The sequence below is a fragment of the Pinus tabuliformis genome, chromosome 2_2, assembly GCF_031772625.1.
Source record: "Pinus tabuliformis cultivar Carrire ecotype Pingquan chromosome 2_2, CPIR1, whole genome shotgun sequence".
NCBI lineage: Eukaryota > Viridiplantae > Streptophyta > Pinopsida > Pinales > Pinaceae > Pinus > Pinus tabuliformis.
In genome coordinates, this window is record NC_142300.1 from 1078071061 (window position 1) to 1078215239 (window position 144179).

General features: G+C 38.3%; 3 pseudogenes; all 3 read right to left on the bottom strand.

Moving 5' to 3' along the window:
- Positions 1-31944: 31944 nt before the first annotated feature.
- LOC149197123 (ubiquitin carboxyl-terminal hydrolase 6-like) lies at positions 31945-38480 on the bottom strand (annotated as a pseudogene).
- Positions 38481-41683: 3203 nt separating this feature from the next.
- LOC149197124 (ubiquitin carboxyl-terminal hydrolase 6 pseudogene) lies at positions 41684-51029 on the bottom strand (annotated as a pseudogene).
- Positions 51030-57321: 6292 nt separating this feature from the next.
- On the bottom strand, positions 57322-108387 carry LOC149197125 (ubiquitin carboxyl-terminal hydrolase 6 pseudogene; annotated as a pseudogene).
- Between the last annotated feature and the right edge of the window lie 35792 nt (positions 108388-144179).

A 144179-nucleotide genomic window follows, 5' to 3' on the forward strand; every position in this document is an offset into this window, starting at 1 on the left:
TGGTCAATATACTGTTGTGATTTCTCGAATTGATTGTTTTGTAGGTTAAAGGACTGAAAGGAACCCCAAGAGGGTTTGGGCACTGGCTGGATCTTCCCAAACGAAGGACCCTCAGGGTGTACCTCTCTTCATGTAGTTTGTGTATATTAGCATCATAGTTGTGTGGAATGCTTGTTTTTCTTTGTAGATAACCTCCGATCTGCTAGGGTATCAACCCAAGACCCTAGGGGAATTTATCCCTAAATAGAATTGGCGACTCCACTGGGGACAACAGTATTGTTGTTCCTAGTTTGGGTTTGTTCAAGCCAATCAGGGCTCAGCTGTTTATTTGCTTGCTGTGACTATGTAGTCTGTTCCTGTAGGAACTTGAACTGTAAGTTTGATCAGTTTCTTCAGACCCTTTTTTGTTTTTTCTTGTGATCTTTTATATACACTGTTTTTCCAGTTTACAGAAGCATATATACGCAAGTTTCCTTAAGTGAACTCGCATATACGCAGGTTTCCTTAGGCTAAATAGCGTATACATGCAGCTGTGCATCAACACAGTCATGTATATCCTAAAATTCTCAAGATTTTTCAAATATTTTTGTTTCTGAAGATCTGTCTACTGGTCTGAGTCTTTCCTGAATAGTTACTTTTTTGTGTTAGTCTTTGTTTCTACAACAAGTTCGTGATTTCAAATTCTCTCCTGTTGTAGAGAGTATTGGTCTTATTTTGTTTTGTTGCGAACGTCATCACTTTTTGTTTAAACACACAAGATTTTTTCTGGGAATCTTGGCTGTTCTGGTCTTCAAAGACAAAAAGATTGGTCTCAATCTTTGTGGCAAATCTTGTTTTTGTGATCTTTTTGTTTGCATGTCAAAACTGCATCTTTATGACCATTAACTTTTTTTTGCTTTTTGAAAGTTGTTGTGTGACGGTTTTGAGAGTTGTCTTTCTTGATCTTTTGATCGCCGTCACCAAGCTTTTTGGGCTGCTTTTTGATTGTTAAGAGCATCTTGAAACACACTTTTTGTTGAGTTTTTACCTGTTTTGTGTTGTAAACTTGCAAAGTGTTTTGTTGCCTATTATTTAATCATAAAGTTTCAGTCTTAGTTGGAGCACTTTTGAAAAGTCATTTTTGTTTTTGCTTTTGAGGAAAACTTCTTGAAAACTTAGTTTTTGCTTTCTTTGGCCTTGTTTGGATTTAGTTTCCTTTTCGTGAGTGAAAGTGCATTGTTGTATGTTTTGAAACTTGCTTTTAATGTTTGGACAAAAATGAGCATTAGCAACTTATATTCTATCTAAACATGTTAAGTGGCAAACTACAATTGATAAACAAGTTACTTTCATTCTTTGATTTAGAATAGTCTTAAGTCTTGCATCAGCATGTACTCTTTGCATTAGGATAAAATTGTGCTTCTTTTAGGGCATCCATAGTTTTGTTAATTTTTGTGAGTGCGAAGCTTGAGTAAAAGAAAAGAAAAGAAGAATTTATTGCTTTCTTAGAAGTTCCTTAGAACCTGGTAGACATTTCTTTCATCGAAGAACAAAACAAGTGAATTTGCATATAGTTAGGTTTTTATTAATTTCTTTTTGCGTCAAAACACCACAAGTTTCACTTCTGCTTATCCCTTGACTTAAAGAACAACCCATTTAAAAACAATCGCTAACTAAAATACATTAGAACTTTTTATAATTATCAAGTTAGACACACCAACAAGTTTTAGGATATTTTAGGGCCTTGGATTAGGCGAGTGGAGAGAAAACTCTCCAAGGTCATTTAAACTGTCAAAATAGGAGTCTGAATAGTGAGTGAAAATCCAATAGCGTTAGGAAGACCAAGAAAGCTCCAGATCTGGGAGTTAACCATGAGTGTTTTTGAAGATAAGGAAGAGAGATACCCTCTCTCCTACTTGTTGAATCTTACCTCAACACTATTCTGCCTGGCTTCTGACATGAGTTGGTAACCTTAGTTGCTTCTCCTAGGGATCTACATAGGTGGCTGCGAAGGGGAATCCCGTGGCACCTGAGGTCGACGTTGTATCACTCTCAACAGTACTACTGGAGGGCACCTTTGCGAAGCTTGGGGGCTTGCACTAGCATAGGCTATTGTTAGGAGGTCAGCGTAACTTCCTCTGTTACCTTCGTTGGTAGGACTGGGTCGTCATTATCCCAGACTATCTTCGGAAGGCCCCTTACTTCACTTTCTTGTATTTTGGTGTCTGGTCCTCATCACCCGGAGCGGAAATACTTGAAAGTTGTTTGACTGGCTGACATCTTTTAGGGACTTTTTAGTGTGTGCTCTGTGCTCTTAGTTGGCCTAGCTTTCATTTTTTCTTGAGTCTTTAATTAGATCTTAATAAAAAATTCAAAGTGGCTGACCAATCACCTAGACGGTCTCGAAGACTTCATGGTCTTTCACCACCAAGTTTAGAGCCTTCTCCTAGAAGGCGCAGAGGTAATATTGCCAGTGGGTTTCATCCCGTGGCAGCTGATGCATTGGGGATTGATCCTCCTCTCGGGGGCATTAGTGTTCAGCATAGGCCTGGTACTTTCGCAGAACTAGAGAGGAACACTCCAGTTCTTTCTCGAGTTCTCTTTCAAACGGAATATAACATAGAGGTAGAAGAACTCCTAGAGTCGTTAGCGGCTTCGAATTCTCCTCTACCGTCTAACTATCCAGACGTATTCCAATATGTTATGACTCCAACGCATAGACCATCAAGTCCAGGTCATATTACGCACTTACCATCGATGGCCACTACTGGAAGCATGGCTTCTACCACAAGTGCTACAACTATGCAGACTACAACATCAGTACAAGGGGGAGGAACTATTTCCATCCCTTCTGCATCTCTATTAGCGCATCTTTAGTTGGGTCTACCTCTATTCCTTCTACGAGTGGAAATTCTCAAGCCAACGCTTTTAGTTCTGGGTTCTTCCCGTTTGGCACCCATTCACAGGGTATTCCATCAGTTCCATTCAGTGCCTCCACATCCATGATGGGTGGGTCGGCTTCATTTCAGGGTTTTCCATTTGGAAGTGGTCATATACCACATTCCAATCCAATAATAGGATCTATGCATTTTCCTTCTACAGGACAAGGCAACAATCCCTTTAAAGGTTGGACTAACCCTGCGGTTGGTGGCATGGAAACTTGGAATCTGCTTTTTGGCCAACAAGGGAATAGGTTGTACTCCACAGTTAGCTTGTTTCGAAGTATTCTTCCCTTAGCTTCTACTTGGAATCCTTATCAGGTTTTATCCACCCCTTATAATCCTTTAGGAGGGAACTTCGCTGGTTATGGAGGTTTTTCGGCCAGAGTTGGTCAAACTCCAAGTTTTGTTGGATCACAAGGTTTTCCTCTTGGTTCAGCTGGTTTTGCTAGTTATTTTAGGTAGCCTGGTGCCTTCCAAAATCCAGACCAATCTTTTCAGAACTTTGGGAGCTCCACCCAGTCTAGGTGGAATCCCCAAGGTCCTCCTAGGCTTCCTTTTTTGGCAACATTGAAATTGCCAGATCTCACGAAATTAACAAACGATCTAATCAAATATAATCCAGCCTAGCCTCTGGTCCCAAACAAACTCCCTTCAAACATTCCTAAGTTCAGGGGGAAGGGTGATGAAGACCCAGGCGACCATGTAACCACATTCCATTTGTGGTGCTCATCAAACTCCCTTATCGATGACTCGATTAGGTTGAGACTTTTTCAACGCACCTTGACTGGCAATGCGGCCAAGTGGTATATAGAGTTGCTAGGGGGTAGCTTTACATCTTTCACTGATTTTGCTAACATTTTCTTAAATCATTTCCAGTTGCTCATCTGTTATGATGCCGGAATTGAACTTCTGGCCAATTTCGTTAGGACATGGCAACTCACATTTCTGATCATATTCAGGAATGGAGACGGAGAAAGAGGCTAATTAAAGCTGAAATTCCCCCAAAATTCCGTCTTGAATGGTTTTTGAAATCTTTACAACCTGAAATCTCTAAATATGTCTCCCTGTCCGGATTCTACTCTGAGGAGCAAGCAATTTTTAGGGCCCAACAATTATAATTGATTTACTCTTAGTTTGGGATTCTACAAAAAATCTTGCCAGATGCTCCTGGGACTAAGGTTGATATAGCCAAGTCGAAGCCAGGTCCACATGTGGATGGTATCATTGGATCCATAGACACAAATGCTGTGAACCTATTGAATCAATTGCAACATTTATCTTTACAAACTGCTAAAAACAACTAGGTCACATCGTCTAACCCTTCGTCTTCTCAACCCTCTTCGGTTAATGCCGTCCAATCTTCCAACCCCAAAGGAAATCAAAATTCCAATGGGAAAAAGTAAGGACAAGGTAAGAAAAAGAGTCAAGATGGGAAGACTGACACAAATAAACTCAGCAATAACGCTGCTGGTGGTGGAAGTGGGTCTAGAAATAAAGTCAAGTTTCCATGCAAGCTATGTAGTGGAGACCATTTAACTCATCTTTGCCAAAAGATTCAAGATGCTCAACACTTTTTAAGGTAGCAAGGGACTTCTAACTCTCAAGCTGTCTTAACCAACCCTTTTCCCCAAGCGCAGCAACTACTTGCTGTTGCAAGTTCAAATCCTGGTACCTCTGCAGGGGGCAACCAGGAAGGGGAGAAATCATAAAATGTTTTCATGATGGGTTCTAATGTCCATGTGGGCACTCGGTCGCGTGATTACGGTAAAGCTGAAACTTCCAAGGACAAAACTACTCTCAGAAATACCGACCTTCATATTGAGCGATCCCCTGTCGAGACTATACCACAGATACCGAAAGGTTCCGCTAAACACGCTACTATTAATCCTAATGCTAGGGCGACCTAGAATTACTCCATTGTCGAGGATCTAGCTTAGAGTCCATGCGCCATGTACACTTTATAGGTTCTCCAGTCATGTCTAGCTCAACGAAGTGCTTTGCTTTCGACAATAGGGCAGTTGATCTAAATAACTTTTTAGTGCTCACTTTCGACATGCTTAATGTCAAAAAATGACTCCCTCATCATATGGCTTTTCAAATAAAGTCTACATAAAGGAAAACTAACATTTTTCGTACGTTATTGATGACGGAGCTTCCACGTGCATCATGTCGATGTCATGCTGGAAGGCCATTGGATCGCCTTTGGCTGTTCCTTCACTTACCCTCCTGACTACATTTGATGGACATTCTCATAGGCCACATGGGATTATCCCAGCCTTTCCCATATGTGTTGGGGGGAAGGTCGTCAATATTGAAGTAGAAGTCATTGATGCTAACCTAGATTACAATCTCCTCTTAGGAAGGAATTGGGTATACGAAATGGATGCCATTGTTTCGACTCTGTTTCATGCCATTTGCCTTCCTCATGAAGGGAAAATCATTAAGGTTGATCAATTGGATTATTCTCCAGCTGATCCTAGGGCAACTTCAGATTCTACTATTCCTTTAGTGGATAACCCTCATCCGCCTACTGAGAATCTAGGAGTTGGGATGTATTCTTCATTGATGGGTACCTTTGATTTTCCCTCTCCTATCGCTAGAATCAATGTCATTTCATCATCCAAGGAGTCTTCACGAGAAGAGTTCTTCTGAACTCATTATTTTTCAGACCCTTGGACCTTGCCTTCACCTACAACCACATTAGTTGAAGGAAAAGTTGGTGGAATGGCATTTCCTATGTCTACAATAGAGCTTAGATATCAGTCTATTGTTAACTCTGCAGATAACCATTCTACTCCTTTCTTTGAGGAGGAGTTAGATGGTGATGTGGCCCCGGCATGGACCCTTGATTCTATCTCCACTATGGACTGTTTAGATATGGTTTTACCATCCGAAGAAGCAATCCTAGAAGTGATAATGGGTGTAGATCGACCTTGGGAAGACTTACACCATCGTTCATATTTTCTTCCTCCATTGTAGGAAGTAGAATCTAGGTTCTCCAAGCTGTTTACTAGGGATGTTTGTATGGTATCAAACCCTTTGGCTCTAGCACACTTTCTTGCCGAAGGTAATATGTTGGTGATTTCAAAAACGATATCTATAAAAATCTCTAGGAACCCTAACGTGATTGAGAATCTCTTCATTGGAGCCAAATGTTCCCCTGAAGAAATTCAAATTTACACCGACCTTTTTAAGGAACTTTGAGATGTATTCGCTTGGTCTTATGAAGAAATGCCTAGCATTGATCCATCCATAGTTCAAAATGAGATCAAGACATATGAAAATGCCAAACTGGTTTGTCAAAGGCTTCGACCTGTTAATCCTAGGAAAGAAGCATTAAAGCTGAAGTAGAGAAGCTGCTCAAGGCGGGTTTCATATACCCTGTTCCTCTTACCGATTGGGTTTCTAATCCAGTCCCTGTGGATAAAAAGCAAGGAACAATCCGAGTATGCATTGACTTTAGGGACCTAAACAAAGCTTGTCCCAAAGATAATTACCCCATGCCATTCATTGATCAGATTATTGATGAGTGTGCGGGTAATGAGATTTTCTCCTTCATGGACAGTTTTTCCAGTTATAATCAGATCTCTATCTGTCTAGAAGATCAGCATAAGACAACTTTTATATGTCCCTGGGGTACCTTTGCATACAGAAAGATGCCTTTTGGTCTCAAAAATGCTGGAGCTACCTTCCAGCGGGCCATGTCATATGCTTTCCACGACATTAAACATATCATCGAAGCATACTTGGACGATCTAGCTGCTCGTTCTCGAAAGAGAACTGATCACCCTAGTCATCTTCGATTGGTTTTTGAGCGATGTCGTTTTTACAAAATCCGGTTGAATCCCAATAAGTGCATTTTCACGGTTACATCTAGTTGGTTATTAGGGTTCATTGTGTCAAGTGAAGGGATTAGGGTTGTTCCCTTTAAGGTAGCAGCAATAATTCAGTTGCCTCCCCTATCCTCAATTCAGCAAATTCAAAGTCTTCAAGGGAAGGCTAATTTCTTAAGATGGTTTATAACGAATTATGCCGAGATCAGTAAAGGGTTTATGCGTTTGCTACAGAAAGGAGTTCCATATGTATGGGACGAATTTGCGCAGCGGTCGTTTGATGCCTTGAAAAAGGCATTAGTCTCTGCCCTGCTTTTGAGTCCACCAGATTATGGTAGGGATTTCCTTTTATATCTCACTGCAGTAGAATCAACCATAGGTATGGTTCTCATTTAGGAAGACAATGCTCTCATAGAGCATGTGATTTATTATTTGAGCCAAGGCTTGATAGGTCCTGAACTTCGCTATTCTCCTATTGAGAAGTTGGCCTTGGCAGCTGTCCATGCTATCCAGCGGCTCTGCCATTATATCTTGCTACACAAAACTTTTGTCTTAGCGGCGGTCAATCCATTTCAATTTGTTCTCAGTAGGTGAGTGATTGTCGGAAAATATAATCAATGGATAGTAATTTTACAAGAATTTGATCTCGAGTTCTTGTCCACCAAGTCCAAGAAATCCATGGTTTTTGCCGAGTAAATTTCCGAGTTGCCTTGTGGAGAGGATATTATTTATGAGGAAAGTTTTCCTGATGAACATTTATTCCTCATCTCTTCACTCGACCCTTGGTATGGAGATATCATTGTCTATCTCTAGACTTTGAAGTTTCCCTCTACTTTCTCTAAGGATGAATGCCAAAAATTATGTCACCTGGCTAAAAAATATGTTATCATTGGTGATACATTATATCACCGAGGGGTTGATTCAATCCTTTGGCACTGTTTAACCCTAGAGGAAGCAGAGTCAGTGCTCAATGACTGCCACAGTGGAGCTTGTGGTGGTCATCTTTCAGGGCTTGCTATAGCCCAATGTATCTTACGTGCTGGCTATTTTTGGCCTTCGCTCTTCAAAGATTGTGTTGAAGCGGTCAAATGTTGTCACCCCTGTCAAGTTTATACTCGAAAGATGCGCGCACATCCAGCTCCTCTTTTTCCTGTTGTCACTGTCGGTCCTTTTACTAAGTGGGGTATTGATTTTACAACTTGTAATCCACCTTCAGCAGTGAATCACAAGTACATTATCGTGGCCGTAGACTACTTCACGAAGTGGGCTGAGGCCATGCCCACTTACAAAAACGATAGTGAAACGGCGACATTGTTCCTTTTTAATCAGATTATCTCAAGGTTCGGTATCCAGAGAGAGATTGTCACTGACCATAGCAGTCATTTCTAGAACCAACTAATTTCTGAATTGGCTCTTAAATTGGGTTTCTGATAGGAACACTCGTCTCCTTATTATCCTCAGGCCAATGGACAGGTCGAGGCAGTGAACAAAACCCTTAAGACGATCCTGCAAAGGACGATCGACAAAAATCGGTCCAATTGGCATCTTATGTTGTATCCGGCTCTTTGGGCATACCGAACCTCCATAAAGACTGCTATAGGTTTTACACCTTTTCAGTTAGTTTATGGGATGGAATCTATATTTCCTATTGAATGTGAAATTCCATCTCTTAAGTTAGCTATTGAGCTCCTTCCAGAGACTTCTAGTCTTGAAGAGCGCCTCCTTCATTTGGAACATCTCGATGAGCAGCATCGAGATGCCGCCACAATCAATGAGGCTCATAAGAAAAGGGTTAAAACTCAGTACGATAAAGCTGTCCATCCTCGAGTCTTTTCTGAAGGCGACCTTGTCTTGGTCTATGACCAAGATAAGGATGCCTTGGGGGCAGGCAAGTTCAAACCTATGTGGTACGGTCCCTTCATAATTAAACAAGTTTTAGAAAAGGGGCGTATGAGTTAATCGATTTTGAAGGAAACAAGTTGGCAGAGCCCTGAAATGGGCTCTACCTCAAGAAGTACTTTGCTTAAGTAGCAACTAGGAAATGGCTTCTTTGTACATTTTGTATGTTTGTACATATCTTATCGAGAGTTTTTTGATATCAACACTTTTGGTCTGCTGTGACAGGTGTTGATGGACGACTTGGTCTATTTTGGATTCCTGATGGTGTTAGTCGGCACACTCGGAACGTCACTTCTGCAGCTTGGGTACTCTACTATCCAACTGGTCAGTTGATGGTGTCAAGGGGAGTATGCATTGGTCCCACTTCAAATAATATGGCTGAGTATACTGCCGTCATTAATTTACTATCCGAAGCAATTTCTTATGAAATCGATTCATTGGTAGTTTATCTTGATTCACAATTGATAGTGTCATAATTGAATAACATTTATCGGGTAAGGGATCCATGTTTATATCGCCAGTATTTAAGAGTGAGGTTGTAGCAAAGATCATTTACTTACATTAATTATTTGGACATTCCAAGATCTCATAATTGGTTAGCCGATTCTATTGCTAATCAAGCATTAGACTGGCACATCATTCATTCATCACAATAAAATCAAGCATCAAAAAGTTGAACTATATATATATTTCATAAAATATCTCGAGTGTGCATAAGTGTGTCCAAAATAATATACAAAAATTGGGACTCAAATGTCCATAATCATGTCCAGTACATCTAATGCCCTGGCTCAGGATGAGCGGCTAGGTAGGCAACTACTGCTTTGGCCACATGCCTAAGAGTGCGAACCTAGTCTCGTGGCATGGCAACCACATGACTCTACATATCTATAGGGAGATCCTCTATGGCCTCTATCGATACTTAGTGAGTTAGTCTCACCAAGTGCTATTGAACTGTGTGTAGAAGTCGCTCTGTCTCCGCAGCCGCCTCTTCAGCACCTCGGCCGCGACGTCCATGCCATGGGAACCCATCTGGTTGCACTGGCCCAATATCTGGAACATGATCATCATATTAGTCATTTGAATCCTATCAAAAATATTTTTCAAAGTTTATTTTTATACTTGAAAAATTATAAAAAATCATAAAAATCATAAAATCAAAAAACATTTACCTATATCGCCCCATGCTGTGGTTGGTGGTAAAGCTAGATCTGGATCTCCTCGGAAGTCCAGCCCAGCATAAGGGTAGTCGTCTACAGCAATGATCTACTGCTCCCACCAGGAGAAGAAGTCATCGTCAAATGTAGTCTGTGGAACGTCCCCACCTCCTAGGCATTTCATCAAGTTAGCCCACTTGCCCATCCGTGGATCTCGTGGGGTGTTGATCGAAACTAATACTCTAGGACGGACTGCTGGGACCCTCTCAAAGAAGAAAGAGCACAAAATGGTTCCACATCTGAATTTTTTGGACTGTCCTTTCTTGATAGAAGTAAGCTGACTTTTCAGGTTGGCAAGAAGAGGAGTACACTAGTCAAACACGGTGGTGAGATAGTCTACTGCCAAGCTCATGGCTATCCATGAAGCCTAGTGCAAGGAAGCTGATCCATTCACTCTGGCTATAGTGAACAGGATGATCCTTAGTACTAAAGTCTCCACATGCTTGATTGGAATTTGACTTCCAATATTTTCTCGATGTCCCAAGCAATATATATGTACTTAGTCCTTGATCGAAAGAATGCCTCATGATCTGCCCATGGAATGTACCACCTCTCCCCTCCGAGAAAGGCTTGTGATTAAATAAATTTCTTCAACCTCTATCTTGAGTGGCATCTGATCAATCATAAACGAGTCATCCTCGATGCTCCAATAGTGAATGAGCATTTCGAGCAGGCGAGTGTTTGCTTTCATATTTGGCATTTTAAAGAACTTTAGCAAACTGCATCCTCTTAAAGCATTCAGGGCATTATGATCGTTCATAACCTCATCATCCACTAAGGCATGATCTCTTTCTCTCCAAGTGACTGGCATCCTGAAGAAAAAACAAATTTTTACCATTAGATTTTTGTTTTGAAGTTTTCGTGGCGTATACGCGAGTCTGTTTCATACGTAGTCGCATCTAGGGCCTACGTATATGTGGGTTGCTCATAGCCAACCTGCGTATATGACGCGACAAAATTTTTGGCAATAATTCAACAGTGAAACTTGGATTAAAAATTCTAAAACTAGTCACAATTGAATGCAAGACAAGTTTAAGGTGCTAGGATCGAATTGAGAGAAAGGGGGGAGCAGAAAGAAACGCGGAGGCCAGGGTTACTCTGCAAGAGGAGTTCGATTTGTATGGAGAATGGTAGGGGAGGGAGCTTGGCTCCCTCCTACAAAGATGTAGTGGCCAACGGAAGCAAGGGACCCACTGGAAACAGTAAAAGCGATAGGAACCATAGAAGCAGAGATAATGAAAAGGAAACAGATGGGACCAGAGCAAAAGAAAGCAGCAGCACAAAGGAAAAAGAGGAAGAAGACAAAAGTCTGGGTTCAAGAGACAAAAAACTAAAAGGACCTTGCAAACCAAAAGGTGAAATCACTCCTCGAGTAATACTAAATGACCCTACTCTGCAGGAACATAGAGAACATATGGGAAACTACGCCATAATCTGTAAATTCATGGGACTATGGCCCACTGAAAAGGCTTTACAGATGTGGATCAAGAATCATTGGAAGACCAAAGGAATCATTGACCTACATCTAGAGTTAAAAGGATTCTTCACAGTTGTGTTCTCCAATATCGAAGACAAAGACAGAATATTCGAAGGAGGACCCTATTTTTTTGCTGCAGCAGGTCTTTATATGAGACCTTCGAAAATGAACTTTGTTCCAGAGAGGGAGACTTTCACTTCGGCTCCTGTGTGGGTAAGGCTCTACTCTCTTCCTCTTGATTATAGGCAAACTGAATCATTGGCTGCCATTGGTAATAAACTAGGACGCTATATCAAAGCTTCGGAAGCCACAAAAAGTGGAAAATATACCTGCTTCGCTAGAATCTGTATGGAAATGAATCTATCAGGAGCACTTCCAGACAAAGTTATACTGGAAGTTCTAGATGAGGAGTGGGTATAGGCGATTGACTATGAGCATATACCCTTCAGATGTCGAAAATGCCACGAACATGGGCATTTATTAAGAGATTGCCCTCTCAGCCAAGAAGATAACAAAGAAAAACTCAATACAACGAAGGACACCGAAAGCTTTCAGAAAGTGTCTAGTAAGGAAGGGGAGGAAAAAAGGGATCAAAACAACAACATACTAAGGGGAAAAAAGGTAGTCAAAATAAGTTTAAAGTGCTAGAAGAGACTGAAAAAATCACAAGAGAAAATCAAGATTTGGAGGAAGAGGCCAAAGAAAAAGAAAAGCAAGAGGAATTAAATCTCTCTCCGACCATGGACTCTCTAAAAGAAGCAATGAGATGTGAAACAAAAATGGAAATGGACCAGGAAATGACTCAAAGTGAAACAGTTCTGGAAGAGCACGAACTACAAGAAATTCTTGACAAGGAAAAATTGGATCTGGAAGGATTCTTGATGCAAGGCACCAAAGGAGGAATAGATTCTCTGCCCCAAGATGAATGCAACAGAATATAGCAGTTGTTTTTATGGAAAAATCAGGAAAAAGAATAGGAGAAAGGTAAGAACATCCACAAACAGGAGCACAAAGGGGTGAAAACAATGAAATTAAATCCAGGATTAGCCACCAGAAATCCAGGAAAGAAGAGAGGCAGAAAAAAGAAAAATGAGCTCCTAATGGAGTGTGGAAAGCTAATGATAGACTCAGGTAAGATGAAAGATCTAACCAGTTACTCCTTTACAAATCTTTAACTATGAAGTTCATCTCATGGAATATCAGAGGTCTAGGTAGTAAAAGAAAACAGAGATTGCTATGTAACATAATGAAACTAGAAATGCAGGACATAATCTTCATTCAAGAAACAAAATGCTCCATTCAAAAGATAAAACAAATCCATAGAAAATGGCTCAGTAAATTTGAGTTTCTAGAAGTTAAAGTAGAAAACACAGCGGGGGGCATTCTTACTCTCTGGAACCCCCAAAAAGTAATCATTGTAGATGCAGAGGCAACGAGAAATTACTTATCAGCTATCATTCAGCCAATAGGGATGTCTGTCACCTTCCTGGTTACAAATGTCTATGGCCCACAGAAAATAGATGAGAAGCTAAGATTTCTGAACTCCCTGGTAGATCTCAGAAGCAAACATAAAGAAATCCCTTGGGTCATTGGAGGAGATTTTAATATGATTAAATCTCTTTTGGAGAAAAAAGGAGGCACCTGAATCCTCAGTAGAGATTCAGTAGAATTCAATTCTTTCACAGAGGACATGAAGATGGTTGACTCTAAATTGCAAAACGGTCTTTTTACTTGGAATAACAAAAGAGGAGGTAATGCTCAGGTTGCCTCTAAGTTAGACAGATTTTTGATCTCCAAGAAGTTGATGCTCACAAATTCAGAAATATCAGCAAGGGTTCTCCCATTTGGAGGCTCTGACCACTAGCCGATTCAATTAGAAATCAAGGGAATTGATGCTCCCAAGAATAGACCCTTCAGATTTGAAAATATCTGGCTCTCCCACCCAGATTTTATCAGCAACATTGAGGAATGGTGGTCCGAAGATCTGCAAATTTAGGGCTCCAAAATGTTCCTCCTCCATAAAAGGCTAAAGCACATAATAATCAAACTCAAAGAATGGAGCAAGAAGGATTTTGGTAACATTTTTGCAAACAAAAAATCAGTAGAGATCAAAATGCAGGAACTAAACCAAGCAATGATCACAGAAGGTTTTGATAAATCCAAAAGTGAGCAAGTTGATAAACTCAACCTAGATTGGGAGAATTTATGCAAACAGGAGGAAATTTTTTGGAGACAAAAGTACAGAGTTCAATGGCTCAAAGAAGGTGAACGGAACACTAGGTTTTTCCACCGTTCCACCTTAGTCCATAGAATGCACAATAGAATCTCCTCAATATTGAATGAAGAGGGAGAGCTTTAGACCACTCACGATAATATCGAATCTGTGATGGTTCAGCATTTCAGAGGCATCATAAAGGAAAATAATATAGACAGAGACCATAACATCAAGGAAATTATAAAGAATATTCCCAAGATGGTGTCTAGAGAAGCTAACTTTGATCTGAACAAACCAGTAACTGAAGAAGAGGTTAGTACGGTGATTAAAGAGATGCAAAATGGCAAAGCTTCAAGTCCAGATGGTTTTAATGTGGACTATTTCAAATCCTATTGGGATGTTGTCAAACTGGACATTTTGGATGTGGTTGAGGAATCCAGAAGAATAAAATCTATTCTGAAAGCCCTCAAAACCTCTTTTATCTCCTTGATCTCGAAACAGGGCTCTGCCTTGTCTCCTGATAAGTTCAGACCAATAACTTTATGCAATGTTGTTTACAAAATCATTTCTAAGATCCTGGCCAACAGACTCAAACCTCTTTTGCCCTCTTTGATTTCTGGGGAACAGTCTGGTTATTTGGAAGGAAGGAAAATCCTAGATAATATTATTCAAGCCCACGAGATTGTTCACTCTCTCACCAGCAAGAAGCAGGCCGGTATGATCATGCAATTAGACATAGCAAAAGCATATGACAAGGTGAACTGGATTTACATCAGAAAGGTCCTTTCTGCATTTGGGTTTGATCATGACTAGATCAGATGGGTTATGGCTTTGGTTACTTCACCCAGCTTTTCAATTCTGGTAAATGGAGCACCCTCGGAGATCTTCACTCCTTCCAGAGGCCTCAGACAAGGAGATCCACTCTCTCCTTTCCTTTTCATCCTCATGATGGAAGGATTAGGCTGAACCATTAAAACTGCTAAAGTTTTAGGTAAGATTAAGGGCCTTCAATTAGTGTAGAATGGCCAAGCCCTAACTCATCAACAATTTGTGGATGACACCATGCTGTAGGGTATCCCCACAGTCAAGGAAGCTACAACGTACAAAAAAATCCTAAATGACTTCGCCTTGGCTTCAGGTATGGAAGTCAATCTCTCCAAATCAAATATTTTCTTCTTTAATACTAACATTTCTATTCAAAGGAACATCTCCAGAATTATGGGCTTCCAAAGGAAGGTCCTCCCATCAAGGTATTTGGGAATCCCCCTTATAGATAAACTTATGCACAAAAGTATCTGGGAACCGGTGCTCAACAAGATGCATGACAAGATCAAAAAATGGACTTATAGAGCACTGAACCTGGCTGGCAGATTGGTTTTGACGAAGGCAGTTCTCCAATCCATCCCCATTTTCTTTCTATCAACCCTTCTAGCTCCCAAAGGGGTTTTACAGCAACTCAGGAACATTCAGAGAGACTTCCTCTGGGGCAAGGAGGAGACAAAAAAGAAATGGGCCCTTGTTTCTTGGGATAAAATCTGTAAACCCAAAAGTCATGGAGGCCTAGGCTTAGACGATCAGGAGATTCTAAGTAATGTTCTAGGAGCTAAACTCTGGTGGAGATGGGTTAAAGAACTAGAGGCACAATGGGATAAAACCTGGAAAGAAAATAATGTCAGCTCCTGGCAAACAAGTGATCTCATTAGAATGTCAGGGAACATAAAAGGCTCTCATATCTGGAACAAAGCTTGGGATAACAGAAGCCTAGTTCAGAACAACAGCTTCTGGGAAATCAGAGCGAGTGAACAAGCTCTCTTCTGGGAAGACAAATGGCAACAAGAATCAATGTTGTTAAGGGAGGAATTTATGAGCATCAAGCAGGAAACTGATTCCCAAGGACTAATAAAAGTCAGGGATTTCTGGAATCTTCCTCATGACACTAAGAAATGGAGAAGCTAGAGGAGAATAGAATGCAGAGGGGTAGGCACCACAAAGACAAAAACAGAAGAACTTATGAAAATTTTAGAACAGAGAAAGATCTGGGTCACAGATGAGCAGGATCAGTTAAGATGGGGACAAAACAAAGAAGGCATCTTTAACATCCATGAAGCTAAAAGAATTTCCCTTAACCTTGATCCCTACGTTTCAGCAAAGTCCTGGCAAAAGCTCTGGAGCCATCAAGGATGGATGAAGATCAAACTGTTTATGTGGTTAGTTCATCACAATTTTTTTTTAAATTGGGATAACATTCAAAAGAGGGGGGTTATGGGGCCCTCTAGATGCCCATTATGTGAGGCTCAAGAGGAAACAATAGAACATATTCTCAACAACTCTACCTGTATCAATTGCCTGTGGGATTCTTTCAACATCATTTTTCAACAGACAGGCAGAGATAAAGGTAGCATCATTAATACCCTGAACAAGTGGAGAAATTTTTTTTCAGAGAATGAAATCCTCAATTTGGCCTGGACCTTGACACCAAGCTTCATCATCTGGAATGTTTGGAAGGAAAGGAATAAAAGAATCTTCAAGGATGAAAACACTACTACCATTTGCCTGATGGAATTAATCTTGAAGCATATTAGAGAGACTGTCTCTACCACTATGCATAGTTACCCCCCGAATCCCCCCATTGCGCGTGAATTGAGAACTCTCAAGCAACTGGGAATTCATGAGATCATACTCCAGGGTCTTAGCAAAAAAGTAAGAGTGCTGGAAAGGGAAAAGGATTTCTGGTATCCTCCACCAAAAAGGAATCTGAAATGCAACATTGATGGGGCTTCAAAAAGAAACGCAGGAACAGCTGGTTATGGAGGTGTGTTAAGAGACGAAGAAGGAAAAATAATTTTCACTTTCCACTACCATTTAGGAAAAGCCACCAAAAATATGGCTGAATTAATGGCGTTGGAACATTGTCTGGAGTTGCTTAAACTCAATCACAGCTCAAATGTTCTCATAGAAGCAGACTCGGAGATTTCCATAAATGCAGTTAAGAAAATCAACGATGGAACAACGCCTGAAAGGGTCTCAAAACAATGGAGACTTATACAAGTTTACCAGAGAATCCATAAACATCTCCAATGCCTTCGAACTGTTAGCTTTAATCATTTTCGGAGGAAGGCCAACAAACTTGCAGATCTACTGGCCAACCAAGGAGTGATTAATTCCAAGTGCAGAATAGACATGAAATGGTAGGATATGCCTCCTAGTAGGCTAAAATCTATTTGTGAGGCTCAAGATGCTGAGGACAAGGAAATTTATGATTTCTGGGCTCGCCGAGGAGGGAATGAGTAATAGCAGATTGAGAGGCGACTTTCTCTACTATTCTGAGTGAGTGTAATGGTAACCTCATTTCCTTCTTTAATGGAGTGTTCCTTTTCCTTAATTGATTCCAGGTTCATGCGTGGAGATACAGTTAGCGCGGGAAGAATCCCGGGTCTCCCGGCAGTAGGGATTTTTAGTTTTCTGGGGTTTGGAGGGATAAACCGCTTCACCGGTGGTTTCCATCCGATCGCACCGCTTTTTCTCGGGAAGCGGTATTCTCTTTTTTGGAGCGATCACAATCAGATTCTGCCACATGGCTGGACAGTGGTTTGGAAACCTCCCTTCCCCGCTCACTATCGCGGGGTCTTTCTGTCCGATGCGATTTTAATCTCCACCGTTAGATGAAACATAGGTTAATCAATGGTGTTGTTTCTCTGTGCAGCTTTGAGGTTTGGTTCCTCTAATCTTCAGAGGTCTTGTCGGAGCGTTTTCATCCTTGGCCTTCGGTTCGCTTGTGGAATGAAAGACCCAGATTGATGGGCTCTTTCGCCAGTTTTTTAGTTGTTCTTTATTCAGCTTAAAGGCTTGCCCTTGGGCTTGTCCTTAGTTTTCTTGTCTTCTCAGCGACGGGGAGATATTTGTTCATATTGTAAACTATTTGCTTAATTAATGCAAGAGAAGGTTCGACATTTGCCTTAGCAAAAAAGAATGCAAGACAAGTTTAAGGATTACCTGGTGATTTTGGGAGGATTTGAACAGTTTAATTTGGTGTGTGGTAAAGTTTGCTCCTTTTGCTTCACTCCTTTGCTCTCAAATCAAATGGTGAAAATGGTGAGTCCAAAAACTATTTTATAGGCTTTGAAAATGAAATTTTTTTTCAAAACTTGATTTTGTTTTGTCTTATGTAACTTTTAACTTGGGAGCTTGGAATGTCGAGAATGGCTTGATTTTCAGGACATTTTGGATGATTTTTCGACAATTTCGAGACAGTTCCATGACTGTTGACCCGTCATGGCAGGTATCGTTTTCTCACTAGCATATAGGTTAGGGAAACCATTTTTCTGTTGCATTATGCATTCTAACCCCCATTTCTCGATACGCTTGCCATAGGGTCGATTCCATCGTGTTATGGTTCATAGACCATCTTCACTCGCTGATTTTTTAAATCATGACATGATGGTAGAGCCATCCTTTTCATGGGCATCATAGTTAGCACCTCACTAACATTTGTTGCCCATGCTGCTTTGATCTGAGTAGGCTTAGGAGTCCTCTGTAGTCCCACCATGACTTATGCGATGAAGACTCATTACTCTTTGTTTCTTCGCTTCATTTTGACCTTATACCCTAGATGCTCCTTTGTGTTGAGTTGTACTGCTGCATTGCATTTTGACTATTTGCACCTTTTGGCCTTGAGCCGGCTTCACTTGGACTCGTGTTTAAGCCCACTTTCGACTATGTTGACTGCAAAATCAAACTTGCATGCCCTTGATTTCTGCAACTTGGCACACCTTGAACCGTGGAAGGAACATACCTTTGAGTGTCTTTGACCAGTTTTCGCGTCCCTGCATTGAGCATAGGATTGTTCCAATCCCAAGAACTAGATCATCTGTTTCACCGACACTCATTATTTCCACTGTACTATAGCATTCTTTTATTCTTTTTCCAGCTTAAAGAAAAAGACAAAAAAATTATATATTCTAAAAAAGAGCGGGAACGGGATAGTATTTCCACTTATTGTTGGCAGCTAGAGTCAGTCATGTCACCCTTGAACAAAGCACTCAAAATAAAGTCTCCTCCATTTGGGCAGGATTTAGTTTGACTTAGGTATGCCTTAACCTTGTTATTGAGTCAGTTCTCCCCCGGTTGGTTATCTTTTCCAATCATATGGAGGGTTCGTCCGTGCGTCCTGCATGACGAACTTATACAGAGTCATCATATGTTGCCACATAGTCACATTAAGTCATGCTTTTGTTCAAGGGAAGTTAGCCTGAGTCGGCCTCTCTACGGTGTCTCTTGACTCATTTTTCAGTCGGCCATCCTTGGTTGTCAGTGTCTTGTCTATCATCACATCAGAGATATTGGTCCTTTACTCGTGCCGGTTTGAGAAGGTCTCCATTGAATTCTTGTTGGCGGGTCTTGTCCTTATCAACAGTGACATCTTGCTCTCAGGACGGGCCTAGAGATGCACCCTGGCCCTATTTTCATTATTGATAGGTCACCTTGTGCTCAGCATCGATCAGTATTATGGGTCTTTGACTGAGTGGCTTCCCTTGTGTTCGAAATCAGCTTACACTATCACACATTGGGATTCGTGCAGTACCTCGGTTTCCATTTGACCCTATTGGTGGATATCTCGCCTTTGTGACATCTTTCATTATTGGTTGGTTTAGAGGGTTTCTGTCGTGCGCTAGCCACATCTTTTATACATCGGAAACGTGCTTTGGTCGGGTTACTAAATCCTTTTTTGTCCAATTACTTCCACGTTATTGGCCTATGGGTTACACTCGTGCTAGATTGATGAAGGATGCCTTAATGCCTTCCTTCTAGCAGATCTTTCCTTATCGATTATGACTCATTGCTCTGGGGAAAAGATCTAGAGTCCATTTGGCAGTACCTTGGGGTTTGCAGTCACTAGTGGCAGATCCTTCGCTATCGACAGTGGGAAACCATCATTGTCTCATGATTGATAGATTCTTACAGGTGTTCGACTCTAGCTCATCTATTCACACTTGTTAGATTGTACTAGGTACCTTGACGCTCATTATCATTATCAGTGAGTAGACTCGCGTTTGTTAATGGTATACATCAATGACCGGTAATCAAATGATTTCTCACATGGTCAACTTCAGATCATTTATTCCCATAGTGTAGAAATGTACCACGACGGTCGGTGAAGACCTCAGGTTGCATCAGCATTCATTGGTTCACTTGACAATTGCTCATGTTGTTGCTAGTTGATACCACTTCACCTTATATGTTGCAGTCATTTATGGCAACATTCTACATGCTGGCACCTGAGTTTGCAGTGTAGTACCATCTTACTCCAGCATGTTCATTTGGTACTTGTGGCATCAGTCTTTGATATCAGTGATCCGCTTCATCCTTTAGCATCATTGACATTCTTATATGTGATATTCAGACATGTACTTGTTCGATCATGATCAAATGATCCGTTATGTATTTTCTAGTCTTTTATACTTGTATATTTAGTGGATCTGCTTGTACTTGATATGCAAACATGCTTTACTTTCTCTGAGCATGGGTATGCCCACCTCAGATAGTGTTTCTTTCTGATCTCCTTTTGTGGCTTGGCAGGGTGAACTCTGGTGAAGTCCTTCTCAGTTTTTGACAGGTTTCCTTTCCATGTACTTACTTAATACATTTTGGCCATCATGCACCCCTTCTAACCTCATATATTAGGGGGCATCTGTTATAGCTCCAACTCTCACTCTTGATGTTTGTGATGCTGCACTCATGGCCTAGGGCAACCCCTCCTTCCAGACTTGGTCCAAATACTTAAAAAACAGTGTTTTATTCCCTATACGCGACATTGCCCTGAGCTAAACGCGTGTGTACGCGGGTCTGTGTATACCAAACCCGCGTATATGTCTTAAAACACTTAAAAAAAATTAAATCTCCTTAATTTTGGGCAGAGATCACGGGTTTTACCTGTTGATTACCTATTAGTGCCCATGGCCCAACTGTTCCCAACGAATTCCCAACTAAAAAACTACTTTGGGAGAAGTATAAAAAGGCTTCAATGGGAAGGCCTAAGGAGGAGAAGATAGAGAGAAAAATCACTCTGCTGAGATTATCCCTGACCAGGTCTGAAGATCCTTGTGCTTCCAACACTTCCCCCATTACAGGAAACCCTTGTTTCCTTGAGTTATGATGTCTTTCCACTACTTGAGATATCTTGGAGTAAGTCATGGAAGGAGTTTGTTGAAGGCTTGAGACTGGACGAATCCGGAGGATGGTTCCACTTGGAGCCTGCGAAAGGAAGACTCAGGTGAAATCATTCCTTTTTATACTTTAGTTATCTATAATAAAAGAAACACTTGTCTTGTTCCTGATACAAATCTTCTTCATGTTTATGATATCAATGTTATGATTCACATATGAATGGTTGTTTTAATTGTATAACTAACTACCTTTCAATATGCTATGAAGATGATTTCTTTATGATGCTTGGTCAATATACTACTATGCTTTCTGGAATTGATTGTTTTGTAGGTTGAAGGACTAAAAGGAACTCCAAGAGGGTTTGGACCCTGGCTGGATCTTCCCAAACGAAGGACCCCCAGGTGCACCTCTCTTCATGTAGTTTGTTTATATTAGCATCATGGCTGTGTAGAATGCTTGTTTTTCTTTATAGATAACCTCCAATTTGCTAGGGTATTAACACAAGACCCTAGGGGAATTTATCCCTAAACACATAGGTAGACTCTATAGCCAGTTGAGGTTATCTTTTCTTCATCATAAGAGGTAATTCATGAGTATCTTGATCTAGTTAGGAAGTAGCTTGGTAGGGTTTTTCCTCCTCCTGATAACTATTATGTTGCATTTAATTTTAATTTTTTTAGTGATAGCTCCTTGTATTAAATCCCCAAGAATAATTTGTCACCCATGGAAATATCCACTTATTTTAGGATGAATGAGATGAAGATTAGGCAGTTTGAGAGGACTCTTATTGTTGTAGATGAGAGGATTTTTGTGAAGTGGGAGGAGTTATGTGACATATATTGAAGGATGCACTAAACCATTTTATGACACTAATCATCTCCATGCCACAGTAGTGGATCCACGAGGGCTTCACTCGGGGAGCAATACCATACCACGTGGGTTCATATTGGGGGATATATATTGAGGAAAAAATGGCATAATATATTGAGGGATATATATGGGAAAAAGGGTTTTTATATTGGCAGGTGTAAAAAATGGAGCTCAAAGTTAATGAAAAAATATAAAGGGGTATAAAATATGTTAACGAAAAATTGGATACTTACAATATCTAGTGGAAGTAGGGGTTTTAAAAATTGGGAAGGTGTAATGGGTTTGTATTGGTAGGGGATTAAAAATTGTTATTTTTATGTGTATTTTCCAATATGTATTCAAATTAAGGGTATTATTTAATATGCCATGAACGCATGTGATAGGTCAAAGGTTCATTGAGTGAAGCCCCCATGAGTGGATCTCTATTGCACCGAGGGAGTAATGACAAAGTATTCCACTATAACGAATTAGTATGTTGGGGGCGAGGAATGCAGACGTGGGATTTATAATTTTATTACGAAAATAGGTTTTTGTGAGGGAGACAAATCAATTATTTCATGGACCTGAGTAGAGACTCGTTCGGCAATCAACTAGAAATACTCAAGCATTTTTTTGAAAGGTGATGATGCAATTGGATAGTTCTATTCTGTTGCCTTGAAAATATCTATCAATAGGGGGGACAAAGATGATCCATATAAGGAATAGTTTTAGGAGTAGGATTGTTTCTAAAATTATATCTATATGGAAGTGAAGGAACTACTATAGAGGATTAGTGCATGTGCAACCAACTTCTCATAATGCAAGGAATTTTTCACAGTGTGATTTGATGCTCATCGGTGACAAGGCAACTGCAAATACTTATCATTACATTCAAGTAAAATTTGAGTGTCATTTTAAAGTCTCTAATTTCATTTATTAATAGTCCTTCTTGTGTCCTTATCTCTCTTAATTTCATTGTGGTAGGATTGGAATGGGTTAAAAAATCAAGTATATCATTGAGTAAAATAGACACCCACATGTCACCACATGTCATTGTGCACACTCTTTGTTTTTGGTACAATTAGAAGTGAACAATATGATGTGTGCACAACTAAACATTCTAGTAGGCATGATGAATCCAATCTTTGCATGGAAATCGAGACCAAGAATCATAAAATATCAATAAATTTGTGACATGGAATAAAAAACACAATAAAAGATTATATGCCAACATCGTCTATTTAGTACAAGATACTACTAATATTTCATAATTTTCAGAGATGGTGGATGTCATGAAGGTGCCCTCAAGCAAAGTTACTAACTTGAAGATAAGATGGCCACTACAACTATTTACTTTGAATAGGCTAAATTTAGGTATTTAAAAAAAGTTTGAAAATCACTAGAAACACCACCACCGTTTATTTTAAATAGGCTAAATTTAGGTAATTAAAACAAGTTTGAAAACCACTAGAAACACCACCCCCACATCATTTTATTTCCAGGTGTACAAGATAATATTGAATAAAATTATGAGCACTTCCATTTAAATTGATCGTACATAAAATAAAAAACAAGGTTGATGCTTTTAAGAGCTATATCCATAATTAAATATAATATATGACAAGGATGGCTCATAATTTTAAAGGCTATATCCATCACCAACTATAAGATAAGTGTTAATGAGATGAGAAAAAGTATGTCTTGATATAACATGTAAATGTAATATTACTTATAACTCATGCATATTGTATCTTATTGTGCATATGTTAATTGTATAACTTCAATCTGAGTAATTTTTTACATTTAAATTGTCAAATATGTAGAAGTTATATTACACTAGCTTAGATCCGCACATAAATAAAATATCAGAAATATGGTAGGGGAATGAGTAAGTATTTCCACATTGGTTTAAATTTTCCCCTTGGTTAGTGAAGAACCAATTCAATGCTATTTTTGGTGGACTATTAAGTTATTAACTGAAGATGAACAAATCTCAGTCTCTTAAATGACTGAAAAAGGATAATTAGAATGTTATATAAAAGTTACATTTCACGTAGCTATATCTACCCTGGCATAACTATAATATTCCAACTCCATTTTTTTTATTTATAAGTTACATTTCATGTAGCTAGAGAAGTTACATTTAGGTGTTTTAGATAGAAGTTACATTTGACATAGCTATATCTACCCTCACATAACTATAATATTCCAACTCCATTTTTTCACTTGTCAACATTTTAAATATTTGTCTATTTTAGTGTTATTATGTAATTAAATAGTTGATATTGTTTAAGACATCTCCTATTTGAAATATTTTGAATTCTTGAGTGGGATCTTGGGTAGGTTTTTGCTATTTCGATATATCATGTTTTAAGTAGATGGTGTTTTATAATCACCCAAGAGGCTTTAGGAGCAACCTTGAATTGCGTGCTTGTTTCTATTATACATCTAATATTTGCAACCTTTTCCATGTGAATAACCCAATCGCCCATGTTGAACATTAATAAAGTAACTCAAAAATTGGGGAATATCATTTATTCTATTTCTAGAGGGGGATAGATCGAGGGAAGGCAACACCAACTATCATAAATGGCTTTTGTCGGGTTGTATTTAATGAAATCTCACTAGAATTTGCTACTAAAGTAAATCAATTGATGAATTTGAAGCTTGAAGGTAGTGTTGAATAGGTGTTACACGGTATCTCTATAACACTATATATCTATATGATTCTAATTCCTTGAGATGGTGGCTCAATAAAACTGTTGTCTGGTGATGGTTGCTAGATGTAGATAGATTTCTCATGTCCTACAGGTAAATCATATCATTATATTTCTTTTAAATCTCGGAATTTGTTCAAAGTTTGTTTCAGATAAGAAAATATGTATGTACTCTTGAATTTATCTATGCTGTAATAAGATCAAGAGTAAAGTTGTCATTGCAAATAATTCAGATCTACCATGTAAGTTTACTTTACTACGTGAAAATCTTGATTTGTTAGATCCCAACTAGTTAGTGTTGAATTTATTTTTGTTGTAATGAGATTAAGAATAAAGTTGTTATTTTAATCACTAAAGTCTACCATGTAAGATTTATTCAATACATGAGATTTTTTATATGTTAGAGACAAACCTATTAGGATTATGAAGAGTCCTCTTTCATGACAATATTTATGAATGCTCTATTCTTGCTCAAAGAATTACATGTTACAGAAAGGTGGAAAATAAATGAGATGCAACTGAATGGTTTCTATTTTAAAATGTGTGGAGGGAGTATAAAACATTTTCAATTTCATTCAAATATTTTGGAGAACCCACTAAAGTGCTTCATTTTCCTCCTAGCTAATTCCATTTCTACTATCCCAATGCTTCTAGAAGTCCTTCTCCAAAGTGATCTCTTAAATATAATGCAGGGAAATTTATTATTTGATTGGAACCCACGATTACAATTTGATTAGGAGTAAGGAATGAGAAAGCTTCATCCAACGGAAAGTGCTTACTTTTGGAAGCACATCTATTCCCCAAATTTGTTTCCAGATTCATCTATTTGGGGGAGAGGATGCTTTGAAGGCTTTAGGCAGTACCCCTATTTCTTCAATATATTCCGCAAGTTAAAGGCATATCGAACGATTGCCTTTCTATATAATTGATAGGAAAATCACTCAAACATTTGTTAGGATTTTGAGACCTTTTTCAATGATTTTTTTCTTCTGAAAGTTATGTTCTCAATTAAATAAATTAAAGAAAAGGTGAAAATAATGCAATGGAAAAGTTTTCTATTTTAGTGACTAACAATTCCTTTCTAATGTGAAGGGCTTGGTATTTTCTTGACTCTAGATTAGTCGCATTTGACTTCCTACAATTTCTTTTAATTTAGTTTTTGTTATGTTTATATTGCTATCCTCGAAGTTAGTGATCTACTGTGTGTGTAATATGAAGTATTAACTGCTAAGAACTCTCAAAGGTGATATTGATGGATTACTATCTTTAAATGTCCCTACTTGAAACTTTAGTATTACATGATCATGCAAAGAAATTATTAATCAATATTAAAGGGAAGATGATTAACATGTAGTGTTTCTTGGCTTGTCATATAATTACTGCATTTTGGCCCCCAATAATATATTTGAGACTACTTTTTGGTTGTTACTTGTGGAGCTTCCCTTTGGCTTAGAAAAACATTGAGGATAAATGTCCATTGCATTGGCATTGGACATCATCAAAGAGGAATTCACCAAAAGTAGTAGAGGACATGGGAGAAATTGATACAATGAGCGGATAACCACTAGAGAAACATCGAGGCACCATAATTTCTTGTGTATTTAGATTCACTTGAAATTAACTAGTCATAGAAAGTACCTTTTTTTCTGAATATTTTCATGTATATATAAATACTAAAAACACAATTTCAGACTAATTATTCAAACTAATAATCATTCGATAGTCATAATTTATAATTAAATAGTATAATATGATTAATATTATAGGACACAACTATAGGGTTTGACTGTGAGGGGCATTGTGATAATATATGTACACTTCTCATTGTATTAGATAATCATCTCTCAGAGTGTGATATCCATCCAACGAAATATACTCCCAGAGGCCATTGTGGGATTGAAATTTTTTCTTTCAGTGGACAAATGGTGATATATTTTCTTAGGCCTTAGTGTTCTTCTTCCCTAAGGTTTTGACACTACTCACAACTAGCACCTTCATTCAACCAAGTGACGTAGTAATCTTGGAAAGTTGAATCATTTTATCTCCACAATCCAATATGATGTTGGATCAATCTCATGATACTAAAAACATAGGTCATAATAGTGAGGAACTTTTACTATGGGCAAAAGAATATCCAAATTTAAGGGACAGGAATATTTTAGAACAAGAAATAAGGATATTTTTTACACTGATATTTTTTTTCTTCCATTTGCTTTCACAAGTTATCTATTGCCTGATATTTTTAACATGTAACTAAGTTGGTATGATTGTGCCCAAGTTTTTGTTGAATGTTAAATACTAAGTTCCTAATGTGTTATTTTCTATGATGACATTTTATTTTCTTTGTTTATACATGTCATCTAGCCGCATAGTGGCCACTATCTAATGTTGAGGTATATGTCATATAAATGTTTTATAGTCTAATTTATTTTATATTCAAGTATTCATAGTCTTTCATGTCTTATACTCTGCATTGTATCTTATTTCATTTTCAAGAGAGGAACTCAATATTGATGGTAAGAAGCAACAATTGAAAAAAGAGGAGAATAATAACACTGGAGTGAGAAATGAAAAATGAGAGAGAGAAGAGAATCTGTCTAGTGATACCCCTAGAGCCAATATCTTGCATAAGACACACTCATAGAGACTCATGGTCAAGCTTTCAGAGTTTATGAATTCACTTGCAATGTTTTGGCAACACAGTGATAATGTTTTGAAATGATGAAACAATATTTCATGTGCAAATTGTAGTCCAACCGATTTTAAGTTTGAAACTCATATTGTAATACTTGATATTTTATATAATAAATTTTATATGGTTGAAATTATTTTTATTTGCACTTAATATTATTTATCCTTGTAATTAGCATATGTAGCTTTGCATTATCATATTAGATAAACATGTACATTGTATGGCATTTTTTTAAAATTTAGTTGCAAAATCATACTAACTAATTTATGTCGATTAATAATGAACACATAAAATCAATCTAAAACTACCAAATTAGTAGTTTATATTAATTAATGATGAACACGAATAAAATGAATATATGACTAAATTAGTCATTTATAACGATTATGAATGAAACGAAATGAAATGAATAGAAACTACTTAATTAGTCATTTATATAATGAATATGAAAATACCAAAAAAAGATAAATGACTACTGCAAATGATGATTTTTTTATTAAAATGATGACTAAAGTTTGCATATATATATGATCATTAGTAGTTAATTTATAGTATCTTATAACGCGACTAAAATTTAGTCATATTTCTTTGGTCATTAATTGGTTTCAAATGATGACTAAAATTTGCATACATATGACTATTAGTAGCTAATTTATCGTATCTTGTAACACAACCAACATTTTGGTCATTAATTTGTTTTCTCGAGGATTCATATAGTAATATATTTTGTTGTATATTTGGTCATTAATTGCAACAATTAATGACTAAACCAATGAAAAATTAATGACCAAATTTATGACTAAATATACTACTAGATGGTAAAATTGAAGAAACCAATAATGACTAAGCTAAAAATGACTAAACGTTGGTCATGTTATAAGGTACTGTAAATTAGCTACTATTGGTCACCAACTGAAAAATTGTCATTTATATGAAAATTTTAGTTTTTTTTTAGTAACTAATCAGTCATTTTGTACTAGTGCTAGTTGTCACAATGATCAAGAAGTTTTCCAACAAGCAAATGTCTCTTCTTTAGTTGAAGATGAAATGGATCAACAATTTGACAATCAAGTCATATTACATTAAATGCATGAAGATTTGCAACCCTGTCAATCTATATGCAGTTAAAGGTACGAGCCAAATCATTCAAATTGTTTTTCAATCCATTCCATTCCTGAGATTTTATGTCAAGAAAAAAATCCTCAAGATCTATTTGTTGAAAATACATGCATGAAAATCTTGAAAAATGAGGTAAAATGTGAAGAAAGTTGTCTATCTAGACAAGAACTTTCTTCCGTTGAAAATCATAATGATTTTGTCTTGGTTGAAGTGCATGAAAGTTCACTTTTAGGTAAACCAGCGTTACATGAAGAGATGGATATACAGGTTTTATCTATTCTATTTGAGGATCAATAAAATGAGATGGATGAAATGCATAAAGTTGTTTGTATAGTAACTGCTAGTGTTCAGACTCAAAATGACATTCCTCAAGCAAAAATACCAAAGGTTATATCTGACTTGTTTGATAAGAAGAAGAGTAGTTTTGATAGACACAATATGATTGTAATGTTTGAAGATGTTTAAGGATTCTTGGATGGTTTTGTTGATTTACTTTTAAGGGGAGACAAATCTATTATTTTCTTTTTATTTTATGATGTTCTTGGAATTGAAAACATAGGAAAACAGAGGCCATCAGTTGGGAATGAGTTTAGTGCTCATGATGTTACTCATCAAGAAAAGGTGTTTTTCCACGATTATCAAGATCATTTGGTAAGTATATTCCAGTCATCAAAGAAGGTGGAGTTTCTTTCAATTACAAGCTCAAGTGATGGATTCATTTTTTATTCTGAGTTGCCAATAGATGGCCCACTTAAGAACACTCAAGGAGCCCTAGTGTTGGATCAACTCTTTCACTGTTTATACTGGAGATTTCATATTGCTTGAATTAAGAAGGTGGATTTTCAAATGTTAGAGTAGGGTTATTGGTACATAAATATGCTTGTTGGGGAAGCATTTCCTTCAGCTTCAGCAAATATTTTACAGTTGTCAATTTCAGTTTGTAAAACAGCTTGGTATCATATTGCAGAAGTAATAGTTCTTTTTTCAGTTGGTTTGTAGTTTACTTTTCAGTTTGGTGAAGTGGGTTTGAATTTAGTCTTCAAATTAGGATCAAATCAATGGTCAGGCAACTGGTCTATTGGTTCTTTGATGCACCACACAGGCACATCATCCCCATTGGAGTTATTGTTATCCATCATAACTCCTAGAAATAATTTCTAGGTTGATTAGTTATTTTGAGATAAATTTTTCCACTACTGTTATTTTCATCTATAAGCTACTTTTCCAAAGGAGGTTGTTCTTCTTACATTTGGAGATTAAAGGAGGAAGAATATGTTTGGTTTAAATTGTTTTGGAAAATTTCCCATTTTCTCTAAAAACCCATTTTTTTTCAAAAATCCCATTTCATCCTTTGTTTTTAGACTCTAGCCATTTCCATTTCAATATTTAAAGTCTAGCCACATCCCATTATTTCAAATCTAGCCTTAACTTATATTTAAACTCTAGACACATCCCTTTTTTAACTCTCATCATAGTTCTTTTTAAAGGGATAGGACCCGTAGTCTATATCACAATGGGCCATTTCCCTTTTGCGAAACCATATCTACCTGTGTCCCTCCTCCACTTTTGATTATGATATCGCAAATAAAAAATTCTCTCCTCCACCGATATCGCAAGTTCCCCCCCATCGATTACAATATCACATAAATTTCTGTCCCCCCTATTGATTGCAATATCGTAATTAAGGATCGCTCAAGTCGCAAATCCCTTCTCCACCGAACTCCCTTCCGACTTGCGAATGGCATGGACTTGAAAAGTTATGCATTATTGTTGTGTGAAATTTCAAGTCTGACATATTGGGAAATCACCATAAATCAGTGTTAGCACCCCTTCTTCCTTCCTGCTGGAGATATGAGAAGTCTTGGTTCTTGATGCGATATTCTACGCGTCATGATTTATTAGAGTTTCACATCTAGACAGTCAATGAACACTATGGATATGGTAAAAGGCCCCCCTCCTGTATTGTGATTTCAATAACAAAAAGCTTGGATCAACAACTGAGATTGAATTTCCCCGAAATAACAACCCAGATCAACGAAAATTAAAATATCCATTTCGCTTCCACTAAGTGGGAAAACGAGGGTGTTTTTCGACACATATTTAGTAGCATGATCATCAAACAGAATGCAGAGAAAAGAGGATAGCGAGAAAAAGAGGACAACGAGATATAGAGGACAACTAGACACTTTCAACATGTTTTACCTAGAAACAACACAACATGATTCGAAAGGGCTAGATGTTCTAAGTTTCCACAAATACATTACTACACTACAAACAATTTTAATTTTTTAAATAATTATAACTATTAGATAGATTATGTTTAGGCGACTCCCATTTGTGTTCAAACTATGGTAAAACAGAAAATCCTTATGAAAATTATGTTAGAAGAAAAATAGGAACAGGTCTCTAGAACAATGAATTGAATTTGGGGCAAGTGGTAGATTTTGTAAAGGGGATATCGCTCTATATATAGGTGATTTCTTGACTATGAGAGGGATATCGATGATATGAGAACATAAATTTTGTATAATTTCAGTTAATAAAAATAAAGTTTGCAGCAATATTTTGTTTTAACCTCATATTCATTTTTGGTTTCAATTCCATCCTATCATGCTTTTATGTTGTTATTGCAGTGTTCTTCTCACCGCCTTTTGCTATCCGCACCTGATAATTCCCATGCCTCAAATCGAGCTTCGAAAACACTCATGCTTTCACAAGCTTATCAAATAAATTCACAGTAAGTGGTAACATATACCTATTATTTATCATCTGCTTCTTTAATGCATGATAATCACAACACATCTGTAACTCATTTGTGTCCTTCTTTTTCTAAAATAGAATTAGAGCACCATATGCCGACCTTGAAGGTCGTATGAAGCCCACATCATCCAATTCCTTCAATTGATGCTTCAACTCCTCCAATTCCAGCCCTAACAAATGATAAGGAGCTTTTGCTGGTGGTTTTTGTTGAGGCAAATTAATTACCTATCATTTAATTGTCAACCCAGGTGTTTCGTAAAACTTGTGAAGCGTGCGTGCACTATGTATGCTAGAAATTAACATCCAATTTAGATCAATCTAACTACGAAACCAAATAACCAAAAACCAAATTCACCTATTCTAATTCAATAATCAATTCAAAAGAAATTATATTACAATGCGCAGAATTGAAACCTTAATCTACCATACTTGCAGGAATTGAAATATTAATCTATGACACTTGCATGAATTGAAAAGCACACCACTCTTTTAGAAATCAAATTTCATGAAATGATATCTACTCTAAGGGATCATGTGTTCATTATTAAATTTGGATCCTATGAAATGAATAATAAAAACCACATGAAATGAAATGAAATGAAAGCAAAAACAATCACTCTTAACCTCCCACACAGGAAAATATATGAAAGAAAATAAAAACAATCACTCTTAACCTCTTACACAGGAAAATATATGAAAGAAATAAATATTAATTTATGAAATAAATAAATCTTAATCTATGAAAAACAATAAATCTCACACTTTATAGGTGGCCAATCCAAAACCATGAGAGATGGCAAGTTGAGAGGCTCCCAGTGCAAGCATTACCTATCAAGGTGAAAATCACTCATGAGCATGGTGCTAAATCTAAATTCCATTCAAAACATGAGTAATCTTAACTTTCCACCAGAGTATCTCCAACTTGACACATGCCTCTGAAAGGAGGAGGCTCTCCTATTTATAGAAAAACATAAGAAGCTACTTCATTACTGGAGGCCCACTATTCTCTCCTTAGATTCCTAGAAAATATGATAGAGTTACAATTCAAATAGGTAATAATGAGACACACAATCTCATAGAGTTAGAACTCAAATAGGTAATGATGAGACACATATCCTCTTTGACCTTTATCCAAATCTCCTTCCATATCTTGAATGGAATTCGAATTTGAGCATTGGAGGCCACATAAGGGTGCCTTGGAAAATTCCAAATGACCTACACATGTCATGAAACTCAAGTCACTTTTAAGTATTAGCAATTATATGTCATTTCTCTAAGTTTTAACCATAAATTCACTTAAAATACTAGAAATCATTTTCTTTTGGAAATCACAAATGGAACCAATATAATTATGAAAATGGAGGTGAATGAAAGGTTATATGGTCATGGAGTTGCGACATGTGAGTGAAATGGTGGTGATAAAGGTGAAAGTGGATGATATTTTGAATACATTTTGGAGGCTCTACAGTTGTTTCCCTGAATCTAGCTCAATGTTATGGTCTAGTGCACATCTTGGTGGTAGTACTTTCGGCAACTCATTAGGCATCCTATCTACATACTTGGACAATACATCAAAAATCTTGTCTAGAATAGGCATCCCCACTCCATCATCGTCCTTAACCTCCCTAATAATTGTCGCATATGTCTCAACATCCAAATCACGCATCGCCTTACTCATACTTAGTGAAGACGCATGTTGCACCTTCACCTCCCTACACTGTTGGGGAGTAGGAAAAGTCTACATCTCTGTGTCTCCAATCAACATAATCTCATCACAAAATGACACAACAATTTCCCTGTTTCCCTTTAGAAAATCTTGCCCCAGTATCATGTCAAAGTCTTATAATCTGCAATTCGAACTGGCACATCACTTGCCAATCGCAACACTTTAGCCCTTGAGTTCATTGCATTTGATTTAACTTGCTTGGGAGTAAGCTACAACCCAACTTCCTTTGCTAAGCCTTCCATCATAAAATTATCAGTGGCACCTATGTCCACCAAATCTTGGACGATTCTCCCATGAATCTCTAAGTCAAGAAACCCCAAACTATGCAGCCAACACTTCCTTTTTTTCTTCTTTTGGAGTACGCCTATGAACTGCCTTATTATTATTACAATATTTCTCTTTTTATTATTAAATCGTTATGTGTGGAAAGCATAAAAATACAGTGAAAAAATACCAATCAAGAGACCAACAACAATATTTCATCAAATTAAACTTTCATTATCATTTTAGAAATTTTTACAATATGTTACAGTGGGGAGGTTGCCCCTACCAGGGCGTAAGACTCTACCTGAACCTTTAATCACTTGCTACAACCCAATCGAATTACAATGTGTTATGACTTCTAGAAGGGTGGGAACATACCCGTTTACCTATCTAACTCGTGGTGCCTCTGTATCACCCGAGCTGTAAACATTGCTCATCATGCGACTAACACATGACCCACGGCCCTCACACTGTGACCCACCTGTGCTAGTTATGTGTTATTGACTGCAGTTGGTGTCTTGTTCCTCCAAGGAACTCCCTCAATGTACTTATATTCATCCTGCACTTATGTTCATGAATCATTGTGTCTCTTGGGGCATCAGCCCCTCCAAATGAACCTGCGCACCAATGTTAACAAGCTTGTTCGTTATGTGCATGAGTCAGCCCGTCACAATACTTATGCCCATCCAGTATATGAGTTGGCCCATGGAAACACTTTTTCTCATCTGCACTCAACACACCCACTACGATCCAAAGGTGTGTCATTGCACTCGTTCATTCGACCTATGCTCGGGTGTGGGCGCCCTGCCTGGGTGTACACCCCTAGTCATGTGCTCCCTCATCTCATTTAATTAAAACTCATATATCACCTATTATTAGTCTTTGCCTTTGCGTGTTTCTTTTAACCAAACATCCATTAGGCACGCTATCCATCCACACGCCTTTAAGCGAACACGAGTCGGGTGGCCACTTGCCACTACATTTTCATGTACATCATGGGTGCACCCATACTTGTAGCTTGCCTAAGTGTCATCTACGCCCGATTGGGTGCCTGACTCGCCCAATCGGGGTGATAATGACTCGGTGTCTTGACACCTTGGATCACAATTTTTTAGGCCATGAATTAAGATTGAATTCAAACTAAGACAACTTGACAAACAAAACGAAATTTTCCAAAATAAAATGTTATCCCAATTTAAACTTCATTCTAAATATCATACCAATTTAAAATTAAACTCTCCTGAGTAAAAAGATTTGATGACGAAAGACATTAATGATGGGTGAAAACTATGGAAGGTGATCTTTCCAACTCACTTGAATGCATAAACAATTTTTATCTTTCACTTCATTGTACATGCTATAAATTTTTCTCTTCGAATAGGTCTAATTTTCTGGTATTTACGAAAAGACATGTGGATGTCCATTCTTTTTATAAATTAAAGTCTTACATTTGAATTTTTTTTTTAATAAATGATTCAGATTAATTTATAGATGGGTCAAAATTTTGGGCCTGGAGTATGGAATGATGGAACATAATACCATTGTGGGATTGTGAGGGAATGTAATACCATGTCATGTTTTTGTTACGTATGATCCTCCTTTTCTATTAGTTTTATTAAGTAATGAAGCGAATGAATCCATAGCAGAAGAAGATAGATTGTCTCAACGTATATTTTTAGGAAAATCAGTGTTGGACGTAGAACCCTCACATTTTTAATCCTTTAGTATGAGATGATAGGGGTAGTATCAATATTTGGTAGAAAGAGGGATGCAACATCGATCTAGGCATGATCAAACATTTAGTTTTTGAAAATGGCTCCTTCCATCGCTCATGTTACATTAAAACAAGAAGGATATAATTGTTTTAGATATACTAGTGTTATTTTTGTATTTTGTTAAGATACAAATGTTCTGTATAATCTCAGTGTAGAGATAGGAGACTCATAAAATAATAGAGTATTCTTTTTTGTTTGAGTAAGCTTGATTTGGACAAAAGGTCAGAATAAGTATTTTTTTTCATTGGAGTAAGTTTGATTTATACAAAAGGTCAGACTGAGGAAGAAGAGAAGTGAAAAGTGATAGAACACAAAATGGGAAATGTGAGCCGACAATGCATGAAAATGTGAATGAAAAATATAAATGGAAACATGTGACTCTTGTAAGGAAAATGGTGATGACGATGTTTAGCGAAAAATTCTTGAATAGCTTCTGAGTTTGGAGAGGAAAAATGATGGCATTTATGAATGACAAAAATGGATTTAATTGGTTCATGTTTCTTGAAATTGGTCATAGAAAACCAATCATGCATAATTGGTTTCCTTCAATTATCCAATTCTCCTAGAACCTGAAAACAAACATGGCACTAACATTGCAATAAAACGTATGTGTGTTCAAAGAGAAGTGATCAATTTTTTTTTGATACATATGCTAGTAAAACAGGTTCATGACGTGTCTTTGCTTCAAATTATCATGGTTAGTCGAATTTCACAATTGCGATAATAAATCCAATTTCTAAAAGGATGATATGCAAAATTTCCTCAGTCATATCATTTCACAAAGATAAATAAATATTATTTGCGAATGCTTAATGATTCCTACAAAACAATCCTCAATCAAAAATTCATCAATCGATCCTGCAGATAAAGCGCCCTTACAGTTCTTCTTCTTTCCTGCATCATGCTTGAAGACATAACATTAGATAAAACCAATAACAAATTTTTGAGCATGATTTCGACAATGTAAAAAATCAATCTTAACAAAATTCGATTAGTAATTAAGTTTAATTAAGGTGAGCTATCACACTTTTATTCAATTTTTTTTCTCTCGTGTTTTATGAACTTTTTTTTTCTTTTTTGTTCCTTGCTTCGACAGGTGTGTAAGTGAACCAACAAAACAACTTTTTCTCAATTTTCTCCAGTCACTAAATGAATCTGACATCAATTTTTATGACAATTTTCCATGGAAATTTTCTTAAAACATACAATCTAAAAATTAATGAAATATTTACAAAAATAAAAATTAAAATAGATGTACATAAAAGAAAAACATAACAAGAAAAATATGTGTACAAACTACAATATATATACAAACAAACATAACAAAAATCATAACAAAACCTATAACATAAATGTACAAATGTTATAAAAAACACTTCATTAAAAAAAAGTAACAAATCATAACAAAACATTAAAACATAACATATAACATTCTAAAATAACATAATGTAAAAAAATAAAACATAACAAAAAACAACGTAATAAAAAAAACAAAATTTTCCATGTATAAAACGTTTCCATATGTGAAAAACAAGTCAAACATGTAGAAAAACGTTGAAGATTTTTGAAAATGAAATGTGGTTTTGACTACGGAACATTTGAAGAATGGAGAGGCAAGCTGGAATGGTTCCTTCAACTTCATATGTAGCCCATCAGAAGAAAAATCTAGAACATCGAACTCTAAAGGATAATTTACTGCCTTTTGGTTTGATTCTCTTGTCCAGAAGAATCGTACAAAATGTATGGTTAAATAATTTGACAAGGTGTTAATGTGTGATTCCTTCAAATACACTGCACTATGGCCTAATGAAGGAGACACCTTCTCCAGTCCAGACTTCAGACCATGTTTCATTCCTTCATGCAAATGGTTGACCTCATGAGAAATGTGACATTTTAACGAGGAAACCAACTATGTCTCCAAACATTTCCTCGCCACTTTCAGCATATCCAATCTTGCTTATAAGCTCTATCCCAAATAAAGAATTCATAGATTCACTCGAATCTGGGGACTTGAGAGATTGTGACAGTGTATAGATAAGTTGGGTCCAACATTCCTCTGCATCTTGTTGCATAAATAGACCATTATGTTGTTGGGTAAACTGAGGACACTTCTTTCTTAGCATCATCCAAAATTTCATAGGAGCAACAACTCAAGTGCTTCTATCCAGCTCACCAAATAAATCCCTAGTAGCCACAATTAAAAAATCAGATGAAGGATCGAGATCGTTGCTCCTCCAAGAATATGTGTACTTCTGTAATGCTAACTTCAACTCTGGAACCGAATGTAAACATTGTAGAGTTGAATTCATATAGCATCTATTTCCCAAATTGAATAAACCAATTGTGTGGCCCATAGATGTAGCCTGTTCTTCTTTAAAAAATCATTTTTATGCCCATGACTACGTTGGCTACATGATTGGGCAGCCACTTCATTTGACATTCCACATTTAGAATCCCCATATGCAACTAACTGCATCCTGTGAAATGAATGCACTCGAAAAGCAAATTGTATTTGAGCTGCGATAACAAGAATGAAATCTATTCTTTCTCTCTTGGTGGTCTCGATCACCGGGCTAAATGATCCCACACCTAATCTAAAATGCCACTAAAACTTATCTATCAAATGTGGGTATAACCAGTCTGAAAATATGACCCCAACACTACCCTACCATCATCAAAAAACACTGAGTGTAAATGCATGAGGATTTGTAGGTAGTTGAAACTACCACAAATCACAACAACTATATTTGTTTTTAGTTGAGATTTTTTTACCATCAATGTCAGGATTCGACTTTGTGGCCAAAAGAAACTTCACGTTCAAGCCTCTCAGTGTTATCTTGGTGGATCGACCTCCTGTAGACAAGTTAAACTGGATATGATCCTTTCATGGCCGCAACTGAGGTAGTTATCTATCTATGCATTAAATTGGAAAAACCATTTTTTATGAAATCTGAAAAATAAGGCTCCAAAGAACCCTGAAAATATCTCAAATGGTTACAAATTTGAGAAAATTTCCCATGGGTAATACAATTGACCGCTTTCTGAAGAAAACCCATGTTTTAATGTTTTTCAATTTGCTTCCAATTGGTCATAAAACACCTTTTAAAATGACTAGTCAAAACTATTTTGTATTTGGCCTTTGTTCTGGTGACAAAATCAATTTCTTCTAGAACGACTGCTAGATCTGTATATTTGGAGATCTAAGGGAAGAAAATACTATGTAAATAAATAAATAAATGAACCATAGCTCAGAGCTTGGCCACAACAAGGTTCTTGGACATTGGCCTAGCACCAACATGGGAATTTCGTGTTGTTCTAGCTTGTTCCATTGATTGTTCTGTAGGAAAGGTTCTTTGTAGTATTTATTGGACAGTCACAATAAATATTTCCATTAAATAAGTCTCTATTGAAATTCCACAAGGTAGATATTCTAGATCACGGAGGAGAGGGTGAAATAGATTTCATGATAAAATTGGCAGTTTCAAAGGAGTTTCCACTACAATTTCAGGTAAATCCATAGTTGAAGAACTCAGAGGGAGCAGATCATTATTAGACAGAGTAGGAAGATAGATCATTTAAGTGCAACAAATCTCTAACACAATCTGCTCAAATTCTTTCCCAAAAATATGGATCTTATAACCAAGTGAATTCCGTTAATCATTAGATGATGGTAGCGTGATGTGAATTGTTAATGCGCCATATCAATGACAATCATTGAGTGCATGAAAGGATTGTTGTTGTAATCATATTTTGAGAAAAACCTTTTGATTGCTAACCAAATCCTTCGTTTAAACAATATTTCAATAGGTAAAGAATTGTGATGTTATGCTCATTAATTACAGCGCTGTCCATTTTTCGAAGATAAATGCATCAAATCAGATCAAATTCAAAGCAAAATTTTTTTTATATGATGAATTTTGAATTTCTATTCTAAGCTAATTCATATATTTTTTTTTTACAGGTCAAACGAGAACCTAAATTGTCAATTTTTTTGGAAAAAAGAATTGATATTTTTATTTAAAAATTTACATTTCCCTTATTCAAAAACAATATATCTATCTATCTATCTATCTATCTATATATATATATATATATAGATAATGAAAATCTTACATGATTTTTTTATTATTGAAAATCAAAACATAATTTTTATTTATTTTTATTAAAAATAATTTTGTTAAATTATTAAAATGCAAGAAAATAAATACAATCTAAAAATTTTAATTTCTAAATAGAAATGCAATCAAGCTTGATTTTATCTCCCTATTTTATCCTGCTTGAAAGAATTTTTTTTATTTTTTATTTTTGTTTAAGTATATGAATGTTTGCAATGGAGCCATTTACAGATTAGACTTTCTAGAATGTTCATATCCAAATTTGCGAAATGTACGTGATTGTGCATGAGGACATGAAAAATCGTTTTAACCTTTATATTTTCAGCAAATATCTCTTAAAGAACGGATGAATGTCGTGGTGAAATCGCGTGTCGATACCATTCCTCAATGTAGTCCTTGTGCTTCAAATAACTTTTAATCTACATTCTAGATCCTTTGTCCATAAATGGTTAGTATCGGATATATATATATATATATATATATATATATATATATATATATATATATATATATATATATATATATATATATATATATATATATATATATATATTATAAAAATGATTTGCACCTAAATGATTTATGCATCTACATGCTTTAATCATGCATCTAGGAAAAAAAAACTGAAAAATGAACTCTAGACTGAAAGCTAGTTCCTATGCACACTTCCCTGGGAACGACGCCAAAATGTTGAGGAAAATTGATTACCTATCATTTAATTTTCAACCCGGGGGTTTTGTAAAACTTATGAAGCATGTGTGCACTGTATATGCTAGAAATTAACTTCCAATTTAGATCAATCTAACTATGAAACCAAATAATGACAAACCAAATTCACCTATTGTAATTCAACAATCAATTCAACATAAATTATAGTACTGTGCGCAAAATTGAAATCTTAATATACCACACTTGCAGGAATTGAAATCTTAATCTACCACACTTGTAGGAATTGAAAAGCACACCACTCTTTCAAAAATGAAATTGCATCAAATCAGATCTACTTTAAGGGATCATTTGTGCATTATCAAATTAGGATCCTATGAAATGAATGATCAAAACCACATGAAATCAAATGAAAGGAAAAAAAATCATTCTTAACCTCTCACACAGGAAAAGATATGAAAGAAATAAATCTTAATCTATGGAAGCAATAAATCTTAATCTATGAAAAACAATAAGTCTCACACATTATAGGTGGCCAATCCAAAAGCATGAGATATGGCACGTTGATAGGCTCCCAGTGCAAGCATTACCAATCAAGGTGAACATCACTCATGAGCATGGAGCTAAATCTAAATTCCATTCAAAACATGAGTAATCTTAACTTTCCACTAGAGTATCTCCATCTTTACACATGCCTTTGAAAGGAGGAGGCTCTCCTATTTATACAAAAACATAAGAAGCTACCTCATTAATGGAGGTCCACTATTATCTCAATAGATCCCTAGAAAATATCATAGAGTTACAACTCAAATAGGTAATGATGAGACACACAATCTCATAGACTTTGATTTCGAAAAAGGGTGAGACCAAGTATTTTCTTTCGTTGGAGTGAGTTTTATTTATACAAAAGGTCAGACGGAGGAAGAAGCGAAGTGAAAAGTGACAGAACACAAAATGGGAAATGTCAGCCGACAATGCATGAAAATGTGAATAGAAAATATAAATGGAAACATGCGACTCTTGCAAGGAAAATGGTGACGACGATGTTTAGCAAACAGTGCTTGAATAACTTGTGAGTTTGGTGAGGAAAAATGATGGCATTTATGAATGATAGAAATGGATTTAATTGGTTCATGTTTCTTTAAATTAGTCATAGAAAACCAATCATGCATTATAAGTTTCCCTCAATTCTCCGGTTATCTTGGAACCTGAAAACAAACATGGCACTAACATTGCAATAAAACGTAAGTGTGTTCAAATAGAAGTGACCAATTTCTTTTTGATACATACACTAGTAAAACATGTTCATGACGTTTCTTTGCTTCAAATTATCACGATTAGTCCAATTTCACAATTACGGTAATAAATCCAATTTCTAAAAGGATGATATGCACAATTTCCTCAGTCATAACATTTCACAAAGATAAAGAAATATTATATGCGAATGCTTAATGATTCCTGCAAAACAATCCTCAATAAAAAATTCATCAATCGATCCTGCAGATAAAAACACCCTTACAATTCTTCTTCTTTCCTACATCATGCTTGAAGAATTAACATTAGATAAAACCAATAAAAATAATTTGAGCATGATTTCAACAATGTAAAAACTCAATCATAATGAAATTCGATTTATAATTAAGGTTAGTTAAGGTGAGCTGTTATGCTTTTATTCAATTGTTTTTGTCTCATGTTTTATGATTTTTATTTTTATTTTTATTTTTTCTTGCTTCGACAGGTGTGTAAGTGAATCATCACAACAACTTTTTCTCAATTTTCTCTAGTCCTTAAATGAATTTCACATCAATTTTTATGACAATTTTTCATGGCAATTTTTTAAAAAATGATAAAACATACAATCTAAAAATTAATGAAATATTTACAAAAATGAAAAGTAAAATAGATGTACATAAAATAAAAACATAACAAGAAAAACATATGTACAAACTAAAATATATATACAAACAAACATAACAAAAATGATAACAAAACCCATATCATAAATGTACAAATGTTATAAAAAACACTTCATTAAAAAAAATGTAACAAAACATTAAAACATAACATATAAGATTCTAAAAAAACACAACGTAAAAAAATAAAACATAACAAAAAACAACGTAATAAAAAAAACAAAATTTGCCATGTTTAAAACATCTCCATATGTGGAAGAAAAAGTCAAACGTGTAGAAAAACCTTGAAGAGTTTTGAAAATGAAAGGTGGTTTTGACTACGCAATGTTTGAAGAATGGAGAGGGGTTGTTGGAGTGGTTCCTACAACTTCTTACGTAGCCCATCAAAACATAAATCTAGAACATCCAACTCTAAAGGATAATTTACTACCTTCTGGTTTGATTCTCTTTTCCAAAAGAATTGTACAAACTGTATGGTTAAATAATTTGGCAAGGTGTTAATCCGTGATTCCTTAAAATACATTGCACTACGGCCTGATGTAGGAGACGCATTGTCCAGTTCAGACTTCAGACCATGTTTCAGTCCTTCATGCAAATGGTTGACCTCATGATAAATGTGACATTTTAACGAGTACACCAACTTTGTCTCCAAATGTTTCCTCGCCACATTCAGCACATTGAATCTTTCTTGTAAGCTCGATCACAAATAAATACTTCATAGGTTATGTTCGCATTATCATATAGGTAATATAGGTGTTGTACTTGTTGGAAACTCTCTCAGATGACAAATCACAGTTTAGGCCACTTAGAATGAAGAAAGAAAGGTATACGCAGGTTCATCTTGACCAACCCGCGTATACACGCAGGTTCATTGAACAAAAGGTGCATATGCATACACACGCACTTTCACGAAAGGAAAGGCACGTACATGTTGGAAAACTAAATTTTGGTCCATGGTATTTGATCCATGGTATTTCCGTATTGATCCATGGTATTTGATCTGAAGTTTTGACCCCACATATTCGATCCATGGTATTGGTTCTAAGTGGTTTTGGTCCATGGTATTGAGTAAGGCCTAGGACTATAAAAGGAGGAGAAGAACATTAGGCAAATGCACTTACAAATTTCATATCTAATGAAGAGCAAGATCTAGATTACAGGTTATTGGGTTATGGTGCATAGCTGGATCTGAATCAAGGATGAACCTGAGTGCTTGATGAAGAATAAGTTCTATTGATGGGTCAAGATCTTAAGGCTTGAAGAGAAGTATCTTTGTGTGGTTTTGATATTTTATCTTAATAATTGGCGCATGTCATAATCTATAAATATGATGATCTGGGTATATCTGATGTCTGAATAATTGTAAAGGTTAAACCATCATTTACAGATCTGTACGTAGGTTCCTTATAGCAAAGGCACGTATACACGCAGGTTCGGCATTTCAAAAGTGTGTATACGTAGGTTTGCCTTGATACAAGTGCGTATGCACGCAGGTTTGTCACATTGAAGTAGCGTACACCTCATAAAATATGCTTTAGCTACTTCTGATTACTGTTGTAGTGTTCTCGGTTCTGGCTTGGGTTCTGGTTACTGTTACTGTATTCTAATTACAACATTAAGAGAAGTGATTGTTTGATTCATTTTTTGGTTGGTGCAAAGGAGATTGGTTGATACAGATATATTTGATGTTTGATTGATATTATTGATGGATCTAGTCTGAAAATTTATGAAACGTGGACCCTCGAAGAAAAGAGAAGGTTGTAGCCTTCTATAGGTCAGCGCCTGTGTACTAGTACATCAGCTAGTACAAGAGCTAGGGTGTTGTAGCTCCCTTCTAGGAGAAGATGGAGAATGAGAGAAGGTTGTAGCCTTCTACAAGTAGAAGACCGCGTACTGGTATAAGACTTCGCCAGTACAAAATATTGTAAAAAGAAGTTTCTTATTAAAAGAAAGATAGAGACGATTGCAGCAAGTGGTTTTCACCGACATTGGGTTTCCACCTTATACGTTGTGTTCATGTGTGTGACTGTTTGTTCTGTTTTTACTACTCCTAGTTACTGTTTATATGGTTCTGATGCACAGATTAAAGATCAACTTATGAAGAATTAAATAAATTATAAGTTTACAGGGTATACACTAGTTGCCTTTTATACAGTTGCGTATACATGCAAGTTTCATTAACTGAAGTAGCATATATGAATTAGAATATGGAAATGAAATATTATTGACTTGCTAATATTGATTCACCCACCCCTCTCAGTATTATTTCCAACAATTGGAATCAAAGCAGGTTCTTCAGAAGAAGCTTGATCGCTTGAAGGAATATCTATCATCATGAGTCACTACGAAAGAAGGCGATCCATTAGACCACTAATATTTGATGGGAGAAACTTTGTCTATTGGAAGGTAATAACCACAGCCTATATTCAATCTCTTGGAATAGATGTTTGGGAAATTTTGGAAGGACGATATACATTTCCATCAGCAATTCCTACAGATACGTCAGGTAAAAAGTAGTATGAAACAAATGCCAAGGCTGTCAATACATTATTGGGGAGTCTATCGCAATCAGAATTTGTCAAGTTTATGCAGCTCAAAACCACCAAAGAAATATGGGACAATATCTTTCTAAACTATGAAGGAGACGATCAAGTAAAACGTGCAAAACTACAATCTCTGAGAATTCAATAAGAAACTCTCAAAATGCACAATGATGAAAGTATAGATAATTACTTCTTTCATGAGATTGTTAATCGCATGAAAAACTTGGGTGAAGAGATAAAAGAAGTTACTGTAGTTGAAAAGTTTTTAAGATCCTTATCTTCTAAGTTTGAATCAAAAGTTTCTACCATAGAGGAAAAGCAGAATCTTCAGAGTATTACTATAACACAGCTACATAGAATCCTAACTCCTTTCAAAATGAGAAAAGGGGGTCCATCAGATATGAGAGAAATCGTATTCAAAGCTTCAGGAAGAGAAGAACTCAATGAATCAGGACATATTTCAGAAGGAGAGTAAGAGGCAAACTTTGTTAAGAACCTTCAACGAGGTTCTGGAAGATTCAAAGGTAAGCTACCTTTCAAATGCTTTGCTTGTGGAAGAGTCAGTAATTATGCAACCAAATGTCCTCGTAAAGATAAGCTTGATAAAGGTAAGGAATCAACAAAATGGAATAGAAAATAGAATGTATGTAAGAAGAGCTATTGTACACATGAAAATAGTGATGGTTTATCAAATAGTGATGAAGATGAACATGGTAATGACTATAGACTTCTGATGGCTTTTGAAGATGATGATTTCTTGGATGCTTTAGATGAAGATGGTATTTATGAAGAAATTTCTAAACTTAAAATTTGTTTAGAAGAAAAGAATATGATTATAGATACTCTGACATTCCAACTTGTTGAAAGGGAAAAACACAATGAAAAATTAGAATGTGAAATTGTGGGTCTAAGAAAAGATATTGAGAAAACAAAAGCTCTCAATCTCATATTTGCTAAAGGATCAGAAACTTTAGATGAAATTATCAAAGTGCATTGTTCTCCTCTGATAAAGATAGGTCTTGGCTATACTGAAGAAGCATCTCAAGCACAGAAGTCATCAACCTCTGAAAGCTATCTTGATGCAGCAAGAAGAAGTGAACAATTTGATAATCGTCACCAAAGGCATAAAGCAGATCACCAGGTAAATCGGGTTCAATCTACTTCAAGGATGAACAGAAGCTACAACCAACCTCAGGTAAATCATACTCAATTTGCTTCAAGAATGAATCACCAGGTCAGTAGGTTCGATAATCGCAGGAATTTCTTTAATGGATAATGTTTTTCATGTCATAACTTTGGACACAAAGCTTCTCAATGTGTTTCTTACAAGACCATCATGACTAGAGAAGCACGAAATCAAAGGAATGTGACTGGAATCATGAAATAGACCTACAATAACTTTTCTGCTCTTGAAAATGAAATAGAATGCTCTATCTGTAAAAACTTTGGTCATGAAGATTCTATATGCAGGAGTAAATTTCGGCAAACATCTCAGAAGGAAAAAACTTCATTAGGTCCCAAAACATGGAGAAAGAAAGAACCACAAACAGAAAGATGTGGTATAGCCTTGTATGCAGAAGGACAAGAAAATCAGTGGTACATCGACATTGGATGCTCAAAACACATGACAGGTGATAAAGAAAAACTTCAGTCATATAATGACTTAGAAAAGGAAAAGAAGGTTTCATTTGGAAATGACACTCCTGCAGTCCTTAAAGGTAAAGGCTTTGTTCTCTTAAAAGAAAAGTTTAAAGCTGGGAATGTTATGTATGTTGATGGTCTAAAGAATAATCTATTGAGTGTTAGTCAAATGTGTGATCAACGAAATGAAGTAGTATTTCGATCAAATGGATGTGTTGTTTGTGAGCTTGATACAAGGGAAACAGTGATCAAAGGTGTAAGAACTCCAAACAACTTTTACATTCTCAAGGGAGGACAATGACAGTGCTATCTAAGAAAAAATGATGAACACTAGCTATGGCACAGAAGACTGAGGCATATAAGCTTCCCTCAATTAAGAAAAGCATGCAGATACTAGTCGGTTCGTGATCTTCTGGATATTCGCATTCCAGAAAATACAATATGCAAATCATGTCAATTTGGTAAGCAAACCAGACCACATTTTGCTGAAGAGGAAGGATCAGCTAGTAAGCCTCTTGAACTTGTTCATACTGATTTATGTGGACCATCAAGGAAAAAGTCACCCTGTGGAGAAGAATATTTTATATTGTTCATTGACGATTTTTCAAGAATGTGTTGGATAGGACTTCTAAAGCATAAAGATGAAGCATTTGAAAAGTTCAAAGCTTTCAAAGCTTTAGTTGAAAATGAATCAGATCGCAAAATCAAATGTCTCAGATCTGATCGAGGAGGAGAATTTACCTCAGATGAATTTTTCGATTTTTGTGAAGAACATGGAATAAAAAGGGAATTCTCCACTGCAAGGACACCTCAACAAAATGGAGTGGTAGAAACGATGAACAGAACTATTCAACAAATTGCTTGGGCTATGCTAGATGAGTTTGGAACTCTTGCAACCTTCTGGGGTGAAGCTGCATTTGCTGCCATCACTATTCTCAACAAAACAAACATTCGGGTAAACAACACTCAAAATCCTCATGAACTTTGGTATGGTAAGACTCCTACTATAAAATAATTCAAAGTTTTTGGAAGCAAATGCTACATCAAAAGGACTGATGAAAACCTTGGAAAGTTTGAACCTAGAGCAGATGAAGGCATTCTCCTTGGTTACTCTTCCCGAAGTAAAGGATATAAGTGTTATAATAAAAGACTTGGGAAAATTGTTGAAAGTATTGATGTTGTGATTGATGAAGTAGGAAAAAATCCAAAGCAGGTAAAAACTGAAGATTATGAAGAAGATGAGGATTATCCTTCCACATCAAATCAGACTAATTCTGAAGAAGAAACCAATGAAGCACCAGAAGAACAGATAATGGTAGAAGAAAAGACTCCATCTAGGTATGTCCAGAAAAATCATCCAGAGACTCAAATTTTGGGACAGAAAGAGGCAGGTGTGCAGACAAGAAGAACTATTACAGAATCCTCAAGCTATCTTGCATTGCTTTCCTCCATCGAACCTCAAAATGTAAATGAAGCATGCAAAGATGAATGTTGGGTCAAGGCCATGAATGAAGAGCTTGAGCAGATTGAAAAGAATAATACTTGGGAATTAGTTCCTAGACCTCATGATAAGAATATCATAGGAACCAAATGGATATTCAAAAACAAGCTGAATGAAAATGGAGAAGTTATTAGAAACAAGGCCAAACTTGTTTGTAAAGGGTATGCTCAACAAGAAGGTATAGAGTTTGAAGAAACTTTTGCACTTGTTGCAAGAATTGAAGCCATAAGAATGTTTCTTGCTCTTTCTAGTTTTCAAAAATTCAAAGTATACCAAATGGATGTAAAATCTGCTTTTCTTAATGGGGACTTAGAAGAAGAAGTATATATTGAGCAACCAGATGGATTCATCCTTGGAAATGATCCAAAACTTGTATGCAGACTCAGAAAGGCTCTCTATGGTCTAAAAAAAGCTCCAAGGGCATGGTATTACCGTCTTGACAAATATCTCCATCAACAAGGTTTCTCAAAAGGATCAGTTGATAGCAATCTATATATAAATATTGACAATAATAAATTGCTAATACTTGTTGTGTATGTTGATGATATCATTTTTGGTAGCAATGAAGAAGCCATGAGTCAAAACTTTGCTTTGGTAATGCAGAAAGAATTTGAAATGTCCCTGCTTGGTGAGCTCACATATTTTCTTGGTCTACAAGTTCAACAAAAGAAAGATGGTATTTTTCTGTCACAAACCAAGTATCTCAAGCAGATCTTAAAAAAATATGGCATGGAAAATTCTAAGCCAGTATTTACCCCCATGGTAACAGGATGAAGTCTCAGCTCAAATGATGAATCAACAACAGTTCATCAACCAACCTACAGATCCATGATTGGTAGTTTTCTGTATCTAAAAGGTACCCGACTAGACATCATGCACGTAGTAGGAATAGTTGGAAGATTCCAAGCAAATCCAAAGGAATCACATCTTCAGTCAGTCAAAAGGATCTTCAAATATCTTCAAGGAACTCAGAATTTTGGTTTATGGTATCCTAGGGATACAGATCTTACACTTCATGCATATACAGATGCAGATTGGGCAGGAAGCGTGGATGACAGAAAAAGCACTAGTGGTGGTGCATTTTATATGGGTTCCAGATTAGTGTCTTGGTTCAGCAAGAAACAAAGTTCCATTGCTTTATCTACAGCTGAAGCAGAATATGTGGCTGCTACATCTTTCTGCACACAACTCCTTTGGATGATGCAAACATTGCAAGACATTCAGATCACATGTACTCCACCCATCTCCATTCTATGTGATAATACAAGTGCAATCAGTATTTCAGAGAATCCAGTCATGCATTCCAAGACCAAGCACATGCGCATCAAATATAATTTTCTACATGAACACGTGCTTGAACAAAAGGTCAAATTGGAGTATGTTCCCTCCAAAGAACATGTTGCTGATATATTCACCAAACCACTGCCTAGAGAGACATTTAAATATATCAAATAGAAGTTGGGAGTAGTTGATGCATCATATTGCTGTTAAAACTTATCTATTTCAGAGAAAAGTGAGTGTACGCGAGTTTCATGAAGCGTATCCGCATACATACGCCGGTTTCTGTGGATACAGTCGCGTATATGTTGGTTTGAAGAAAAACAGTGGGCCAGACTCAGGATGAAAAGAGTTTGATATGAGTCTGACAGTGATCATCTGGCACAGGTTCAAGGGGAGAATATACTTATAGTAATGCATTGTTGGCATTATCTTAGAAGGTCTTGGTACAAATTCACAGTCGTTTTTGATTCAGGTGGAACAGGTTCAGGGGAGATCATGGTTGCTGGTCTAGATGCTGATTGTTAGATGTTGCTGATGATAGTTGCTGATGACTATCATGGTCTTATTTCAGATGTTTGGTCTCTATTTTATATGTCATATTTTGTTACCCCACTATGCATGGGATGGATGATGTAATTTTCTTGTTTGACATGTATAATCAATTGGTATATCCCCACTTGGTTGGGAGATGGATGTATGTATGAGTCTTTGGTGATAGGAAGGTCTTTGGTGATGTATGTATAGAGTCATGTTATCTTTTTGCAGACCTTGCTTATGCTCAGGGGGAGCATGGACTCGATCATAGGAGCTCAATCAGCACTTCAACATATCAGAGATTTCAACAGGTACTCAGGGGGAGCATGACCCTTTGCCCTTGATGACAAAGGGGGAGAGTGATTGGTGTTGTTGCCATCAAGTCCAAAGGGGGAGATTGTTGGCATTATGATACAGGTAATACAGGTGTTGTACTTGATGGCAACTCTCTCAGATGACAAATCACAGTTCAGGCCACATAGAATGAAGAAAGAAAGGTATACATAGGTTCATCTTGACCAACCCGTGTATACACGCAGGTTCATTGAACAAAAGGCACGTATGTGTACACATGCACTTTCATGGAAGGAAAGGCACGTACATGTTGGAAAACTAAATTTTGGTCTGTGGTATTTGATCCATGGTATTTCGGTATTGATCCATGGTATTTGATCCAAAGTGTTGACCCTAGGTATTTGGTCCATGGTATTGGTTCTAAGTGGTTTTGGTCCATGGTATTGAGTAAGGCCTAGGACTATAAAAGGAGGAGAAGAACATTAGGCAAAGGCACTTACGAATTGCATATCTAATGAAGAGCAAGATCTAGATTATAGGTTATTGGGTTATGGTGCATAGCTGGATCTGAATCAAGGATGAACTTGAGCACTTGAGGAAGAATAAGTTCTATTGATGGGTCAAGATCTTAAGGCTTGAAGAGAAGTATCTTTGTGTGGTTTTGATATTTTATCTTAATAATTGGTGCATGTCATAATCTGTAAATATGATGATCTGGGTATATCTGATGTCTGAATAATTGTAAAGGTTAAACCATCATTTACAGATCTGTACGCAAGTTCCTTATAGAAAAGGCACGTATACACGCAGGTTCAGAATTTCAAAAGTGCATATACACAGGTTTAACTTGATACAAGTGCGTATGCACACAGGTTTGTCACATTGAAGTAGCGTACACCTCATAAAATATGCTTTAACGACTTCTGATTACTGTTGCAGTGTTCTGGGTTTTGGCTTGGGTTCTGGTTACTGCTACTGTATTCTGGTTACAACATTCAGAGAAGTGATTTTTTAATTCATTTTTTGGTTGGTGCAAAGGAGATTGGTTGATACAGATATATTTGACGTTTGATTGATATTATTGATGGATCTAGTCTAAAAATTTATGAAACGTGGTCCCTGGAAGAAAAGAGAAGGTTGTAACCTTCTGCAGGTAGAAGCATGCATACTGGTATAAGACTGCACCAGTACAAAATATTGTAAAAAGAAGTTTCTTAATAAAAGAAGGATAGAGTTTATTGCAGCAGGTGGTTTTCACCCACATTGGGTTTCCACCTTATATCTTGTGTTCATGTGTGTGATTGTCTGTTCTGCTTTTACTGCTCTTGGTTTCTGTTTATATGGTTCTGATGCACAGATTAAAGATCAACTTATGAAGAATTAACTAAATTATAAGTTTACAGGGTATACATTAGTTTCCTTATATATAGTTGTGTATACATGCATGTTTCATTAACTGAAGTAGCGCATATGAATTAGAATATGGAAATGCAATATTATTGACTTGCTAATATTGATTCATCCCCCCTCTCAGTATTATTTCCAACAGGTTCACTTGAATCTGGGGACTTGAGAGATTGTGACAGTGTATAGATAAGTTGGTTCCAACATTCCTTTGCATCCTATTGCATAAATAGACCATTATGTTGCTAGGAAAATTGAGGATACTTCTTTCTCAGCATCATCCAAAATTGCCTAGGAGTGATAGCTCGAGTGCTTCTATCCATCTCACCAAATAAATCCCTAGTAGCCATAGTTAAAAAATGAGATGAAGGATCTAAATCATTGCTCCTCCGAGAATATGTGTACTTTTGTAACGCTAACTTCAACTCTGGAACCCAATGTAAACATTGTACAGTTGAATTCATGTAGCGTGTATTGCCCAAATTGAATAAACCAGCTATGTGGCCCATAGATGAAGCATGTTCTTCTTTAAAAAAACGTTTTTATGCCCATGACTGTGTTTGTTACATGATTGGGCAACCACTTCATCTAACATTCCACATTTGTAATCCCCATATGCAGAAAACTGCTTCCTGCGAAATGAATGCACTCAAAAAGAAAATTGTGTTCGAGCTATGATAACGAGAATGAAATCCCTACTTTCTCTCTTGGCAGACCTTGATCACCCGGCTAACTGATCCCACACCTAATCTAAAACACCACTAAAACTTACCGATCAAATGTGAGTATAACCAATCTCAATAGATGACCCCAACACTACCCTACAATCATCAGAACTCCAAACTAAATTCCAACATTTCTTGGGAGGCTTTAACTACTAAACACTAAGTGTAAATGTGTGAGGATTTGTAGTAGTTGAAAATACCACAAATCACAACAACCAGATTTGTTTTTAGCTGAAATTATTTTACCATCATTGCCGAGATTCGACTTTGTGGCCAAAACAGACTTCACGTTGAATCCTCTGAGTGTTATCTTGGTGGATCTACCTGCTATAGATCTAGTAAACCGATCTGATCCTTTCATGGCTACAACTAAAGCAGTTATCTATTTGTGCATTAAATTGAAAAATCGTTTCTTTATGCAATCTACAAAATAAGGATCCAAAGAACCTAGAAAATATCTCAAATGGTTATGAATTTGAGAAAATTTCTCGTGGGTAATACAATTGACCCTATTATGAAGAAAACCCATGTTTTATAGTTTTTGAATTCACTTCCAATTGGTCCTAAGAGACGTTTTAAAATGACTAGTAAAAACTGTTACATATTTGGCCTATGTTCTGGTGACAAAATCAATTTCTTGTAGAACGACTGCTAGATCTCGAGATTTGGAGATATAAAGGAAGAAAGGAGTCTATAAATAAATAAATAAATGAACCATATGATACAGCTCGGCCACAAAAAGGTTCTTGGACATTGGACCAACACCAGCATGGGCATTTCGTGTTGTTCTAGTTTGTTGCATTGATTGTTCTATAGGAAAGGTTCTTTGAGGTATTGCTTGGACAATCGCAATAAATATTCCCATTAGCTAAGCCTCTATTGGGCTTCCCCGAGGTAGATATTCCAGAAGATGAAGGAGAGGGTGAAATATATTTCATGATAAAATTGGCAGTTTTAAAGGAGTTGCCACCACAATTTCAGGTAAATCCATAGTCGAAGAACTCAAAAGGAGTAGAACCTTATTGGACAGAGTAGGAAGATAGATCATTTAAGTTCAACAAATCTCCAACACAATCTAATCAAATTCTTTCCAAAAATATAGATCTTATAACCAAGTGAATTATGTTAATCATTAGATGATGGCAGCGCGATGTGAATCGTTATTGCGACACATCAATGAGAATCATTGAGTGTATGAAAGGATTGTTGTTGTAATCAGATCGGGAGAGAAATCTTTTGATTTCTCAACAAATCCTTCATTTAAACAACATTTCAAGAGGTAAATAATTGTGATGTTATGCTGATTGCTTATAGCGTTGCACGTTTTTCGAAGATAAATGCAGCAAATCAGATCAAATTCAAAGCAAGTTTTTTTTTTAATATGATGAATTTTGAATTTCTATTCTAAGCTAATCCATTTAATTTTTTTTTACAGGTCGCACAAGAACCTAAATTGCCAATTTTTTTGGAAAAAAGAATTGATAATTTTATTTAAAAATTTATAGTTCCCTTATTCAAAAACATTTTTTTTAATATATATATATATATATCTATATCTATATATATATATATATATATATATATATATATATATATATATATATATATATATATATATATATATATATATATATATATATATATATATTAATGAAAATCTAACATGATTTTATTATTATTGAAAATGAAAACATGATTTTATTTTTATTTTTTTATTAAAAATACCTTTTTCAAATTATTAAAATGCAAGAAAATAAATATGATCTAAAAATTTTAAATTATAAATAAAATGAAATCAAGCTTGATTTTATTTCCCTATTTTATCCTACTTGAAAGAATTTTTTTTGTTTTTGTTTTTTTAAGTATATGATTGTTTCCAATGTATCCATTTACAGATTAGACTTTCTAGAATGTTCATATCCAAATTCTCAAAATGTACCTGATTGTGCATGAGGACATGAAAAATCATTTTAAACTTTAGATTTGTCTTAAAGATCTCTTGAAGAATGGATGCATGTCATGGTGCAATCTTGTTTCGATACCATTTCTCACTGTAGTCCTTGTGTTCCAAATAATGTTTAATCTGCATTCTAGATCCTTTGTCCATAAATGGTTAGTATCGAAAAAAAGAAAAAAAGAGAAAAAGAAAAAAAAATATTATATATATATATATATATATATATATATATATATATATATATATTAAAAATGATATGCAGCTAAATGATTTATGCATCTACATGCTTTAATCATGGATATAGGAAAAAAATTTGAAAAATGAACTTTAGACTAAAAGCTAGTTCCTATGAACACTTCCCCAGAAACAGCACCAAAATGTTGAGGAAAATTGATTACCTATCATTTAATTGTCAACCTGGGGATTTCATAAAACTTGCGAAGCACGCGTGCACTGTATATGCTAGAAATTAACTTCTAATTTAGATCAATCTAACTATGAAACCAAATAACGACAAACCAAATTCACCTATTTTAATTCAAAAATCAATTCGAAAGAAATTATAGTATAGTGGATGGAATTGAAATCTTAATCTACCACACTTACAGGAATTGAAAAGCACGCCACTATTTCAGAAATTAAATTTCATGAAATGAGATCTAGTCTAAGGGATCATGTGTGCATTATCAAATCATGATCCTATGAAATGAATTATAAAAACCACATGAAATGAAATGAAATAAAAAACATTCAATATTAATATCTCACATAGGAAAAGATATGAAAGCAAATAAAAGAAATCACTCTTAACCTGTCACACAGGAAAAGATATGAAAGAAATAAATCTTAACCTATGAAAGCAATAAATCGTAATCTATGAAAAACAATAAATCTCACACATTGTAGGTGGCCAATCCAAAAGCATGAGAGATGGCAAGTTGAGAGGCTCCCAGTGCAAGAATTACCAATCAAGGTGAACATCACTCATGAGCATGGTGCTAAATCTAAATTCCATCTAAAACATGAGTAATCTTAACTTTCCACCTAAGTATCTCCAACTTTACACATGCCTTTGAAAGGAGGAGGCTCTCATATTTATACAAAAAAATAAGAAGCTGTCTCATTAATGGAGGTCCACTATTCTCTCCTTAGATCCATAGAAAATTTCATAGAGTTACAATTCAAATAGGTAATGATGAGACACATAATCTCATAGAGTTACAACTCAAATAGGTAATGATGAGACACATATCCTCTTTTACCTTTATCCAAATCTCCTTCCATATCTTGAAGGGAATACGAATTTGAGCATTGGAGGCCACATAAGGGTGCCTTAGAAGCTTCCAAATGACCTACACATGTCATGAAACTCAAGCCACTTTTAAGTATTAGAAAGTATATGTCATTAGCTTTTGGAAAACACAAATGGAACCAATATAATTATGAAAATTAAGGCTAATGAAAGGTTATATGGTCATGGAGTTGCGACATGTGAGTGAAATGGTGGCAGTAAAGGTGAAAGTGGATGATATTTTGAATACATTTTGGAGGCTCTACATACCCCCCAATTGATGTTATTGCATGTCTGCATGCAATTTACTGCATTGCTTAATCATCGTTTTCTTTTGAATGAGCTTGGCTTATATCAATTGTCCTTAAACTTTTCATTTGACAATTTCATCTATTTTTGCAAAGTATTCCTTGTCATACATTGAATTGGAACACATTTGGTTGGTTCTTGTGGGACAACCAAATTTTAACTGGTATTGGTTGATGTGTTACAATACCTTGTTTCTTTTTGTTGCAGCAAGATTTATTGAACATATTTCAAAATGCATATTTGATTCAACCATATAATATGCTTATCATTTAGTCTTTATTCCAAATCACATAACTTTTGAACCATAATGCAATCATAATGTTTAGGACAAGTATGTTAGGATGAAATGAAGTGAAATGGAATGAAGTGATATGAAGAGTGATCATAAATGGATGTCCCTACCCCCCAACTAAAGTTGTTCACTGTTTTTTTTTTAATGAGAAAGGAAATATGGTGAAGTATTTTCCAAAAATTATAATTCTAGTATTTAAGGAGTTCTATGATTAAAAGATGGAAAATAACATACCTCTACTTACCTAGGAAGTGGGCAAAATGTGCATATGTAGAGAAGTTGTAGCTACGGCTGGATCATGGAATAGAATGTATAATTCCATCTGCTTCTTGGTTGCATAAATGGTGGATGAGGTGGTGAAAGTGGATTCTTTATTTGTGCTGCTAAATCTGCTGTATCCGCTACAAAATGCTGAAATGATATAGTCTTCACCTACTACAAATCCCGATGGTATAATTCTAGTCATGTGAATAAACGTGTTTTTGTCGAGCATGAAGAGAGGTCATTGGATTACCAGCTATTAATGAATGACGTTAACCAATGCAAGGAAAACTCACCATTAATGTCAATGAGCACCAAGTTACCTAAGCACATCTTGCAAAGTGAGAATAGATAAGCTGATGTTGACCCACTTGCAAGATCCAATGATCAAGGGACATTGATGTATTCCCATGATTTTCAGCGAGAGAACTTATCATTGATGCATACAAGCATCAAGGTACTAATAAGGACTCGAGCATTGAACCTAGATAATGTGTTGATGTTGATAGGCCAATACTTGTTAGAAGGGAGGCATTAATGAATCCCCCATCATCTAACGCGAGTATCGAATAATGATTTTGGAAGGACTATGAATGGAAAATTTGCATCAAGAGGGATTTATTTAATGGAAAGGAAAATGACAAGAGGGTAAACAAGTGAACGAAAGAAAAATGAAAAATCATCATGTCAGCGAGCTGAATGTATTTATTACTGGGTTAATGAATGGAAATTATGGAAAATGTGAATGGAAAATATAAATGGAAACATGCAACTCTTGCAAGGAAAATGGTGACGACGATGTTTAGAAAAAAATGCTTGAATAGCTTTTGAGTTTGGAGAGCAAAAATGATGGCATTTATGAATGAAAAAAATGGATTTAATTGGTTCATGTTTCATGAAATTGGTCATAGAAAACCAATCATGCATAATTGGATTCCTTCAATTCTTCGATTGTCCTAGAACCTGAAAAAACATGGCATTAACATTGCAATAAAACGTAAGTGTGTTTAAAGAGAAGTGATCAATTTCTTTTTGATACATACGCTAGTAAAACAGGTTCATGACGTGTCTTTGCTTCAAATTATCATGGTTAATCTAATTTTACAATTGCGACAATAAATCCAATTTCTAAAAGGATGATATGCACAATTTCCTCGGTCATAGCATTTCATAAAGATAAATAAATATTATTTGCGAATGCTTAATGATTCCTGGAAAACAATCCTCAATAAAAAAATTCATCAATCGATCCTGCAAATAAAGTGCCCTTATAGTTCTTATTCTTTCCTACATCATGCTTGAAGACATAAAATTAGATAAAAAAATAACAATTTTTTGAGCATGATTTCGACAATGTAAAAACTCAATCTTAATGAAATTTGATTTGAAATTAAGTTTAGTTAAGGTGAGAAATTGCGCTTTTATTCAATTGTTTTTGTCTTGTGTTTTATGATTTTTTATTTTTATTTTTTGTTTCTTGCTTCGACGGGTGTGTAAGTGAACCATCACAACAACGTTTTCTCAATTTTCTCTAGTCATTAAATGAATTTCACGTCAATTTTTATGACAATTTTCCATGACAATTTTCTTAAAAAATAATAAAACATACAGTCTAAAACTTAATGAAATATTTACAAAACTAAAAAGTAAAATAGATGTACATACAAGAAAAACATAACAAGAAAAACAGATGTACAAACTAAAATATATGTACAAAAAAACAGAACAAAAATCATAATTAAACCTATAACATAAATGTACAAATGTTATAAAAACACTTCATTAAAAAAAACGTAACAAATCATAACAAAACATTAAAACATAACATATAAAATTCTAAAAAAACATAGTAAAAAACAACGTAATAAAAAAACAAAATTTGCCATGTATAAAATGTTTCCATATGTGAAAAAATGAGTCGAACGTGTAGAAAAACATTGAAGCGTTTTGAAAATGAAACGTGGTTTTAACTATACAATGTTTGAAGAATGGAGATGCATTTTTGGAGTGGTTCCTTCAACTTCTTACGTAGCCAATCAGAACATAAATCTAGAACATCCAACTCTAAGGATAATTTACTGCCTTCTAGTTTGATTCTCTTTTCCAAAAGAGTTGTACAAACTGTATGGTTAAATAATTTGGCAAGGTGTTAATGTGTGATTCCTTGAAATAAACTGCACTGCGGCCTAATGTGGGAGACACCTTCTCTAGTTCAGACTTCAGACCATGTTTCAGTCGTTCATGCAAATGGTTGACCTCATGAAAAATGTGATATTTTAACGAGTACACCAACTCTGTCTCCAAACTTTCCTCGCCACTTTTAGCACATCGAATCTTTCTTGTAAGCTCGATCACAAATAAAGACTTCATAGATTCACTTGAATTTAGGGACTTGAGAGATTGTAAGAGTGTATAGATAAGTTGGGTCCAACATTCCTCTGCATACTTTTGCATAAATAGACCATTATGTTGTTACGAAAACTGAGGATACTTCTTTCTCAGCGTCATCCAAAATTTCATAGGAGCGACAACTTGAGTGCTTCTATCTAGCTCACCAAATAAATCCCTAGTAGCCACAGTTAAAAAATGAGATGAAGGATCTAAATCACTATTCCTCCCACACTATGTGTACTTCTATAACGCTAACTTCAACTCTGGAACCGAATGTAAACATTGTACAGTTGAATTCATATAGCATGTATTGTCCAAATTGAATAAAACAACTATGTGGCCCATAGATGCAACTTGTTCTTCTTAAAAAAAACGTTTTTATGTCCACGACTGCGTTCGCTACATGATTGGGCAGCCACTTCATTTGACATTCCACATTTAGAATCCCCATATGCAACAAACTACTTCCTGCGAAATGAATGCACTCAAAAGAAAATTGCATTAGAGCTGCGGTAACGAGAATGAAATCCCTACTTTCTCTCTTCGCACACCTCGATCACTCGGCTAACTAATCCCACGCCTAATCTAAAACGCCACTAAAACTTACAGATCAAATGTGGGTATAGCAAATCTCAATGCATGACCCCAACACTGCGCTACCATCAGCAAAACTCCAAACTAAATGCCAATATTGATGGAGTGGCTTTAACTAGGAAACCCTGAATGTAATTGCATGAGGGTTTGTAGGTAGTTGAAACTACCACAAATCACAACAACGAGATTTGTTTTTAGCTGAGATTCTTTTACTGTCATTGTCGGGATTTGACTTTGTGGCCAAAACAAACTTCATGTTCAAGCCTCTAAGTGTTATCGTGATGGACCCACCTCCTATAGATCAATTAAATCGATTTGATCCTTTCAGGGCCACAAATAAAGTAGTTACCTATGTGTGCATTAAATTGAAAAACCGTTTTTTTTACACAATCTCCAAAATAAGGCTCCAAATAACCCTAAAAATATCTCAAATGGTTACGAATTTGAGAATATTGCTCATGGGTAATACAACTGGCCCTATTCTAAATAAAACCCATGTTTTAGTGTTTTTAAATTCGCTTCCAATTGGTCATAAAATGCATTTTAAAATGACTAGTCAAAACTATTACGTATTTTTCCTCTATTCCGGTAACAAAATCAATTTCTTCTAGAATGACTACTAGATTTGGAGATTTAGAGATCCAAAGGAAGAAAAGATTCTGTAAATAAATAAATAAATGAACCATAGCATAGAGCTCGTCCACAAGAAGGTTCTTGGACATTGGCCCAGCACCAGCATGGGTGTTTCGTGTTGTTCTAGTTTGTTCCATTGATTGTTCTGCAGGAAATGTTCTTTGCAGTATTGCTTGGAAAGTCGCAATAAATATTCCCATTAACTAAGCATCTATTGGAATTCCTCGAGGTAGATATTCGAGAACACGGAGGAGAGGGTGAAATAGATTTCATGATAAAATTGGCGGTTTCAAAGCGGTTGCCAATACAATTTCAGGTAAATCCATAGTTGAAGAACTCAAAGGGAGAAAATAATTATTGGACAAAGTAGGAAGAAAAATCGTTTAAGTGCAACAAATCTCCAGCACAATATGCTTAAATTCTTTCCCAAAAATATGGATCTTATAACCAAGTGAATTCTGTTAATCATTAGATGATGGCAGCACGACATGAATTGTTACTGTGGCACATCAATGAGAATCGTTGAGTGTATGAAAGGATTGTTGTTGTAATAAGATCATGACAGAAATATTTTGATTGCTCAACAAATCCTTCATTTAAACAACATTTCATGAGGTAAGTAATTGTGATGTTACGCTGATTGCTTATAACGCTACCCATTTTTCCAAGATAAATGCAGCAAATCAGATCAAATTCAAAGCAAGATTTTTTTTATACGATGAATTTTGAATTTCTATTCTAACCTAATGCATTTAATTGTTTTTTACAGGTTGCACGAGAACCTAAATTGTCAATTTTTTTGGAGAAAAGAATTCATATTTTTATTTAAAAATTTACATTTCCCTTACTCAGAAACATATTTTTTTTAATATATATATATATATATATATATATATATATATATATATATTTAAATATATATATATATATATATATATATATATATATATAATGGAAATCTAACATTTTTTTTATTATTGAAAATCAAAACATGATTTTTATTTTTTTATTTTTATTAAAAATATTTTTTCAGAATTATTAAAATGCAAGAAAATAAATACAATCTAAAAATTCTAAATTCTAAATAAAAATGCAATCAAGCTTGATTTTATTTCCCTATTCTATCATTCTTGAAATATATATATATATATATATATATATGAATGTTTTCAATGGAGCCAATTACAGATTAGACTTTCTAGAATGTTCATATCCAATTTGCAAAATGTACATGATTATGCATGAGCACATGAAAAATAATTTTAACCTTTAGATTTGCCACAAAAATCTCTTCAAGAATGGATATATGGCGTGGCGCAATCGCATTTCGATACCATTCCTCTTTGTAGTCCTTGTGCTCCAAAAATTGTTTAATCTGCATTCTAGATCCTTTGTCAATGAATGGTTAGTATCGGAATATATATATATATATATATATATATATATATATATATATATCTAAATGATTTATGCATCTATATGCTTTAATCATGCATCTAGGAAAAAAAAAATTGAAAAATGAACTCTAGGTTGAAACCTAGTTCCTATGCACACTTCCCCGGTGTTGACGGTGCTAGACCCGCCAACATGTCAAGGGGATCTCCCCAGTAAGAAGTCCCAATTAGACCTCCGACTTTTTGGTGTAGGATTCCTAGCAGTGGGTCATAAGGTAATGCCTTGATCGCGATGTCGCACAGAGGAAAGTAAGATAACTCTGTCAATAGCAAGGGTGTGACCACTGCAGTGAGTCAGGGAAGGTGCATGAGAGGTTCTAACACAAGTGGGTTGAGATGAGTGTGCCCCTTGAAAACCTGTATCTGTACTTAGCTGGGAAGGGAACACACGAGCAAAGATGCATCACACACTAGAAAGCAGATTAGTCGGCAATCCAAAGTGATGGTTAAACCAACAGCACATCTACAACAAGATTCATACACAAATATGAAAGTTAAACAACATACATCACTAAAGCAACTGGAACAATCCAACTACAATAACAACATATGCATGAAAATGTGTTGGCTCTTATTATAGAAATAAGTGTAAGTTCCAATCATACAATACATCCATGTAAACCTGCTAGCCCCTATAGTGGAACATTACAGCCACATTCGCCTGCTCCTCCAAAGAGATGAACTAGCTCCATGCTATGGAGAAGCCAAGGTGTGTTACAATATTGTCCAAGATCTTTCCAAGATAGTCTTATTAGAAGCTTAGCTAACCAAAAGCCTATACAATGAGTTATGAGGGACTATTTATAACAAAGGGTGGGATGAGCCTTGACATTCCCCTTTGTGACCATTCAACTACCCTCATGACCCTTCACCTACTCTATGACTGTTACATCCACTATTGACACTTGACTTACACTTGACATGAGTCAACATTACAATGCACATGTACACATGTGAACAATGGCTTGAGCAAGCCAAACTAGACGTCACTCTGATGTAGACAACTATAGAAGTCCACCTGCTCGACATCCTCATGCTGATCAACAATAACATATTGATGCCAAGATATGTAGTCCTTGATAGTGTTAATGTGTTCTGTTTTGACATCTGTCTGAAACCTGAACCTTGTCTCCATAACATCCGGGTAGACTGCTCGGGCTCCTTTGTCCAACTTGTCTAAAAGCATGCGCATCATTGTCTTCAATGTGGCCGGACTAGTGACATAATTACGCATGATGTTTGCCCTCATAGGCAGTTTTGGGCTGGTGGCAATGTGCATCAACTTGTCGAAGTACGAGTCAAGATCTTATCGGACCTACTTCTTAGTCTTCTCCTGGGTGAGAGTACCAAGTGATGGGGACAAATGTGCATGCACCACAACATCCATGCTCTTGAATACTCATGCATGGGAAGCTTGTATGCTAGTGATGAGTTGCAGGAGGTCCTCATAGTTCTGGATCTGACTCTGGATACATGCTTGTAGATCGATCGCATCGGCCCTCATCATCTTTGGCAAGTGAAGCGGGGCTCCCTTGTACTTCATCATCCATGTTTGCATGTTATCAACATCATCATGTATGTTCGTTAAGATGCATGCTCTTCGTGCACATCACTACTACCATCCGTTGAGATGGACGACTGCTTGGTGCACGGTACCAAACTTGGAGTACAATGCTCACATAGCTGTGTCAAGGGATAATATGTCATCTAGTATTGCCTTCTTTAGTTCAGCTCGGGCAGACATTGTCACTAAGTCTCCCCCTTGTTTTCCCACCTGTAGTTCCTTCACCATTCACTCATTCTCAGCTATAAGAAAATGAAAACTTGAGCTAGTGGCTTCGGCATACACTCTGGTTGCATCGACCAAAGAAGCGGGATGCTTGTGCACATCAGTCACAATCACTTGTTCTTAAACTTGCGCAGGGGATGTTTGGTCCTCTGGAGTCGGTATTGTGTGAGACTGCACAACTCTGTGATGATATTCGTCAAAGGAGATGATGTGCATCTCTGCTTTATGAGTCATGAGGAACCATTTATAGAAAAGGGTGGGGGTGACCCTTGACATTCCCCTTTGTGACCATTCATCTACCCTCATGACACTTCACCTAGTCTATGACTATTACATCCAATATTGACGCTTGAATTACACTTAACATGACTCAACATTATAATGCACATGTACCCATGTGAACAATGGCTTGAGCAAGCCAAACTAGACATCGCTCTGAAGTAGAAAACTATAGAAGTCCAACTGCTCGACATCCTCACGCTGATCAATAGTAACATATTGATGCCAAGATTTGTAGTCCTTGATAGTGTCTGTGTTCTTTACTGTGATATCTTTCTAAAACCTAAACCTTGCCTCCATAACATCCGGGTACATTGCTCGAGCTCATCTGTGCAACGTGTTTGAAAGCATGCGCATCATTTTCTTCAATGTGGCTAGACCAGCGACATACTTGAGCATGATGTCTCCACTGATAGGTAAGTCTAGGAAGCTGGAAATACACATCAACTCGTCAACGTATGAGTCAAGCTCCTGTCGGACCTACTTCTTGGTCTTCACCTGGGTGAGAGTCCCAAGTGATGGGATCGAATGTGTGCGCACCACAACATCCATGCTCTTGAATACTCATGCATGGGAAGCTTGTATGCTAGCGATGAGTTGGATGAGGTCCTCATAGTTATAGATTTGACTCTAGATATGTGCTTGTAGCTCGACCGTATTGGCCCTCATCATCTTTGGCAAGTGAAGCAGGGCTCGCTTGTACTTCATCGTTTATGTTTGCATGTGTTAGGCCCCTATAATACTAGTGATTCCTTCATTACTATTGTCATTGTATCCTTTATTGTTATTATTTTGCCCCTATTATCCCCATATTGTTATTAGTATGCCCCATAGAAACCCACTATTGTTATTTTTGTGCCCTTATGTTATTACTGTTATGTAGGCTTGATTATATTGTTACCCATTAGACTACTATATATAGAAGGGAGGTTTAGTCATTTGTATCATCTAAGAATTATTCATTTGTTTAATGTAAAGGAGGTTCCCCCCTCGAAGAGGCTTATTTCTAAGGAATTGATCTATCTTTTCTATCTTTTTGTGAGTTGGTTTCATAACATTTGGTATCAGAGCTTTGGATTCTAGGATTTCGTTGCTCCAAATAGGTCATCGTGAAATTTTCGCTATAAATTTTTTTCTGCAACATTTCAGAAGCTAAAAAAAAAATAGTTTGATCTGAAATATTTCTGAACTTCAGGTCCGAATTTTAGAGCTTGTCTCACTATATTTGCAGAGATATGATATGAGGAAGTTAGGGTTTTTGCAGACTCCTGAATTATATTCCAAACATGTGACCTAGGGAAAATCGTCATAACTTATGTTTTGAGCATCAGATTAAACTTTCATAAGAATTTTCATAAAGATGATGGCCTTTAGTTTTATGTGTATCAGTTTCAGGTACCAAGGTTTAAGCAGTGACACGTGGCATGTCATACAAGTTTGCTCTACTAAACTAGTATATAATCAGGTCACTGTGGGAGATTTGGCATAACTCTTCATTGGAGAATCCAATCTTGATTAGACTTGTGGGGTTAGAAAGAGGACCCAAGTGGCTACTGCAAATGAGATTTCAGATATTCTAGATCCATAGTTACAGAGATACAACAGATTCAATATTGATCTCTTACAAAGTGAAAAAAAGGTGTGTAGTTTTTTTTTAAATTTTGCATAAGATTAGTTTGAAAAATTAGTTTGTAGGAATTCAAAGGGAATAGTTAAGAATTATTCACATTAATTAATGCCCCGAAGAAAGAAAATGGAAACACCTAGTAAGAAACCTGAAATCTCTAGCATGATTTGTGAAGAAGAAAAAGAAATGCAACATGATATATGAAAATTACAAGACCAAGTACAACAAATTTCACTCTCACTAAACATAAATGAAGCCAAGATGAATGGCGTGGAAGCTAATATGAATGGCATGCAAGTTAAGGTGAATGGCATGGAAGCTAAGATGGATGGCATGGAAGCTAAGATGAATGGCATGGACACTAAGATGGAAGCTAAGGTGAATGGCATGGACGATAAGATGGAAGAATTGAAGATACATTTGAATAAGTTGCTACAAGAAATGGTCACTAATGGTGAAGGAAACTCATGATGAGAACAAAAGAAATGTTAATCATGATTTCATAGACTCAAATGTTGGATTGAAGATCCACCATGTTCCAAAAATCGATATGAGGAAATTTGATGGTAAGAATCCCGGAACATGGATACTACAGATGGAGAAATTTTTTGATCTCCATAATGTGTAAAACACACAAAAGGTACGTATTGCAACTTTATATTTGGAACCAAATCAGTTTGTATGGTATCAATGGCTTTTCTCTCGTAAACAAATTGTCACTTGGGAAATTTTTACAAAAGAAATGATAGCACATTATGAGGATACAAAAAGAAACACCTTTTTTAGCCAATTGATAAATCTCAAACAAAAGGTTTCAATGATGGAACACATTGAGGACTTTGAAAAATTGAACATAAGGGTAAAATATATTCCACAGGAGAATAGGATTGATGTGTTCATAGGGACTCTAAAGGATAATATCCAACATGAGGCTCGCCTTTGGGAACCTGATTCATTGGAGAAGGCATTCAGGTTAGCAAGAAAAATGGAAAGAAAAATTATGGCAACCAGGAAGCCTACCACTCACAACTATAAGGATGGAACTGTTGTTGCCCCTAGCCTTCAACAATCTACAAGGTTGACACCACAACAATTGGAAGAAAAAAGAGCAAAAGGGATTTGTTATAGTTGTGCTAACAAAAACACTAAAAGTCATAAGTGTGCTGAGAAGAGATTATTCTACATAGATTGTGAAGAGGAGGAAGAAAAAGAACAAGAAATGTCAAAAGAAGAGGATATACTCCAGGAACAAACCCTAGATAAAGAAGAAATGAATCCGACCATATCTTGTAATGCATTGGTTGGAATTACCACTCCCCAAACTATGAATATAGAAGGACATATCAAGAAGAAAAAGGTAAGAGTGTTGATTGATTCGGGAAATACCCATAATTTTATTCATTGTAAGATAGCAAAGGAATTGAATTACTTCCTATATGCAGCACCAGAGTGTCAAGTGATGGTTGCAAGTGGAGAAACCATAAATTTCTCTGGAAAGTGTCATAATATCAAGCTATCCATGGGAGAATATGTATTGAATAGCCCAATGCTTGCCATTCCAATGGGTGGTGCTGATGTTGTATTAGGAGTCCAATGGCTACAATCCTTGGGTACAATAGCTTTTAATTTTCAAGAACTTTTCATGAAATTTTGTGTGGAAGGAAAGAAGTTAAATTAAGGGGTATTGTAGGGAAACCAGGAAAGATAATCAGATCTAATGGTATGAAAAAGCTTCTAAAGAAGGAACAATGAGGTGTAATTACACAATTATGTTCGCTAGAGGTTCCCACATCGAAATCATCTATTTCTCTAGATCTCCAAAAAGTCTTGGACAATCATTCCAAGGTATTTGAGACTCCCAAAGGTCTCCCACCTATTCATGATCATGATCATTCTATTCATTTGATTCCAAGAAGTGTTCCTCCAAACATCAGGCCGTACAGATAACCCTATGCCCAAAAGAGTGAAATTGAACGTATGGTTGCAGAAATGCTAGAGGTTGGTATAATTCAACCTAGTCAAGGTTCTTTCTCTGCTCCAGTAGTATTGGTGCACAAGAAGGATGGATCATGGCACATGTGTCTGGATTATAGGGAGCTCAACAAGCTCACTATTAAAGATAAATTTCTGATTCCTGTCATTGATGAATTATTGTATGAATTGCATGGATCAATTTACTTCACCAAGTTGGATCTTCGTTCAGGATATCATCAAATCAGAGTGAAGACTAAAGACATTCTAAAAACAACATTTAGAACTCATGAGGGTCATTATGAATTTCTGGTCATGCCTTTTGGCCTTACCAATGCACCTTCTACATTTCAAGGTTTGATGAGTTCCATTTTCAAACCCTTAGAAAATTTGTGTTAGTATTTTTTGGTGATATACTAATCTACAACAAGTCTTGGAAGGATCATGTTGAACATGTTGACAGGGTGCTCAAACTATTGGAGGAGAAACAATTATATGAAAAAAGCTCCAAATGTTTCTTTGGAGTACAAGAGGTGGAATATATGGGTCATATTGTATCTCATGAAGGTTTTAAGGTAGACCCTAGCAAAATTAAATCCATTAAGGAATGGAAAATCCCCACATCCATAAAGCATCTGCGACGATTTTTCGGGTTGACAGGGTATTATCGCAAGTTTGTTAAGAATTATGGGAGAATAGTAACACCTATAACAACATTATTGAAGAAAGATGCATTTTCATGGACTCCAAAAGCAACAAACACCTTCAAACATCTTAAAGAGGCAATGTGCCAAGCACCAGTCTTAGCTATGCCGGACTTCACAAAAACTTTTATTGTGGAATGCGATGCTACAAGAAATGGAATTGGTGCTATTTTAATGCAAGATGAAAGACCCATTGCTTTTGAAAGTCATCCAATCAAGGGAAAGTATTTACACAAATCTATTTATGAGAAGGAAATGTTGGGAATACTACATGCACTTAAGAAATGGCGACCCTACCTAATGGGAAGACACTTCAAGGTAAAAACGGATCATGATAGTCCTAAATACTTTTTAGAAAAAAGATTATCCTCTTAAGAGCAACAAAAATGGGTCAAAAATATGTTGGGTTATGACTTTGAAATCATCTACAAAAAAGGGAAGAAAATTGTTGTGGCAGATCTACTCTCAAGAAAGGATGAGGATGTGGAAGCATTGTTGTGCACTGTTTCTATTATCCAACTAGATTGGATAAATGAAGCAAGGGAGGAATGGAAGAATGACGAAGAAGTGTGGGCACTCATTCGAAAGTTACAACAAGATCCTAGTACATCTGATACATTTAGCTGGAAAAATGATTTGTTATGGTACAAATATCGCTTATACCTATATAAGAATTCCCAACTCAAACAAAAGATTTTTAGGGAATTGCACACTTCTCCCTTAGGAGGGCACTCATTGTTTTTAAAAACTTACCACAAGGTTAACAAGGAATTTTTTGGGATGGCCTTAAATCGGATATTCAAAAGTTTGTGGAAGAATGTTTGGTTTGCCAACAAAATAAACTTGAAACAATTAAGACCCGAGGTCTATTACAACCTTTATCCATTCCAAGCCAACGTTGGGAGGAGGTTTCAATGTATTTTATCATAGGTTTACTCAACTCCGAAGGAAAGAGTGTCACAATGGTGGTAGTTGACATACTTACCAAGTATGCACACTTTTGTGCATTATCACATCCATTTAAAGTGGGTACAGTTTCTACTGCATTTATGGAAACAATTCAAAAGCTACATGGAAACCCAAAGGTTACTGTAAGTGATAGAGATCCCATCTTCATTGGAAATTTTTGGACATAATTATTTTCTTGTCTCGGTACTCAGTTAGTTCATAGCTCATCTTATCATCCTCAATCTGATTGGAAAACTGAGATAATAAATAAATTTTTGTAAGGATATCTTCGTTGCTTTGTATCTGATAAGTAGACACAATGGGTCAAATGGTTGCCTTAGGCTAAATGGTGGTATAACACTTCCTTCCATACTGCAGCAAAAATGACCCCATTTATGGCACTTTATGGATATCATCCACCATCCATCACATCATATTTAAGAGAAAATTATAAAGTTCAAGCAATGGAACATCACATCGAGCATCAACAACAAGTTCTCCAACTCTTAAAGGATAACCTCACGTTGGTGCAGAATAGAATGAAACAATAGGCAAATCAACATTGCAGCGAAAGAAGTTTTGATGTAGGTGACTGGGTATTCCTACGACTACAACCATATAAACAAATGTCCCTCAAGCAAGCTAAGAAGGATAATAAATTATCACCAAAGTATTATGGTCTGTACAAGGTGTTGCAAAATATTGGTTCTATGGCATACAAATTGGAGCTTCCTGTAGCTTCTGGAGTGCACCCAGTTTTCCATGTTTCATGTTTAAAGAAGGTTATAGGTGACAAGCTCCCAGTTCAAACAATATTTCCAGAACTTGACTATGAAGGAAAAATTATATTAGAACTGGAAGTAGTCACAGAAATAAGAACTCGACAGCTATGCAATCGATCAATTTCGGAGTATCTCATCTAGTGGAAGAACTTGTCTACTAAAGATTCCACATGGGAGGATGAGAATTTATACAGGAGCATCCAGAACTACTCAAGCGTTGAGGACAACGCTTTTCAGAAGGAGAGGGGCATGCTAGGCCCTTATAATACTAGTGATTCCCCCATTACTTTTGTCATTGTATCCTTTATTGTTATTATTGTGCCCTATTGTCCCCATATTGTTATTAGTATGCCCCATAGAAACCCACTATTGTTATTTTTGTGCCCTTATGTTATCACTGTTATGTCAGCTTGATTATATTGTTACCCCTTAGAATCCTATATATAGAAGGGAGGTTTAGTCATTTATATCATCTAAGAATTGTTCATTTGTGTAATGTAAAGGATGTTGCCCCCTCGAAGAGGCTTATTTCTAAGGCATTGATCTATCTTTTCTATCTTTTTGTGAGCTAGTTTCATAACAGCATGTTATCAACAACAACATGTATGTTCGTCAAGATGTGTGCTCTTCTTGCACATCACTGCTACCATCTGTTGAGATGGATGACTACTTGGTGCACGATTGGAGTACAATGCTTGCATAACTATGTCAATGCAAAATACTTCATCTGGTATTTCCTTCTTTAGTTTAGCTCGGGTGGATATTGTCACCAAGTCTCCCCCTTGATTGGCTACCTGTAGTTCCTTTGCCATTCGCTCATTCTCAACTATAAGAAAATGAACACTTGAGATAGTGGCTTTGGCATACACTTTGGTTGCATGGCCAAAGCAGCTGGACTCTTGTGCACATCAGTAACAATCACTTGTTCTTAAACTTGTGCAGGGGATGTTTGGTCCTCCGGAGTTAGTATTGTGTGAGACTGCACAACTCTGTGATGAGATTCGTCAAAGGAGATGATGTGCATCTCTGCTTCCAGATGACCACCAAGGATCTCAATGCCTCCTTGGTCATTTGAGACTTTCTCACCATCTGGATCCATTGAAGCGGGTGGGTGAACCTCTTTGTGGTGAGGCATGAGGTCGGTATCATGTTCCAAATCCTACTGCTCAATGTTTGCATCCAATTGTTCAAGCCCGTGTTCTATCTAATGAGAAAATTCTTTCCCATGCGATGGTTCACCCTATTCACCTGGTGCCAGTTTTTTAGTTGAATCAACTAGTTGTACGGGCGCCACTTCATCTGTCTGTACATGTTGCACCCCCTGATGTATATGTTGCTGCTCTGCTTCCTTCTCTTGTTGGCATAACTCTTATTATTTTTGTATTTTCTCCCTCATCTCATGCAACTCCTTCTTTTCTTCTTCCATTCTCTTCTTATCCCTCTACCTTTGTGCAGTTCACTTGTTGCACTGCTTCCTCTTTGCCTGAATAGCCATATCTTCTTGTTCTACAAGTGGATCTGCTTGAAACTTGTATCTTTGCTCCTCCTCCATGCGATTAACAATATTCCTCTTCCCTTTGTCACGCAGAGGTATGGTTGGCTCTGCTGCCTCTATTGCTTCTACTACTGCTGGTGCTCTTCGCTAACCACTCCACAACGAAACTGACCTATTCATTGGGTCTGGAGGAACTATAAGAATATCTCCATGAGTCTTCCTCGGCCCAGTGAAATGCCCCATGGATCCAGTTGAATTGAAATCTCTTGTAGTGATCCTTCACAATGCAATGTGGGTCATATGGATTGAAGCTTCGGAGGTCAAATGGGTATGTATTCATCTCTTCTACATTGGCATCTGCTTGCTTGATACTCTAGATCTCATATATCCCAATCTGCAATGGAAGGGTGGGCCAAGGTGCCTTCTTCTTCTGCTCCAGTCTAGCTGGCAACCTTGTCGAGATGTGATATGCTACTTCCTGTATGACAAGTATGTGCAAGGTGAACTTTGGGAGAACATGCGGAGGCTTCTCCACACTGAACATTAGGATGAAAGTTCCAGATGGTGAGGCATACCAATATGCAATACCTAACAATGCCTCCATTGCTTCCTTTGACATGCAGGGTGGATCCTATTCGAATATCATCCTATACACTAGGGTGAAAAAATGGTCGAACAGTCGTATGATTACTCCTCTGAAGTTGCATTCCGACAACAACTTGAAATATGTGTTCACAACTCTCTCCGCCTGTGATCATTCCCACTCAAAGCCTGGGAACTCATGTCGGGCACAAAATGCATCTAGGATGTAGGCACGCATGTAAATCTTTGCATGCATACCTTTGACTGATTGTCAAGCCTTTGTGATTTGTTCCTTCAGCTAATGAGCCAGTATGACGTACCAGTTTCATGGTTTTCCTTCTCTAGCCAGTTGGTCCAATGTGATCACCCAACTCCGAGGAAGGGTTTCAGTGCTTTCTTGGCCACACATTCGACATGCGAAAATGACCAAGTATTGGTATGCCTTCCTTAGTATCTTTGTCTTGTAGGTTGGGTTGGGTGTCATCTTGAAATGAGTTGGATCCTTTAATGAATCCTTCATAATGTCTCTGGAGTTAGCTCTGCTATTGGGCAAGATGAATGGACTCATGACAGTCACGGGCTCTACCATCTGATACATCTCATCATAATCCCATTCCTAGAAGGTCACAAGCTTCGTCCCATTGACACTGCTCAAGGTCATCATCTCGGGGTCAGTGTGAAAGATGATCTAGTGTATCATGTCCACGCATGCGAATGTCGGGTATCTGCAGAAAATACGGTAGAAGATGGACTTGTGAATGTTCATGTACACTTGACAGTCTTCGAGGTCTTCCCCAAAAGTTCCTGTGAATGTTTCATTAACCTCTTGCCACTTTAGTTTGATGTCCTTGTCTAGATATAGCTTTGTATCTTCATAGATCGTCAGACTAGAGGACACCTACTCAACTGCTGCTCTAGTTGCAACTCCATCAGTGTCCTGAGATCCTATTCTCTTGGAATCCATTGAGACATATGAAAACTTGAAAGATATGGAAACAAGAAACATGCATGGCATGAAATATGTCAGTGAAAACAAATAAAATCCAGGGAATTACACAGCACATACCTAGGAAACTGATGAGCAAGATTGTGAAATTTCTTCTGGGAGGCTGGGTGACTAGCTACTAGAACTGTGGAAAAGGAAGTCTGGGTTGTCTGGGAGGTAGGATTGGCTGTTGGATCTGAAAAATGCAGAATCCAATCTGGCTGCTAGCTGTTGGGATTATGCAATGTGAAATTCTAGCTGGAAAGGACTATGGGCCCAAGGAATGATTTGCGCAATTTTCTAGGTGAAGCAGTTGCTATCCTCCTCAAATGCGTAGAAAAATCCTAAAGGTGAGTGAAGGGAAAAAATGCACATTTCTAGAGAGGAAGGCAAATCCTTCCTTCCCCAGATTGCGCAATGCACCATTGGTGAAGGTAGAGTCTGAGCCAAGATTAGCTTGGCTCATCGATGGGCAACTGAAAGCAAATAAGACAATGAATGCATGGCAACACTAAGTGAAAGTAGAAGTGATTGACAGTGCATACAAAACATGAATGAAAGTTTCAACAAACAGATCAACATGCATGTTGGTGAGGTGGTTTGGTGATTCAAGGAACGTCCATGCAAAACAGTTTCATGCGTGCGAAAGTAGTGAGATAGCAACAAAAACTGAAACAGAGCTAGGAAAAGATAGTATACATGTAAACGATCAGAAGCGTTCAAGGAAATTAGGCAAACATCACTCGCACAAGAAAATACACAGAAAGTGAAAGAAATGTTGAAAAAGACAAGTTGAGGTCACTTACCCATGAAAAGCTAAGCTATATGTGTCAAAGAGTCCTAGATGTGCTATGGGATGTTAGAGCTCCAAGATCAATGTGAATGGATGAGCTCTAATGTGTCAAATAAATATGTTTTGTCTCATGACACGCATGCCATAAATCTAGGAAAAAGTGACACTTGGAGGGAACTTTCTGAAACAACTTTGCATGTAACTGCCGACTGCTAAAAATAGCTCCCTGAATCATGGGATTACTTTTGCGTGTTTCCTATTTCTATTCTAGGAAGAGCAAGTCATGCATGCATGCAGGTCAAGTTTCCTTGGTTCCGGGTGAAACTGGTCAACTAGATTGCTCATGCATGCAGTGGCTCAACTGCTTGGGAAAAATGCACATTTCGGGTTGGGATCTGGGATGACTACCCAAGAGGTTTGCACAATTTCTTTGTAGAGCAGCTGACTAATACCCAAATTTGCACAAATTCTGGGCTGAGAAACCTTGTTCGGAAAGTTTGCACAAATCCCGCTGGGAGTGTTGACTGGCATGATTGCACAATCCTGTAGCCCAGCAAGATGAAAAAGAGGATTGCACAATTTCTAGAGGGAAGGTTGGTTTCCCTTTAGAAATGTGCAATTTTCATGGGGAAGTTGCTCAGCCTGTAGTTGGACCAATTTTGGGTGAGCAATCTGTGAGGGTAAAGGATCAAACTATGATTGACAGGCTGCCTTTGTGTAAGAAAGACATTGAAGCTTGAGTACTTGATGAAGCAAGACAAGGTGCTATGTAAGGTTGGTAGGGAGGTTCCAAACCAGGCTAAGGAAAAATTTTGGAGGGTGGTTGTAGCCTCTACAACACTTGGCAACACACTGGTAGAACTCCAGCTCTTTGAATGGACCTTATTCTTGAAAAGAAAGTCTACTAGCTCCGGAAGTATTGTTCAGTTCTCAGCTCATCTTGGTTTCACACTAACCTGATTGTAAGATGTAGCATCTGCCAAACTCTTGGTATATTAACACACATTCCAAGCCAATGCAACACAATTGTTTCGATTGGGGTTGAGGGGTATATAGGTTCACAAGAAGTATAGTTGTCAGGGTCTTAGTCTCATCTCTGGTGTTGCTCCACTGCCAGTAGGCCTGGTCAGTACCCCGATGGAGTCACATAGGAACAAAATCATGGCTCCACTACCAGCAAGTGTGGTCAGTACCTTGGCGAAGTTACTTGCATCACCTCCCTACATAAGAAGCCTTTCTCTTCATTCACCTTATCTATTTTTCATTTTGAACTTTTTTTACTTTTCATTTTTTTCATTTTTCACTGTGCATAGCACTTATTCATTTCAAAGGCAGAAGAGGGATCTCGACTTATTGAGAGAAAAAGAGGTTTTTCTAGCAAAGAAGTAATTTATGGTATCTCTGACATTCCTAATAAGGTTTTCCCCCTCACATTACTCTATTTGACTGAGCTGACAAGGGTTAACCCAAAAACAATTGACTAGAGAAGGTGACACTAGCTAGCATGCAAGTGTTGTGTTTTCACCAAGGTTCACTTTGAACAGTATGTATTTGCCTTCGATGTATCATGGAATGAAAGTTGTTAGGGTCAGTATTTGCATACTTCCACCATTGATCAAATATTCTCTTCTAAAGTGGTCTTAGGGTGTCAAAGTCCAATTTTGTCATTTCTGTGAGTCTTCAAGTAAAATTTGGTCACTAGGTATTAGGTCTAGCATTGTTTTCACTCCTTCCAAAGTTTTCCAAGTATTGGTCCATGTCACCATTTGGATGATAGTACCATCATTCAACGAGTTTTCATCATTATTTCATGTTCCAATGGGTCATTTTACACCTTGTTTGTGCTTCAGCTGCGCTTAGGTAAGGCTCATTTCCCTCTCCTAGGGTTTTGAAGGTAATTTTTCTTGGAAGGTCAAATCATCAACAAAACTTGTATTTTGATGCTCATACACCTTCCCCTACCCTTAATATACCTTTTTAAACACTTCCCGTCACTGATATCCCTCAAATTCATTATTTTCCCACAAACCTTAGCATATTGCTGCAATTTGACAATTTTCTAGGCGAGGACTATATTTTTCCCTTTTGAACCCTTTACCCCCACTCAATCCCTGAAATTCCACTTTCTCCTACTTCTTAACATCCCTCCTTAATTCCCAAAAGTTTCTCAAGAATTTATAAGCCCCTCATCCCCTTCATTTCCCTTCATTTCTACAAATCCCCTGTTCCTCACATCGGGATAGGTTTGATTCAAATGATGTTTCTAATCAAGAAAAGATGAATTTGAAAAATGTGAGAGAGGTTTTTGTCCATAATAGACCCAAGAAGAAAAACCTCCTTCATTTTCTACACAAGTCTCATATTGTTTGAGAAATGTCCAAACAATCATTTGCCACAAGAGAGTTGTTGCCCTTCTGGAGTGACCTTGGTAAAATCCGTTTTTCTCCTAGATGAAATGTCCAAATGACATTCTTGATGAGTCAAATGATAACCAGACATATAGAGATTTCCAATGAGCTATCATGAGCTCAATTTGGAGTTGAGGAAGACGTCCAAACGTTGATTTAAAAAACACTCTACATTTTTGCATCCTCATTCTGCACATTTTGACCAGTCTTGGGAGATTGAGCTTTTAACAGGGAAAATGAGCTCCAAATTGAAAAATTAAAGATTTTCTGGAAAGCAGTCTCAATAATATTTCCAACGAGCTATCCCACTCCCAAATTTAACACCGAGAAGGCCTCCAAAAGTTGTTTGCAAAAGGCACTGCGTGTAGGGAAGAAGGCGTTGCGCGTAGAGCAGTGCACTGCGCATAGGGAGATTTTCACTAGTGAAAAAATACACAGGCGCTGCGCTTAGGAACAGACACTGCATTTTTGGGTGAAGGCACTACAGGTAGGGCAGTGAGCTTCAAAATCACCTCAAACACGAAAATTTCACAAAATTTTTTGCAATTTCCTCTTCTACAAGTAAGTTGCCCTACTCCACTTGATGTTTAGTTTGCACATTCAATGTTTTAGACATTTCCTTCACAGTTAATATCAAACCCTAGTTTCCACTACAAACCCTAACTAGATTATTTTCCCATTATCTATCACTAGAAAGTAAAACCCTTTACACATCACTCCCTCTCCCCTCATCTATGTTCCTTCATATATCCCTCATTCTCAGAACCCTCTCCCTCACTCTCATGATTCATGCTTTACCCATAAGTGTATAAATCCATCCTAAACACATCCCTACAAACCCTAAAGAAATCCCACTCATTCCCTTCATTTTTGTCTAAAAAGTGTGCAACTAAAAAAGCTTCTAAACATGGATAGAGGAGATTATGAATATGATGAGGAAAATACAACTAGTGACAGTTCAGCAGAGAGAACCAGGTAGCACAGAAAACCTCATAAGGGAGGCAAGATCACAAGAGAAGAGCTAGCTTGAAAGAGTAAATCTACACCTTGAAGAGTTGATTAAGAAGGCCAAACAGGGACAACAAGATGCTTAGACACATGGCATATCGCTACATGACCCGCAATAAGATTTGCAACATGAGAATCAAAAAGATGAAGGCTAGGTTAAGGAGGGATTTAGAAGGAAAAAAGGAGGAGGATAGACTTAATATGTTGGCTGAAGCTTCCTTGGCTCATCAAATCATATTATGGTGGCGCTTCACACAAAATTTGCGCAAGTTTTGGGCAAATTTTGAATTTTATTACACAGGAAAACTGCCCAGAAGCATAGTGCCACTGGAACTACGCTTTTCCTAGGGGCACCCAATGGACAAATGGCTTGCATTTTTGGATCCAGGGCATTGAGGACACACACCCTAGCAATTTTCATAATTTTTGGAGCAAAACTAGTCCACTAGAAGGTCCAAAAACACTCCAAAATTAACCTTTCTGCCAGTTTTTGGACACACAGAAGCAGCCTTGGGAGAATCAACGTTTGAGGGGCCAAATGAGCTCCAAATGCAAAATTCTTGGTGTTATGGAAAGTTAACTCTAAGACCTTTCCAATGAGCTATCCTGGGGTCAATTTGGATGATGGGAAGGTCTCCAAAAGTGGTCTGAAAGTGGCGCTATGCGTAGGCTGAGTGGGGCTACGTGTAGGACCAGTGGCATTGTGCGTAGAGCAAATTTTGCTCAGGATGCCTATTTTGCCAATTTTTGACTATGTTTATGATTTCTCTCTCATGTTGGATGATTTACTGATGTAATTAATGTCATGGCTTGTAAATATGATGGTTAAACATTGGTAGATGGTAGATTCATTAGATTAAAAGTGGTTTTGAGGGTAATGAATCAGTTCGCCTCTTTTAGAGGCAAGTTGTTTGGTTGCCTAGATTCCAATTCCTTCTTTAGAAATGGTTGAAATAGCTCCTCTTCTCATGGTTTTGACCCCTAATGGTTAGGATGAGTGATTTGGATGTCTATATCATGTCTTCTCTTTGTCACTTGAAAATGTTGGATTTCTGCTGGATGCTCATGTACTGAATATACATCATCTTGTAGCAGTTTGACAGGAAACTAAATAAAGTTGCAACTATTTTTATGGGATCCATGTGGTATGGCCTTTAACATGAGTTTCTTTTTATGTTATTACGTTTTCATGTTTTTCATGTATGTCTCTCTCATGTAATTGCTTCTAATTGGATGTTTTCAAGTCAGATAAGTGGAATCGATTAAGTTTTGATGCTCTGCCTTGGGAAAACACCAATATTTCATGTATTTTATGATGTTTAAGAAGGATTCATGACCTTCTCATGCCCTTCTTAGCTCCTCACCAGTCTAGCACTTCACCACTTCAAGCCTAAGGTGCTAAAGCTTATGCCTACCTTGCCCCATAGAACACCCTACAATTCTAACTTAGTTTCTCAGACCCAAATTGCCCAGCTCCTCCTGATATGGAAAAACACCAACAAAACCTATCAAAACCTTTGAGATACTATACCTAGCATAAAATCTTGTTCCTAATCTAGTCATCTTGACTGAGATCCATAAGGAGAGAACCCTCTCCCGAACTAGTAGGGCTAGCTACTAGGTTAAGCTTGGTTTGTGGTTACCCTGGAATTGTCTCCCTTCAGCCTAAGGTTAATCTAGGAGATAACTGTCGAGCAGTAAAAAGGGTCTTTTTCACCTCTACTTGCCCTACATTAATTGTCAATCTAGGAATGATTTGTTATCTCAAAGAGTGTACTCAGTTTGAGGCAGTCATTTGTCAGAGTAATGCTAGTAGTATAGTGCTCTAAATACAAAAGTAAATGGATGCTTGGAATAAAATCTACTTACAAAAAGAAACCTAAGACTCAAATCATGTGTTCAGAAAGTTACAGCGATTTATCAGTCAAGGGTACAGTAATGGTAACTCTTCCCTCTGTAAACTGATGTAATTAAAAAACACTCAAGGAAAAGATCATCAATCTGGGAACTAGACAACATATGTCGATGTTCACTACAGTCTCAGATTGTTCTGCACACCAAAGCGATGATAACTCAAATGATAGGAAATGGAACAACAACTAATTTTATAAACAGGATTGAACAGCAAAACCTTAACCTACGGAAATGAATGCAACAGTAATTATATCCTACAGGAATTAAGTAACAGTCTTTACTTTAGAGATGAATTGAATAGCAAATAGAAATGGAACAACAAACTAATAGAAATAAAATATAGAACAACAACTTAGATCAAATATGAATGTACAACAAACCAGATTAAACACACGACACTCTTAATATTGAAAGGAACAGTAATCTGAGCTTCGATACAACAAGTATGAATCACAGCTATAAAGTAACAGCAATTGTGATCACAACGGAACAACAATCTCGAATGAACAACAATCACATTTTAAGAATAAACCATACAGTAGTACCGATTTAGGAATATACATCACTGTTAATTTGTAATTGAACAACAATGGCAATCTGTAAGGAACAACAATGTTATATCAATTGTCAAAAGGAACAACAATGTGATATAAAGTTAGAATGAATAACATAGCATTCTTGTTGTAGGGAATAATAGTACTTAGTCAGGTATATAGCAAATGGAAGAGATCAAACCACACATGAATCGGAAATAATGGTACAGGAGCAAGTGATCCACCAGGGCCAGGCCCTTAGCCTCTAGGGACACACTGCTTAAGGTTACTCCAGAATCAAAGATAGAATGGAAACAAAATTTATATATTAAAACATCAAAACAGAGTTACAGTGAATCACTCTTCAAAGAGAGTCGATGATCAAAGTTTCAAGTACCAAGAAGAATTTCATAAAGATAACAATAGTTCGCCCCCCCGGGCTAACAATGCTGCCCCTTCTTATAACAGCCGAGCAGAGATATCAATGATACAGAAAATCATTAAGGTAGTGATCCCTCAGGATCAAAGGATCCTGAGGATTCGCTGAACTGTTAGTTCTCAGTTATTCTCTTGTTCTCTTGCGTCGATTGGGTATCTCCTTTTCCTTTTCCTAGCAATTACACTCCAATTTGGATCGCCTTGTTTGAATGCGGTTCCCTGTCAAAGGGACAACAGTTAACTTTGTCTTGTCTTTTCCTTTGGGATGGCAGTCTTCCGTTTTCTCCTCTTTCTACATAGAAAAAGGGTAATTATTAGTTATTTCACATTACATATAAATCTTCTAGATTTTATCATAATCTCTTGTCATATACCTAGCTCATGATGTAAAGAGGTTATGAGTTTTGAAGAAAATATGACAAAGTAAATGAAAATAACATACCTTCTCCAGTGCTCAACACACCCCCCTGCTTACCCTTTTTCATGCCCTCATGAAAACATTGTAGTTGACATGCAAGGTGGTGAGGGAGTAGGCTGGAGATGGGATCTCATGAGGAGGTCTACAACCATGATGCCTAGCTAGGTGCTCAAAAAGATGTCCTGTCTGGCCCTCAGGCATTTCGTATAAGGCTTGGTATCCTGGTGCAGGATGCCAAATGACTGGACTTTGGAACCTACAGCCTAACCAAGATGGCCCTTCCCTCAAAATAAGGTCACCATAAAGGCCCAAGTGATCAACAGCTAACTTAAAGTTCTCATCATGAAACGGTTCCCTGTGTTGGATGTTCGAATTAGAAGTCTGACATCAGAATTTAGCGGCTGTAATGGAAAGGTCTTTGATGGTAAAGAAGTATTCTATCCCTTGCCGATTGATTGCTGTATGAATAGGTCCTAATGCTTCAATCACACCCGGAGTCCTCATTAGGTTCCTATGTTTATTCCATAATTGCAATGGATCTCTAGGCTCAGCTCTCACCCATAAGTCTAATCCGTTTTCTTGTCTTTGAAAGGCATTGTAGGCTTTAAGCCATTTTATTTGATTAACTCCAAAAGAAATGAATGCCTGCAGTTGGACATCCCCAACGAAAGGGCTGGGATTCTACTCTGTTTCTCGATCTAACACAAGGTTGTGCAAATAGAATTCACATAATAATCTCTGAACCTTCACCCCATAGTGCTTACAACAATTTATGAAGTCATCAATAGTGTTTATTTCTATAGGGGCTCCTGCTTTGATAGCTTTAATTTTCAATTGCAAATATCTTTCCATTAAAAACAAAGCATAATTCCTAGCAGGTGCTCTACACACTAGAACGTTAGTATACAAAGAGCATAAGGTATCCATTTGTTTGATGACTACATCTAGTCTATGAGTTACCTTTTTGACTCTTTCTTCTTCCTTTTGCCATCCTTCAAAGGCCTGACTTTCAGATAAGTTGACGTCCCTTAGCTGTTGTTGTAATTCCTCATACTTTTCTCGAGAGACAGTTTGTTCTGTAAGTTTCTCTACTGTTTGTTGGGCTTGCACCAAACCCTCTCGCAGAGTTACTATCCTCAGGTCACTATCCCACATAGTAGTTGTAAGCGGGAGGTTTACTTGAATCTTCTTATTGCGTCGTTCCGTATTTATGGTTCGAATTTCCTCAGAGGACTGTGCCTCTATCTGAATTTCTTTGTCACAGGCCATTATGTTATCTGTTTGTATTTCGACATGGGCAACAGCCGAATGTTGTTCCTTTTGGTTTTGAACGGCAGGCTGGACTTGAGTCCTCTTAATCTTTTTCCTAAGGGGTTTCGCCGGAGCGGTTGCATGCTTTACCACCAGGGTCCTTTTTTCTTTCTTCCCCATCTTCAAAATCTTGATTTGTTGTCGAAGTCATGCTATTATGTTAAGCAGTCTTTGTTGTTCCTTTCATAATATTTTGATTTCTTCTGTTTTATTGGAAGGAACAACCGTTCGCTTACTCGGGCCTGGACTTTCTCCTTGACCAATTTCTTGATTTTCTTCTTGGTGTGCTTCCTCATTATTCTATTGATCGGGTTGTTCAGAGGTAGAAACCCTAGCTTGTTCTGCTATCTCCTGGGTAACTTCTTCTTCCACCCCTTCTTCTTCATTAAATTATTCCGGTGTATTCTAACTTGGAAAAAATTGTTCCTCTTCTTTATCTTCATCATTTTTCTCTTCAGATACACTTTCATCAAGGATGCAGTGATTCTCTTCTTCTTCCTCATCACACAATTCTTCGGATGCACTCTTATCATGAACAGAGTGCTCCTACAATTCTTCTTCAGTGTGGAGGTTTAGCGGGCTGAGAGGTTGAGCATATTCCCCCATATTGGCCAGAATCTAGGCCAATTCATCTTCTTGCAGCGGATTTTGCATTGGGCTTTCCTCACGTTGCTCTGTTTCTTCTTCCGCCTGACTAGATTGCTCGGTCTCTTCCTCTGTTTCTCCCTCATCATTTTCCTTCAATTCTCTTTCATTCTCCTCTCCTTCCAATTGTGGGGGTTGCTTATCCCCTAAATCATCTATCTCCACCAGTTGACTCATGTTCCCTTGGGAATTTTCCAACCTCCCTCTGATCCATGCCAATCTAACGGATTTCCTTCATTTCAGTGGTCTATTTGACGTACTTATAACATGTTTTCGTTTTGGGGCTTGCAAAGCCAGTCCCTCGTATATTGTAAAAACTAGTTCTTCCCAACTGCTCTGTTGTTGAGCAAGACTATAGCTAACTATCAGTCGTATCAACCCATGGTGACTTACTACCAATTCTATGTGGTCATATTTCTTCATGCTTCGGGCAACATCATGTAATAAAGAATTTAAAAACGCAGGCAAATTCACAGTGCATTTTTGTTTTAACACAGCTAAAAGTTTAAGGCGGCGTGGTCTTACCACATCTTTTCTACCTTCACAAGTGATGTAACTCTAGATGATTCTCACCAATTCTGCCCACAGCTCTCCCAAGGCTACTAGTAGAACTCCCTTTCCTCTTACAGTCAGGTTCTGGCCTTCATCTTGGAAGATTTTTATGGTGTCTCACAGTCTTACCTTCTTCAGAGTCCACACAGATCCAGTGGCTAGTAGTCCCAAAACCTCTGCAATTATGTCATCGGTGACTGCTATCTATCTCCCTCTTACCGTGGAGTGATATTCTTGCAGGTTCTGCAAAAATTCAATTGCCACGGTCTCGTTGGATTGTTGTAGACAATTGAGATAAACTATCCATCCTGCCCTTGTTAGGTTTTCTCTTGCAGCATCAGAGACTGTCAACATCTGTGGTTCTCTACGAATTGATCTTCCTCACATGCTTAGCACACTGTAAAAACACAAAGATGACAATGGAACAATAGGCTGTTCAAGCTGTTAGCAACCACATAGAAAATGACGAAACAACAAGCTTGTTCAAATTTCAAATTACTGCTAATTGTTGCAGAGCATAACATGGAAATAGCTTTGGAATAGCAAGCCATGCAAATTGGAAAACAATATACCGTTAAGCCTTGTTATTCCCGAGTGAGAATTCTCTGAATGATAGACTGACACGTATGCCAGTGAATTATGAGGTCACCTACTCCCCCCCTGCAATGTGATAGGCCTTCCTCGGCTGTCAAATGAGGGAGCGACATGTTGGACTGCCATGGTACAGAGTCAGAAAGGAACAACGTATACCGAGATGCCATGTTTACAAGAATGAGTAGATTGCCAAAATCGAGGTATATAATAGAATCGCTTAATAAATAAGAGAATGCCATGATATGATGCGAGATTTGGAGGATAGGACAACTGACGTGCACAAAAAGTTCGATGCAGTCACTATCAACTTTTTCCATCATAATTGGTTGTAATAGATTTCATGTATTAAAGGTTCGGAGGAATTATATACATAATCTTATTTGACCCATTACAAAGATAGAAGAAGGGTTTTATAATTGCTATTGGTGTATAAAGAATGTGAATTCAATACCATCAACAAAGCTCTGTTGCCCATAGGTGTCCATAACCTTAACAGAGTTGTTTATTTCACCCATCGAACCATGATCCTTTGTGTATGCTTAGGAAAGTGCTGTGGAATGTCAGAATGGAGGCCATTATACTGGCTTGGTAACCAAATAAATCATAATTCCATTCATTAGGAATGAGTGAAAGGTGGGCATGTCAGCTTGTGATGAGACCTCCTGTTCTAAGGACTCTTTATTTTTATGATGTGCCTCTTAGATCATATCCCTGGTGTGGTGGCCATAGTGGGAATGCCACTTCACTTTCTTCCTTATGATCATGGTAGGCTGGCTCTTAATGAGACCCCCTATCCTTCATTTGACAAACCATGTTAGCAAATTATATAAACATTTTTCTCTTATTTTTTCTTTTATAAAGTACTTTTCCTATTTATACACAAAGGGTGGTTCAACACTCCTTAAGAGTAGGGATGGTGGAAGAAGTCTTAACATCTCAATAGAAAAATATGCCCTTTGTTCTTATTCCTTAATAATGATCAAAGAGGATTATGGGAATTTAGAAAGAACCATCATGATAAAGATAACCAATCATATCGGTATTAGTAGAATAGTGACAGCAAGGTGATCAATAGTTGTGTCCTTTCCTCTTTTCTCTTATCAATTCAGAGCAATTTCTTGTAAAGATAGCGACTTTTATGTAATTTGCTGATTTCAATATCCTCTAGTTTTTGTATTCATTGCATAGGTGTATAGTTGTGTTTCAAAAATGATCTAAATAATAAAACACGCAAAGAAGAAAAAGATAAAACAAGTATTCTGCACAAAATCGCGAGCAAAAGGAAAGAAATACTCAAGACCACTGTGCATTAAGAAGTCAAAGAAAACAAGTGCAAGCAACACAATGTGAAAATGTTGTCCTTTCGAAAAGGAACAATAGAATAATGCAAGTGTTGTTCCTTCAAAAAAAAAGGAAGAGTAGAAAATGCAAGTGCTTTTCCTTCGGAAAAAGGAACAGTAGAAAACGAAAGTGTTGTTCCTTCGGAAAAAGGAACAACAAAAAATGCAAGTGTTGTTCCTTCGAAAAAAGGAACAGCAGAAAATGAAAATGTTGTTCCTTCGGAAAAGGAACAATAGAAAATGAAAATGTTGTTCCTTCGGAAAAAGAAACAGCAGAGAACAAAAATGTTGTTCCTTCGGAAAAAGGAACAACAGAGAATGAAAATTCTATTCCTTCGGAAAAAGGAACAACAGAGAACGAAAATGTTGTTCCTTCGGAAAAAGGAACAGCAGAAAACGAAAATGTTGTTCCTTCGGAAAAAGGAACAGCAGAAAATGAAAATGTTGTTCCTTCAGAAAAAGGAACAGCAGAAAACGAAAATGCGTTGTTCCTTCGGAAAAAGGAACAACAGAAAACGAAAATGTTGTTCCTTCGGGAAAAGGAACAGAAGAAAAATGAAAGTGCCATTCCTTTGGGAAAGGAACAACAAAAAAAATGCAAGTGTTGTTCCTTCTGAAGAGGAACAGAAAAACGGCGGAAATGTTGTTCCTTTGGAAAGGAACAACAGAATGGAGGAATTGTTGCTCCTTCCAAAAGGAACAACAAAGTGCAGAAGTGTTGTTCCTTGAAAAAGGAATGGCAGAGTGGTGAAAATGTTGTTCCTTTTGAAAGGGACAACAAAGTGAAAATGTTACATAACTGGAAAAATATATACAAAACAAAAGAATTATGTACAGTGTGTAAGAGTAGTCGAATTACTTAATGAACCAAAGGTGAGGAAGATTTCTCTTCCTCAACCAGAATCTGCATGTCGGAGTCTTCACAGAGTTGCTGGTAGAAGGATTCCTGAGTAAGTGGTTTGCGGTATAATCGAACTCGGTGGTCGTTTGCCTTAAAGGTTGTTGGCATTTTGGTACAGGTGTGGCGCTATGGTACAGGTGTTGTCCTTGATGGCAACTCTCTTTGGTAACAGATCTCAGTTCAGGCTTTCAGAATGAAGGAAAAGACATATACGCAGGTTCATCTAGCCGAAGGTGCGTATACACGCGGGTTAGACGTGTCAAAGGCGCGTATACGTATGCACGCACTTTCATGCAATTAAAAGTGCATATATGTTGGAGAACTTATTTTTGGTCTGTGGTAGTTAGTCCTTGGTATTTGAACCTATGGTTTTGGACCATGGTATCTCATCAGAAGCGTTGACCCTTGGTATTGGGTCCTTGGTATTGGTTTATTATGGTTTTGGATCGTGGTATTGTGGAAGACCTAAAACTATAAAAGAGGAAGGAGATCATGTGGCAAGGAATCATATGAATTATTGAATATCTTATATTGTGATAGATCTGGAATACTGGTGATTGGGTTATGGTGCAGATCTAGATCTGAATGAAGGAGGAACCTGAGCGCAAGAAGGATAAGGACTATTGATGGATCAAAATCTCAAGGCTTGAATATTGGTATCTCTGTATGATTTTGATCTGGTATATGTGGCACACTCTTGATCTATAAATCTGGGTTAACTAATGTCTGAATGCTTAAAAGAATAAATTATCCTTTATAGATCTGTACGCAGGTTCAGTGAATTGAAGGTGCATATGCACGCTTTTTCTGTGAATGAAAGAAGCGTATACGTAGGTTGGTTGTGGTACAGAAGCGTATACTCGCAGGTTTCTGAATAGTGAAATAGCGTATTTATCTTGATTTACGTTCTAGCTGCTTCTGTTTTATTGCTGCAGTGTTCTGGGTTCAGAATTGGTGTTTGATTACAGTTACTGTGTTCTGGGTACAGTGGTCAGAGAAGTGTTTATTTGTTTCAGATTTTGATTGGTGAAAAGGAGTTTGGGTTATGCAGAAATTCTTGATGTTTGATTGATGTTACTTGTGGATCCAGTCTGAAAATTAATGAAACGAGGTCCTTGAAAGCAAAGAGAAGGTTGTAGCCTTCTGCAAGTAGGAGCATGCGTACTAGTATCTCAAGCTAGTACAAGAACTAAGGGGGTTGGAGCTCCCTTCCAGGAAAGCTGGAGAACGAGAGAGAGTTGTAGCTCTCTGCAGGTTGCAGCCTGTGTACTGATAAAGACTGCACCAGTACAAAACATTGTAAAGAGAAGTTTCTAATTAAAAAGAAGATAGAGACGAATTGCAGCAGGGGGTTTTCACCCACATTGGGTTTCCTCCTTATATCTTGGGTTCTTGTGTGTGACTGTCTTCTGTTCTGTTTCACTGTTTTTGGTACTGTCTATTTGCTTCTGAATCACAGATTAATAACTGACATCTGAAAGATAAATCAAATTATAAGTCTGCTTTGTATACGCGGGTTTCTTTATCTGTAGTTGTGTATATACACAGTTTTTATTAACTGAAGTAGCGTATATCATATGGAATTGAGAAAGGAAATATTTGACTAGATAATATTGATTCACCCCCCCCCCCCCCCCCCCCTCTCAGTATTATTTCCAACAATTGGTATCAGAGCAGGTCCTTCTGAAGAAGCTTGATCAATTGAAGGAAGATCTTTCATCATGAGCAACTACGAGAGGGAAGCATCAATTAGGCCACCGGTTTTTGATGGGACAAACTTCATATATTGGAAGGTAAGAGTTACTGCCTATCTTCAATCTTTGGGTACAGAAGTCTGGGATATCATAGATACAAGATATACTTTTCCAGCAGCAACTCCTACAGATCCGGATGAGAAGAAGAAATATGAAACAAATGCAAAGGCGGTCAATACTCTATTGGGATGTCTATCGCAATCTGAATTTGTCAAAGTTATGTAGTATAAATCCGCAAAAGAAATATGGGACAAGATTGTTCTGAGCTATGAAGGAGATGATCAGGTAAAAAGAGAAAAACTTCAAACCCTCAGAATTTAGTACGAAAATCTCAGAATGTATAATGATGAAAGTGTGGCTAACTATTTTCTTCGTGTAGATGAGATTGTTAATTGTATGAAAAATCTGGGTGAGGAAGTAAAAGAGGCTGTTGTAGTTGAAAAAGTTCTAAGATCTTTGTCCCCTAGGTTTGAATCTAAAGTCTTTGAAATAGAAGAAAAGGAGAATCTTCAAAACCTTAAAATGTCACAGCTGCATGGAATTCTAACTGCTTATGAAATGAGGAAAGGAGGACCTTCAGACAGGAGAGAAGTTGCCTTCAAGGCTTCCGGGAAAGGAGACCACTATGAGTCAGGACACATATCAGAAGAAGAAGAAGAATCAAATTTTGTCAAAAATCTTCAAAGGGGTGCTGGACGATTCCGAGGTAGGTTACCTTTCAAGTGATTTTCTTGTGGAAGAGTAGGTCACTATGCTGCCAAATGTCCTCATAAGGATAAGATTGACAAAGGAAAGGAACCTATTAGATGGAACAAGAAACAGAATGCAAATAAGAAAAGCTATTACACTCATGAAGATAGTGATGGTCTTTCAAATAGTGACGAAGATGAACGAGGTAATGAATATAAACTTTTAATGGCTTTTGAAGATGATGACTACATGGATACTATAGATGTAGAAGGTTTTTGTGAAGAGATGACTAATCTCAAAATTTTCTTAGAAGAGAAAGATGCAATTATTGATTCTCTACAATGTCAACTGGCTGAAAGGGAAAAACATCTTGAAAAATTGGAATGTGAAATTGTTTGTCTTAGAAAGGAGATTGAGAAAACAAAATCCATTAATCTTAAATTTGTTAAAGGATCTGAAACTCTGGATGAGATTATCAATGTGCAGCGTTCTCCACTAATCAAGACAGGTCTGGGATATAATGGAGAAACATCTCAAGCTTCTACCTCCAAAAGTTATCTTGATGCAGCAAGGAGGAGCGAGCAAAGGCCTAATAGAAATCATCAGGTAAATCAGGGACAGTTTACCTCAAGAACGAATAAAGACTATCAAGAAAATCAGGGACAAGCTACCTTAAGGACAAACAGAAGCTACAATCAGCCACAGGTAAAATCTTCCCAATTTGCCTCAAGAATGGATGTCAGTAGAAACTACAATCAGTTGGATGATAGATTTGATAATCGCAGGAGTTTCTTCAATGGCCAATGTTTCTCTTGCCATAATTTTGGTCACAAAGCAGCTCAATGTGTTGCCTATAAGACAATCATGACTAGAGAAGCTCAAAAACAAAGGAATATGACTAGAATCACGAAAAGGACTTATAACAATTTTTCGGCCCTTGAAAATGAAGTTGAATGTTCTATTTGTAATAACTTTGGTCATGAAGATTCTGAATGCAGGAGCAGGTTTTGGAAGACAACTCAGAAGGAACAAACCTCAAGTGCCAGAACATGGAGAATGAAGGAACCACAACCAGAAAGATGTGGGATAGCTTTTTATGCAGAAGGACAGGAAAATCTATGGTATATCGACAACGAATGTTCGAAGGATATGACAGGGGATAAAGAAAAACTTGAATCATATACTACATTAGAAAAGGGAAAGAAGGTTTCTTTTGGAAACGATACCCCTGCAGCTATAAAAGGAAAAGGCATTGCTCAGTTGAAAGAAAAGGTCAAAGTTGGAAATGTTTTGTATGTTGATGGATTGAAGCATAATCTTCTGAGTGTCAGTCAGATGTGCGATAAAGGAACCGAGGTAATATTTAGATCAAATGGATGCCGTGTTCGTGATCTTGATACAGGTGAAACAGTGATCAAAGGTAGAAGAACTCCAAATAATCTATACATATTTGAAGAAGGAAAACAACAATGCTATTTGAGCAAGGATGATGAACACTGGTTATGGAACCGGAGGTTGGGGCATCTAAGCTTTTCACAAATAAGGAAAGAATGCAAATACCAGGCAGTTCGTGGTCTTCCAGATATCAAAATTCCAGACAACACCATATGCAAATCATGTCAGTTTGGTAAGCAAACCAGAACTAACTTTCCTGAGAAGGAAGGATCAGCTAGCAAGCCTCTTGAGCTAGTTCATACAGATGTATGTGGTCCATCTAGGAAAAGGTCACCTTGAGGAGAAGAATACTTTATATTATTCATTGATGACTTTTCCAGGATGGTTTGGATAGGACTAATGAAGCACAAAGATGAAGTGTTCGAAAAATTCAAATCTTTCAAAGCATTGGTTGAAAATGAATCAGATCACAAAATTAAATGCCTCAGGTCTGATAGAGGTGGGGAGTTTACCTCAAATGAATTTTTCGATTTCTGTGAAGAACATGGAATAAGAAGGGAATTCTCTACAGCTAGGACTCCTCAACAAAATGGAGTAGTGGAAAGAATGAACAGAACGGTTCAACAAATGGCTCGTGCTATGCTTGATGAGTCTGGAACTCCCGCAACCTTCTGGGGTGAAGCGGCTTATGCTGCGGTGGTTATTATCAACAAAACAAATGTCCGGGTAAATAGCACTCAAACTCCTCATGAGCTTTGGTATGGTGAGACTCCCTCGGTAAAACATTTCAAATTTTTTGGAAGCAAATGCTACATTAAGAATAATGATGAACATCTTGGCAAGTTTGAACCTAGAGCTGATGAAGGCATTCTTCTTGGTTATTCTCCCCATAGCAAAGCATATATATGTTACAATAAAAGACTTGGAAGAATTGTTGACAACATTGATGTTGTGGTTGATGAAAAAGGAAACGTTCCTAGGCAAGTAAATTATGAAAATATCGAAGAAGATGAAGACTACCCTCCAAATCAGACTGATGATGAAGAAGAACCTCAAGAGGCACCAGTGGAACAGATAAGGATAGAAGAGAAGACTCCATCCAAGTATGTGCAGAAGAATCATCCAGAATCTCAGATTTTGGGGCAGAAAGAAGCAGGTGTACAAACTAGAAGAACAATTGCAGAAGCCTCAAGCTATTTGGCATTGATCTCCTCCACTGAACCACAAAATGTAAAAGAGGCGTGCAAAGATGAATGCTGGGTCAAGGCAATGGATGAAGAACTTGAGCAGATCGAAAAGAACAACACTTGGGAGTTGGTTCCTAGACCAAAAGATAAGAATGTCATAGGAACAAAATGGATCTTCAAGAACAAGTTGAATGAAAATGGGGAAGTTATTAGAAACAAGGCCAAGCTTGTTTGCAAAGGGTATGCTCAACAAGAAGGAATAGACTTTGAAGAAACTTTTGCTCTCATTGCTAGACTTGAGGCCATCAGAATGTTCCTTGCCCTCTCTAGCTTTCAAAAATTCAAAGTATTTCAAATGGACGTGAAGTCAGCCTTTTTGAATGGAGACTTAGAAGAAGAAGTGTACATTGAGAAACCAGATGGCTTTATCCTTGGAAATGATTCAAATCTTGTATGCAGACTTAAAAAGGCTCTCTATGGGCTTAAACAAGCTCCAAGGGCTTGGTACTATCGGTTGGACAAATACCTTCATCAACAAGGTTTTTCAAAAGGATCAGCAGATAGCAATCTTTATATAAAAATCGAAAATGGTAAATTGCTAATACTTATTGTGTATGTAGATGATATTATCTTTGGCAGCAATGAAGAAGCGATGAGTCACAACTTTGCCTTGGTGATGAAGAAAGAATTCGAAATGTCATTACTTGGAGAGCTAACATACTTTCTTGGTTTGAAAATCCAACAACATGATGGCGGTATCTTTTTATCTCAAACCAAGTATCTTAAGCATATTTTGAAGAAGTATGGCATGGAAGATTCGAAACCAGTATGTACCCCCATGGTTACAGGATGTAGCCTCAGTGCAAATGATGACTCAGCAGTAGTGCATCAACCAACCTATAGATCTATGATTGGAAGTCTACTTTACTTGACAGGTACCCGACCAGACATCATGCATGCAGTGGGAATAGTTGGAAGATTTCAGGCAAATCCAAAGGAAACTCATCTTCAGGCAGTCAAGAGAATCTTCAAGTACCTTCAAGGAACTCAAAACTATGGCTTATGGTACCCTAGAGATACAGATCTCACACTTCATGCTTACACAGATGCATATTGGACCGAAAGCGTGGATGACAGGAAGAGCACAAGTGGTCATGCATTCTTTATGGGTTCCAGATTAGTATCTTGGTTAAGAAAGAAATAGAGTTCGATTTCTTTATCCACAGCTGAAGCGGAATATGTGGCTGCAGCATCTTGTTGCACTCAACTTCTTTGGATGATGCAAACCTTGCAGGATTTTCAAATCACTTGTACTCCACCTATCTCTATCTTATGTGATAATACAAGTGCAATAAGCATTTCAAAGAATCCTGTTATGCATTCAAAGACCAAGCACATACCTATCAAATATCACTTTCTTCAAGAACAAGTGCTTGAGCAAAAAGTCAAATTGGAGTATGTTCCTTCTAAGGAACAAATTGTTGATATACTCACCAAACCACTGCCCAGGGAAACTTTTGAGTATCTCAGACAGAAGCTGGGAGTAGTTGATGCTTCATCCTGCTGTTGAAGCTTGTCTGTTTTCAAAGAAAAGTTGGTGTACGCGTGTTGGATAAGGGGAATCCGCGTACATACGCCGATTTATGTAGGTGCAGTCGCGTATATGGAGTTCTGAAGAAAATCAGCAAGGACAGACTCTGGTTGAAGAGAGTTTGATATGGGTCTGACAGAGACCATCTGGCACAGGTTCATGGGGAGCAGATAATCTTCTAATAATGCATTGTTGGAATTACCTTAGAAGCTCTTGGTTCTAGTACTCAAGCTGTTTTTGGTTCAGGTGGATCAGCTGCAGAAAGAATATCAGAAGGAGAACATGATTGATGATATATACAGTGATTGACAGATGCTACTGATAGTAGTTATTGATGATTTGTAGTCTTGTTATTTCGTCTCTATGTCATGTATATCATTTTTTTATCAAGGTCATGTAACGGCCTATTTTGGTTTCCCCACTATGCCTGGGATGATTGATGCAATTGGTTGTCATATGTAAATTTCTGATGTATCCCCACTTGGTTGGGTGATGGTTGTATGTATTGAGTCTTTTGGTGATAGGAAGGTCTTTTATGATGTATAAGTCATGGTTCTTCTTGAAGAACACCTTTTTGCAGATCTTGCCTACAGTCAGGGGGAGCATGTTCAGCATAGCAGAGCAGAGATATCAGCATGTACTCAGGGGGAGCACAGCCCTTTGCCCTTGATGACAAAGGGGGAGAATGACCTTGAGGATCTTAGGGTTGCCATCAAGTCCAAAGGGGCAGATTGTTGGCATTTTGGTACAGGTGTGGCGCTATGGTACAGGTGTTGTCCTTGATGGCAACTCTCTTTGGTAACAGATCTCAGTTCAGGCTTTCAGAATGAAGGAAAAGACATATACGCAGGTTCATCTAGCCGAAGGCGCGTATACACACGGGTTAGACGTGTCAAAGGCATGTATACGTATGCACGCACTTTCATGCAATTAAAAGCGCGTATATGTTGGAGAACTTATTTTTGGTCTGTGGTAGTTAGTCCTTGGTATTTGAACCTATGGTTTTGGACCATGGTATCTCGTCAGAAGCGTTGACCCTTGGTATTGGGTCCTTGGTATTGGTTTATTATGGTTTTGGACCGTGGTATTGTGGAAGGCCTAAAACTATAAAAGAGGAAGGAGATCATGTGGCAAGGAATCATCTGAATTATTGAATATCTAAGATTGTGATAGATCTGGAATACTGGTGATTGGGTTATGGTGCAGATCTAGATCTGAATGAAGGAGGAACCTGAGCGCAAGAAGGATAAGGACTATTGATGGATCATAATCTCAAGGCTTGAATATTGGTATCTCTGTATGATTTTGATCTGGTATATGTGGCGCACTCTTGATCTATAAATCTGGGTTAACTAATGTCTGAATGCTTAAAAGAATAAATTATCCTTTATAGATCTGTACGTAGGTTCAGTGAATTGAAGGTGCGTATGCACGCTTTTTCTGTGAATGAAAGAAGCGTATACGTAGGTTGGTTGTGGTACAGAAGCGTATACTCGCAGGTTTCTGAACAGTGAAATAGTGTATATATCTTGATTTATGTTCTAGCTGCTTCTGTTTTATTACTGCAGTGTTCTGGGTTCAGAATTGGTGTTTGATTACAGTTACTGTGTTCTGGGTACAGTGGTCAGAGAAGTGTTTATTTGTTTCAGCTTTTGATTGGTGAAAAGGAGTTTGGGTTATGCAGAAATTCTTGATGTTTTATTGATGTTACTTGTGGATGCAGTCTGAAAATTAATGAAATAAGGTCCCTGAAAGCAAAGAGAAGGTTGCAGCCTTTTGCAGGTAGGAGCCTGCGTACTAGTATCTCAAGCTAGTACAAGAACTAAGGGGGTTGGAGCTCCCTTCCAGGAAAGCTGGAGAACGAGAGAGAGTTGTAGCTCTCTGCAGGTTGCAGCCTGCGTACTGGTAAAGACTGCACCAGTACAAAACATTGTAAAGAGAAGTTTCTAATTAAAAAGAAGATAGAGACGAATTGCAGCAGGGGGTTTTCACCCACATTGGGTTTCCTCCTTATATCTTGTGTTCTTGTGTGTGACTGTCTTCTGCTCTGTTTCACTATTTCTGGTACTGTTTATTTGCTTCTGATTCACAGATTAATAACTGACATCTGAAAGATAAATCAAATTATAAGTCTGCTTTGTATACGCGGGTTTCTTTATCTGTAGTTGCGTATATACGCGGTTTTTATTAACTGAAGTAGCGTATATCATCTGGAATTGAAAAAGGAAATATTTGACTTGATAATACTGATTCACCCCCCCCCCCCCTCTCAGTATTATTTCCAACAAAGGTATGTCCGGATCCATCAATGGTGGTTAGAGTAATGGTGTCGTTATCATGTACCTTCTGGATTTCATATGGTCCCAGCCAGCGAGTTTGAAGTTTCCCCAGAAAATCCTAAACCCTGGAATCGTATAGGAGCGCCCAATCTCCTTCATGGAAGACTTTCTTTTTAATTAGGGTGTCGTGCCATTTGGCTCGCTGTTGTTGGATTAACGTAGTATGTTGAAGGGCAGAGAGCTATATTTCATCTAGCTCATTGATCTACTGTAATCTATTAATTTGGGCCTCGTTTAAATCTAGACCGACTTCTTGTGCTGTTCGCAGTGTCTATATTTCGAATTCTATTGCAAAGATGGGTTCCTTTCCAAATACTAGTTGGTATGGTGAATAACCGGTACTACTTCTCCATGTTGTTCTGTATGCCCACAAGGCTTCCGGCAATCTTGTAGCCCAATTGCGTCTATGTGATGCAATGGTTTTTGTCAGTATTGCTTCTATTATTTTATTCGTGCTTTCTACCTGACCATTCGCCTATGGGTGGTATGGAGTAGTAATTTTATGCTGAATATGATAGTTTTTTAGTGTTGCAGCAATTTTATTACCAGCAAACTATGGTCCTCCATCTGTAATTATATCTCTTGGGAGGCCATATCACACAAATATGTGGAACAGGAACTGTATGACGGAATCCTATATAACTCTCGACAATGCCTCTGCTTCAACCCATTTGGTGACATATTTTGTTGCTACCAAAACATATGTTTTCTGATTTGATGATGGGTTAATTGGACCAACAAAATCAAGTGCCCATCATTCGAATGGTTCAATAACTAGCTGTGAGTTCAAGGGCATTTCGTCAGACTGTCCAGGGCATCTTGCTCTTTGGTAGCTGTCACAAGCTTGAATGAACTTCTTTGCATCTTTAAAGATCGTGGGCCAATAATACCATGTTTGCAGTACCTTGTGACCAGTTCTCCGATCTGTGAAATTTCTGCCACATGGTCCATCGTGACAAGCTTTCAAGATGTCAAAAATTTCATCTTCACGGACACATCTCCTAATGTGCATATCTCCCCCTGTATGAAACAGGTAGCCCCCAATCCAAGAAAATCGAGTACTATGCTGGACAATCTATTTTCGTTCATCGGGGGTCAGATGTTTTGGTAATTTGCCTACTGCTAAATAATTAGCAACATCAACATACCAGGGTGTTTTAACCGTAACAATGAATAAATGTTCGTCTGGAAATTGATCTTTGACCACTGTTGTGTCCACTACTTTTGGCATTCGTGAGAGAAAATCAGCTACAGGATTTACTTTTCTAGGTCAACCCTTTATTGTGATATCAAATTCCTGCAATAAAATCAGCCATCTGGTTACTCTACCATTTGTGATTGGTTTATTCTCTAAATATTTTATGGCAGAGTGATCTATATATAAGATAAAAGGATATCCAGTGATATAATGCCTAAATTTATTGATAGCATGTATTACAACTAAAAATTCCTTTTCAGTCACAGTATAGTTCAATTCAGCAGGAGACAAGTTCTTGCTAATATAATAAATCGCATATGGTTTTTTATCTTCTTCCTGCCCAAGGACTACTCCAATAGTTGTGTCTAAAGCATCTGATGAAATTTGAAATGGCAGGTCCCAATTTGGTCCTCTGAGTACTGGGGCTATTGACACAAGCTTTTTCAGATCCTCAAAAGCATGATCACATTTTTTTGTCCAAACAAAGTCAACATTCCTTGTCAGTGCACATAAAGGTGTAGCAATATGAGAAAAATGTTATTTAAATCTTCTATAATAACCAGAAAATCCAAGAAAGCTGCGTACCTCTGTCTGAGTGGTAGGAGTAGGTATTAACAGAATTATTTGAATTTTGGTCGGATCTACCTGTATTCCAACTGATGAGATATAATGGCCTAGAATAAGTCCTTTAGTCATCATCATATAGCATTTTTCATGGCCCAAACAGAGCCTAGTGGCAATGCATTGCTGCAGCACTTTTTCTAGTGTGTCCAATGCTAGGTCGAAATCATCTCTGTATGGTGTAAAATCATCCATGTATACTTCGAGCCCTTCATTTATTAAATCTAAAAAGATGATGAGGATAGCCCTTTGAAATGTGGTAGGGGCATTGCATAGGCCAAAAGGTAAAACTCTGTAGGCAAATTTTCCCTAAGGACAGGTAAAAGTAGTTTTGTCTTGGCCTTCAGGGGCAATCTGAATCTGATTGTATCCACTGAAGCCATCCAAGAAAGAAAAGAATTTTTTTCCTGCTAAAGTATCTAATACCTGGTCAATGAATGGAAGGGGAAAGTGGTCTTTCTGTGTTTCTTTATTTAGCTCTCTATAATCTACACAAATCCTCCATTTTCCATTCTTCTTTGGCACCACTACAAGTGGAGAGACCCATTTGCTATCGGAGATAGGGTAAATAAAGTTCACATCTAAAAGTTTTTGAAGTTCAGCTTTTACAATGTCTTTTAGATGAGGGTTAAGTCTCCTTTGTGGTTTGTGAATAGGTCTTGCATTCTTTTCTGTGTAAATGTGGTGCGTACATAATTGGGGATTGATTCCTTTCATGTTAGGATAATCCCATGCAAATGCTTCTTTGTATTTTCTCAGTAGTTGGATTAGCTTCTCTTCTTGTTTCGGAGTTAGGTTGCCATTAATGTTTAAAGTTTTTCCTGGCTCAATTTCTACAGTTTTGCTATTTGATATAGAGGTAGTAGGTATTGTTTGATCGTGAGTGTCTTTGAGAGGATCTTCTTCTAATTCATTATCAAATGTTGCTTCTATCATATGACATTGTATGTGGGATCTAGATTTAGTCTGGCTAAGAAAGTTGTTAATGACATCATCCTCTGTTTGATCTTTGAAATCGAGGGCATCTTCTATGGTTAATGGGGATATAATATTTTCGGTGAGGTATAATACAGGATGTTTGTTAGTTTTTATTATTATGACACTTGGCCGAGCTAGAGGATATAATGCTAGATTCTTGATATTAGCCCCTCTAGTTATGGTCATACTGCCTTGTCAGCAGCCAATATAAGCATCAACAGTTGCAAGCCAAGGTCTACCTAAAATCAATGGATGTCCATCAAGTCAGTTTTTGGGGTTTATTATTAGAAAGTCGGCAGGATACTCCCAGGAATCAACGGATACCATGACATCATGTAGTGTGCCTTCTGGCCTAACCACAGATCGGTCAGCCAGTTCTAATAAAGTGGAAGTTGGTTCTACTGATGTAATGCCCAGTTTTTGACAAGTGGTGGTTGTTAGGATATTAATTGCAGCCCCTAAATCAACTAAGGCATTTGCAAAAGTTTGCCCATTGATTTGTACTGTTACTATTGGATTTCCTGGGTCTTCATATTTAACAGGTGTTTCTTTTCCTGATAATAGGTCGGATAAGGTGCCAACTACTTGGACTGTTGGGTTATTTGTTATTCTCCTCCTTGGTTTTTTTATACATAGCTCTTTGATGGTCTTTGCATATATTGGGATGTCTTGGATGGCTTGGAGGAGTGGGATTTTTATGTACAGATTTTTAAGTTCTCCCAGAATGTCAAAATCAGGATGTTGTATAGGTCGAGGTATAATTAATCATTCTGGGAATGGAGGAGAAGATGTGATTACTTGATCATGAGTTTGTTGTCTGATCACATCCTCTTCTTGTAGTGGTTGTTCTATAGGTAACTGATTTTCAACTTGAGCGGTTTTATCTCCCTCTATTTCTATAATGCGCCCAGATCTTAATTGAAGGTCATTACACTCCCTTAGATCAGTTTCTATCTCTGGTGTTTCAATTATTTGAATGGATTGGACCGGTCTATTATTCGGATTAGGGTTGGGTTGGGTTGGGAGTTGCGGTCTTAAGTTAGACTGGTGGTTTTGTTCTAATGCTGGTAGTGTAGGTTGAGGGAGTAGAATGGTTCCTACTGGCTGATTCATCGATCTTTGCTAGTTTTTCTGCTAGGCTTGACTCTATGAAGTAGGAGGGGACCATTGTGTTGGATACACATTGTTCTGCCAATGTGGTGGGGCATAGGGAAAATCTGGCCAATTGGGTTGACTTGCTTGATTCGGCCATGGTGATGATGAAGGAAATGGTTGCTATGACCAATTTGAGAATGGAGGTTGATTTTGCCACATGGTATTATATTAATAATCATGATATTGTGGATACTGAAAAGAAGAAGCTGGATCGGGGAACATACCTGATTGTCGTGGCTGCCATTGACGGCATTGATTAAGTAGGTACAATGGTTCTGGCTTTGCTTCGCCTGCATAATATCAAGTTGCATTGTCAGAGTCCCTAATATGTTAGTTTTGAAATTTTCTAATAAATATCCAATTTCTGCGCTAGTTACTCCTTCTGCAAAGATCTTGTTGTCTCTTGCAAACCTATCATGTTCTGTTGGTTTTAGTCTTGTACTGCCTCTTGAACTCCTGATACATAAATCAATAATGTCAACAAAATTTTCCTGATAAATATCTCCTTTTCCCATAATATTTAGCGTTTCAATCCATTGTTCCTTCATTCCTCTAATTAATGTTTTTTTTAATACATTATCAGGTAAGGGTAATGATGCATAAGGAGATCTTTGAAGATTATACTGAAAATGTTCAACATACTCTTCTAATGTTTCATTCAGTCTAGCTACCATCTGAAATATTTCATCTTTTAACTCTCTAGACTTGCAATAGTCTTGATATTTTTTTATAAAAGCCTCTTTCATTTGATCCCAGTTATTTATAACACCACCACCCAACCCCATAAACCATCTTAAAGCAACCCCTTTTAATGTAGAGGGAAATAATTTCAGTTTCTAGGGATCGGTGGTATAGTCATATCCTCTACATAGCACATCAAATTCAAACAAGAATGCATTCAGATCTTCTGATGTAAGGCCATGAAATGTAGGGATATGCTGGAGAGGAATTGCTTTCATAGGTGCATTAGCTGCAGTGTCCACAATGGGATATTACAGTGTAGAATTTTAGGTGTTTGGTTGGTTTTGAGCCATTTGGTCAAATATGTGCCAATAATCTTCTGGGATGTCTAGGAGGGTATTCCTAGGTTTGCAAGGGGGAATGGCTTCAACAGGAATGGCCTTAACAGCACTTCCTTTATCTGGGATGATGAGTGTTCCTAATGTCTGGGGGTATTTTGGCTCTTGAGGTTCTTCAACTTCATTATGGATGATTTTTACAACACTTCCCTTATCTGGGCTGCTTAATGGCAGAATTATCCCAAGAGGAGATCTTGGTTCTTCAGTTTCCCTGGTTTCTCCTCTCCTTTCACAGAGGTTGCTAGGGTTCCCTTCTTGCAATGATTTTGGGCTAGAATTCTCAATTTCTTGAAAATCTTTCTCTTTGGTTTGACTATGCACCTCAGAAAAGGCTACAGATGGTGATCATGTGGCCTGAAGGGAACTAGTAGGTTGTCTAGAAGCAAATTTTCTACGTCTTACTGAAGGCTGAGATTCTGCTTTCTTAAGGATTTTGTCTATAAAGGTTGATCGGCCAAGGTTCACCAGTCCCTTGCCTTTATCAGACTTGAGTAGTGGTTTAGGATTCCTTTCAAGCTTTTTCTGCTTAGTCATGCACACAAATCAAATGCTAATTTCTACCCAAAAAAACAACAACGAATCTGTAGGAAAGTGGGCAGGGGAGCAGGGCTATTACATGCTCCGTACGCAGGTTCTTGCCTTCCATTTTTAAAATCCAATTCTCTCCTAACAGGTTCTTACACTACTCTGGAAAGGAAACAAATGGCTACACTCTTCCCCGGTAACGGCGCCAAAATGTCAAGTAGTAAAAAGGGTTTTTTTCACCTATATTTACCCTACATTAATTGTCAATCCAGGAACAATTTTTTATCTCAAAGAGTGTACTCATTTTGAGGCGGTCATTTGTCAGAGTAGTGCTAGTAGTATAGTGCTCTAAATACAAAAGTAAACGGATGCTTGGAATAAAATCTACTTACAAAAAGAAACCTAAGACTCAAATCATGCGTTCAGAAAGTTACAACGATTTATTAGTCAAGGTACATTAATGGTAACTCTTCCCTCTGTAAACTGATGCAATTAAAAAACACTCAAGGAAAAGATCATCAATCTGGGAACAAGATGACATATGTCGATGTTCACTACAGTCTCAAATCATTTTGCACAACAAAGCGATGATAACTCAAATGACAGGAAATGGAACAGCAACTAATTTTATAAACAGGATTGAACAACAAAACCTTAACCTACAGAAATGAATGCAACATTAATTATATCCTACATGAATTAAGTAACAGTCTTTACTTTAGAGATGAATTGAATAGCAAACAGAAATGGAAAAACAAACTAACAGAAATAAAATATAGAACAACAACTTAGATCAAATATGAATATATAGCAAACCAGATTAAACACACGACACTCTTAATATTGAAAGGAACAATAATCTGAGCTTCGATACAACAAGTATGAATCACAACTATAAAGTAACAGCAATTGTGATCACAACGGAACAACAATCCCGAATGAACAACAATCACATTTTAAGAATAAACCATACAGTAGTACCAATTTAGGAATATACATCACTGTTAATCTGTAATCAAACAACAATGGCAATCTGTAAGGAACAACAATGTTATATCAATTGTCAAAAGGAACAACAATGTGATATAAAGTTAGAATGAATAACATAGCATTCCTGTTGTAGGGAATAATATTATTTAGTCAAGTATATAACAGAGTCGATATGTAAAATAGCAAGGTACGTAAAATCACTGAACAGACCAAATGGAAGAGATCAAACCACACATGAATCGGAAATAATGGTACAAGAGCAAGTGATCCACCAGGGCCGGGCCCTTAGCCTCCAGGGACACACTGCTTAAGGTTACTCCAGAATCAAAGATAGAACGACAACAAGATTTATATATTAAAACATCAAAACAAAGTTACAGTGAATCACTCTTCAAAGAGAGTCGATGATCAAAGTTTCAAGTACCAAGAAGAATTTCATAAAAATAACAATAGTTCGCCTCCCCGGGCTAACAGTGCTACCCCTTCTTATAACAGCCGAGTGGAGATATCAACGATACAGAAAATCGTTAAGGTAGTGATCCCTCAGGATCAAAGGATCCTGAAGGATTCGCCAAACTGTTAGTTCTCAGTTATTCTCTTGTTCTCTTGCGTCGATTGGGTATCTCCTTTTCCTTTTCCTAGCTGTTACGCTCCAATTTGGATCGCCTTGTTTGAATGCGGTTCCCTGTCAAAGGGACAACAGTTAACTTTGTCTTGTCTTTTCCTTTGGGATGGAAATCTTTCGTTTTCTCCTCTTTCTGCATAGAAAAAGGGTAATTATTAGTTATTTCATGTTACATATAAATCTTCTAGATTTTATCATAATCTCTTATCATATACCTAGCTCATGATGTAAAGAGGTTATGAGTTTTGAAGAAAAGATGACAAAGTAAATGAAAATAACATACCTTCTCCAGTGCTCAACAATAACAAAAGTAACAAGTTCTTCATACAGAGGCAATATGATAAATAACCAAGTAGTGATAGTTGTACAAGCCCTCTTGTACTTTACCCAGCTCATTTAAAGACTCATACATGGTTTCATGCAAAACTAACCTATGAACGAAACAAATGAACTACACGACACAAGCGAACTAACAAACAACAAAGGAAAGAAAAAGCAGAAGCAACAGTGAAATCAAAGAAAGTAATAAACCAAGCAATCAAACAAACAAACAAACAAAGCATGTAAGAAAACAAGCATGGAAGCAAACAATTGAAAGAAAACACTACTCCTACTCCTAGACTAACGGTGCATGGGCCTGATCACATGAAGTGATATTTCCAATGCAGCCACCGGCGAACTGGTTGACCCATGTTGGTGAAGGCTTGGTCTCCGAGAAACCCAGTTGTGCGAACCAACAATCAAGAAAGATATAACAATTAAGACAACCACACTTTGTGTGTCAAAGTGCCCATGGGAGATAAGTGAGTACAAGTGTATAATGAGTAGTCCATGGACTTACCATGGTGTTGTGTGGCACTGCATGCAACTTTGAAGCATAAGCACACTCTTGACTGTGACATTCAAGCAAACAAAAGAAACAATATAATTTGTTTCGTGAATGAGTGCTTGCAACATAAGACTCCTCGAATGCATGAGAAATGGGATCGTGCAGTCCAAGTGGAGGAAGTGTGACATGTGTGTGAGATGGATCTTCAATGCATGCAGGCGAGTGATGAGGAGCCTTGGGTGATTGAAAAGTTTCATGATCGGAAGTGAGACTAACCCCAAGAGAGCAAGGGCCTGACATACCCATCAGCTCAGGCTGAAGTGCCTTGACGGTCTTAGGTGTTTCAACTTCATCATTAGGTAGATCATCATAAACTGGTGGCTTCAAAAGATCAACTGTGATAGAGTCATGATTGTGATAAAAAATGGAAGTAAATGGATCATGACCGCCATGATCAAAAAATCAATTCTTTCATCGGCATCCTCATGGTCAGATGAATCAAATAGAGGGGTAGATGAAAAGTGAACAAACTGATCCTCTATGTTTCCAGAAAAGACAGATGAAATATCAAGTGGATTTTCAAAGAATAGCTTATCCTCTCTATTGTCGAATGATGGACCAACATTCGGTGAGTCCTGTGAGTGATCAATAATGGGTGCATTTGTGGATGAAGACACACATGCAAAATCATGGATGGAAGGTTCACCAAGGAGGTCAGGGAAGAACAGAGGGGGCTCAGATGGAAGGGAGTCATCCTTCGCTAACATTTGATTCTCAAAGTCCCACTCATACTCTTCATGGATGAGAACGCATGTTGTGTTATGAAACCAGCTCAAGAAAAGATAGAAAAGAGAGATCAACGCCTTAGAATTCAGCCTCTTCGAGGGGGCAACCTCCTTTACATTACATAAATGAACAATTCTTGGATGATACAAATGACAAAACCTCCTTTCTATATATAGGAGTCTAAGGAGTCACAATATAATCCAGCCAACCTAACAATAATAATATAAAGCCACAAAAATAACAATAGAGGGATTCTATGGGGCACAGAAATAACAATATGGGGGTAATAGGGGCACAACAATATAAATAAGGGGTATAACTACAATAGTAATGGGGTAATCACTAGTATTATAGGGACCCCACATGCCCCTCTCCTTCAAAAAAGTGTTGTCCTCAACGCTTGAGCAGTTCTGGATACTTCTGCATAAAATTCTCATCCTCCCATGTGGAATCTTCAGCGGATAAGTTCTTCCACTTGATAAGATACTCTGAAATTGATCGATTTCGTAGCTGTCGAGTTCTTGTTTCTGTGACTGCTTCCGGTTCCAATATAATTTTTCCTTCCTCGTCAAGTTCTGGCAATATTGTTTGAACTGGGAGCTTGTCGCCTATAACCTTCTTTAAACATGAAACATGGAAAACTGGGTGCAATCGAGAAGCTGCAGGAAGCTCCAATTTGTATGCCATAGTACCAATCTTTTCCAACACCTTGTACGGACCATAATACTTTGGTGATAATTTATTATCCTTCTTAGCTTGCTTTAGGGACATTTTCTTATATGGTTGTAGCCGTAGGAATACCCAATCACCTACATCAAAACTTCTTTCACTGCGATGTTGATCTGCCTGTTGTTTCATTCTATTTTGTGCCAACACGAGGTTATCCTTTAAGAGTTGGAGGACTTGTTGTTGATGTTCGATGTGATGTTCCACTGCTTGAACCTTAGAATTTTCTCTTAAATATGATGTGATTGATGGTGGTTGATACCCATAAAGTGCCATAAATGGGGTCATTTTTGTTGTTGTATGGAAGGAAGTGTTATACCACCATTCAGCCAGAGGCAACCATTTGACCCATTGTGTCTGTTTATCAGATACAAAGCAACGAAGATATCCTTCCAAACATTTGTTTACTATCTCAGTTTGCCCATCAGATTGAGGATGATAAGATGAGCTATGAGCTAACTGAGTACCAAGACAAGAAAATAATTCTGTCCAAAAATTTCCAGTGAAAATGGGATCTCTGTCACTTACAATAATCTTTGGGTTTCCATGTAGCTTTTGAAATGTTTCCATAAATGCAGTAGAAACTGTACTGGCTTTAAATGGATGTGATAATGCACAAAAGTGTGCATACTTGGTAAGTCTGTCAACTACCACCATGATGACACTCTTTCCCTCAGACTTGGGTAAACCTGTGATAAAATCCATTGAAACCTCCTCCCAACGTTGGCTTGGAATGGATAAAGGTTGTAATAGACCCGGTGTCTTAATTGTTTCAACTTTATTTTGTTGGCAAACCAAACATTTCGCCACAAACTTTTGAATATCTGATTTAAGGCCATCCCAAAAAAATTCCTTCTTAACCCTGTGGTAAGTTTTTAAAAATCCTGAGTGCCCTCCTAAGGGAGAAGTGTGCAATTCCATAAGAATCTTTTGTTTTAGCTGGGAATTCTTACAGAGGTATAAGCGATCTTTGTACCATAACGAATCATTTTTCCAGCTAAATGTATCAGAAGTACTGGAATCTTGTTGTAGCTTTCGAATAAGTGCCCACACTTCTTCGTCATTCTTCCATTCCTCCTTTGCTTCGTTTATCCAATCTGGTTGGATAATAGAAATGGCACACAACAATGCTTCCACATCCTCATCCTTTCTTGAGAGTGCATCTGCCACCACATTTTGCTTCCCTTTTTTGTAGATGATTTCAAAGTCATAACCCAACATCTTTGTGACCCACTTTTGTTGCTCTTCAGAGGATAATCTTTGTTCTAAAAAGTATTTAAGGCTATCATGATCCGTTTTTACCTTGAAGTGTCTTCCCATTAGGTAGGGTCGCCATTTCTTAAGTGCATGGAGTATTGCCAACATTTCCTTCTCATAAATAGCTTTGCTTAAAAACTTTCCCTTGATTGGACGACTTTCAAAAGCAATGGGTCTTTCATCTTGCATTAGAACAGCACCAATTCCATTTCCTGAAGCATCACATTCCACAATAAAGGTTTTTGTGAAGTCCGGTGTAGCTAAGACCGGTGCTTGGCACATTGCCTCTTTAAGATGTTCAAAGGCCTTTGTTGCTTCCGGAGTCCATGAAAATGAATCTTTCTTCAATAATGTTGTTAGAGGTGCTGCTATTCTCCCATAATTCTTAACAAACTTGCGATAATACCCTGTCAACCCAAGAAATCCTCGCAGATGCTTTATGGATGTGGGGATTTTCCATTCCTTAATGGCTTTAATTTTGCTAGGGTCTACCTTAACTCCTTCATGAGATACAATATGACCCAAATATTCCACCTCCTGGACTCCAAAGAAACATTTGGATCTTTTTGCATATAATTGTTTCTCCTCCAATAGTTGTAGCACCTTGTCAACATGTTCAACATGATCCTTCCAAGACTTGCTGTAGATTAGTATATCATCAAAAAATACTAACACAAATTTTCTAAGGAATGGTTTGAAAATTGAATTCATCAAACCTTGAAATGTTGAAGGTGCATTGGTAAGGCCAAAAGGCATGACCAAAAATTCATAATGACCCTCATGAGTTCTAAATGCCGTTTTCGGAATGTCTTCAATCTTCATTCTGATTTGATGATATCCTGAACGAAGATCCAACTTGGTGAAGTAAATTGATCCATGCAATTCATCCAGTAATTCATCAATGACAGGAATGGGGAACTTATCTTTAATAGTGAGCTTGTTGAGCTCCCTATAATCTGGACACATGCGCCATGATCCATCCTTCTTGTGCACCAATACTACTGGAGCTGAGAAAGAACTTTGACTCGGTTGAATTATACCAGCCTCTAGCATTTCTGCAACCATACGTTCAATTTCACTTTTTTGGACATATGGATATCTGTACGGCCTGATGTTTGGAGGAACACTTCCTGGAATCAGATGAATAGCATGATCATGATCACGCATAGGTGGGAGACCTTTGGGAGTCTCAAATACCTTGGAATGATTGTCCAGGACTTTTTGGAGATCTGGAGAAATAGATGATTCCAATGTGGAAACATCTAGCGAACATAATTGTGCAATTACACCTCTTTGCTCCTTTTTTAGAAGCTTTGTCATGCCATTAGAGCTGATTATCTTTCCTGGTTTCCCTGCAATACCCCTTAATTCAACTTCCTTTCCTTCCACAGAAAATTTCATGAAAAGTTCTTGAAAATTAAAAGCTATTGTACCCAAGGATTGTAGCCATTGGACTCCTAGTACAACATCAGCACCTCCCATTGGAATGGAAAGCATTGGGCTAGTCAATACATATTCTCCCATGGATAGCTTGATATTATGGCACTTTCCAGAACAATTTATTGTTCCTCCATTTGCAATCATCACTTGACACTCTGGTGCTGGATATAGGAAGCAATTCAATTCTTTTGCTACCCTACAATGAATAAAATTGTGGGTGCTTCCTGAATCAATCAACACTATTACCTTTTTCTTCTTGATTTGTCCTTCTATCTTGATGGTTTGAGGAGTGGTAATTCCCGCCAATGCATTACAAGATATGGTCGGATTTATTTGTTCTTCATCTAGGCTTTGTTCCTGGAATATATCCTCTTCTTTTGACCTTTCTTGCTCCTTTTCTTCTTCCTCTTCACAATCTATGTAGAATAATTTCTTCTCAGCACACTTATGACCCTTTGTGTATTTGCTATCACAATTGTAACAAAGCCCTTTTGCTCTTTTTTCTTCCAATTGTTGTGGTGTCAACCTTGTAGGTTGTGGAAGACTATGGGCAACAACACTTCCGTCTTTATAGTTGTGAATGGTATGCTTCCTAGTTGCCATAATTTTGCTTTCCATTTTTCTTGCTAACCTGAATGCCTTCTCTAATGAATCAGGTTCCCAAAGGCGCACATCATGTTGGATATTATCCTTTAAAGACCCTATGAACACATCAATCCTATGCTCCTCTGGAATATCTTTTACCCTTATGTTCAATTTTTGGAACTCCTCAATGTGCTCCATTATTGAACCCTTTTGTTTGAGACTTATCAATTGGCTAAAAAAAGTGTTGCTTTTTGTATCCTCATAATGTGCTATCAATTCTTCTGTAAAAATTGTCCAAGTGATAAATTGCTTACGATAACAAAGCCATTGATACCATACAAACTGATTTGGTTCCAAATATAATGCTTCCATACGTACCTTTTGTGTGTTTTGCACATTATTGAGATCGAAGAATTGCTCCATCTGTAATATCCATGTGGCGAGATCCTTGCCATCAAACTTCCTCATATCGATTTTTGGAACATGGTGAGTCTTCGATCCAACATTAGAGTCTATGGAATCATGATTAACATTTCTTTTGTTCTCATCATGAGTTTCCTTTAGTACTCTTTCACCCTTAGTGACCATTTCTTGTAGCAACTTACTCATATTTATCTTCAATTCTTCTATCTTATCATCCATGCCATCAATTTTAGCATCCATGCCATTCACCCGAGCTTCCACTCCCTTTATCTTAGATTCCATGCCATTTATCTTAGCATCTGTTAGCTTTTGTGAGCGTGACATTTGTTGCACTTGTTCTTGTAATTTTGATATATCATGTAGCATTTCTTCCTCTTCTTCATGAGTCATGCTAGAGCTTTCAGGTTCCTTACTAGGTGTTTGCATTTTCTTTCCTCGGGGCATCAGTTACCGATAATAATGCTTTACTATGCCCTTTGAATTCCTTCAAACCAAGCTTATGCAAAAATTAAAAAAAAACTACACACCTTTTTTTACTTTGTAGAAGCCTGATATTGAATCTGATGTATCTCTGTAATTTCGAATCATCCAATTCTGCAATTATGACCTGTAGTAGCCTTCTATGTCCTCTTTCCAATGCCACTAGTCTGATCCAAATTGGATTCTCCAAGAAAGAGTTATGCACAATCTCCCGCAGTGACCTGATTATAGACTAGTTCAGTAGAGCGAAATTGTATGAAGTGCCACGTGTCACTGTTTCAACCTTTGACTCTAAAAAATATATAAAAGAAACTAAAGTCCGTCCTCTTTCTGTACCTTCTTACGAAATTTCAATCCGATGCTCAGAAAGAAAGTTATGATGATTTTCCCCAGGTCACCTGTTTTGAATGTAATTCAGGAGTCTGCAAAAATACCAACTTCCTCAGATCATATCTCCGCAAATATCGTGTGAAAAGCTCTGAAATTTGGACCCAAGGTTCAGCGCGATTTCTTCTCAAATGGGTTTTTTTTGCGACTTCTGAAACATCACAGAAAAAAAGTTATAGCGAAAATGCCACGATGACCTGTTTGGAGCAGTGAAACCCTAGAATCCAAAGCTCTGATACCAAATGTTATGAAACCAGCTCAAGAAAAGATAGAAAAGAGAGATCAACGCCTTAGAATTCAGCCTCTTCGAGGGGGAAACCTCCTTTACATTACATAAATGAACAATTCTTGGATGATACAAATGACAAAACCTCCTTTCTATATATAGGAGTCTAAGGAGTCACAATATAATCCAGCCGACCTAACAATAATAATATAAAGCCACAAAAATAACAATAGAGGGATTCTATGGGGCACATAAATAACAATATGGGGGTAATAGGGGCACAAAAATATAAATAAGGGGTATAACTACAATAGTAATGGGGTAATTACTAGTATTATAGGGACCCCACATGTTGGTTGTGCAACACCAACCCCACCAGTGGATTTTTCCTCGTTCACAACAAGTGAAGAGTCTGGAGTGGATGAACAAAAGACAACATCATTCAGAGGAACACCCCAGTGCAAAGATGGAGGTCGTAGAAGAGAATGCATATGAGAACTTGAAGGACTCGCAACCAAATCTGTATGAAAATTGAGTGAAGTGATGTTGGGAAGATGTGAAAGACGAATAGGTGTGCGAGCATAATCCTCAACATCACTCGACAGTGGTGGGCTTGTTGAATGAGAGGAAGGTGGATAGTTAGTCAAGACAGTGCCCACATCCACATGGGATTGCATAGCCCCATCAACGAATAATGTTGAGTGAGGCTTGATTTCAAACTTTCTATTGAGACGGGAAGATCTTAAGGCAATACTCGAACTGGTCCCAAAGATAAGAAAATTTCATCTGGCTGCTTGGAGCTTGAAACTGCAAGTCATGGAAGCACTGCCAAAAATCAATAACTTATTCATGTGGAGCCCTCCGTTCCTGTAATAGTTTCTGGTCAGGAATGTCTGGATCAAAATGATAGAACATGCCTTCAATGAGAGCACATAAGTGCTCAAGTCAGTGCATGGTGTCATCCGGTAAGGCGAGAAACCAACAACGTGGAGATTTGTGAAGTGTGTGTGAAAGTAGCAAGCTGACCTATTCATCAGAACACCCTTCTCCCTCACGAAGCATGGCAAGAAAGTCATGTAAGTATTAAAGCCATGCCACTTCGTTTTCACCATCATACATGAAAGTGGACAAGAGATTGAAAAACTCCCCCGTGATGGAGACATCACGATTCAAAAAACACCGTGGGGGGAGAAGGGTACAATACCCATGAAATATATGCAAAGGTTCAAAACTGGATGAGAGGACATAACTTGTCATCGGGCCCTCCTTCTAGTGCTAGGAATGTTGATGGTGCTAGACCTGCCAACATGTTAAGGGGATCTCCCTGGTAAGAAGTCTTAATTAGACCTCAGACCATTTGGTGTAGGATTCCCAGCAGTGGGTTGTAAGGTGATGCCTTGACCGCAATGTCTTACAGAGGCAAGTAAGATAACTCTATCAGTAGCAAGGGTGTGACCATCGTAGTGAGTCAGGGAAGGTGCATGAGAGGTTCTAACACAGGTGGGTTGAGGTGAGTGCACCCCTTGACAACCTGTATCAATACTCAGCTGGGAAGGAAACACATGAGCAAAGATGCATCAAAAGCTAGAAAACAAATCAGTCGGCAATCCAAAGTGATGTTTAAACCAACAACACATCTGCAACAAGATTCATATAATTGCATATGAAGTAGTTCATACACAAATACGTAAGTTAAACAACATACATAACTAAAGCAACTGGAACAGTCCAACTACAATAACAACATGTGCATGAAAATGTGTTGGCTTTTATTATATAAAGAAGTGTAAGTTCCAATCATATAATACATCCATGCAAATCTTCTAGCCCCAATAGTGGAATGTTATAGCCACATCCGCCTGCTCCTCCAATGAGATGAACAAGCTCTGTGCAGTGGAGAAGCCAAGGTGCATTACAATCATGTCCAAGCTCTTTCCAAGATAGTCTTATTAGAAGCTTGGCTGACCAAAAGCCTATACAATGAGTTATGAGGGACTATTTATAGCAAAGGTTGGGGTGACTCTTGAAATTCTCTTATGTGACCATTCATCTACCCTCATGACTCTTCACCTACTCTATGACTATTACCTCCAATATTGACACTTGAATTACACTTGACATGACTCAACATTACAATGCACATGTACCCATGTAAACAATGGCTTGAGGAAGCCAAACTAGACATCACTCTAACGTAGACAACTATAGAAGTCCAACTGCTCGACATCCTCATGCTAATCAATAGTAAGATATTGATTCCAAGATTTGTAGTCCTTGATAGTGTCTATGTCTTCTGCTGTGACATATTTTTGAAACCTGAACCTTGCCTCCATAACATTCGGGTACACTACTCGAGCTCCTCTGTGAAACTCGTTTGAAATCATGCACATCATTGTCTTCAATGTGGCCGGACCAGCGGCATACTTGCTCATGATGTCTGTACTGATAGGTAAGTTTGGGAAGCTGACAATATGCATCAACTCATCAAAGTACGAGTCAAGCTCCTATCGGACCTGCTTCTTGGTCTTCTCCTGGGTGAGAGTCCCAAGTGATGGGATTGCATGTGTGTGCACCATAACATCCATGCTCTTGGATACTCATGCATGGGAAGCCTGTATGCTAGTGATGAGCTTGAGGAGGTCGTCATAGTTATGGATCTGACTCTAGATATGTACCTGCAGCTCAATCGCATTAGCCCTCATCATCTTTGGAAAGTGAAGCGGGGCTCCCTTGTACTTCATTGTCCATGTTTGCATGTTATCAACAACAACATGTATGTTCGTCAAGATGTGTGCTCTTCTTGCACATCGTTGCTGCCATCAGTTGAGATGGACGACTACTTGGTGCATGGTTGGAGTACAATGCTCACATAACTGTGTCAATGGACAATACTTCATTTAGTATTGCCTTCTTCAGTTTAGCTTGGGCAGACATTCTCACCATGTCTCCCCCTTGATTGTGTTGGACACCTAATCCTAAAGGGTTAGCGTGGAAGTTGAATGGACAAAGCAGTCCAAGAGACCTTGGGATCTGAATCCCAAGAGTCACCTATTGTACTATAAATGTACATCTATTGTTAATAAAAAGAGTACTCAATGATTTATCTTTTCATCTGTCTCGCTGTCCATGTGAGTTTAACATGGTATCAGAGCCATGATGTGTGGCCTGCGTAGTTTTGTGCAACTGGTCTGAGCACTGGCCTTTGTCATTCTGACTTGAGCACAGGTCCCAAAATAGTGTAACTCCTGCTGAGCGCTGCCTCATCCTGAGCGATTCCCTGACTGCAATACGTTTCTGATTTTTATTGAATGCCCTGCGCTCTCTGACTGCCAGAGACTGCGCATTATTTGAATAAACGTTTGTCTGAGCTCCCCCTCTCTGCGCATCTGACAAACCTGCTCTCTGCTCTCTATCCGTTTTCTCTGCGCATCTGAAAAGCCTGCTCTCTGCTCTCTTACATATAGACGGTATAATGTCTCTGAACCTTTCTCGCATTTGCATGGCCGGTGTTTAGTGATATCCTTGGATTTCTCTTCGTTTTCTTGGATTTGTGTTGCCAGATGAATGCAAAGGCGGCAAGAAGAGTGTACTGCTGCCATATCAACAAGGGCCTTGAATGAATCAGAAGGGCCCTCAAATTTCCACTTTAATCTCTCATTATAAGCAGTAGTATTTGAAGCAAGGTACTTGATAGTCTGAGCCGCCAAACTAATTTCAGCTATGGTCTTAATATGGATAATTGCGTTTGGAGCAGGTGCATAGTTTGGAGCAGGTGCATGCAACCGCCGATACCCATAAGAGGCCGACCCATCGAGCTCTGCGGCAACGAAGAGGCACAGGGATAACCTCGGTAAGAATCGACCAAGTTTCATTGCTACCTGGGCTGTGTATCATACAAATCTTGAGCGTATGGGCTGAAGTGGGGAAGTATTGTTACCACAGGTCGTATTTCACACCTGGCCAAGGAATCGATTCTTAAAGGGTCTGTTTCTATTGCTGGGAATGTCCATGAGTTTTCAAGAGTTCGTAATCCATGATTCCATCCCTGTGGCAGCACACAAGCTCAGAAAGTTGTATAAGAGGAACATAAATCACTTCTGCATATAATAGCATTGCTGTAACCTCACTCTTGGACTGCGTGTTACCTCAATAACCTGTTCTGCGTGGAGCCTCAAGAATTACCATTAAGGGTGAACCATTATATGCATTTCTGGGAGCTATTGTCTATTATCTGTTGTATTGAATTTCTAAAGTGGTTATTGAAAAATGCAAGTTCGTTTTGGGAAAAAAATTATATAGGGAGCTGTTTAAACAAAATCCTTCGGCGTTGTATCAATACCGTGGATCCTGGAATATGCTTTACTAGTGTCCGCCCTTCAAAAAAAAAAAAACCGGCGGACCCAAATTGTGAACTCAAGTGGTAAATATTGACGAAGAGTATAACAAATCTTCTGCACCGCCTATTGACCTTCTTGTATGTAAATTTTGATGCCAGAAAAAAAACTTAGCTTAGGCCGTCCGCGGACGAAGCTGGTGGTCGAGATTTCTCCACGTGGAATCATGGGTAGAGGAATGTTCCAGCATGTGCCAAGACAGTTCGGTGAATAAATTTGGTCAAATGTTGACATGTCTCATCGCCATTTTGGTGGGTGTGAATGCCCTTGTTCGTGATTTGCTACTTTCCTGAGCTGGTACACATGTTTCCAGATTCAATGAATGGTTGCTGAAGATTCAATGAAATTTTGTGAACTGGAGCCCAAGGGAAAGCATGTATTGATCACTGCCATCTACTGTCCAAGAATACTGCTGTCCAAGAGACATCTGCGGCGGCAACGAAGAGGCACAGGGATAACCTCGGTCTTGAAGTCCAAGAGACATCCGCAGTAGCAACGAAGACGGGTGACAGTCTCACATCAAATCTATAACTTTGAATTCATTAAGCTTAATATCTCAGATACATTCGAATTAATTATAATTTGTTCAAGCTGCTGGATGTAATACGTCTCCATCTTAGGAATCTCAGTATTGTGGGGGCAGAATTGATATTGCAGGAAGGCAAGATTCTTCATTGCAAGAGGTCGAAGTTTTTCCAGGGCACTCACATAGCCATATTTCCAGAGTTCTGTCTGGTGATTATACCCAATGCAGGAGGGCCGACTTCATTCATAAAGACAGAAAGACAGAGGCCGAATTATATTTTATAGTAGCCTTCATTCGGCCAAACATCTCCAGCTTTATTCATAATATTTGCCACCAAAAAAAAAAAAAAAAAAAAAAAAAGCAGATCGAACCCAAGAAAATTTATCCATTTTGAGGCTGAATTATTTGTGCATTTCCAGAATTTAGTGTGCCAAGCATGGAGGCCGAATTCTGTGTGTTGGAGCTGCTCATACGCTGAGACCATACTGTCAAAGAGGCCCGCAATCTCCACTGTCCTGGCCAAGTTTATAGTGTTGGAAAGGGACAGAATTTCTCCAATTTTCTGAGCATATACATCGGGTATGTGTGGCTGAGTATGGATCTGTAGAGGCTGATTTTTATTGTTGAGAGGGGCCAAGTGCCTCCACAAATTGCTGGTATCATAGACTGCGAAGAGAGGGCCAAGACCTTGCAATCATCAAGCCACCCATCACTACCACGAGTTCTGTCCAGTCTCAGGAAATTCGTGGTGTGTATTTTGTAGAGTTCGTGGGCTGAAAAAGGTCGCTGGGTTGAGCCACAATTGTGGGCTGATTTGTGGGTCGAAATCTGTCACATATCACTGCTGAGTATTCAATTGTGAAGGGAGCTGAGTTTTGCTGTATGTGTTGCCTCACTCCACCGTTATTTCAGATCGTGTCCATTGTTGGAGTGACATGGTTATGCAGTAATTTTATGAGCTGAAGAGTGAAAGGGTTGCTATCACTAACTTTGTTGAAGATACCAGTGGTCATTTCCTTTGAAATAAGCCCATGTTCTTCATTTCTGTTGTACATATTGGTACACCAATCAATTTTTTGCAGTGATATTATTGTGAAATGGATAGAATGGGTGTTGTATTAGAATTGCTAAACACTCTAATACATTCTACAACGGACAATACAATTATGATTGATAAAGCCATTGTCGCAAACATTCAAATCTGTTTGAAAAATGTACAAGAAAATATTGAGTTTTTGCAGCTGGAAACAAAGCTACAGCAAGAAGAATTACAGCAGTGGAGTCATCATTCTGAACCTGTTTCTGTTCAGAACAATGAAACAGACTCCCATAAACAGCAAGTCAATAATGTTACAGTTCATTCAGATAAAGCAGCAAAGTTACATGCAGATGCAGAGGTTCAGTCTGCACTTCCCAAGCCCATCATCAGACCTTGGGAACAGCTTGTCCACAACAAGCACAAAACTGGTCTTGGATATGACAAGGACTTGTCCTTTCATATTCCAGACTACGCCAAGCCCATTCAGTTTCAGAGTGCTGGTTTCATTTATGACAGTTCACCTGCTCCTCATGACAGCTCACCTCCAGCTGTTCCAGATTCTGCCCCTCTTCCACAACAACAACAACAACAAAAACAACAGATCGTGAAATGCCAACACTGTGATCGAGTTGGCCATCTGAAAGATCACTGTTTTGATCTTCATCCATGTGACCACTGTCATAAAACCAGCCATCCTTCACACAGGTGCTTCAAAAACAAACATCCTGCAAGAACAAAGATTCATCTAGGATGGATCGCTTCTTGGCAATGGGCATCAACAGCCAAGAAGATATTCCAAACACATGTCAGAACTTGTTCCAGAGTATTAAACAGTCTTGCAGTTGAGTTTTCTCCATCTTCTCACCTTGTACCTGACAGGGGGGGAAATGATGGTCATCTACAAGGTTCAAAGTCACATCAAGCGAGCCTGAGCCACAACCTGCCGCACCAGTTTCAGAGTTGTAGCCAGAGACAAAGATGCCTGAACATGCCTTCAGTTGGCAATCTGGGACACTTCCTCTAGCAGAAGACTCCAGCTTCTTGCCAGTTTTGGAAGAATTCCAGGAATTGTAGAGTTGTTGGTTATCCTTAAATCATCACAGGTTGAGACTTCCCTTTTCAGGTTGAAGTTTTACCTTTTATGCGAGGTGAGACCTCCCTTTTATGGTTGAAGGTTTCCCTCTTTAAAACAATATGATCACTTCCTCTAGCAGAAAACTTTAGTTTCTTGCCAGTTTTGGAAGAGTTCCGGGAACTGCACTAAGCGTTCCAGTGTTGGTGGTCATCCTTAAACCACCGCCCTTCTTTTTACCAACATTTCATAGAGCACATTCAGCCTAGTGCTGCCATGCATTTTTTGCACATTTTGTATTACATCTCTCTTCTTGGACTCATACATAACCCTTCGGATTAAGGGGGGGAATGTTGGACACCTAATCCTAAAGGGTTAGCGTGGAAGTTGAATGGACAAAGCAGTCCAAGAGACCTTGGGCTCTGAATCCCAAGAGTCACCTATTGTACTATAAATGTACATCTATTGTTAATAAAAAGAGTACTCAATGATTTATCTTTTCATCTGTCTCGCTGTCCATGTGAGTTTAACAGATTGGCTGCCTGTAGTTCCTTCGCCACTCGCTCATTCTCAACTGTATGAAAATGAACACTTGAGCTAGTGGCTTTCGCATACACTCTGGTTGCATCAGCCAAAGCAGCTGGATGCTTGTGCACATAAGTCACAATCACTCATTCTTCAACTTGTGTAGGCGATGTTTGGTCCTCCGGAGTTAGTATTGTGTGAGATTGCACAACTTTGTGATGAGATTCGTCAAAGGATATGTTGTACATCTCTACTTCCAACTGACCACCAAGGATCTCAGTGCCTCCTTGGTCATTTGAGACTTGATGACCATCTGGATGCATTTAAATTTAGACTATCTACCTCTGGCAGATAAGGACTTTCAAATAAAAGACACCACTGATAAAGACCACCTCAAAGTCTTTTGCTAATGTAGAGATAACCACTTAAATGGCTATGATGTCATGGGATTGTGGGAATCCAACCTCCCAATGTACTTTCTCCCTTCTTTGCATGTTTCTCTAGAAATAATCCATCAGTGCCATGCCAATTATGACCCTAACCGCAGAGCAGTCATGTCTCCCAACCGAATAGTCCTCTTCATAATAACTGCTGAATCAATCAATGAGATGCTGCAATTTCACCCCAGTCAAGCCCTCACTCCCATTTCCATTGGGAATTTACTTGAGAAATCAACTAAAATGTCCCAATCTGAACTCAATCACCTCTGCCAGACTTTCATACTAAAGGAATATCAGACTACAGATCCCCCTCCTTATGGGTCAGTTTTCTTCACAGATATGGGTAAAATCATAGTTGATATGATATCTGCAGTCATGGGATTCAACACTAGTGAGTATGTAGATGAGTTGACCCTAGTGTTGATGTCTATCTTTACCCCTGGATAGCCCCCTGCTGTCAAGTATGATTATGCCTCATTTATTGCTGACAAAATTCATGACCAGTTCATGAGACTGGAGAATGAAAGGGTTTTCAAGTATACCACCTTCATATATCACCTCATACTCTACTATCAGTCAGACAAATTCCCATTCTCTGTCAAGAAACTTGATACTAAGGGTAATCCAAGGTCTGTCATCTTTTGGACTTCCATCTTCCATAGATCTTTTGCTTGCCCTTACTCATATAATGAGTTTATTGATCAGTTTGTTCATCCAGCTACCACCTTGCTGACAGGGATTTCCCCTCCTAGAATTAGTGATGACATTAAAAGGATCCTTTAGCTCTCCAAATAGTACAGAGTGGGTGACTGGTATTTATACTAGAATTACACAGAGATTAGGGTATATTGGTGTGAGCTTTCCCCATTCAAGCTACCTAAATATGTTCCAATGAGACTATTTGCATTGGAGTATTATAGACAGATAATAAACTTAGATTTGTTTCATTTTACTAAGGCCAAGAAGAAAGCACAACTAAGGATCAAGGATCACTTAGGCCCTTTTGTCTGCAACACTAGGGAAGCATGGAAAGTAGCAGAGCAAATTCTAGAAGACCATCTGAAATTAAACAAGAGTTCTAGTTAGACTCCATATGACCCTTATAGTTTCATATGTGATAGAAGGATGAAAAATAGACTATCACCATACTTGCATCACAGAATTCCAGAGATTGAACAATTTGCTAACATGGATGAATGGAGGGAAGGGACCCTAGTAGAAACAGATAGTGAGCAGGTCAACATAGAAAATGTAATGAAGGATCTTGAAAAGACACTTGACCTGGATTCTTTTGGACAGGTGCAATTTGAGACTTCTCAAAAGTCAGCATCAGGGATTAGTGCCTCCACAGCTGATACCTCTCAAAGGCACTCACAGGAGACCAGTGCGCCACTTACAGAGACATCATAGCAAAGAGAAAAAGAGACTAGCACTCAGGCAACAGAACAATCAACCATGTCTAAACAGCCTGAAACTTCTCAGGAGCAGGCTCAAAAACAGGCTCACCCAACTCAATTCAACATGGGAGAACCACCAATTTTACAGACTCCTCTGAATGAGGGAAGGAACGAAAAGAGAGATAGGGCAGTAGCTACCCCTGCCAGTGGCCCATCAGACTAGCCTGGTGCTAAGAGGCACAGGCTAAATCCTCATTCCAAAGAGGAATTCTTCGAAGAAACTACAAAATGTCAAAGAAAAGAGGGTTCAGATAGCCAACAAACTTTCCAAACAGGTGGAACACCTTCTAACTCACAGAGACAAGAACTGGAAAGGCAACAAAGTGTAGAAGTGTCATCCTTTAGGCCTCCAGGAAATGAGAACCTAGATATTAAGAAGAAATTCAAAGAAATAAAGGCTAAAAATGAACCATTAAGGGCCCAAGTCTATGATCAGTATTTGAAAATGGCCCCCACAAATCAAACTAGGTTGATGTCAGCCTATGACATCAAATAAGGCAAGATGCAGATGAGCTTCTTGAAGCCCAAAATACAACAACCTCAATCAATTGCAGACTACCTCAAAATTGATTTTGAGGTCATGGCCAAGGACATTCATCCCCTGGATCAAATTGAACTACACAAGCAGACAGGGGAAATGGTATATTCTACATTAACCAGTAAAGCCATGATGGCCCAAAGATTAGAAAATTCTTTGAATAATACAACTGCTCAGTTACAACTAGAAAGAGCCTCCTCATAGGCTAAGGATAATAGAATTAAATCATTGGAGGAGTTGGTTATTGGACTGGGTCATAACCCAAAGGATGTAAAGGCAGCAGAGGCCTTAATAAAGAAGAAAGATGAAGACATAGCTTCTTTGAGAAAGCAGCTAAAGTTACCACCAAAAAGACATCCACAAATTGCAGAGTTGTTTAGAAGAAGTCTGAATAAGAGCTTATGGACTTAGTCATTAAGCTAAATGAATGATTGAAGGAGATTGAACAAGAATTAGAAAGGTTCTTGAAAAGCAGGCAAGGAGACTCGACCTCTTAGCCTCCAAATGTGATACCTGTGGTCTTCACAGCAATCTCTTCAACACTTGGAATAGCTCTGGCACCAAATGTCCCCTTGGTCACAACAGAAGTAATTACAGTTATAGTCACAGAAATAGCCTAGGCAGGAACTTCAGGTTTGAGCATAGAAGAATTAATCAAGTCAATGGAGGAGATGAAGCTCCAAGTCTTTGAATTACAGAAGGCAAAAAAACAATTTGTTACCTTAGAATAGAAATATGATCTTTCCAAAATTAATTTTGCTGAAAAGGTGAGGGAGAATAAAGGGTTAGCTCAGCAGGTGAAATCACTAGAGAAGGGCCTCACTTTTGACAAACCTTTAGCAGACATCAGGAAGATTCTTTGGACCAACATCACTCAGTCAATAAATGATGCTTGGCCATCAATACAAATAATTTTTGAACATATTGATTTGGTAAAAGTAGCTCTTGAAGAAATCTAGAGAACTAAGGAAGAATTAGGAAGGAAGCCTGAAAAAGCAACCAGGCTAGTAAATTTCTTGAATAGCAAAAATAAGTACCAGCTGGAAGAGTTGGGCATTGAAGACAAAACTGGAACCATTCTGGAAATCAATAAGGTATTGACCAAAGGGTCTCTGATGCAGAATTCGGAAAGGAAATGCCAGAATATGCAAGAAGAAAGTAATGATTTTATGGAGAAATTTGGCATTTTGCAGAGCAAAGGGCTTCCCAGTCCTTTAGTAATTAATGATAAATTGATGAGACATATAGACTATGTTGACAAGTTGTCTCAATATGCAAATAATCAAGCTGGTTCATTAGCTAGTGCATCTGCACCCAAGGCACTACCTACAGTCAGAGTTCTCTATGATAGTCTGCAGAACCTGTTCGATGTTGAAAATGAAATAAAGCATTTGTTTCCAGTTCAACCTAATTTTGTCAAATACACTGAGGCTGATGAAATTTTCATGAAACTTCAAAGGACCCGAATACCATAGGAAAAATGGTGGATGGATATGACAGAAATTTTGTGATTTATCCTTGGTAAAAAAGTAAATTGTCATTATTTACCATAGTCAGTTGTGGTAAAAGATGGTGAACAAGGATCAAACAAGCAAAGAGTATTAGAACAGGTCAAAGAGTATCAGTAATAAGATGAAAAGCAGAACAACCAGCACAGAATTACAAAGAAGACAACAAGATGCCCAATCATAGGGCTTGCCTCCAGCTCATTCACAACAACAGGGACAACAAGCCATCAATTCACTTCTATATTCTATCTTCGAGACCATCTCTCTCTACTTTTATGTAAAATATATTTAGTCATCCTAGAATATATCTCTCTTTTTTATGAGATATTTTATTGTAAAATTTTTGTATAAATACTCCTTCATTTCGAGTATTGGGTGTGGATTCTTAGACATTTCTATAGACTTATTATTTTCGAAAAGACAAGCTATTGATCAACTCTTGTATGGCTGGCTGGATGAAGAAATAAAGTAAGGGACTTTTTATAGGATTCATGTGTCAAGCATTGGACAAATAAGTATTCTATATCTCATGTGTTACTGTTTTCTGGTTTAATATTTCACTTTTGTCTCATATCTGAATATTTAAACGAAAAAGTATAATTCAGAAAGTGCTTCAGTGCAATCTGTCTTTAAAATCGTTTTTATTCTAAATGTTTTCTTCTAAACTATCATAGGCAAGGAATTCTTAATTGCTCCTGCTTCTTAGTTTATCATTTTGATCATTTAATAAGAAATTCTTAATTGCTTTTTATTAGTGATCATCCACTTTCCCTCTTCTTAAAACATGTGGAAGGATTCTTAATTTCCCTTATTCCCTTTTAAGTCCATTCCATCCTTTCAAGTTACCATTTGTTCGTTGTTTAGCTATCTTGCCCTGTGAAGCCATCCTTTGTCGAAAAACCTGATCCAGTTGAGGCATCTACAGTTGACTCCACAACCCAATGGCCTGAAATACTCAGTTCTATCCATCTTCTCCTGAGTTCCACCACCAAACACAATCAAATCCCCCCAAGCTTTCATAACTAGCTTAATATCTTAGAAAACAAAGCTAAATCTTAAAGAGAGAGCCATCTCTGAGTACAAATTAGCTAGACTCTGTACTTAAAAGTTGGTTTGTGGTTACCTTGGACCCCTTTCCTTCTTCTTACAACTTCTAGGAAAATTTGAGTGATAACAACCTCCACGAATCTTCCTTGGCCCAGTGAAATGCCCCATGGATCTAGTTGAATTAAACTCTCGTGCAATGATCCTTCACAATGCAATGTGGGTCATATAGATTGAAGCTTCAGAGGTCAAACAGGTAATTCTTAATCTATTCTACTTTGACATCCGCTTTCTTGATACTCTGGATCTCATATAACCCAATCCACAACAGAAGAGTGGGCCAAGGTGCTGTTGGTGTCTAGGTATGAACGATTTATTCACCCTTTTTCGACATTAAATTATCAATCCAGGTGCGTATCATTTCAAGGCAATGCACAAGGTATATGCAGGGGCAAACGCGTAATTTGTTCCGACCAAGGGTTCATGGGTTAAGATTCAAAACATGGTTGTAAGATTAAACTAATTACGAAACTCCAAGAATATTCATAAACATAAAAGAACTATAACAACAAGCTTAACTACTAAATAACACACACACAAAGATGCAACACCTAATCAGAAGAGCGGGCCCAGCTCTCTGATCAGGGCTGCGTTAGTCACGGAAAAGATTGGAGCAGTAAAATAGATGGTAATTTATTAATCTGTAGTAAATGATTATAATAGCGATGGGGAACTCCCATTCATAGGAACAATCTACATTTTATACACAGCGAGGGAGATTAACAGAGCTCCCTGAAAAATGGTAACCGTTTCTTCAAAATGCACATCAGTTGGAATAGCACCATAACCAAATGTCTGAGATGGCAAATAGGTCCAAGAATAGTTCCAGGGGAATCATGACTCCAACTACATGGCCTCCTGATGGCTGGCCGTTACTAGATCTGTTGTGAAGTGCTGCAACGAGGGTTCCTTTTCTCCAAGCTGTAGTGAAACAGGTGTTTTAGTACCGTGAATAGATAGGACTCCGTGAAATTACTTCATTAATTAAAATATTCCAATTGGACAAGTCAGGGGTGTTTACCTTGTATATTTAACATAACAACATAGGTAAATGAGTACAAAAAGGTAAAAAAGGATAGTAGAAATGGATGGAAAGATGACTCGATTTGGTACCCAACATCTCCCCCCAACTAGCCTTCTGCATGTCCTCATGCAGTCTGCCACCTCTTCAAGTCTGGGTTTTGCAAACTATAAGTCTCATGAAGCCCGGCGAGATCATATTCTGGGGCCATCTCTGTTCCTAGAACTTTAAACCCATTCGAAAGGAGAACTTCCTTCCACCAATCCCTTGGAACATCATAAGCTGGAGTGTAAGTTTTGGTAGGCAACCAAAGAATAGGAAACCGAAACTGGATTCCCATCCACCGGGCCCTACATGTCTGGACACATGCCACATATATGGACACTTTGGGAAGTACTCATGCAAAATTTGGTGCCCCAAAAGGTTCCCTGTTCCGAATAGCTATAGCTGACATCATCCACCTTCTCTGAAAACAATCAAGGGCCTCTTTTTGAAATGTGGTGAGTTGCTTGACACAAAGATCAAGACACCATCTTTGTGTCCTCACCATTCTATCTCTGCTCTCCCCCATTCCCGAGAAGGTGTTATGCTTATTGAACATTGTGACCGACCTCTCATGCTCTCCCCTTACTATAAATGGTTTTGTAACTTGATTGGATTCAAAAGTGTTACAAGCCTTCTGCCAGTGAATCTGATTAAGAGCATAAGAGGTGAGGGCCCTTAAATGCATGTCCCCTACATACGGAACTAGTTTAAAATTTCTTTCCAGATGCAGTAGATACCCGTGTAGGTAAAACTCACACATCAGATGTTGAGTCGGCACGTCATGACTCCTCACGATTCAGAGGGATTGTACGCCATATTCTATTTCATAGCTGACCTCATTTCAGATGCCTTCCATGCAAAATAAAAGGAAACATTTATGAAAAATAAAGAATAACAAGAATTAGGGGGACGATATTCCATAACCTCTTGCACAAGACTGAACATCTGCTCCTTGTCGGCCTTCAGTTCTGCCACTTGCTTTTCTAGCTACTTGATGAGCCCAAAAAATGGGTAACTTTATGGGCTCATTTTGCCTATTATTCTCATTTAATCCACCATTCTCCATAGTTTTATGCATGCTTTTGAATATATTTATGTTAATTGAGTGAATGGGAATAGTCACTTGACCACAAAGTCTAATACATGCTTATTGCAAATTTTTGGACATTTTTGGACCAAGATCAGGCATTTATGAGTAGATTGGCAGCCAAATACGAAGGAACAAGGCTGAGGATTTATAGGAGGGGTGTCTCCTGCACTAAATGGCCCTTCCTCGAGTTCTCCACCATGAGCTCATAGTTCAATAGCCCACCAAAGATGATTTCAAGGGGCAGCTGAGCAGGTCTACTGAAGTGGCTGAATAACTACAGTTTTGGGTAGCCAAGCTCCTAAATTTAAGGAGGAATATTGGGAGTCCTCATTTGTATAGTAGGAAGGCTTCAAGCCTTGCTAGTTTAGCTATTGAACAGTTTATTTTCGCACTTTAGTGCAACTCTGCATTCAACTCATTTTCGAACTCTTTCTGTAAATAGTTTTGTGACATGACTATTATTTTTTGATCAATGAAGATGAATTCCGCTTTGCACCAGCTCTGAGCTTTATTAGGAGGCTGTAGCTATTGGGGTTGGGCCCAACCCAAGTGCCCAATACCTCCTTTGTGTACTTTTATGTGTTTTTACTGCATTCATAGAAAAATTGTTGTTATATAGGTTAAATCTTGCTTGGTTACTTAGGTTGTTTTTGATGATTAAGATAGTTGTTCATGCTTCAGGATGACTTGATGGTTTGATAACATAAAAGATCCATAAAAAGGGCTACCAAGAAATCCTTGATCTTCTTTCTCCCTCCTTGGGAACATGAATTGAGACTAAGGCACACTTGCTGCCACAAAAACATTGTTTTTGCCTTCCAATGCAATTGCTAGTGTTATATTTTAAGTTGGAAAAGTTGATATGAGTTGTGTTTTCATGTTTAGATCTATTCTTGCTTAGTTTCCATAGCTTTCTTGCATGATTTCCTGTCTATAAACTTTTGTTCATCATGTTTCCGGTTTCTAGGTCAGAATTAGGTCAATGTAGATAAATCTCTTTTTTTTTAATCTTTACTTGAATAAGTTTCAGAAACAAGTGTGCAGAACACCTGTAAGACACTTCAACCTACTCTTCCTCCATCATACAACCTGCTCCAGTCTCTCTCTCAAGATTTCCTTCACCCATTCGCCATACTTTCCCAACTTGCCCTAATTTCTACATTTTTGTGCAACATTTCTCTCTTCATCTTCGAACAACTCCAACCATCTTCTTCACTCCTAAGATTCATCTACTAGATCCTAGATCCCTTAACATCCTTATCCAGCCTTCATTTCCACTTTCCCACCTTTTTTCCACCATCAACCCTCTAAAATCCACTTTTGGCCTATTCCTGTAGAACTTCCTGTAGATCCCCTGCAGACTTCCTGTAGAAGTTCACGCGAGAATTTTTTCAAGATTTGATCGTTGTGGAATTCTCTAGAAGGGTGATAGGGACCCCTTAGGTCTTCTCCACACCTTCCCAACCTCCTACAAACGCCCACTCCATTTCCTTTCGCCAATAAACCTCTGCACAGTCAAAAATAGTTAAAACACATGCATAATAATTCTGCATAAAATTAATCAAAAATAAAAAAAGATGATTCTTCCACATTTTCCTTCAGAAGTAGCTTAACCACATGCATCTTACCTTTTCAAGAGTCAATGGCATCCATTTCAGCAACTTTCATCTCTTTTCTTGCACAAGTAGGGTTAGTCGGTAAAACTAGGGTTTGCTAGGGTTTGTGTTTCCTTTCAGCTTTTATCTCCTTTCTGCAAGTAGACTAGCCTCTTTTGAGTTAGCTTTCATCCATCACAGTTAAAAGCTTCTTTTGTAAACTCATAGAAGTTGGCTTAAGCTCTTAGTGAACTTGTGTCAGCTGATCAAGTGACAGCCTGTAGTAAGAGCTAGTACTTGTGCATACAACACCGTCGCTTCCAAGTTTGTTACGAACTACCAGGTTGATAAAAGTAAAGAAGAGAGTCCCAAGAGTTGCAGCATCATTGCTGCAATACTGGAGGTCACCATTCTTTTTGGCACCGTTGCCAGGGAAGCATCAAAGTATTGGTGATTACTGCTTTTCTTCTATATTCTATTGCAACATTCTGCTAAGTAGTTTATTTCAGCAAGAGTAGAGTAGTTGTTTTTCCATTCTGCAATTTCATTTCCGCAAAAGTAGATTAGACATTTCCTACTTTCATTTCATTTCAGCAAGCGTAGACTAGACATTTCCTGCTTTCACTTCAATTCTACAATTTCAATTCTGCAAGCGTAGCTTAGCATTTCAATTCTGCAATTTCAATTCTGCAAGCGTAGATTAGCATTTTAATTCTACAATTTCATTTCAGCAATGTAGATTAGTCATTTCCTGCTTTCATTTCAATTCTGCAATTTTCATTCCAGCAAGGTTTATTTTAGTTAGTTGCAATTTGTTGTTTAATCAATTTCAGTTTTGCAGGTACAAGCAGAAAAAAACAAAAATCAACCAAAAATATTTCATTTCATGCCTCGTAGGAACAAAGACAATTCAGGAAAATTCCTACCCAACACCCCCACCACATCACTGAGTCACCCTTCTCTCTTCTTTGGTGGCAGTGATCCAGAAGAACCTATAGGTGAACCTCCAGAGATATACGAAGATCCTATAACAGAAGAAGAGTATGAAAACATTCCTCCCAAGACCATGGCTGAACATAGAAATGGTATAGGAAATGAGGAGAGAATAAAGGCGTCTTTCCCATCCGAGATACCAATGGGGACACAAAAATGAAAAACATAAGTCCCTTAGCCTTACCTCACTTCTATGGATTGACCACTGAAGACCCTGATACCTTCTTGTTTGAGTTTGTTGTCCTTTGTCGAACTTATGACTATGCAGAAGACGAGAAAAAGTTGAAACTCTTTCCCTCTACCCTCAAGGATGCAGCACTACGTTGGTTCATGGGGTTACTTGGAAACAGTATCACAACTTGGGCTCAGATGTAGCAAGCCTTTAACAACAAATACCGGGATTACTGTAGGTCAAAGGAAACAAAGGGAGAAATATTTTGGATGACCATGGGAAGTGATGAATCTTTAGAAGACTATGAAGAAAGGTTCCAACTCAGTTATAAAAGGGCTAGGTGCACACTTGAACCCGAATCTCTAAAGCTGGTTCTGCTCCGAGGAGTCCCTGAAGACCTTCTAGATACCCTCCATTTGCTGGCTGGGGGAAACATCTACCAGCTACCTTATGATGAAATCAAGACTGTGTTTAGAAACCATTCTAGGGCAGCCTGGAAAAGAGGTAGCAGGAGTCAACTTTTAGCTAGTACCACCTTATCCAAAAATGAGTTTGCAAATCAGATGGAGGACCTCAAAAGTGAGGTGAGACGGACCATTTCCATGCAAATGGATACCTTCTGAATCTATCAGAAGCAAGAGGAAGCTGAGAGGTCTTTGGCCATCTTTTGTCCCAGATGCACTAGGAAGCATCCTAGGAACGAGTGTCCATTGCACTCCGTAGAGGTGTGTTTCATTTGTGAGGCAGACCACCCTACAAATCAGTGCCCTTCCTTACCTGGATTTAAATCTATGTACCAAGGGGCTGAAGGAGCAACTGAACCACTCTACTTCATGAACCAAAGGAGGCCACATGGACCCAGACCTTACCAGTGGGGGATGCAAGGGACACCCTAGACTTATTACAACCCTAACCAATCCACTCACATACCTTCTTTGGGTCCCCCTGCTCATCTTTCCTGGTCCGCACCCCCTCCTTGGTCATATCCATCTCAATACCATACTCAACCTACTACTCATTTGTTTCATTCTCATGTTCAGCCACAGCCTCAGTGGAATGCACCTCATCAGAGGTGGAGGCCCTAATACAACTCTCCTCCCACTCTTTTGCCTCCACCTCCTGCTCAACCACAACCATTACCTCCTGCTCCTCCAAGACAACCCCAGATACCTGCTCAACCGAACCTGAACCCCAATAACAGACAGGCCCAGCAGGTATATACTGGAGAGACAACATGCCCTACCTATACTGTGGAGATTCAGGAGATCAACCTATGATCTAGGAAGGTCCTCCCAAACAGCCAACCTCCTCCTAAGGAGGATGAAGAAGAGAAATAGGAAAGTGTACCCAAATCCATTCCACCCTTTCCAGAGAGACTAACTAGAACCACGCAACCAAACCCAGAAGAGACTAAACTTCTGGGAAAACTTAAATAGTTATGTGTAAAAATACCACTTCTCCAGGCCATAAAAGATGTACCAATATACAAAAAATCGATCAAAGAGAAGTGTTTTAGGCACCCAGGTAGGCGCAAGAGAGATGCTCCAACTATCAATGTCATAGGACAACTGTCCGACCTGATGTTGGGACAAGTAATCTGTCCAAAATATCTGGACCGTGGGAGTCCTGTAGTCGATGTCCACATCAATGGCACCATAATCCCCCACACCCTGATTGATCTAGGGGTTGCCATTAATGTGATGACCAGGGACACTATGCTCAAGCTCAAGCTTCAGGGCTCCCTAAGAAAGACCTCAACAGTACTACAGCTAGCAGACTGCTCCACTGTGACCCCCGAAGGGATTATGGAAGATGTCCTGGTCTCCATTGATTCTTGGGAGTACCCTGCAGACTTCTTGGTCCTTCAGCCAAAGGCAAAACTCACTGGGTACCCCCTCATCTTGGGAAGGCCTTGGTTAGCTACTGTAGATGCTTACATCAGTTGTACAGCAGGGAGCATGACCATTAAGAATGGGCGTATGTCCAAACAGCTAGTCCTATATCCTCCTGCCCAATCTCTGCTAGAACATGACTTACCTCTCTAGTTGGGGGAGGAAGATGAGGATGAAGTCTACTCTGCACCATTGTGCATAGTGGAAGCCACCAGGGGAGGTCCTCAAACCGAGGATGACCTTATTGAGAATTTGATTCAAAATCCACCTCCCAGTGTGTTGCCATTAAAAGAGTTGGTAGAAGACACCCAAGCCAGCGCTTTAGTGGATCTTTGTGTGGCTGATCCAACCTCTCTCCGAGTTAATAATGTGGAATTTGGCCCTGAACGAACCTTGAAGATCAACTCGTCACTATCCCCCTCTCAGGAGAAGGAGCTATGTAGCTTATTGAATAGCCATTTGGATGCTTTTGCGTGGAGCTATAAGGAGATGAAAGGATTCCACCCTTCAGTCTGTACCAATCACATTTACATTAAAAAGGATTGTAAACTAGTCAGGCAACCTCAGAGGAGAATGAGTCCAGCCCTTAAGGACATTGTCAAAGAAGAAATGCAAAAGTTGTTGGATGCAGGATTCATCTACCCCATCTTTGACAATGAGTGGATTTCTCCTTTGGTGCTTGTGCCCAAGAAAAATGGGAAGTGGAGAATCTGTGTAGATTATCAAGAACTGAACAAAGCTACCAAGAAGGACCATTTCCCTTTGCCTTTCATAGATCAAGCGTTAGATGGCCTGGCATCGAAGAAGTTCTTTTCCTTCCTAGATGGGTTTAGCAGGTATAATCAGATCCAAATTAGCCCAGAAGACAAAGATAAGACCACTTTCACTTGTCCATGGGGTACCTTTGCCTACCGGGTCCTTCCCTTTGGGTTATGCAACGCTCCTGCAAGTTTCCAGAGAATAGTACTGAGCATATTTGCTGAGCTGATTCATGATTCATTGGAAATCTATATGGATGACTTTACCCCTTATGGTTCTAACTTCCAAGAAGCTTTGACTAACCTCAAGAAAGTTTTAGCCAAGTGTATTGAAATGAACCTGTCCCTCAGTCCTGATAAATGTGAATTCCTAATGACTTAAGGGACCATGATAGGTCATACCATTTCTCGCCACAGTTTACAGGTGGATCCCAACAAGATTGCTATCATCCAAAGGGTCCTGCCTCTGCAAAAAGTAATAGATGTTCAGAGTTTTCTAGGCTTAGCAGGATATTATAGAAGATTCATTAAAGATTTCAGTAAGCTGGCCTCTCTATTGTTTGGTCTTTTGGGGAAAGATGTTGAGTTTATATGGACTGACAACTATCAAGAGGCTCTGGATGCGTTGAAAGGTAAGCTGGTAACTGCCCCAATCTTGAGAGGTCCAAACTGTACCCTACCTTTCCACATTCACACAGATGCCTCGAACAAAGCCATAGGAGCAGCCTTGGGACAAGTTGAAGAGAAGCTACCGTATGCCATATATTTTGTCAGTATAAACCTGTCCAAGGCAGAGTTAAACTATACTGTAATTGAGAAAGAGCTCCTAGCTGTAGTCCATTCCTTAAATAAGTTCAGACACTACATCACTGGTTATCAAACATTCATACACAATGATCATGCTACAATTAGGTATTTGATGAATAAACCTGATGTAAACACTTGTATCATTAGATGGTTACTTTTATTGTAGCAATTTGATTCGACCATTGTTGATAAGCCATGTAAAGAAAATGTTGTTGCTGATTTTTTGTCTAGACTAAATTTCCCTGCAGGTGAATAAGGGATGGTGGATGATCAAATGCTAGATGAATACCTGTTTTTTATTTCAGTGCTCTCTCCATGGTTTGATAATATAGCAAATTATTTGGTTTCAGCTCAGTTCCTACCATACCTGTCCTCAAAAGAGAAGAGCAAGATCGTGAGGAAAAGTGCCCCATTCACTTGGATTAGGGGCAATCTTTTTAAACTTGGCCCAGATCAGATTTTGAGGCGGTGTGTCAGGGAGGAGGAAGTTTTTGACATCCTCCTAACCTGTCATGATGGGCCCTGTGGGGGCCACTTTGCAGCAAAGAGGACTGCTTTTAAGATTTTGCAGGCAGGCTACTATTGGCCCACTCTTCATCAAGATGTTAGAAGATACATCAGCCAATGTGACCAATGTCAAAGGATGGGGAAACTGACTCCAAGGGATGAGATGCCCCTACAACCTCAAGTGACTTTCGAGCCATTTTAGAAGTGGGTCATGGACTTTGTGGGTCCTATCAACCCTCCTTCAAAACATAGGTCTTACATCATGCTGTGCATATACTACCTGACGAAGTGGGCAGAAACAAAGGCAATGAAGGCAGTAACAGAAGAAAAAGTAGCTGATTTTTTGAGGGAAAATATCTTCTACAAGTTTGGCTACCCAAGAGAATTAGTCACAGATCAAGGAAGTTAGTTTACCTCTAACCTGATTGAAGACCTTCTCACTCATCACAAGATTAAGTACAAAACTTCCACCCCTTATCATCCGCAAGCAAATGGACAGGTGGAAGTCACTAATAGAGCTTTGGAAGACATTTTAACTAAAGTGGTGAGTAGCAGCAGAAAGGATTGGGCAGACTGATTGGTTGAGGCCACTTGGGCCTATAACACTACTTGGAAAACTACAACAGGTTTCACACCCTATGAGTTGGTCTACGGGAAGAAGGCTTTGCTGTCCATAGAATTTGAATATAACACATTAAGGTTGGTAGCTCAGCTGGACCTAGATCTTAGCCATGCATAAAAAGAAAGATTGCTTCAGCTAAATGGATTAGATGAACAGAGAATGTAGACCCTTCTCCACTCAGAGGTATTCCAACTTCAAAGAAAAATATGGCATGACCGACACCTCAAAGAAAAGCAATTTCAGCCAAGAGATTGGGCGCTGTTATATGATTCAAGATATAAGGATTTCAAAGGAAAGTTGAGGACAAGATGGTTGGGACCATATACAGTGGAGAAATGCAATGACAATGGTTCAGTCCTTATCAGGACCATTGATGAAGAAGCCATCCCCATGCTCATTAATGGGAATCGATTGAAGATCTACAGGAAGCCCATTTCCAAGCAGGAGTTCATTGAGACTCTTGGCACATCAGTAGTGGTAGTGGAGCAGGTCCTTGTCTCCACTCCACCTACACCATGATCACAAGAAAAAAAAAAAAAAAACACAGAAAAAAGAATGAAGGGATAAAAGATCCCTGGGTGAAAAACTCTTGGAGGTGCCCAGGGTAGACAATGAGGGTGAAAATCTCCTACAGGCACCCTAGTTATCTTAGACTAAAAAAAAAACAAAAACAAAAAAAAGAAGAAGAAGAAGGAAAAAATAAACCTAATTTATGTTGAATGAATTGCAGGTTGTAGGAAGGTCATTACAGGTTTTAGGAGGATCACACAAGACATAGATAGAGGACATGACCAGGCTGCATGCATCCCTCACAACCCATTCCTCCATGACCATTACCCTTTCTTAAGATTTGGTCTCATTTGGGCTAAGCTTTCACCTTCTATAGGAAATTATGTATCTTCTACAGGGGGATCCTATAGAATCTACGGAAAAGCCAGAGTTAATCCCAGAAGAGGGCCCAAGGGTTGGGAATCTGTCTATGATGCTTGTAAACCTCCCTATTTCCATCCATTGCCATATATCGCCCTTTTTCCATCTTTGTACACCTCCATTGCACTCGTTTTTATGTCCCTGCATAGTCATACACAGAAGTCCTACTTCCTTCATGCTGCAAACAATTTTTTTTTTTTTAATGACGAATCAGAGCAGTGGTTTTTTCACTCACCATACCTGATACCTTCCATCTAGATTCCTTATTAGCTGATACCCTCTTCAGTAGTTGCAGCCCTGCTCGTTTTAGCTTGAATCTCAGAAGGAGAAGCAGCTACAGGGAATCCTACAGATTTCCTGTAACAGCCGATCCCTTTGAAAGACATACTCCAGAGACAGGGATAGTAAAGTATGGCATATGACACATGCATGGATCTCTATTTGAACGTGTGAACATCATCAACTACCCAAGGCCGAGCATGCAGAGCGCAAGTAGTTGCAGCAATGAAAAAATGGGTTCCAACATTCGAGATATGCATAACACGGCCAAGACTGCATAGGTAAGTGCCTAAACCTATTCCTCAATTACATGAATCATATTTCAAGGCTGCATGACTATGGGAATGGTTCGGATTGAACTGAATTGGTGGCCAGTTAACTGGCCACCCTCGATCAGTTACACATCCTTACGAGCCCCGTCAAATTCAAAACTGCCGGTAAGATACGCAATCAGCACGTGTGGTATGTCCATTCAGGAAGAAATATTCGGGACTGGTAGTGGTGGTGGCGGATAACGGGAGAAGGGAGGTGATGGTGGTCAGACGGCATGCAAAACCATTATGACCATGACGTCAGATCAACGGTCCAGTTCGGCCACCTCATCTCTTCACCACGAATCACGCCCGCAGTTAAAAGGCAGCTCAGTCGGAACATTCACCACCCTTTGTTCATTCTGCACTCATGATGTTCTCGAATGAAGTACGCATCTACCACTTCTAGAGTATCTTATCGTCGTCCTCCACCAATTTTCTGCCTATTTTTGAAAATCTCCCGCATATCGAGCTCTGTAGGAAGCACATTTTCATTCTACATGAGCCGGGGGATTTCTATAGGAAGGGTTCTACAGGAAAGGCAGAGAACAGCTCTGCAGAAAGGAAACCTGGGATTTTCGTTGAAATTCAAGCTCAAAACGAGGTAGGCTTGGGAAAACTTCTCTGTGCATGATTTGTTTGAGTAAGGTGGTGAATTGAACATGGCAGTAGATTGAAAAAAGAGAGTGAAAGTCTGTCTGTGCATTGAAAAAGTGAAAGTCTGCCTGCATATTTCCCTGAGTCTACATAGTTTCTTTTTCTCTCTGCATCCGAAATCTCCTCATCCTTTTTCAAATTCTCCTATAAGAAAGATACATGTAGTAGTAAAGGCTAGCTGGTGTGTGTGTGTGGGGGAAAAAACGAATGTGCATATCTATCCACGTGCTGAGAAAAGAACCTGTGTCCTTATCCTCTGTTCTGTAGAAAAATTCTTTCTTTTCAAAAACAAAAAAGTCAAATTCAGGGTGACAGTAGTTTAAAACAGGGGAATTATTGCCATTTGATGTTGTAAAGAAACACACGGGAAACTCCTTTTCGGGTTCAGAAAAAACTGAATTCAGCTATCCTCTGTTTCAGTAATTGACTGTTTTTTTCCCACCTGAGCATTTTCTTTTCTGGTTAAAACACAAGAAGAGCACTCAACACCATGCCAGGAGGATTCATAAGGAAAGAACCCTTAGACTCTAGAAAATTGCACGAGCACCCTGAGGTGGTGGACCTTTTCACCAGGGCAAACTGGATATCCTTCTTTGACAGAATTCAGGGTTATGATGAGGAGATAACTGAAGAGTTTTTGATGTCCTTGAGACCACATTCGAAGACACATGCCACAGTTAGTTTTAGGGGTTTGACCCTAGAACTTACACCTGATCTCATCAGTAGAATTACTGGTCTACCATTGGGGCTCCCTTGGAGCAAAGAGGAGAGATCATTGGGACAAGTTGCTAAGAAAACATTTTTTCTGCCTGAGGAGCATCCTGTAGAAGATAAAAACGGGGTCAGAAGGACAAGCTTGCCTCCTCTCTGGAGTGAAGTCAGTTATCAAATAATGAAGTATATCACATGTGAAGGGAGCTTCAACATCATTTATGGATATCATTTCAGGTTGTTACATGAATTAAGGTATGGGATGGACTTGCCTCCAGCCAAAAAACTGAGCATCCCATATTTCCTTTTTCAGTCCTTAATTGAATGTGGTACAAAGCTAAATGAAGGGGTCCTAGATCAGTTGGCCCACCATGGGCTCATCAAACTGTTGGTGGAAGATGCTTTGCACACCTATACTATCCCCATCACTTGGGAAATCTTCAAAAATATGTCTAGGGATGATGACATCAGAATTTTGGCTGAGAACATTAGCCCATCCAGCAGTGATGAAGGGGAGCAAACTGAAGAAATTGAGAAGAACAATGATAAGGGAGCATAGGACATTCAAGAAGAAGGAAAAACAGAGGAAGAACAGAAGGAAAAAGAGGAATTTGACAAGACTGCTAAACCTAAGACAGAGAAGGAGACAACAGCAAGAATAGAGAAGGGAAAAAGGACACAGATTGGAAAGAAAAAGGCCAAGAAAGCCCAAAAGAAGACTACCACAGCCAAAGCCGGCACCCAGCAAGAGAAGGAAAAGACACACCCTGAGATATCAGTGACACAGGCAGAAACAGTGGGCATAGAGATTTCTACAGGAAGCGAGGGGAAAGAATAGCAGGAAGAGAAATCCCTTGAAACATTGGCAAGAGAAGCAGCCGCTGTGTTTTCTGCGTTAAGCACCCCTACCAAACAAAAAGGAAAAAGAAAAAGGCAAACCTCCATGTACTTTCAAGCTAGAAGAAGCACTAGGATCAAAGTGGGAAAATGCCAGCCACCATCAAAGGAACCAATTGTCATTGAGGACACACCCACTAAAAATAAGGAAGAGTCTCCTTCCAAGATATCCATCACCTATGAAAGAGGAAGCCCAAAAACCTCCACATGGAAAGAGAAAATTAAGTTGATGGATTCAAAGGCAGTTCTACAGGAAGCTGAAACATCTCTACAGGAAACTCTAGCCAAGTTAAAAGAAACTGAGGAAATGGAAGAGGAGGCAGCAAAACAATCACAAGAAGTAGACAAGCCCAAGGAGATACTTGAACCAAGCCCTCGACCTAGTTTGGGCTCATATTACAACTTGTTATAAAGTGGGAAGATCATCCCATAGAAGTTTGTTGTACCGCTTTTCTTTGCATTGGAAGAGGAACGGGTTAGGACTCACACTTGGATGAAAATTGCTAAATCCAAGGGAGTTGCAGACATAGGCCACCTGGAGGAACAATTGAAAGAATTGAGAAGAGAGTTGGCCATGGTGAGTCACATAGAAAGCAGTAAAAGAGCACAGTTATAGGAGGAGAATGAGCTACTGAAAAAGCAGTTGCAGCTATAGGAAGTGCATAAGGAAGATAGGTTATCCATTTTGGGAGGGTAGTAGCAGCAAGAAGGACCTCCAGCAGACAAGGAAACAACCGAGGAACAGTAGAAAGAGGGAAAGCTACAAGCTGATGTTGAGATGCTGACAAAACTGCTGCAAGAGAAGGAGTCTCAGGCAGCAGAAGAAATACAGTTTTTAAAACAACAAATACAAGACAAAGAAGCCCAAATGGCCTGCATGGCCAGCTGGGTAGTAGAAGCCTTACAATGTAAGCAACCAGATAAGTCCTATGCCTTATATCTTAAAGACCAATGGTTGCAATTTCAAATTAACACATTGGCCCAAAGGGGCACCATTCCATTCCAGAATCACAATCAGTTTATGTATTTGTGTGACAATAGCTCAGTTGAAGATAAGGCCAAGTTAGCAGAATTCTATGTAGACAACTTGGTGCTCCCAAACATGAATCTATGGGACCCCAATGCTGCATTGGGAGATGTACAACTCATGGCTATGGCTTCTTGGTTAAGCCATGAGGAAAAGAGGGCAGTAGAAATTCGGAAGGTTATGGACAAGGAGCTAAGTGAGCCACTCATGATCAAGGCATAACTAGAAGATCCCTCAGCTTTAGTACATGCTCATCAACACCTTGCCAACAACCCTCAAGTGCTCCCAGATTACATTGAAAGGCAAGCTCAGGCCATTGCTCACTTTGAAGACATGGAAAGACTGTTTGGTGATAATTTCATTCATGCTTGCACAATGAGATGGAACACATTATCCCATAGTCTGAAAATAAGAGAGTACCACTCCCCAACCAGAATGAGGGAGGCTTTGGAAAGAGTACCCCTTTATAAACAGTCAATGAAAAACCTGAAGGCCAACTGGATTGGCCTAAAGTTCAGTCCGCCACTACTCTTAGGACTATTGGAAGGGGTCAAGGAAGAAGAAGAACATAGGCAATGGGAGGAAGTAGACAGAAAGGATGGTTTTCATGATAGAGAAGAGGACATCACCATAAAGGCTTGGGATGTCAGAGAGGCAGTCAAAGCAATCAAGGATGATGAACTGGATTAGTTGCTCAGAGGATGAGCAACACATTCAACAGAGGGGTGATGATGAGCCCCAAAAATGGGTAACTTTATGGGCTCATTTTGCCTATTATTCTCATTTAATCCACCATTCTCCATATTTTTATGCATGCTTTTGAATATATTTATGTTAATTGAGTGAATGAGAATAGTCACTTGACCACAAAGTCTAATACGTGCTTATTGCATATTTTTGGACATTTTTGGACCAAGATCAGGCACTTATGAGCAGATTGGCAACCAAATACGAAGGAACAAAGCTGAAAATTTATAGGAGGGGTGTCTCCTGCACTAAATGGCCCTTCCTTGAGTTCTTCACCATCAGCTCGGAGTTCAACAGCCCACCAAAGACAATTTCAAGGGGCAACCGAGCAGGTCTAGTGAAGTGGCTGATTATCTGCAGTTTTGGGCAGCCAAGTTCCTAAAGTTAAGGGGGACCGTTGGGAGTCCTCGTTTGCATAAGTAGGAAGGATTCAAGCCTTGGTAGTTTAGCTATTGAATAGTTTATTTTCGCACTTTAGTGCAACTCTGCATTTAGCTCATTTTCAAGCGCTTTCTGTAAACAGTTTTGTGACATGACTATTATTTTTTGATCAATGAAGATGAATTCCGCTTTGCACTAGCTCTGAGCTTTCTTAGGAGGATGTAGCTCTTCGGGTTGGGTCTAACCCAAGTTCCCAATACCTCCTTTGTGTACTTTTATGTGTTTTTACTGCATTCATAGAATAATTGATGTTATATAGGTTAAATCTTGCTTGGTTACTTAGGTTGTTTTTGATGATTAAGATAGTTTTTCATGCTTCAGGTTGATTTGATGGTTTGATAATAGAAAAGATCCACAAAAAGGGTTACCAAGAAATCGTTGATCTCCTTTCTCCCTCCTTGGGACCATGAATTGAGACCAAGGCACACTTGCTGCAACAAAAACATTGTTTTTGCCTTCCAATGCAATTGCTAGTGTTAGATTTTAAGTTGGAAAAGTTGATATCAATTGTGTTTTCATGTTTAGATTTGTTCTTGCTTAGTTTCCATAGCTTTATTGCATGATTTCCTGTCTATAAACTTTTGTTCATCATGTTTCTGGTTTCTAGGTCAGAATTAGGTCAAAGTAGATAAATCTCTTTTTTTGGTCTTTGCTTGAATCAGTTTCGGAAAGAAGTGTGCAGAACACCTGTAAGACACTCCAACCTAGTCTTCCTCCATCAGACAACTTGCTCCAGTCCCTCTCTCAAGATTTCCTTCACCCATTCACCATACTTTCCCAACTTGCCATAATTTCTACATTTTTGAGCAACATTGCTCTCTTCATCTTCGAAAAACTGCAACCATCTTCTTCACTCCTGAGCTTCATATACCAGATCCTAGATCCCTTAAAATCCTTATCCATCCTTCATTTCCACTTTCCCATCGTTTCTCCACCATCAACTCTCTAAAATCCACTTTCGGCCTGTTCCTGTAGAACTTCCTGTAGATCCCCTTAGACTTCCTGTAGAAGTTCACGCGAGCAGTTTTTCGAGATATGATCACTGTGGAATTATTCATAAGGGTGCTGGGGACTCCTTAGGTCCTCTCCACACCTTCCCAACCTCCTACAAATGCCCACTCCATTTCCTTTCGCCAATAAACCTCTGCACAGTAAAAAATAGTTAAAACACATTCATAATAATTCTGCATAAAATTAATAAAAAATACAAAAAGATGATTCTTCCACATTTTCCTTTAGAAGTAGCTTAACCACATGCATCTTACCTTTTCAAGAGTCAATGGCATCCATTTCAGCAACTTTCATCTCTTTTCTTGCACAAGTAGGGTTAGTCGGTAAAACTAGGGTTTGCTAGGGTTTGCGTTTCCTTTTAGCTTTTATCTCCTTTCTGCAAGTAGGCTAGCCTCTTTTGAGTTAGCTTTCATCCATCACAGTTAAAATCTTCTTCTGAGAACTCATAGAAGTTGGCTTAAGCTCCTAGCAAACTTGTGCCAGTTGATCAAGTGACAGCCTGCAATAAAAGCTAGTACTTGTGCATATAGCATCGTCGCTTCCAAGTTTGTTACGAACTACCGGGTTGATAAAAGTAAAGAAGGGAGTCCCAGGAGTTGCATCATCATTGCTGCAATACTGGAGCCCACCACTACTCCATCTTGAGATGCTGCTTCGCATGCCTTAGTCTCATAACATCTATACACTCCGCGTATCCAAGGATGGTTGTGGAGGCTCTTTCCTCGGTCCTTCTAATCTCATTTTTGCATTGAGCCACAATGGATTTCTAGGACTATATTTTGGATATTAAGGCATATTCCTAGTTTTTGAATAGTCGTTCGACCAGGTCTGTTTGAGTGGCAGCGAAGGTTGTGGCTATCAAGTCCACTTGAGTTTCTACTTCGACCCCGATTGTCTTGGAATTTCTGGCTTGCCGCTTGTACTTCTTTATCTACTTCTTCATTCTGTGCACCTTCTTTCTTAGTTTCCTTACCTCCATTTTGAGCCACATTGTCTCCATAAACTGTAGTTGATACTTCTGCTTGACTGGAAGTCTTTATTGTTCACACAACTCAATCCATTCCTACTTAATCAGTACTTCCTCCATTTCGGCAGCTGAAGGCAAATCCCGCGAAACCTCTTCTGATATGCCTTTTGTCGGGTTTCCTCCACTGTATGCCTTCCTTAAATTACTTCATGCTTCACAGCCTCCTCACTAGGCTGTGTCGTTGGCTCATTTGTCGGGACTGCTTCGCTTGCTCCCTCCTCTTCGCCAACAGCGATTTCTTCTTCGTGTGCACTCACCGCGACCGGTGATTCCCTGGCGAGATGCTTTCTTGCTACTGTGCTTGTTGGGATCCCTCCCGATTCTTTAACCTTGAGAATCTCTGTCTCTTCTCTCCTTTCTGGCTCCGAGGTGCCTGCCACCTGTGTAGCATTCATCCCATATGGTTGTGGCCTTTGTGTCAGATTCAGAGCCACAGGAACAGCAAGCTCTTCTTCTTCTTTCTACTGTGGGGAACGAATTACCCTCTCTCCCCTTGGAATAAAGAAGGAAAATTGGAATGAATCCTCAACATCCAGCCCTGAAGTTGACGTTGGTTCTTGTGGGTCAGTGTCAACTTCACGCCCTAATTCTCCCGCTACTTCCTCCATGGGTCCCCTAGTTTCCTCAACTCTGGGCCCTTCTTGTCTCTGTTCTCCTTCTTCCATGGGTTCTATGGTCGGAGTGGTCACGACCTCTTCTTCAATCGTATTCTCTTCCTCCATCAGCTCCAAGGTGGTAGGAGATCCTTGTGGATTGCTCTTGGTCACCATATCGATCGTTTCGTCCATGTTGGCCTATTGTGGGTCTGCTTCCATGGTTGCCATGTTATCAACTTGCTCTGCTAGTTCCATGGGTGAGGCTAGTTCTTATGGGATAGCCTCGGCTATGGTACTAGTGGACCTTTCTATATTAGTCCCCACATCTGCCATTGACTCCACAATTCCAACTTGCTCTTGGGGACCCACCTCATCTTCAAGTTCTTCTATTTCTATCTCTATTTCTTCTGGCTCTTCCTGGTCAATGTAGTCCTCATCTTCTGCATCCTCCTCCATAGCTTCAAGTTCTTCTACCCTAGTGGCCACAACAGCTGCTATTTGTTCCTCTGTGGAATCCCTAAACAGATCCCATGGAATTGGGATTTGTCCAATAGCATTCATTATCAACAGCTGAACTAACCCATGGTGAGTGATGACTGACAACACCTACCACGCCCCCTGAGTTGAATGTGCCATTAAGTGAAGGCTCCTTAGTAGAAAATAAGGCACATTCATTGAAAAAGCTTCCACCTATGGAAATCGCAGGTGAGATAGTATGCAGAGATGGTATTTGAGGATGGTGGTGTATCTTCCTTCGAACGTCATATATTTGATGATGAACTCTGCTACTCCTCCCCATGGATGTGGTAGCGAGTTCCTATCATACCCTCGACCCTTCTGTGCAATACTCTCGCCTGCTTGTAGAAAAGCCTCAGGAAATTTTGGAAGGGTGGTCCTTCTCGAAAACCATCGCTTCCTGACCTGAGGAAGCCCACTGACTTCTGTGATGATTTCTTCTGTTACAGGGATCTCAATTCTGCGGACCCGAGAGCCTCCTTCTCCCAAGTTCAATGCAAATTCTTCTATCATTTCTTCATTTGACCCCCTCAGTCTGTCGAAATAAACATCCCAGCCTACGTTCTCGAAAACCTGCCACACCTCCTGATTGTTCCGAATTCCCCCTGTATTCTCAAGTTCATGGCGAATAGATCGGCCACCCATTGTTGCAAAGGAGAAATTAGCGCGATGACTGTAGTTGGCTGGCAAGGGAGAGTGACAGGTCTCCAAACCGTTGGAAACTGAAATAACATCATGGTTGATTTGGAAACAATCGGATGAACAGTACTGGTACGTTTGGAAATGATGACAGGTTAAGGTGGTACTATGGAATATTTCTGAAATTTAATGCAACATGTTGGGAGGGTGACTGATACGACTCGACGCGTATGAATATGCATCCCAGCACATCAAAAATATGATTACGGAGTACCGAAATCGTAGATTCGATTAGATAAGGATCATGTGTCATAAATGCTTTTCGAGGTACACCGTCATTCATTATGACGGTTTCCCCCCCCCCCCCACAACTTAATGACGGCCGTCCACAGTACGTTTTAATGTCCCTTTTGGAATATTTAATTAAATCCATAAAATTGATGGAGACGTACCTGCGGCCCTACCTGAGGTGGAGTAGCAGCAAAAATTTTTACGGAGTAGCAGCAACATCAGGTAACAGTACAGGGAGTAACAACAACAATGAATAGCACCAACAGTGAGTAACAACAAAGCGAGTAACCGCAATAGTGAATAGCAGCTATAGTGAGTAACAGCACCAGGAGTAACGACAACAGTGGGTAATGGAATTTACAGAGTAATGACACCGGCGGAGTAATGGCAATTGTGGAGTAATGGCATGGGCAGAGTAACGACAGTTGCAGAGTAACGACACCGGCGGAGTAACGACAGTTGCGGAGTAATAGCAGTTGCGAAGTAACGACAATGGTGGAGTAATGGTAGTTGGGGAGTAATGGCAGTTGTGGAGTAACGACACTGACAGAGTAACGGTAGTTGCAGAGTAACGACAGTTATGAAGTAATGACAGTTACGGAGTAATGGCAGTTACAGAGTAACAACACTTAGTAAAATAACAACACTTAGTAGAGTAGCAGTACTTAGTGCCTCTCACCAATGGAATACAACAACATCTTCATGACAACACTGATTGTTACATTTCTCCTCGCCATATTTCTTTGTTATTCCTGCAAAAGAAAAACAAATAAGTAGAAAGAGCGTTATATATATATATATATATATATATATATATATATATATATATATATATATATATATATATATATATATATATATATTTCTTTTTTTTCTTTTTTTTTTTCTTTTCTTTTTTTCTTTTTTTCTTTTTTTTTTATATATGTATTTATTTATTTTTTCTTTTTTCTTTTTTATAGGATAGAGGGAGAGTATCCTCTTTTCCAGTGACCATTAAATCAGATAAAGCAGAAAGATTTTTAACAAAAGCATCTTTAGAGGTTGGACGGTGGTACAGTTTTAGACGGTGTCCATTTACTAAGAATGAGGTATGGTTCTCATCTATTGTACTCAGTATAACCATTCCATTGTCTAACAGTGCATCCACTTGATATGGACCCATCCAGCAAGTGTAAAGCTTGCCTTTGAAATTTTTAAATCGGGAGTCATACAGTAACGCCCAATCCCCCACATGAAACACCTTAGTTTTAATAAATTTATCGTGCCATTTCGTTCTCTGTTGTTGAACATCAGTAGTCTTCTGAATAGCCATTGCTTGAATCTCATCCAACTCATTCAACTCTTCTAGTTGGTGTTTCTGTGCTTCTGATAGATCCAAGCCTACTTCCAGAGCTGTTCTGAGTGTACTAATCTCAATTCCACCCGGAACAAGGGGGATTTCCCATAGAATAATTCAAATGGAGAAAACCCTGTTGTATTCCACCATGTTGTCCTATATGCCCATAAAGCTTCTGGAAGTTTCTATGCCCAATCCTGGCGATGGCTTGCTACTGTCTTTGTCAAGATATTTTCCAATACCTTTTTTGTGTTCTCTACTTGTCCATTCGCCTGGGGATGATAGGGGGTTGTCACTCTATGTTTGACCCCATATTTTTGCATCAACTTTTATATCATATGAGATGTGAATTGTGATCCACCATCTGATACAATTTCCCTTGGAGTCTCGTACCAGGCAAAGATTTCCTCAAAAAGAAAATCTGCCACTACTTGCTTTGTTGCTCTTGGGACTGCTCTAGCTTCCACCCATTTAGTTAGATAGTCAATACAGACCAGGATGTAAGCTTTTTGATGGGAAGTTGAGTTAAAGGGCCCAACAAAATCAATGGACCACTTCTCAAATGGTTCAAGGACTATCTGGGGCTGAAGAGGCATTTCATTTACTTTCCCAGGTTGTCCCATCTGTTGATAGCTATCACACCTTCGAACATAATCCCGAGCATCAAGAAAGATGGAGGGCTAGTAATATCCCATTTGCAGAACTTTATGACCTGTTCTTTTATCTGCAAAATGTCCTCCACAAGGTCCATCGTGTGCGGCTTTTAATATCTCAAAAATATCATCTCCTACCACACAACGCCGAATCTACTGGTCAACCCCTGTATGGAAGAGATATCCTACCATCCATGAATATCGAGTACTCTGGTGAATGATCTTCCTTTGCTTCTTATAGGACAAATGATGGGGCACTTTACCTGTAGCAAGATAATTAGCAATATTTGCATACCATGGAGTGTTAGTAGAAACTGCAAAAAGATGCTCATCTGGAAAGTTATCTTCAATTGGTGTATCCTTACCATCATGTTCTATCCTAGATAAAAAATCTGCAACCACATTGTCCTTCCCTAGTTTATCTACTATGGTAATATCAAATTCCTATAGTAGCAACAACCATCTTGTAATATGACCAAGGGTAACAGGTTTGTTCATTAAATACCTGATGGCTGCATGATCAGTGTGCACAAAAGTAGGATACCCGGTAATGTAGTGCCGAAACTTATTGATGGCATAAACGACAACAAGGAATTCTTTCTCAGTCACCGTGTAGTTTAATTCAGCAGGGGCCAAATTTTTACTAACATAGTAGACTGTGTAAGGTACCTTACCCTCTTATTGTCCCAATACTGCACCAATTGTTGTTTGAGAGGCATCCGTATGAATGTGAAAAGGTAAAGCCCAGTCTGGTCCTCTAAGGATCGGAGCACTACAGACTAATTCTTTAATTTTTGTAAATGTTGCATCACAGTCACTTGACCACACAAATTCTGAATCTTTTGTTAGTAATTGAAACAGTGGGTGTGCTACTTTTGCAAAATTTTCTATGAAACGTCTATAATAACCAGCACAACCAATGAAACTGCATACCTGTGTGGGCGTCTTAGGTGTTGGGAAGTGTAGAATTACCTTTATCTTTGCTGGGTCCATCTTGATCCCTTTAGCTGAAAGCAAATGTTCCAGAACGATTCCCTCTTCCATCATCATGTGGCATTTGACTGTACTCAAAGAGACACGCACTTGTATACAGCTGTTATAGACATTTTTGTGCCTTACAACATTGAGCATGAAATTTCCATAATCCAAGGGATCCAAAGTCCCTAAAAGATTTGTTCCTACCCCTAAAGGAACAAGGTCAACCAAAGACAGCTTCTCCCAGAAGTTCTCCACCAAAAACAACTCAGAAATGGTCAAATCAGGATCAATTCAGTGGCTCCACTAGCTGCCTGCGTTGAAATGCAGAAGCTACACTGGCTAGGTGCACTGAAACGCAGGTGGAAGCACTACCAGGGTGCGCTGAGCGGGAAGTGACAAATGGAAAGCTCATTCAACGAGGTGGAAAGACCCTGGAAGCTTCCAGAATCTTCTCCAATGACACTTGCCTCAATGAATTTGACCAAGTGATGAGTAAGAGGTTCTCAACCTCCAAGTGGAAGCAAGAACTGAAAGAGAGAAGCCACAAGTCAAAACATAAGCTGACTCATCCTCTCTGCTTACATCTATATATGGATCTCTCACTCAGAGGTTCAAGGAGGCTGGAATTTTGTACTTTGCAGAGAATTGTTGTTGTTTTGAGATTGAGATTAGTACATTGGGTGATTTATGCTTTGTTGGAGGAGAGGAAGGGATTCCTTTGCTGGGAGGTAGATGCTGGATCGGGACTCACTTGGTTGTATCTCCTCTTGAACCTTGTTATCATATCAATAAAGCTATTTGAGTTTCTCCTATATGCTTGTATTTCAATGATGTTTTGTTGTATTTGCATATTTAGTTTATATCTGATCCTAAACTAGTTATGAATGTGAATCTATGTCTTTTGTGTAGTTTTCCTCTCTTGTGATCTTGCAGGAACTGGGTGAAGCTGGACCAGTGAAAGAGCAGGCAGCGGGAAGCGAACAAAAGAGAGAGTGATTGGATCGACAAACTAGCGGAAGACACCGGTTAGTTACATCCTTCTTTCTCTATTTACATCTCATAAAGAAGAATACTCAGATAGTTTTCCTTGTTTGTTGCTAAGGCACTATCACCTCTTAGAGTGGGATAGGGGCATTCCGAATTGGATACTTTTCCCAACAACAAATTGGCGACTCCGCTGGGGATCGAACTCAGAATCTGGGGAGAGTATCTTGTTAGTTTACTTGTGTTTCTATTGCTATTCATTTCATAAACTCAAGAGTGCCGAATCGAACTGCATTTGCCATTTACAAATGCAAAGTAGAGATCAGCTACTCT